The sequence below is a fragment of the Telopea speciosissima genome, chromosome 1 (genome assembly GCF_018873765.1).
Source record: "Telopea speciosissima isolate NSW1024214 ecotype Mountain lineage chromosome 1, Tspe_v1, whole genome shotgun sequence".
Classification (NCBI taxonomy): Eukaryota; Viridiplantae; Streptophyta; class Magnoliopsida; order Proteales; family Proteaceae; genus Telopea; species Telopea speciosissima.
The window spans coordinates 63,489,206-63,633,384 of NC_057916.1; the positions used below are offsets into that span (position 1 = coordinate 63,489,206).

Below are 144,179 nucleotides of genomic sequence, written 5' to 3' on the forward strand. Positions count from 1 at the left end.
GATTGGCTGTCCTTACTGCTTACAATTCTCTGACTACTTCCCTGAGGAAGTCATTCTGCTGAAGAACCTATCGCTGCAAGTCATGGATCTGGCCCACTATGGCCGGTGCATCTGGGTTCTTGCTTACTGGGATAAACCCCTTCGGCAGTGGAGGTGGGGGTGGGATAGCTCCCACGCCCTGGGTAGCTTGAACACCTTCTGGGACTATGCTTGGTCCAGCTGTCATTGTGAGTGACGATCGGGGCCTTGTCATCCCTCCCGCTACTGCTGCCAGTGGTTGGGACCCAGCTACGGCTGTTGCAGCAGCCTGTAGCTGGGATCCAGCTGCTGCTGCTGCCTAGCGTGCAGTTTGCTTCCCTGCCTGTCCCCCGCCGCGAGTGCTCTTCATTGTCCGGCGGGCTACTGGATTCTCTATAGGCTGGGGAACCTCGGGATTGGTAGGAACCACGTTCTGTTCGTCAGCCATTGTTTTCGGTTGGTTTGTAGAGCTTTGGGAGGCTTGCGATCGTCGTTCCCACAGACGGTGCCAATCTATTGCTTCAAGAACTATGCCAGAGCGACCTGTTCTTGCAATACGGAATTAGCAAGAGAGGGTCGGACTATTGCAGGTGTCTCCACTCCGATGCCTAAGTCAGAACTCTTAGCAATAGATAGTGATATATGAAATCAGATGATTGTGGAAGGATTTTACCCTATTATTTATAGATGATGGTGGGCAGAGATGTACCCTAATAGGAAGGTAGAATCCTAGGCGTGGAGTGAGAGATTTGAGGAGTGATTTTAGGGATAAAGTTGATCCCTTGATCCCCTTGCGCCTTATTAGGTGCCTCATGGGCAATAGTCTCGAACCACATGGATTCCTGGCTTGTCCCTTTTAATGGAGTGTGGTGTTCGGGTGGTCCTGATGAGGTTACCCCTTCCTCCTGCTGGGTGGTCCAGGCTCTCGGTCAGGTCATCCTCATAAGAGGGTCCATCTGGCGACCCCTTGCTATCATGGCGTGGTCTAGGGCTGCGCACGCGTTCTTTGAGGTCTTATCATACGGTCGGTTCACCTTTACCCTACTCGACCTCAGCCCGTTTGTAGCACTCATATCAGTCTCTTATTGGTTGATGTTTCTTGACATATCAAAACCCTATTAATATTAACTTATAAAGGGAGTACATATACCCGGTCCATGAGGCTCCCACCTGTTACAACCGTGCTCAAACCAGTACTAATTTAAACTTTATGTGTATATGTGGAGGTTGTGCATGCCAGTGACCTCTGGGCCATAACAATCAAACCAACACACAAAATCCTTGATCGAAAGACAGGTGAACCTGTGGAAAAAAGGTTCCTTGATAGAGAGTTGGGAAGGTTTGTCGACTATGGAAGATTTGTTGATCTCCCTCCGTACGTAAGCGAATGGACTGAAGAAATCCGTAGGGAATGCCTGAGACCCACTTTCTCGGATGATTGATGGTAAGTAGCTTCACCTCACCATACACGTTAACTAATGGCATGTGATGCATATAAATCATAGAAATTATGCATATATGTATGTGTGAGTGTACTGGAGAAAGTCCCCGGTTAATCAAAATTGAAATGAGTAGTGGTGGTGGAGGTGGCGGTGGTGGTAGTGGTGATGGTGACAGTGGTGGAGGTGGAGGTGGCAGTAGTGGTGGAGGTGGTGGTTGCGTCGATGGTGGTAGTGGTGGTAGCGGTTGAAGTTGCATTAATGGTGGTGTTTTATTTTGAACATGAAATTACTGCTTTGCCCATCAAATAAGCATGTGCTCATTAAAGAGCAACTCCCCCCCCCCCCTTATTTCTTTCTTTTATTTCTAGGACACTTCTTTTTTTCTATTTCTCAGCAACATTTTTGTCACAATTTATTTCCAGGAACAAAAAAAATGAACCTGTGTTAACAAACAGGTGCTCGCTTGATAACCTTACAGGTGTTTCTGTTCTGGTTATGTGCTGGGAAACAGCAGAACATTTTTTTCATTTTTTGTGCTGAGAAACCGTTTTGACACGCTTGGTAAACTTGTTCTGGAAACGTTTCTGTTCTTTGAATCTCGACTCTGTTTGTGACCCACTAGCGACTACCCTTAAGAGTTCTCGGGAGCTTATGTGGGGTGGTGTCATGAGAAATCTTACCCAGATGTACCCTAGTAGTCAGCTTCCTGAGAAGCTCGTAACCAACATTCAGAAGCATTTTGATTCTTTACCCTTCAGGTTGAAACTGATTAAAACATTTCAGTTTGATTCTATTTCTAGTTTTTTCATTTTAATTTTTAGTTCATTCATGGTTCTTTGGGTTGTCGTATACAGATATGCTCAGTCGGGATGTGACATGAAAGAGGTCTTTCTTCACATTAAATTAATAGAGCAGGCAGCGATCGACGACTACCCTGCGATTTTGATTCAAGAATTATCCGATGAGGATACCCAAGGATCTGTTTTAAAGCTCACATTCGCCTGTAACTCTTCGATTTCGTGGCTCACCTTGTCTGAAGCACTAGATAGTGTGGTCATTTGCTACAAGAAAATCCAGATCTTTGAGAAGAAGGGTTTTACTCTTGGGGTCATTCTTGTTCTAGTTCAATCTGGCCAAGAGAAACAATTCAAGATCAGGATTCAGAGTGCCCTGAAATCTGCCCTGAAGCCTATACCGGCCACCATGAAGCTCCCATTTGGTCTCTGCGGGTGCTAGGAGGAGAATACTAGGGGCCAAGAAATAGTTGAGACTGACGATGAGAAAGATGAACAGAGTTACGGGAATGGAGCTGTGAACTCGAACCCTAAGTTCCAGCTCCCTAATCCACTGCCTTCGTGTGAGAGCTGCGTTTTAGGTTTGGATTTTGAGACTTTTATCGAGAACAAGTTTGCAAATTTGTGCTGAGAAACGACAGAACATGTTCAACATGTTCTGTCAAAAGTCTTCTAGGGAGCATAAATTTTGATTTATGTTTCAAAAAATAGTCACAAAAAACACTTCGTTAACAAACGGTTTTGCGGTGTTTTTCCGTTTCTCAGAATGGAAAAACACCAGAAACTGTTTCTGGTAAGGTTATCAAGCGGGCACCAGATTTCTCTTATTTTTTTGTTCTCAAGAACAAAAAAAAACAGAGAAATAGAGAAACAGAAGTGTTATCATGCAGGCCCTTGTAATCTGAGCTTAGTGTATCAGCAATCTAATTGAGCTCAATCTGGTCTACCCTTCAAGAATTATATTTTCTTATCCAATCTGGGCTAAAATCTAGATATTCTAGATTTGACGGTTCCTGATTATCATCATTCTAGCACATCATTTTTGTGAGTCATTTAGCTCACCAAGTAACCTTCATCGAAGGCCATTCTTGTCACAAATCCAATTATAAATGTTTCCCAACTTGTTTCGGGGTCCAGTTTAGGCCCATGATCTGACTTGAAATAACCATATTCATTGGTTCTCAATCTGATTTCAAGGCCCATCTCATTTAAATTTATTTTTTGGGGTTTCACTTAAATCTGATTAGATTATAATAACATTCCTGGATTATATGGAGTATCATATTGATTTTCAATCCGAAATTGAATCTATCATTACTGCATTGTTTTGATAAGGTCCATGATTAAATGCTTCTGAATTCATGAGCCCAATAAATCTGGACACCAGACCCATAATTGAATGATTAGGATCCTATGATTAAGCCTTAATCTTTTAGGATGCAATGCCAAATGGAAGAATTAGATTACCCTAGGTCAAAATGTTCAAATCAAGTAATCAGACTTAATTTAATTTTCAATTTCGATTTTGGTGTGAATTTGGTCACATGGCTTCAGACCATACCCATGTAGTAATACAATATTTGGGCCAAGCTTCAAATTGAACTAGACCCACATCATGATGTGAGTATTGATCCATTCTGGGTGTTGACTCATGTGGTGATCCTGTCATGACATGTGACTTTGGGGTCCATCAAAGGCCACTAAAACTCTCGGTCCAGTTTTGGTTTGTTCATTATTCAGATCTGATGGTTATGTCATTCTCTTAATATTCGAATCCAACTTTAGATTTTCTTCTACCTATTTCGGTAAAGGCCTGGTCAGGCCCATCACTTTTTATTTTTAAATACTTTCTTTCATCTTGTTTTCAAAATATCTTTAATCAAAACCCAAAAAGATTTTCATTTCAAAAATTGCTTCTTTATTTTACAACCAATTAGTGAATGGTTGGGTTTCCTTGTGATCTTTAACCTAAACTATACGGCTTATATCAATGTTGGCCTTTGGACACTTCTAAACGAACTAGGTTTCGAGTGGGCTCGTTGGCCTTGGAGATTTCGACCTCCAAATCATTTCGGATTTAAAGCAAGTCGATCAATAGCACAGGCATCGATCTCTAGGCTTCCAATCAGGTTTTTTGGTGACACTTAATTGGGTTCAAGCACGAACCCAGTCGGTCCTTTTCATCAAAGCGATCTTCTTTTTAATAAAGCATATCATGTCATCTAGTGTCGGCCCAAGTACGAACGAGCCCAATCGGTTTAGAGTTGAGTCGTTATCCGAGTCATCCAATATTGGCCAGCCTCAATATTTGGATTTTCTTAAGGCCATACATCCCAGCTTGTCAATACAAGTTGGGTCATCTTTTAGTCTATTTGATTTCTGTCTTTAATTCTTTTATGCTATTTTTGTCTATCCGATCCAAAGTACATGGTGACCCATGTATAAGCCTTACTAAAGTGTATGGGTTAATAAATTGGACCAAGTTGGGATATGGACGTGTGAGCTCGGTCACCCAATGCCCTTCGATCGATTGTCTCGAGATGGCCAAGCGGAATTTGGTCCGGCCCGTCATCCGACCTCTCATACCATGATGTATATTTGTAGCCTTGATTTGTAAAATGCATATTTGATCTGTTGTCTCTTGAACTTGTCTATGTAATCTTATTCATGACTTGTTATTATCATTACTTCATTACTTTCAAACATTAAGATAGAAAAACATAGTAACCTAGCTTAGGATGGCACATTACAATAGCTATATAATTAGCCTAGGAAAAGTGCCTTATTTTAGAGAATTATTCAGGGTCTAGCAGACAAGCAATAACAGGGAGACCGACCTTTTGGTCGGGCAGGTTGGGTGCCTAATACTTTCCCAACTTGTAACTTCACACCCACCCAGAGTTCTGGGTACAGTCCAGATGCCTTATCCATTTTTCGAGTCATTATTCTTCTCTCTTCTAAAAGAAGAGAGATATTTTTTGGGTCCTAGGCACTTCACCTAGGTGGCAACTTCCCCCTTTCGGCATTGATAGAGATCCTCTTGTGATATCAGAGCGGTCCATCTAATAGGAAATTCCTCTAACGTTGCGTATGACCACGCGATATGATCCCAGTTTATTCCTTGGACTTAGGGGACGCTTGTCCTCCAAAAATCTCATCAGGTTTGGGACTATGTCTCTACAAACATGCTTGTGGATATCCTTCAAAGCAAATTAACCTCATGTGCAGCACACTTTGTTCTATATATATGAGACCATTTTCCAATTAACATATCACCACAACAATTATAATTAACACCATTATCTGAAACAAATTACACAACATGTTTTGGTCCAATTGTTTCAATGACATTAAAAATTTTCTCTAAAAAGAAATCCAGCAGTTATACTATTTGAACCACATTCAATGCATTTCAAAAATACAATCCCATCAAGAGAATATGCTATCACATTAACCCAAGACCCCTTCTTTAGGTCAGTCAAAGAATTAGACATAATCGCGCAACCTGTGGTATTTTCGGCACGATAGAAAAGGCGATCCAAGCTCTTCCTCTCACTGTGGGTTGAGAGGAAGAAGAGTTGCAGGAGGAGTAAAGATCTGATTTGGGGAAGAAAGAAAAAAATGCGGCTTTGGGGATTTAGGGTTAAAGTGTGTATTTTGGGGTTTGGGTTTATTTTAGTAATCCAACTCGGATGGGTGGATGTGATTTGGTTTTGATTTTCTCCCTTAACCCTTGTTTTAATTCAAATTTGAATTTAATGATAAACCTATTGTTGGATTGCCATTAATAACACGTGGCGGGCCTGGGTTTGTGGGCAGCACAATGGCCGCATATGAGCCAGATCCCTATCACAGGGATGGTTTAAAGAACAATGGCTTTACTATTTTTGCCGAAGTTGATGGAGAATATGTTTTTCGAGAATTTAACAGAGTTTCAATTCTAGTTGTTTGATTGGTAATTGTTTGCATACACAAATTTGTATAATTATTTTGTTTAATCACATGATTTATGTGTTCTTCTCTACAACTATCATTCGTATAATTTTTATTCTTATAAGGAGCTGTTTTAGTTCCATGAAGTTCCATGTTAGCTTCTGGAGGATAAATGACTTTAATTTCTTTACCATCTTTTAAGGTAAAAATTCTGAACAGAGATTCTATAATATTTAACTCCAATTCAATATCAATTTCCAAATATTTGAGAAGCCATTAAAAGAATTGTATATTAACTCGATGTTGTAACATAAAGTCACACTATAATTTATGAATCTTCTCCCTTGTTTTGTGATATTAGTAAAATACCATTCACAATATTCTTTATTAATGTCGGAGGAAAATTCTCTCATTAGTTATTTCTTATTTATTTCGAAAACCTTTTCTAAGACATTCAAATGAAAGTTCATATCGGATAAAGTTGGATTCATCTCAGTTCCATCTTGAGATTCTGAAGGAGATACACTATCAAATTTATATCGAGGATGTTCTATTTTAGTAGTTGAAGAAGATACTCCTATTAATTTTGACGTTTTCTTACTAGATTTTTCAAGTTCAGATTGAGGAATTCATGAACATGAGGCCCTTGAGCTTTTAAAGGATTCATTGTTTAAATACCTTCTGGAGGACAACTGGATTTCTACTTCTCTTGTAGAATGCTCTATTATTCAATCTATTATCTTGTTAGATAATTGCTTTGGTTTAGACATTGCCTCAAGCTTCCAGAGTTCCGGGTTATGGGTAAAGAGTTTTTAGCCCATCTAATTATTCTTGAAAACATCACATTAGCTCTTTCTAAATTGGCCTGAAATAAGGTTGTTTGACATATTGTATCTATTCGCTTAGCATTATGTGCTAGAGTAGTCATAACCTTATAGCATATCCAATATATTATGGCTTTATTTTGAGACCCTACTAACATGTGAAACCCATTAGTTTTCACATTTAATGCTACTCCTCTCAAGATGTTTGGGTCAGATATAGACATGGGGGAATTTGGGTAAAAGTTGAACTATATTAGTCATTCACTTCAATTTGACTCTATTTGTCTAAACATAGAATCTGTGAATCCTTCATGTCTCGTATCTCTAACCACTGCTAAGTGCTAAGACTGAGGTATTTAGCCCCAGCCTTGTCAAAGGTTTTAAGGCTATCTATATTAAACCAAAATAAATATATTTTTATTCTCTGTAAATGGTCTGAGATCAACCTTTGTGATACTAGTAGTTATTCAAACTGGTCTTCCACAACTGATAAAATTTTCTCAGATGTTTTATAACATAATCTGATTTAAATTGAAAACTACCTTTTTAATAAACATCATAAATGTTTACCTTAGGAATATTCTAATTTGTTAACTATTTTTCAAAATCTCTAACTATTAATTCTATCTGATTATTTATAGACAAAAGAATATCATCTGAATTAGATGAACGTCTAGAGATCGAGCATTCGAGCGAAATATATTAGCCATTTGTACCCTACCTTCCTTTTGGTATCTATCAATACGCGAAACAATCCTCAACAAAAGCCCTTTATTCATCTCCAGACATGGGCAACTTAAGGCCAACATACGATTTGGGTGATACTCAGATTTCAACAAAATGACTTATTTGCTTAACTGGTTTCCTCTAAGCAACTTGCTGTGAAATACGTCTCAACCGTTGATCAACTCGCAGATGTTTTTGCAAAGCCTCTCTCAAGTCTCAATTATACGTCATCGAGAGCTCATCTCCAAATTCACCATCACTCATCGGACGCTGGCTTTGAGGGGGGGGATGTTGGAGGATAGTTCCATGATTAGTCAAGTTGCAATAGTATCACATGCGACGGTTATTAGTTGTAACAACTTATCCAATAGGTAGTTACTAGTTAGTTGTCTTAGTCTTGTAACAGAGAAGTTCATCTCTGTTATATGTATATAGGTTCATATATGCTAATATCAATACGAAGAAAAACTAATCTCAATGATTCATCAACATAGTTTTCCACAAAAATATCCAAGACTTCTCAGCTCTATCAATATATGATTTGGTTGAATCCTTTATAATTTACCCCTCTCTTCTTAAGCCTGACAAATAGATCCTCACTCCTTTGCTCACTATAATGTTCGATTTCATTTGGATATTTAGGAATGATGATGTTGAGATAGGCTAAATTACCCGATAGGGGTAATTTAGTTCTTTGGTTTTATTATTTTTATCTTTTATTTTTATTTCCTTTTCTGTAATTTTTCCCATTGACCGATCTCTATTTGGGATTCCTAGTTGTAATGGGAATTCCTAATAGGAATAGGCAAGGGGGGCATTCCTACTTTGATTAGGAATAAGTTGTATTCCTACTTTAAGTAGGAATAAGTTGTAATTCTGGATTGTTATAAATAAAGGGGTTGGGTGATCAATTAAGACACTCAAGCATTCAGTTCTACAGGGCTTCTAACATGGTATCAGAGCAGAATCTGATCTAAGAAGCAGTTCTCAAGTTTTTTCTGGTTTTTTTTCTCCCCCTCCCACGGTTTATGGTTTCTCCCTTCTCCACCACTCTCGGCTCCTCTCTTTTATTCAGAGCAGCACCTATGAGGTGATCTAATGCAGATTTAGATGCTGCCCTTGCATTCACCTCATTGAAGATTGCAGATTACTGGTGTTGCCTACTGCCGACAGGTTCCCTCCACCATTGGAGATCGAGTTCTTCCCATAAAGCTGAAAATCAATTTCTATTTTTTTTGGAGATTGGTTCCTGCTATCCTTGGCACACACCTCTTCCTGTTTGAAGACTGCAGTATTAAATCAAGCCAAGACAGATTCAGCTCTGTGATTTCTCTCCAAACAGCCTTTTTGCCCTAATTTTTTGCTAAAATTAGGGCTTCTTATTTGCTGGTCAGAATCAGCTCATTTTTGGAGGACTTCTTCCCCACTACTAGAGGATCACTCGATCTATCTTTTAGCCTATTCTGATGGCTGAAAGTGTTGCAACTTCAAGTCACTCGATTCAGTTTTTTTTTTAAGATCTGTGTTTTTCAAATTAGTGGATCGATTTCTGCCTAGCTGAATTATGGGTGACTCAGAGATGACTACTACTACTTCTGGAGGAGATGGTCAGATTAGGAATGACTTTCTTCCCTATACTGCTGCCATTAAGCTTGATGGTACGAATTATTTGATTTGGGCCAGATCACTATCCTTGACTGTGGCTGGTAGGGGACTCACTGGCCATCTCACTGGCACCACCAAACAGCCTACTGAAGAAGGTGATGCCCGTACTAAATGGGCTGCCAATGATGCTATAGTGATGTCATTTGTTTTGAATTCTATGACCACTGACCTCTACAGTCAGTATCTGCTCCTTGACACTGCTACTCAGATATGGACTACTGTCAAGGGAACTTATGGTCGTTTAGGTAGTGGTGCTCAGGTTTATGAAATCTGGAAGACAGTCCAAAATACTACTCAAAAGGAGATGTCTGTCACTAAATACTATGCTACCCTCAAGTGTTTATGGCAGCAATTGGATCACTATGTTCGGTTTCAACCTACTACTACTACTGACATTATTGCCTGTCACTCTTATGTTGATTAGTTTCGGGTCTATGATTTCCTGGCTGACTTTAATGATGTTTATAATCCTATTCGGGTGCAAGTTCTTGGTCGGGTTCCTTTTCCCACTTTAGAGGAGACCTTTTCTTATGTTCACAGTGAAGAGACACGAAGGGTTGCCATGATGATCACTCCCAAAATTGAGAGATCAACCTTACAGACTACTGGCTCCACCCAGATATTTCTTCTGGACAGTGTTGCTGCTACTACTACTGCCAAAGAGCCTGTGAAGTGTGATCATTGTCACAAACCATATCACACTAAGGCTCAGTGTTGGAAATTACATGGGAAGCCTACTGATTTTGAGGCCAAACATGGTCGTGCTAAGCCTAAAAATAAAGCCAATCACACTGAAAATGTAGCTCCAACTCCCACTGCTGACATTGGTTTCTCCCAGGAAGAACTCCAGGCTCTCCGGCATCTATTGAACACATACGCTGCCTCTACTACATCTGCTGCCAATTCAAGTTCCTTCTTTGCCCCTACAAGTATTTCTTTTGCTGGTCATTGTGCATCAGTAGTCTCCACTCCTTGGATCATAGACTCCGGTGCTACTGATCACATAACAGGTTCTTCCAGCCTCTTTATACATATTCTCCTGCTTCTGGTAAAGATAAAGTCAAAATTGATGATGGGTCCCTCTCCTCCATCTCAGGGAAATGATCCATTGGTTGTTCTCCTTCTCTTACACTATCATCTGTGTTGCATATTCCCAAGTTTACCACTAATCTTCTTTCCATTAGCAATATCACCAAATCTCTGAATTGTAAAGTAACTTTTTTTTCCACTCATTGTGTTTTACAGGAACTGAACTTGAGGAAGACGATTGGATCGGGTAAAGTGCATGGCGGATTGTACCTGCTTGATGGAGACCCTGCATCTACCCAAGCTTTGCCTTCTAGGCTCTGTCACCCGACATCTTTCTCTTCTGAATTACACAAATGGCATTCTAGACTAGGTCATCACCCTTTAGGTACTTTATCCACTTTATTTCCAGCATTAGTTAAAGATTATAATAAGGAAGATTTCTTTTGTGAGCCTTGTGTCTTGGCTAAACAGACACGTTCAAATTATCCCATTTCTAATAAAAGATCTTCTTCCTTATTTCATGTTGTTCATACTGATGTGTGGGGTCTTAGTAGAAAAGTTTCTCTTTCTGGTCATCTGTGGTATGTAACCTTTATTGACTGCTATTCTAGGTTTACTTGGGTCTACCTTATGCACACAAAAAATGAAGTGTTTTCAGCATTTTCAGCATTTTCACCAACTGGTTAAGACCCAATTTAATGCCACTCTTCAAATTTTGAGGAGTAACAATGGGACAGAGTATATAGAAGGCCAGTTCCAAAAATACCTTGCTGCCCATGGAATCCTCCATCAGACCAGCTGTGTTGATACTCCAGCCCAAAATAGGGTGGCTGAGAGGAAGAACTGCCACCTCTTGGAGGTGGCTAGAGCTCTTCTGTTTGCTCACAATGTCCCTTCTCTTTATTGGGGGGATGCTGTCCTTACTGCAGCCTATTTGATTAATAGGCTACCCAGTCGGGTTCTAAATTCCAAACCCCCTGTTGAGCTATTACTTGGCTCTTCTTCTTTTATCCTTCCCCCTAGGGTCTTTGGCTGCGTTTGTTATGCCAGGGATACAAAGTCCCCTGGTAAACTTAAGCCACGTAGTCTCCACTGCATTTTCTTAGGTTGCTCTGCTACACAGAAAGGGTACAAATGCTATTACCTTCCATCCCGCTGGACTTTGGTCAGCATGGATGTCGTGTTTCATGAAAATGTTTCCTATTATGTATCCCCACTTCTTCAGGGGGAGAGTGTTAGTGAAGATGTGCTGACCACAGGCTCTCCACCTCCACTCCAGTTTGTTTACAATGAGTCTGAACCAGTTCAGCCTGCTCCTAGTACTTCCACTGAGAGATCCCTATACAGGGGGAGACCATCTTTATTCAGGGGGAGCAAATTACCCCAGTCCAGACTCTTGTCCAGAGGACTATTAGTGAATTTTAGAGGAGGATTGATGACAGTAATGTGAAGACCTATGGAAGGAAACATAAGCAGGTTCAATCAATTGTTGCTCCAGTACCCATCCAATTGCCGAACCCGGATCCAGAACCTGCCTCTCCACCTGATAATATGTCTTCTACTGAATTATCTATTGCTCTTCGTAAAGGTGTCAGGACTTGCACTCAGCATCCCATATCTCATGTTGTTTCTTATGACTCCCTTTCCCCATCCTTTCATGCTTTTGTTTCCTCTCTTTCTTCTGTTCGTATTCCTAACAATTGGCAAGAAGCTCTTTCAGATGGAAAGTGGAAGGCAGCTATGATGGAAAAAATGGAGGCCTTGAAGAAAAATAACACATGGGAGCTTGTGGTTCTTCCACCTGGGAAGAAAACCGTTGGATGTAAATGGGTGTTTGTGGTGAAATAAAAGGTGGATGGCACTGTGAATAGGTATAAGACACGACTTGTGGCCAAGGGGTAAGGGGTTCACTCAGACATACAACATTGATTACCAGGATACCTTTGCACCTGTTGCAAAATTAAATACTATTCGTGTGTTATTATCTTGTGCAGTCAACCTTGGATGGGATTTGCAGTAGCTAGATGTAAAAACTGCCTTCCTAAATGGAGCACTGGATGAGGAGGTGTATATGGACATTCCACCAGGGTTCTCTTGTGACAAAAACCAAGGAAAAGTGTAGGCTGAAGCGTACACTATATGGGCTGAAGCAGTCACCACGAGCATGGTTTGGCCTATTCCACAATCTCAAGATTTTTGTGGGCTATAAGTAAAGTAATGCTGATCGCACACTCTTTATAAAGAGGATTGGTGAAAAACTCATTGTTCTTATAGTCTACGTTGATGACATAGTGGTTACTGGCAATGATGGTGATGAGATCAGATGGTTGAAGACCTTCCTTGGACAAGAATTTGAGATTAAAGATCTAGGGAAACTACGATACTTTCTTGGGATTGAAGTGACCAAATCTTCTAAAGGCTTTTTTCTCTCCCAAAGGAAGTATGTCCTAGACTTATTGACTGAAACCGGGTTGTTAGGCTGCCATCCTTCAAATACTCCTATGGTCCTACTGTTCGGCTCAAGGAAAAAGAGGGTGAGCCTGTTGATAAAGGTCGGTACCAAAGACTTGTCGGGAAGCTGATTTATCTCTCACACACTCGTCCTGACATTGCTGTCACCGTGAGTACTATGAGTCAGTTTATGCATGATCTCTACTCTTCTCATATGGAGACTGTTCTTCGTATCTTGCACTATTTGAAGTAAGCTCCTGGAAAAGGAATTCTTCTGTCTGCACATGGTCACCTACGGATAGAAGCATACACTGATGCTGATTGGGCTGGTTCTATGGATTGCAAGTCTATTTCTGGGTATTGCTCCTTTGTAGGTGGAAATCTTGTCACATGGCATGGCAAGAAGCAAAATGTAGTTGCTCATTCTAGTGCCGAAGTTGAGTTTCGGGCTATGGCACAAGGTATTTGTGAGTTACTTTGGCTTAAAGATTTCCTATAAGATCTGGGTGTTCCTATTCGTCTTTCTATGATGTTGTACTGCGACAACAAGGCTGCAATCAACATAGCACACAACCCAGTACAACATGATCGTACCAAGCATGTTGAGGTGGATAGGCATTTCATCAAGGAGAAGTTAGAAGATGGGTTGATTTGTATTCCCTTTGTGACATATGCTGATCAACTTGTTGATATCTTCACCAAGGGATTATCTGGGAAATTGTTTCATCCCAATCATCGATAGAACCAAAGACTTAGGCATTGAGTATTGTTGACCATACTTTTTTTTTTTTTTTCAGGCATTAAGGCAAAAGTTTTTTTTTCTCAACCACAAACTCTATTTCTACTCTACTACTGTTCTCTGAATGACATGGTGGAGCATACACCAGACACCCAAATACTTGGTAGCTTCGCTTTTTGCATATATCCATAGAGACTTTGAGACATTGATGCAAGAGTTTTTTGAGTTTCCTTCCAAGGAATTTCGATCAAGTCACCTTGCTTCATGAGGCACAGTGCCCTGTCTAGTCCCAAGGAATTCCACTTTCTTTTCTGTTCCTTGTTTTTTTTCTTTTTTTTTTTCATTCATTTCCACTTTCATGCCTTGCCTTGCCACAAACAACTTGGTCTCAACTACTTGCCAAAAGATCAGAGGGTCCATAAAACACATAGAGGAAACTAACCATCAAATGAAATAACGTTCATATTTTTAAACTCAATCCCCATCACCGGATACAAACCAATTACCGTCCTTGAAAAGGGATTTTTTTATTATTTCGCATGTTAAGACACCTAATTTCCTCTCTCTCTTGTTTTGCAATCAAAGAGACATATGCACAAAACCAAACTATTGCCACAATCAAAATTCACCAATTAAGCCCAACATCCCCCCCACACTTAATTCATGCAGTGTCCTCAATGCATGCATAAAAGAAAAAAATAAGGACAAGGGAGGAGATGAAGGCGCTTACCAGATATAATAAAAAAAGAGGGTCATGAAGAATGATGAGCTCTACAAAAAATGCTAGGAGCAGCAACAGAAATCTCAATCCATGGCCAATAAATGGAGAAATAGCTTCAGGCCCAGAAAACACTCGACCATGAATTTTAGTAAAACGAGAAATAATATGGAAGTTAAGCACAACTAAGAAATATCCAATAGAAAAATCTATCCTCATGGGACAGTGGAAAATGAAGGCATTAAAACTCAGGCCATAAATCCGTCCCTCCTCTCCCGTTTGTAATGTAGAACACCTATCATTCTTTGAAAAACCAATCAAAAATGGATCATACTAAGCATAAAAAGGATTATGAATAACCTCATCTAAATAATCATAAAAAATTGGAGGTTTACTCAAATCAATCCTAGCAATACAACTATCCACTCTTTGCATAACTTGGTTTGCCAAATAAGGATCATGGAAATATGCTTGAAAGGCATTATGACTGACATTGTCCTCCTCAATAAAATCATCAAACCTAGGAGGTTTGGACAAATCAACATGTGAGACAATGAAATCCTCAAAATGACAATTATCTAAGTTTTCCAAAGAGAGAGGGGGAGATCGAATTTCCTGGGTTTCTATGTTAGCATGAAAATCTGATTCTAAATCAATAAAAACACTAGGCTCACTAAAATCATAAATTTCAGAAAAAAGTTAGACTTCCCCTGGTAGCTCATCAAATCTTTCTTCACTAATATCCTGAGGAGACTCAATCACAACAAATAAATCATCATGAAAAGCAGCTTGTTGGGATTGACTCTCATTAACCTCAAACTGGGGTGGTGGACTTTCAATATCATTAAACAGGGGATGGGGCGGTTCAGCTTGACTAGGTAATATACCCGTTTCCTCCTCTTACACCATGGTTATCAGTTGAGAGAGTTGCTTCTCCATGGTATTTTGGCTCGTTGTAAGAAGGTCTATGTATTTCTCAAGCTCATTCAATCTGGCCTCCTCACCCATATTTTGAAACTCAAGGGGTTGGTGATATGGTTCAAGGAGAGGTGACCCATTGAGATTCAATGGAGGGTTGGGCATTGGAGGACCATACTGACCATGATATTGGAAATTGGGTGGTCCAGCTTGGTTATTCCATTGATCCCACGAGAAATAGGGATGATCACTCCACTCGTGATTGTAAGTGCCAAAAGAATTATATTGAAATTGAGGACTCACATTCTCATTACCATTGCTACCCCCATAAAGATTAGGGCATCCTTCCATAACATGGATAGTCTGGGGATGTGACCAATCAAAATTTCCCGAAAGCCCATAGTTGGGTTGGGGAGCAAAATTGTACTGGGGTGGTGTAAAATTGTTCTCTATCTCACTACTTTTGGCTTCTCTAACCTGTTTAAACATTTCCTCCAAAATCATGGTTGCCTTAGCATAGGTCCATCTTTCCCCCAAAGTCTTATAAGGAAGTGTATCTCCCATTATTCTAAATTAACCACCTATCCCAAATTGAGGTCTCCCATTAAAAAAAGTTTAAAGAAAAATAAAAGACTAGAAAAAAAAAATACTAAAAACAAGAGGGAGCCCAAGGTAGATAGTGCATCTATCCCTCAGAAATCGAAACATGGTTCCAAAGCTGTAAGGTTGCCACATAGGTTGACAGCAAGGGAACCTGTATAGTCTTCACGAGCCACCTACGGGCGACTCCAAATGGATTCTGATATAGGCTGGAGGACTACTATACGTTTATGTTTCCAACGCTCTCACTATGTCGTTTTTCTGTTATCAAGAGTGGTCACCTCCAAAGATAAGTCACATGTCAATCCAAACCACCCAACGAATCAAGGGGCACCAAGATTGGCTGGGTTTGGGCATATGAAAGACTTTAGATTGGGCGCACACTATTTGAAACAGAAGAGAAACAAGAGGAGGTTTTCAAAATTTTTTTTTTGTTTTTTTTTTTTAAAAAGAAAGAGGAGAAAGAGAAGAAACTAAAGCACTTCGAATTACTTAAAAATCAAAAAAATAAAGTGGTCAATAATCTCCCCGGCAACGGCGCCAAAAACTTGTTTGAGTTAAAATAATACCGCAAGCGTACGGGTCAATCGTAGCTACGGGTCGAACACGAGGAGATATACGTCACTCTATTTAATTATCTTAAAAGTAATGCAAAATGAACCAAATCAAAGTGTTAAATTAAACTAATGAAACTAATGAAAATTAATGCATCCTAACTCATAAGCATCTAACAAAATTAAGGGATTAAGTTGGCGTCTTAACACATGAGCATCTAACCTATCAAACTATCGTAAATTGGAAGGAATAACAAAAACGCAGCCACACTTCATAATCACATAAAAAGAAATAAGGGAATAAATAGAGTTTAATCAGTCAGATTCACAGTAGTAAATCTACTGTGAATACCAGTAATTTTCATTGAGTTTAATCAGTCAGACAAGTTTGCATCTGAGATTTATTTTCATTGAAGAGATATCCTTGCCATGTTCTATGGGATGCTAGACTGCCTTTGCATAGTTGCATGTATTTTGGGATTTAACTATTGAGGTATGTCTTTCTGTATACAAGTTGGGTACTTATTTCATCTTCGAAATGCACCCTGCAATATACTTGTTGGGTCTTTAGCTAAATTGATAGAGCACTTGGAACATGAGCATGTCTCAAGCATGTTTTAAGAGGATGGTGCTTCGAATCCACCAAGATCCTTTTTGGATAGTCATACATGATCATGGTGGATGTTTTCATCTTAACTTTAAGTAAATTAATGGCATTTATGTAATAATTCATTAATTTGGTAAAAAGTGTTTCAAAACAGGTTTTACCAAATGGAATTGTGTTGTGTTTTTTTGTTCTAAAAACGTTTATAGAATAAGTTTATCAAACACCATTTTAGAGCCCAGAAACATGTTTCCAACACAGAAACAGGAAAAAAATGATAAAGGTGAAAAACACTTGTTCTGGAACAGAAGCGTTACCAAATGCGTCCTAAGTAGGTGGTTAAATGGATCATGTTTAGTGTAAAAATCAGATTCATGTAATTCTGGTAATCCATTGGAATTAGAAAATCAAACGGTTTTATTAATTTAGAATCACAAATCAACAGAATTCCGATCTGTGCATTTATGCAACCAAACGTAACCTAATACATTGCTCGATTTTTTGTACTATTTTTTTTTTGGTAAGAAGATGTTTTTGTACTATTTAAGTCCTTTGATATTGTTAATATTAAAAAACAAAGTAAAGATGTTATTTCTATTGTCTATAAACGAGTGTCTAAGGCTAGAGTAGAAAAGTGGAGTCTATCAGTATTGAAAGATGTGTGTAAATACTAAGGGTGTCAATTGGGACGATTCTGGGTATTTGGGACGGGACGGTACCGGTACTGGTACCAAAAGTGCCAATCCCAGTACCGTCCCATTTAGTTAAACGGACCAAACCTAGATCCCAGTCCCGATTACTAGCGGGACGGGACGGTACCAGTTCTTAAACGGTTCTAGGCACTGTAGAAAAAGGGAGAAGAAGTTTAATTGTTTCTAACAAGGCTGATTTATTAGTGTTGTGAAATTTTTTCACTATCATGAAATCTAAGTTGTCTAATGCTTTTTATAAAGCAACTTAAATTATGAAATCATAGTTTTACTTCTTCAAACCCCCTAAGATCACCTGTAATAAGCTTCTCATTTTTTTAAATCTAGAGAAGTCCTACAAAATGGAAGAATCTCGTTGTATTTTCTCTTTGATTTTTTCAAACAAAACTCAATTTATCACACGTCACATGGTAGTATGGTATGAAGTACGAAGTGCAAAAAGGAAGAACCTGGTAGATGTAGTTGATCGAGGGAGGAGGGAGGAGGAAGTAGCACTGAAGCAAGTTCTGTGAGGAGAGACTTCAAGCTACGGCTGTTGACCTATTGTTCCTCTTCGTATTCAAAAGGCAATTAGTGAAACCTTAATGTGTCGTAATTCTTATACCCTTTCTTTTTTATTTAAAAAAAAAAAAATGATCTTATATACTCTTTCTTTTTAAACGACACTAGTAGTTTCGGTACCATCTGGTACTTAATTGGTATTTCGGTACTGGTACCTTTGGGAATCCCGTCCCAGAACCGTCCCATCCCATTTATTAATGGGACGGTCCGGTACCGGGTTTTAGCGGGACAGTATTGGGACGGTTCCCTATTCCGGTCCCAAATTGACACCCTTAGTAAATACCTATATCCCATATTAAGGCACAACCAAAATTTTCTTTTTTGGTAGAAAGGCACAACCAAATTTTAACTGTTATTAGGTTTTAAGGCATTTATTGTATAATTAAATTAAATTAAATTAAATGATTACAATAATCTTATTATACTAATAACGATATATGACATATATATGTACGGTGGGCCTAATTTTTCTTGTTTAATTTTTGGTAAGTGGCCCAATTAAATACACGTGAAACGTGTCCTGCATTTGGACCTCCTCTTTCATAAAAAAATGTGGGCTTCCGAAACCTTTAAAAAGAATAATCTTGGAGGTCACCATAGGAGGATGCGTTTTTCATGGTTTCATTTGCAGCACATGTCCAATTAGGCTCATCTGTATGTATTTATATAACAATGGGTAGGATAATATTTTGTCCTGGATACGGTGACGGCCTTCCAATTTTGAAAGAAAGGGTAGTTAAAAGTCACTTTCTAATTGTACACGTGTGATTCTGCCAATTATATTTCCAAAGTATATACATTTTTATCAATTAATCATCCTTCTCATATTGGAATTTAACTTAAGGGAGCATTCTTTGTGGGGGAGTGCAGGGGCACATATGCGTCACAGTCAATGAGAGCGTGCATTGGTTTCTCAAGGATGGGATTTCTACCTTTTATGAGGGGTGGGGTGGTCATTTGGCCTCCACTGTGTCTGGGTGTGGCTTGCAATCCCACATAGAACATTTTTAACTTATTTAATTTAGGGGAAATTGTTCTCTATGGAGGAGCACAAGGGTCACGTGCACGAATTGGGCTCCTTGACGACACAGGGGTACTCCTTAAATCTTGGAATCGAGCTCCTCTATGCTCACAGGGGTGTGCCGCACATCTTGTTGCGTGACACCACAGCTTGCCATATGGATGAGCTATCCTTTGGATGGCCTGGATCGAACTGGGAAAGCTGAATATGGTGTGTACATGATGATTTTTGGATTCTGAAATTCAGATTTTCAGTTCAATGCAAGCTGTCCAAAGGAGAACTCGTCCACGTGGTGAGCTGTGGTGTCGCGCCACAAGATGTGCGGTGCACCCCTGCGCTGTAGAGGAGCCTACTTCCACATCGCGTAGCACCAGAGCTTGCCACATGGATGAGGTCCCCTTTGGATGGTTTGGATCCAGTTAGAAAAGCTGAGTGTGGTGCGCATGCAATGGACATAAGGGTTTCTTTATTTTGAAATCTGGATTTGCAGCTCGATTCGAACTGTTCAAAGGGTAGCTCATCCAAGTGGCGAGCTCTCATGCCGTGACACAAGATGTGCAGTGCACCGCTGCGCCGTAGAGGAGCTCAATCCCATCTGCGCGGTAGCCAATAAGATTTTTGCCTCTTAGGGGGGTGGGGCGGTCATTTCGCCTCCTCTGTGTCTGGTAATCAGTGTCTGTAATCACAGCGTTACACGCATACGTAGCAAACAAACGATCTGATAATCAAAAAGATCAAAACAGAGCGCGCAGAGAGCGAAGATCGCGACCGACCCTTTGATCTCCTTAAAAACCTACTTTTGACCTTACTTGCAGGGTCTGAGTCTCTCTTTCTCTCTCTTTCCTTTGCCTTTCTTTCTTGTAACTTTTATTTTTTATCTCTCGATTTCACTGTTTCTCACTCTCTCTCTCTCACCTTCTATACAAAAAACACCAGATAGATTCGACTGTCGTTTCTTGACTTTCATATTTCCATTACTCTCTCTCTCTCTCTTTCTATCTTTCTGTGTGTCGTCATGATTCCCGCCAATCTATATCTTTCGTTTTGGAGGTTTTAAAACCCTAATCTATTCCCTGTCTTCTTCTTCCCTTTGACACTTAAAGGTAAATCGACGAAACCCTTTCATGATTCAATTTACATTCAACATTTTCACTTTGCTTCTGTTAGAATCCGAATATTTCCATTCTTGGATTTTGGCTGTTTGTAATGCTAATTTTTTTTTTTCTAGGTCACTGTGTTGATTTGGTTGTGTTTGTTTTCTTTTTCTTTTGAGTTTGATGGGTGGATCCTTTTGCTCTGGGTTTGTGTTTGTTGGTTGCAGAGAATAGAAGAGGAACGTGGGTTCGGATTTATGTCCCTCAATCAATCTAGGTCTGAGAAGAGCGAGTCCCAGTTAAGGAAACCTGGTCGATCCGGGAGCTCCGGTCAGCAGAGGAATTTCTCAGCAGGTGGCGGGAGAGGCGGCGGTGGGACCGCCCCTCCACCATCGACTCACTCGTCTTTGTCGGGGAACCGAAGGTGCTCGATTGCTTCTCTCTGTTACCTTTTAGCTATCTTCGTAAAGAGAGCTGTATCGGCAAATTAGGGCTTTTTATATTTCTTCCTGTTTGTTAACGTCTACGTTGGTTGATTCTTTCAGCTTTAAGAAGGTTGGTAATAATGCACCAGGAGGACAATCTAGGGTGAGCACCACAAGTGCGAATTCAGAGTCGAATGCTTCTGCTAAAAGTGCTGTACAGAATGGTGCCCATGTACAACCCCCGTTACATGGTACACAAGCTTTTCTTTTTCTTTTTCTTTATTTGGTTGTGTTGGTGGGTTGGTTGTGTTATTATAAGGCGGTGATGATGTCTGTACTGAGGGAATTAAATCATTGTAATGGTGTTCTTTAGGAGTTTCTGACGCACCGGCCTCACGAGTTCCCACGAAGCCAACTGATTTGGCCCCTTCGAGAAGTACCAGACCTGTTCCAAAGGCTCCAGCATCTCAATCAGCTACGACAGCTCTGGATTCGGTTGCGCCTGCAGCACCTGCTAAAGGTAACTCTATGTAAATTAATTGGGGATTGAGTAAGATTGCATCACCTCATTGTCAAAAGATTTTGCTTTTTCGTGCTGCCTCTGTTGCCCCTGAACTTCAAGCAACGTGTTTGTCCGAGGTTCTAATTTCGTAGAATCTTGTTGTCATAACACCTAATGAATGCTGTTCACAGTTGATGCATTAAAGACATACCCTCTTCAGTTTGGGAGCTTTGGTCCCAGTTTTGTAAATAAAATGCAGGTAAAGTTTTCTTCTATATTCCACCTGGCTATGCTGTGTATGAGTTAATTTTCAATGCCTTTTGGTTTGCATGCTCCTTTTTCTATCTTTGCGTTTCTCTTGGTATGGAAGGACTATATGCCTTTTTTGCTTGTAGATACCTGCACGGACTAGCTCAGCACCTCCAAATTTGGATGAGCAGAAACGGGACCAGGTAAGTGCTTGATGAGAGTCCATTTGGGTTATTATTGAGCTTTTGGTGGGAAGCTTTTTTAAATATATGTTTTTCTTTTTGAGAGGGGAGAGACTTCAGGCTTTATAAAGAGGAGGCAGAAGGGGGGGGGGATCATTTTTTCAATTTATGTATTCTGCAAAACTTTCCCTTTAATATTTTTTATTGAAAAGTTTATGTGCCAACTGTACCAAAAAATCCATACCACTTTTGTTAATTAATAAATGTTTGAATTCAGATGCAGAGAAGCTGACATATCCGCATTTGATATGTCAATGAACTTAGAAAAATGATTGGTAACACTAAATGGTCTTGCTAGTAGGAAAAAGTGAAATGAGTGGTTGGTGTCATCTTTTGCTTGTTTAGGACTAAACCCAATGCTGAGTGTATATTTCTATTCCCTGCATTATCTTAGGAAAAAAAAAAATTTCTCGTATAAATCAAACCACAAAAGAGTTTCTCACTATTACAGGGATATTCTTCTATTATGCAGGCACGGCATGATTCTTTTAAAGCTGTGCCTACGTTGCCAATCCCTACGGTCCCAAAGCAGCAACAATCAAGGAAGGATGTGGGTACTGTTAACCAAGTAAATTCTGCGGATTCCCAACCTCCATCGCAGGGTAAAAAGGATGTTCATGCACAGGTTCCATCTGGACCTTCCACCCCAGCAACGCAGAAGTTGTCTGTCCATACTGTTCCTGGGATGCCGATACCATTTCAGCAGCCACAGGTTTCTGTTCAATTTGGTGCCCCCAATGCCCAAATTCAGTCTCAGGCACCTACTTCTCTGCAAATGCCTATGCAACTGCCAGTGGGAAATTCTTCTCAAGTCCAGCAGCAGGTGTTTGTCTCAAGTCTCCAATCTCATCCATTGCAGCCTCAGGCGATGATGCATCAGGGCCAGAGCCTGAGCTTCCCACCTCAATTGAATCATCAGCTCTCTCCTCAGTTGCAAAACCTGGGAGTTGGGATTGCCCCACAGTTTGCACAACAGCAAGGTGGAAAGTTTGGTGGTCCTCGCAAACCTGTCAAAATAACTCACCCTGAGACTCATGAAGAGTTGAGTTTCGATAAAAGGACAGATTTATATTTGGATGGTGGGTCATCGGGCCCAAGATCACATCCTAATGTGCCGCCACAGTCCCAGCCCATTTCATTTAATCCTTCCCATCATATAAACTACTATTCTCCTATACAAGCAGGCTCTTATAATTCCCCTTCCATGTATTTTCAAGGTCAAACTTCTCTTCCCCTGACTACTAACCAGATGACTCCTGGTTCTGCCTCGGCTAGGTTTAATTATCCAGGCAGCCAAGGTCCTCATACTGTCTCATTTATGAATGCTTCTTCTCTCGTTCCTTTATCTACCAAGGTTGGGCCTCCGGTCCATGGTGGTGCTGAGATATCAAATTTGGAACATGCCAGCGATGCTCATATGCTAGTATCTTCTTCTCCACCAACTTCAGTTCAGGTGACACTTAAGCCATCTTCTGGTTCAATCATAGAAAAGGTTGGATCCTCTATGGTGTCAATTGCTTCGCCCGTTGTGAGCAAGGGTGAATCATCTAAATTGGTGAGGCCACCTGGGGAAGCTAGCTCGAATATTGCACAGAAGGACTCTGACGCAGTTGGTAATGGCTCTGTTCAACCATCAGGTTCTGTCTCTTTACCTGCCTCAACTAAATACATAGATGCTGCATCAGTGCAGAGGCCAGCAACCCCTAGTACTTCTTCGACTACCACTGTCCCTCCTGAGGAGTTGGTATCTACTGCATCCAACACCGAGGGCAGAAGGGGAGATTCTGTCAGAAGATCGGATTCTATTAAGGATCATCAGAAGAAGCCTAGTAACAAAGATCTGCGACATGTGCAACTGCTGAACCAGGTATTATGCTATTTGCTTTTTTAGTCCCAGCATTCTCCTCCTCCAATTACTCTTGCATTAACTAGGCAATGACTTTGGTGCAGGCAGGTGCGTCTGAATCTGCAGGTAGTGTGAAGTCATCTTCATTAAAGACTTCCACAGAAGTTGCTAAACATTCTGATGTGATGCAATCTCCTCGTGCAGAGGTTGTTGGGTCATCGACCTCTATCTTGAGCTTGCCTTCTCGTAGTTTGGAACATAGTAATTCCTTGAAAGATGGAATGCCAGAAACTGTAGGAGGTAAAACAACTTTTAGTCTAGTGGAAACCTCAGGAAGTGCCTCAGAATTTATCCAGGAACCTGCTGTCTTTGGTGTTAATACAGGCAGTTACGATTCTTCTGAAGTGTTGACAGATAGTGTTTGGATTGGGGGGGTGTCCACCTGTGAACCATCAGGCACTTCTGTTGATGGAACCGCCTCTGATATTTTGGATGCTGGTGACAATGTGAAACAAGATGGTTATGCTGTGCAGGAACAAGGGAAAACTAAATTATCTGAAGGGCCCCAAGAAAGTAATAATAATGTTGAAATGCCTGTAAGATCCACTTTTTCCGGCTCTGTGGAAGTCAGTAAACATTTTCAGGACGAGTCCTTCAAGGACAAAGAAACAATTGTTGGTGATAAGGAGTCTCAGTCTGTTGAAAATGAACAGGAGTTGAACGAAGATATAGGTTCCATTTCAGAGGTTGATAGAACAACTGATAACTTAGTAAAATCTGCTACAACATCATCCGATTCTGTTGCTGCTGAAATCACATCTTCGGGCATTGTTTCCCCTGTGGTTTCTCATCAAGATAACTCTTCATCCATGGATGCATCTATTGGACGGGGTGAGAGCATTGATAGTCAAGATCCAGCTTTTATGGAATCTGGTAACTCACTTCAGGACGCAGCTACTGGTCCAACTCCAGTTTCATCTGAAGTTACTTGGAAGGTTGAGGGGAGAAACACAGAGAATACTAATGGAGGGCCAGTTTTGACTAAGGTATCAGCTCTCAAGGATAAGAACTTAGAACCAAATAGGTCAAAGAATACAGCTACAAGGGGGAAGAAGAAGAGAAAAGAAATTCTTAAGAACGCAGATGCTGCTGGTGCTATTTCGGATCTTTATAATGCATACAAGGGTCCAGAGGAAAAGGAAGACACTGCGCTTCGTCAAGAAAGTATAGACAACAGCGTCAGTGCTGATGTGAAGCAGGACCCTGTTGTTGATACTGAGAAGGGTGTTGTTGCAAGTGAGGAAGATGGCCAAAGTAAAGCTGAGCCAGATGATTGGGAAGATGCAGCTGACATTTCTACTCCAAAACTCAAAATCTCAGATGATAGAAAATGGGTTCGTGGTGTTTTGGTGAATCCTGATGATGATGGAAATGAAGTTATGGGAAAAAAGAAGTACTCTAGAGATTTTCTGCTGACTTTTTCAGAGCAATGTACCGATCTTCCTGGAGATTTTGAAATTGGATCTGACATAGCGGATTCCCTGATGAGTGGTCTACTCAATTTATCTCATATTGTTGATCGTGAATCATATCCACCCGCTAGTAGAATTGTAGATAGGCCAAGTGGGGGTTCTCGGGCTGACCGCCGCGGGAGTGGTGTAGGTGATGATGATAAATGGAGCAAATCACCTGGACCTTTCGCTTCTGGACGAGACCTACGTCTTGATATTCCTCATGGAGGTGCTGTTGTAGGTTTTCGACCTGGTCAAGGTGGAATTCATGGTGTTCTTAGGGATCCACGAGGACAGCCATCTCCCCAATATGTTGTTGGGATTCTTGGTGGGCCATTGCATTCCCTTGCACCTCAGGGAGGGATTCAGCGAAATAACTCTGATTCAGACAGGTGGCAACGTGCTACTGGTATTCAGAAAGGTTTGATCCCATCACCTCAGACTCCTTCACAGATGATGCACAAAGCTGAGAAGAAGTATGTAGTGGGAAAAGCTTCTGATGAGGAAGAATGCAAGCAAAGACAATTGAAAGCTATCCTCAATAAGTTAACTCCTCAAAACTTTGATAAGCTTTTTGAACAAGTCAAAGAAGTTAACATTGACAATGCTGGTACTCTTAGTGGTGTCATCTCACAGATCTTTGATAAAGCTCTTATGGAACCAACTTTCTGTGAAATGTATGCAAACTTCTGTTTCCATCTTGCAAGTGCATTGCCTGAAATTAATGAGGACAATGAGAAGATCACCTTTAAGAGATTGCTTCTGAATAAGTGCCAGGAGGAATTCGAGAGGGGGGAAATGGAGCAAGCAGAAGCTAACAGAGATGAAGAAGAAGGTGAAGTTAAAATGTCTGAAGTGGAAAGAGAGGAGAAGAAGGTCCAGGCAAGAAGGCGAATGCTGGGTAATATTCGATTGATTGGGGAATTGTACAAGAAGAAGATGTTGACTGAGAGAATAATGCATGAATGCATAAAGAAGCTGCTGGGACAGGATTCACAATATCAGAATCCGGACGAGGAAGATGTTGAAGCTCTATGCAAGTTAATGAGCACAATTGGGGAGATAATTGACCATCCTAAAGCCAAGGAACATATGGATGCTTATTTTGAAATGATGATGAAATTATCTAACAACATGAAGCTATCTTCTAGAGTGAGGTTCATGTTGAAAGATGCCATTGATCTTAGAAAGAACAAATGGCAACAAAGAAGAAAAGTCGAGGGGCCAAAAAAGATTGAGGAAGTGCACAGAGATGCAGCTCAAGAACGGCAAGCTCAAACAAGTAGGTTGGCTCGTGGTTCAGGCATTAATTCCTCAGCAAGAAGGGGGCAACCAATGGATTTTGGTATGAGAGGGTCAACCATATTACCTTCTCCAAATGCCCAAATGGGTGGCTTCCGTGTGATGCAGCCACCGGTCCGTGGGTTTGGTGGTCAAGATGTTCGATTTGAGGATAGACATTCTTATGAGAGGACCCTGTCAGTCCCCTTACCTCAAAGGCCAATTGATGATGATTCTATTACTCTTGGTCCTCAAGGTGGTCTTGCTAGAGGAATGTCTATCAGAGGGCAGCCATTGGTTTCAACTAGTCCCATGGCTGATATTTATCCCAGCACTGGAGACTACAGAAGAATGACAGCTGGCCCAAATGGTTATAATTCTGTATCTGAGTGGACATCTCATAACCCGAGAGAGGATCTTATGCCAAGATTTGCCCCAGACAGGTTCATGCGTCCCACTGCTTATGACCAATCAAATTCACAAGAACGAAATTCCTATTTTGGAAACCGGGATTTAAGGAACGCTGATCGTTCGTTTGATAGGTCAATGGCAAACTCACCCGCCACACGTGTGCAGGGATCTGCCATGGCACAAAATGCTCCATCAGAAAAAGTTTGGCCTGAAGAGCGTCTGCGAGAGATGTCCAGATCTGCAATTAGAGAATACTACAGGTATAACTTTGTGTTGTTTATATTATTGAATGTATTGTTTCTTATTTTTGTTTTGAATTTTTACTTCGTGGGTATCTTTGAAAAATTGTTGTTGATACTAGATTTGAATCGTAACACCCGAACTTGTCCCTTTAACTTGTTTAAGTTGGTGGTATTTGACTTCTCATAATGTCTACCCTCTATATTGTTTTGCCATGGCCCAAAAAATAGTAGATAACAGAAAATTTTGTCTAAGAAGAAGCAGCAGCCTGAAGCTCAAAAGATCCACGCAGGGGACTTGCAATAGGATAAGATCCCATACACCACGAATCGTTTTTGAATACCCTGGTGTCTGGCTCATCTAAAAATCAAGTTGGCTGAGCACATCCTCAAAGAGAAGGAAAAAAAATGCCGTAGCCTTCTTGATCAAATGCATGCATCTCCATGCACCTGGAGAGGATGCCATAAGCCTTCCAATTATGTACATGAATCACCCTTAATGCTGGAACCCAGCCATCCCTCATGGCCCGTTTGGTCAGAAGTGAAGTGATTGTGGTAAAACAAAACATATGGTGGTAAAGCGAAGTAAAATAAAATGCAAAAGACATTTTGAAAGAAACTTCCAATTGGGGAGTTCTGTTGGAAGTAGAGTTGATGTAAAGTAATATGAGAACATGTGAGGCCAGCTTAGAGAGGATAGGAGGTCATAAAATTTCCAGTGACATTTTGGTTGAAAACTGGAGTTTCACTTAGTAACAATAGTTAGTATTTTTAAAGTTAGTTACACAATTATTCTTGATAATGATAGGAAAAAATTCCATTTAGTTTTTGTGTTTTTTACTTCACTTCTAACCAAATGGGGCCTTAAGAGATGGAATATTTATACCTTCAATGATTGTTTTAATCTGAGCCATGATGGAGTAAGATATAGCAATGGGGCAGAGGAAACCAATAGGACAGTCCCCTCTTCATTTCTAAACAAACCACTATTACCAGCAGGGATAAGGTTAGCTGACGAGCTACTGTCCACATTTAGCTTAGCTTAATGGTATACGACGGGAGGAAGCCACTGGTGCTGGATATGCATGAGGATCCAGGATCCTCGTAGAAGAAGCCACCAATTACTAAAGATCACTCTCTCATGAAAAGGTCCGTAGAGATACCCCGAAATGTTTCCAATGTAAAAGCCTATCCCACTGTAAATATGATAGACTCAATCACCTGGGGCAGTCTCGTGGCATTTCACGTTTTTTCTCAGATTGTTGGCACTTAGCTGATGATGTTTATTCCTTCGTGTTACAAATTGTATTAAAGTGAAGAGAATTATCCCCTTCAAATTTGATGACATGTATTTCCTGTATTTTATTAGTACCACACTCCATCAAATATTTTGAAACAGTGTTTGTCTGATTTGCCTAGTTTCTTATACTAAGTCCTTTAAATACGTGAAAGCATCGTAGTGGGCTTAAATCTTTGTTGTTGCTTTGATTCTTTTCATCTAATTGGAAATTCTAAATTCTTGGTTATCTCAAAATGTTAATCTTGGTACTGTCATTAATCTATCTGTAGTGTAATAGTAGATTGAGCAGCTTTCTTGAGATAGATTATACATTCCCATTTATTTAAGATGCCTGCTTTTTTTGATGATAAATTTCACTGGAGATGATATTACAGATGTGGTTTCAAAACCTGCTTTATCTGTATCACTACTCACTAGCCACTATCATGCTTCCATGCTTTCCTGTCCCCTGTTCTATGTTACCTGTTCCCATTAAGATAGAAAGTCAAAGATAGGTTTAGGGGGGGGGGGTGTGGCGGAATGAAAACTCTCAGCCAACCATTTTTTAATACGGCTTCTTTTCACTTGTTAACAAGTGTGCTGCTGTTCAGCCATACAGATATGCAAATGGACAGTTCTGGATGAGCTCTTTGGTTCATGTAAAGACCCTTAGACAGTGGCAATGCAAATGGAATGGAACCAATACATTGTTTTTTAAGGCTTACAAAAAGTGGACCAATTCATCAAGGGAGAGAGGAAAACCAAGGTGAACCACTTGTACAGCTTTGAGGATAACGAGGAATGATGATAAAATGATGACAGAACAGGGTTAGTCTTACCAATTACATATAATTTCAAGGGTTTGATAAACATGGTCATTGAGGTCTGTAGGCTAATGGATGAGAACCTGATGCTAGAATTACATGTATTACTGTTTTGTGGTTAGGGACAGAAAGATGGTGAAAGAACACAGTTACTTGTATAGTAGCAGAGACTTAGTGCACCAGGAGGAAGTGTTGTGACATAACATGTAAATAAATTTGAACTTACATGTTAAAATTGTTAAGCTGTTAGAGATGCCCGGTAGAAAAGGAAAGGACAGTACTGACTTAAAGAAAAGTTTGAACTGGCCAAAGGTGCTAGGGACCTAAAGCTCATAAATAAATGAAATCCATTTAACATTTGTGATGAAATTCATTGAAAAAAAATCCATAGTTGTCAAGGCGTCCTAGGCAACGCCTTGACACCTTCTTGGTGGTGTTGCCTTGATTATTTCCCCCTCCTCCAATGCCTAGGATCCCCTAGATGCCGTGACAATTATGAAATTAATTGAGAAACTCTCATTAGGCTTTTTAGATGAGACACTGGTTATTATTGGAAGTTATTTAAGTTACCACTTTAAAATAGGCGTTCAAAAGCAGCAGTGATGTCAATTCATAATCAATGTATTTTCATCAAGAGGCAGTCAACCCGGTATTGTTGAAATGTTGCTTATGTGATCTTTTCGCCTGTTCAGGGTCCAAAACTAGAACCTTTTAGGGATTTAGCCTTAGGTGGATGTTAGCTACAATGTGGTCATCTGGTGGTGTGGCCTGTTGTGGTGCTTGTTGACACTACTAAATGTATTCACCGCTGACCTATATTATTTATTGTTTTATTGGTATGATTGAGGGGTATTCTCTAAGAGAATGGTTTTTGATTCAGACTCATCACTGAAATAGGCTTATTTTAATGGGAATAATAAGTCTAGGGTTGGGTTATATATATGTTGGGCCTTTGATCCCATGTGTTTTCTATGTAATGGGCCACTTTTATGGGTCTAAAATATGGGTAAGTAGGTTGCATACGGGATTAGTTGTTTTAGTTCCATTTTATCTTGGTGTTTTTGTTCATAAATTGAACCGGTTCAACCAATGGTTCAATTTAAGTGATTTTAGTGTTTTCTTTTAAGTGTTTAGTGGGACTAGATTAGGATTCTGTTTTGAGTCTATTTCAGTTTCCTAGTTAGTTTAAGTTTCCTAATAGGTTAAGGATTGGGTTAGGCCTTTCTTTTTTAGTGTAGGAGTCTTTTTTTGAGTCTTTTATATAGGGTTGTAAGGGGGGAGGGCAAGTATTGTACACAAAATTTGATATTAATGAAAAGCTTTTGCTGCTCTTCTTCTCCATTGAAGAATTTTGTCTTGTGTTTGATCAAGGCTGGTGGGATCGGTGTTTGATCTGATTGACACCTTGCGGTGGGAAGCCTGGGTGGTTCGTTGTTGGGATTGGTGTTTGATCCAATCGACCCCTTGTGGTTTGAAGCCCGGGTGGTTCTTTTGAAGCCTTCCTTCAAGTTCTTTGAAGATCTCCTTGAAGTTCTAGTTAAAGATTCAATTTTTATTCAAGTTTCTCAATCTACAAGCTGCTGCTAGGGGAAATCTGCAACAACAGTGAGTTTGATTCATTCCAACCCTAATCTCTCTTCTTCTAATACCAACATTCGCCCTTTTTGTTTTCACTTTTCCCAATACCTAAATTCTGCCTAGACCAAACCAGCCAGCAAAATCCCTCTTTTTTTGGATCAAACTCTCCTCTCACCATAAGGAAAACACGATCCAAGTTGCTTCCTCATTTGACCATCATAAACCCTAAAAATCTATCTTTTCCTCTTTTCAAAAACCCGAAACCCTAACCCTAACCTTGCTGCCCATTCAAGTTTACATACCTAACTCCATCAAAACATCTCAGGACCCTCACTGATAGACTCCCCTAACTCAACTTGACATTAACCCACACATCAAACCCTAACCCTAATTTCACCAAAAACCCTATTTTGACCTAGCCGATTCACCTGTTCATAACCGATCCTGGTTATTGGCTCCTAGTTGGTCCTCTACCAATCTAGGACGACATTACTCGATCAATCTTCTACTTCCCTTTCTTTGTTCTTCATTCCTTTATTTCCTTTTTTTCCCCCTGCTTCTGAAGTTTTGATTTCCCTAAACTACACCAGCAGTACCCGCTGGATTTTATCAGTAATACCATCTCTTTCCACAGTAACCTCTTTCGATTCCCAGAGATAACCTTCCTGCAACAATCCTCTCCCTCTTCAAACTCCCATTGAAACCCCACCCATCCCTTCGATCCCCATTGTAAACCCCTGCCTTTGATGTTAAAAAAAAAAACCAAAAACTCAATCGGTTTGACACTCTTTTCCTTCCTCCTGTAAGCCTAACCCCTGAGCAATCACTCTTCCACCACCCCACCTTTGATTCCACAGACTCTCCCTCCTTATCTCCTTTCTCCCTCTCTGATGCAGAAGCCAAGTTGTTTGGCAAGAAATACTTTAAGAAGACTCCAAGGGAAAAGGGCTGGTTCACTTCACCAACTTGTGGACCAACCCACTAGGCCATAGGGCCAACCAACTTTAAGTTGGGCCAGCCCAACTACGCTGGGAGTTGCTGGGTCTCTCAAACCCAGAATCGTGGGGGTATACTTGTCATTCTTTTGGCAAAGTTTTGTAATACAAGTGAGGGCCGATTGTCACTTATAGTTGTCCCCACTTGTGTAGTTAGTAGTAACTTATATTCCTAAGTTAGTCAGTTGAGTTATTAAGGCAGTTTCTAATTTTTAAAAATTGAGTTAATAAGTTAGTTTCTATTTCTGTCTTTTCTTTGGAAGCAGGTGTTGCTTCTATTTAATTGTAAGGCTGTTATAGCCATCCCCACGATTTATCAGATTAATGAAGATTGTTTTGCTGCAAAATTTGGCTTCCTTTGTCAAGTATGAACAAGACTTGAAGGGCTGTTAGGAGCCTGACTGGGAGAGCCGAATCCCATTATCCTTTTCCTCTTTTATCTCATCTTCTCTTCTATCTGTTCGAGTCTTCTTGCTGCACTGTGATTGTTGCTGCTACTGATTGCTCCTGTGACTGAAGCTGCTGCTGTTGCTATTTCCTCCCCATCGAGTGCAGGCTGCTGTGTTACTGTACTTAGAAATCTGCTGCAACTTCTGAGTGTGATATCTCCATATCCCTCCACCAAACCCTGCTGGGTTTTTGATCACCACACATCCCAACATCCACTCCACTCGATCCACTCTTTCCCTCCATCCCATTCTGAAACTTCTATTTTCCCTCTTACCTTCTACTTTCTTTCTCAGGCTTCCATCTTCAATTTTTGCCATCAGAAGGGACCCAAAGTTGCAGGTCAGGCTTATTCCACCAAGTCTCACACTGGCCACTGCTGGGAGCCGAAAGCAGCTCTTTTTGGAAGGTTTCTCTTAACCTTCTAATTTGGTGTCTTATTGATATCTCCATGTTAGGCCATCGGAACTGAACCAAATTTGGAGTCAAGCAACCCTATAACACCATTTACACTCGATCCATATTGGGTGTCCATCACTTGGCTGGTTTGGCTAGGAGCCCTAACCTGCTAACTTCTGGTTCTATTCTTATTTCTGAATTATGTGGGTTTTGAGACTGGAATTCCAGTCTTAAATTGCTCTCCCTTTGTTGTGACAAGAGACTAGTTCCTTCTAGGGTTCCGCCGACCAAAAAAAAAAAACACACAAAAAAGAAGGTGACGTCTCACCATGTGTCGTCCTCCTGTCACAATCTTCCAGTCGAAGTTGAAGTCCCTTCCTTCAAAGTCACAATCTTTTCACATGCGCCTGGCATTTGTTCTTCAAGGATTGGTTGACAAACTATCCCTAGAGTCAAAGAAGGTGATACCGACAATGCAGCCACGTGAAGAATCGAATGGGTGAACACAATAGGAAGACCGCTCAAATGTGAGACAACCAGTACCGGTCAAAGAAGATGAGAGGTGGTTATTATGGGTGAATACACAGCAGATTCTACTACAACAACATGTGTCCATTTTGAGTTTGTTCTTTCCCATAGTTTTCCAGACATGGATGCAACCCTAAAGCTTCATATTTTTGGTTTTCTTCAAGTTGCAGATAGGGATCTGATAGCCTCCACTCGTGAGCTTTTAGTTCTACCGTTCTACAAAACTCGTGGGTGTGTTTTTCTCAACACCGGGGAATTGATGCAAGAACGGTTCCATGGGTCAGTTCAAATCCGTTTGAGAATCCAGACAAAGTTGAACCGTGTCCAATTCAGGTTTTTGGCTAGTAGGATGTTTCAGGATTTTTATTTATTCTATTTTGGGATTAACATGGAATCTTTTATTTTGATGACTTAAGTAGGTGATAGCTATTAGAATTTAGTTTTCTAATTAATTTGAGTGTCCAAATTTGAGTAGGTTTCCTTTTCATGTTGGGTTTCTTTTTTCTTTATTTGTACATGTAACCATGCAATTAGAACTCAGATTTGAAGAATGAAATAGTGAAGTGTTTGTGAGTTCCTGCATGTCCAGAGTGATTGTGCGGTCTTCTTCTCCCCCCTTTCTTCTTATGCGGTCTTCTCTCCCCCTTGCAACTCTGATTTTCTTCTTCGATTCCTCCCTTTCTCCTAACCGGTCCTCTACCAGTACTTTGACTAGGTTCAGAGTTTGGAGATATTTTTCAGATGGTACGAGTTGATTGAGGCTGAATCCAAGCTGAAAGGCGATGCTTGAGTCTGGTGGGATCAAGCACCAACAGCAGAATTGGATGCGAGTCATTTGGTTAGTCACTACTTGGGCTGAGATGAGTGAAGCCATGTACTGACGATTCTTGCCTACCAACTACAAGCAGCGTATGCATCTCAGGTTTGCACAATTGAGATAGGAAAACATGACAGTTGAGAAGTATGTTGCCAGGTTTTACTATTTTGGCACTTGATTTGATTTTGAGTGGGATGAGGAGGTATTGGTGGCACAGCTTCGTAATGGATTGCTTCCTCAGATCAGTGCAACACTAGCATCCAGTCGGATGCCTACAATGGAGTACGCTGTACAGGTAGCATATCAGGTAGAAGAAAGTCTAAAGTGGCCATATATTTCGAAGTCTTTTACAAATACTTTTCATAGGGGTGATAGTTCTAGTCAATAGCAGTCTTCTCACTAGGGAAAGTCATTCAACAAACTACATGATTCATCGATGGCATCTTCATGACCTAACTTACCATATTCTCCACCTTGGCGTGGTTCTGACAGACCTCCTATGATGCCAAAGGCTGCCGTTCAGTGTTTTGCATGTGAAGGGTTTCCTACCGTTTGGTAGCTTATTTGATAAGGATTCTTTTATACCTTATGTCCCAGAAGAGCAACTGTATCTTGAGGTAGTTAATTTGGAGGTAGAGAGTGAGCCGGATGATGTCAATGATAGTGATAGTGATGAGGAGCCACACCTTTGTTACATTCTTTGTCTTGTTGTGCTCACTCACAAGGTTACTAGGGATGAAGATTGGTGCCGAAGCAGTATCTTCTAGACCCGCATGAAGTACAATGACCAATTATGCAACATGGTGATTGATGGAGGCAGTTGCACTAATGTCGTCTCTGTGGACGTTGTTCGTGAGCTGGAATTGCAGACAGAGCCACATCCAAATTCCTACAAGGTTGCATGGGTGAACAACACTAATCTCAAGATTACTGATAGGTGTTTGATCACATACTCTATGGGTGTATTTATGGTACGGTTCAATGTGATGTCCTCCCTTTGCAGGTGTGTCATACTGCCATATTCTTGTTGGTCGACCGTGGCGGTGTGGCTGTTTGATAAGAAGACACAACATTGTGGGTATGCGTATACCTACTTTTTCAAGCATGGCAACAAAGAAATGAAGTTTCTTCCCGCTAAAGATCTCCCCTACATGAAGCTCAAGAAGATTGCAGGATCATTCCTCCAACGTGTTGACTCGGGTGGCCTCCTTGGTCCTTTTCCAAATTCGACGGAGTTGAGTTCTTTTTAGAGTAGGAGAATTGTTGTAGTAGCACTCGACTGGTTGGAATAGAATGACTATGTTTGGAATGCCAAACCAAGACAGAACCAGCCCAACCTGGATTTTTGGTCTAATAAGGGCTGGTAGTAGTTTAGTTAATCTTGATGTCTTTTGTTTTTATCTTGTTTTGTTTTGAGTTGGATTCGTAGGAATAGGAGATAGAATTTGGATGCAAGTTGGTTTCATTAGTTTCAGTTAGAGTCTAGCTGTCTGGGTAGGAGTCTTTGTTTTCCTCTTTATATACTTGCATGTACCCAACTAAAGAACAGATTTGAAATAAAAAATGCTTGGGTTGCTCAACATGAGTGTGTGGTTGTGTGATTCTCTCTCTCCCCTGCAACTCTGAGTTTCCATCTCCGATTTCTCCCTGTTCTCTTACCAGCGCTCCAGCCTCCACCAGGGGGTGTCATTCATCATAATCTTAACAATCTGCAGATGGTTGCGCAGACTTGAGATTTTTTAAATTTTCCCTTTGCATTAATATAAACTTTAACCGCTGGTGCCGGTAGGAAATAAGTTGAAGCTCCACTGAGCTTAATGGAAGTAATTTGGACACTCACCATAACCTCAGTTATCATGACAAAAAAAAGCAGCCAATTAAACCAGTCCAACAAGGAATTAACCAAGTAAAATAAAGAACAGCAGTTACCAAAAAAACCAGCAATAACAGATACTGCCCAGCATAGAGCAGTCGAGTTAAACAAGAATCTGGCAACCGTTCAGAACTTCAGCTACGAAGAAAAACAGCTCCACGATAAAACCAGCAAGAATACTTATAAAGGCGGCAAGACTGTTCAGAATCTGATGGCTAGTACCCACTGGAAAATTTCAGATATGAATCCGATTGCTAGAACTCCAATTCAGCAATAATGATGAAAATAGCAAGTTGCTAAATAAAACCATGAAAACAATGGTTCAAAAAAATGTCATTCTATGAATCTATCCATATGTAGAATAGGCAAACAGATCATAAGATGGAGAGAAAACACTTCAAAATCTTCCAGCCTTACAAACCATATGAACCACATGAAGTATGGTTGAAGAACAAATCATCAACAGATCTGAGCAGCACCCATATCAGGTTGAGTGTAGGATATATGCAGGAGAAAAAGCTCTAAAAAGTTGAGAGTGATTGGACGGCTGGATTGGGAGATATACAGCCAACCACCAAATAATAAGTACCTGAGAACTTGAATGTTGAGTGATCTGATCTTCAAGAACCAGCAACCAGTAGATCATATGACAAACATAAGATAATCCATCAATCACAAATCAAGTAGTAGTAATCATCAAATCCAGCAACCAAGAAGAAGAGAAAGAGCTTCCTAGACAAGCCTCTTTAGAACACCCAGAAAATTCCAACAACCGATTGGAGGTTTTATGCAAACATATCGAATGTAGGGGATACAATAATAGCAGTAGTGGAAACCCTAGTTTTTCATCTTCAACTAGGATTTCAAATCAAATAAGGCAGCATAGGTTGCTGCTGAACCTAAGGAGGAGAAAACTGAAAGAAAAGGATCCTCAAACCATAAATGAGAAGGATGCTAACTTATGTACCGCAGGGGTATTTGTGTCTAATCCCCTGCAGTACTATTCGCGGTTTAAGGCTTCTTTGTTAAGTGATCATGATAGGAAAAGAGTCTATCATGATACGTCTTTAGCTCTCTTTGGTAGTTGTAGTTTTATTTAGTTGTAATATTTGTGTTGTATTCTTGGCAGGATTCCTGCTAAGATTACAACTTCTATTGGACTTGTATTATAAATTAGATGCATCTCACGATAGTCATTCATTCTTAACTATCATGGTTCAGTAATTTTTTCCCCTCGTTCTCCCATCGTCTCTCTCTCTGTCATCTTCAAATATGATCACTGATTGATTATTGGCTTGTCTCAAGTTACAAAGGGTATTGGATCTTCAACGCTCTGATACCATGTAATGTAATAGAACCTTGAGACCAACCAACACCTGCAACACAAAGGAAGAAGAGAGGAAAGACGAAGGGAAGAAGAAGAGCCACAACGTGAAAAGAGAGATGATGTAGATCGAAGTATGAAGAAAAAAAGACCAAAACACTGGTCACGTGAACAATGTTACAGCCCATATTGGCCTTGTGTGGGGATGCTTTTTAGGAGATCTTGTGGACCCATCAAGTGGAGAAAGATCCTATCTTAATGCTGCCAAAGTTTAGTTTCTATTTTTGTTTCCATTGTTTTTTTTTTTTTTTTTTTTTGGATGATAAAAAAATTTCATTACCAAAGGAGAGAAGGGGGGGGGGAAGGAACATACAAACGCCAACCAAAAACAAGGCCCAGCCAACAAAAGGCAAGGGGCAGCAGAAGAGAAGGGGGAGAACCCCACTCAATTACAACACCCTAAAGAGGGAATCCAGGTCAAGGCAAACCAGACCCAACCTAGACAAAAACGCGCTAGCCAAAATTATAAGGATCTGAAGAGCCACGACAGAGGGCATGGCCTCTAATTTCCATGCTTAGAGGCATAGTTTTTTCATTACCAAAGGAGAGAACGGGGGGGGGGGGGGAGAACATACAAACTTAAACCAAAAACAAGGCCAAGCCAACAAAAGGCAAGGGGCAGCAGAAGAGAAGGGGGAGAACCCCACCCAATTACAACACCCTAAAGAGGGAACCCGGGCCACAACAAGGCAAACCAGACCCAACCTAGACAAAAACGCGCTATCCAAAATTATAAGGATCCGAAGAGCCACGATAGAGGGCATGGCCTCTAATTCCATGCTTAGAGGCATAATCTTCTCAGAGTTGGACAAGGAATATGCTATGTAGGGCCGCTTCTTTGGAAGGAGGGGAGCTAGTACCACGCCAATGGTAAACACGAAGGGAGGTGGAACGAGGGACAATAGGCTGTTGAAGATGACCAGGTAGGGCCTTGGGCTGGGGCACAATAGAGTAAATCCCAGCACCGGGGGGGCTGGGCTGGAGAAGGGCGGGCCGCTTCCTTGTTTGTTTAGTAGGCTGGATCCTATAAAGCCTTAGTAGTTTCTATTTTATTTTAGGAATGTTATCGAGAGTGGGACTCGCAGTATTAGCGCCAGAAAGCTAATACCGAGAGGAGAAAGGAAAGGGGCAGTTTGGTCCTGTATTTACTTAAGTCTATGGGTGTTTTGCTGTTATACCCTTTGTGATGTTTATTTTAATGAAATTCTGAGGGAAGAGAGTTAACTATTCTTTTCAGAAGGCAATATGATTGTGTTTCTCTTCCTCTCTCGTTTTCTCTTCTTCTCCCTCTTCTTTTTCTGCTGTAATTTACATGGTATCAGAGCTATAAGCACATGTTACTTGTGAGCTGATGTGGGTGAAACAGTTACTGGTTGAACTTGGGTTCGTTGATGATTCTTCGATGCAACTGTGCTGTGACAATCAAGCTACTGTCCATATTGCTTCAAATCCAGTGTTTCATGAAAGAACGAAACACATTGAGGTTGACTGTCATTTTGTTCGAGAGAAGCTTCAACAATTGCTGATTTCTCCTTGTCATGTTCTTACAGGAGAGCAACTTGCAGATGTGTTTACTAAGTCTTTGGGGAGTGCAAGAGTGGATTATATTTGTAACAAGCTGGGCATGATTAACATCTATGCTCCAGCTTGAGGGGGAGTGTTATTGAGAGTGGAACTCTCGGTATTAGCACCAGAAAGCTAATACCGAGAGGAGAAAAAAGTAGCAGTTTGGTCCTGTTTTATTTACTTAAGTCTATGGGTGTTTTACTGTTATACCCTTTGTGATGTTTAGTTTAATGAAATTGTGAGGGAAGAGAATTAACTCTTCTTTTCAAAAGGCAATACAATTGTGTTTCTCTTCCTCTCTCGTTTTCTCTTCTTCTCCTTCTTTTTCTGCTGTAAGTTACAGGGAAGTTTCTATTTTCTTACTTTCTATTTTGTAAGCTTGCCTAAGCTATAAAATTGGCACCCATTGTAAGAAAGAGTCACCAATTGATTAATGAAATTTACAAGCAATTCTTGACTACTATTCTGAGGAAGAGTTTGCCTTTCAACAGCTGAGATAGCTGTGGGTGAGAGGCCCAAAGCTGAGATAGCCTATCCCCACTCCTATTCCTATCCCCCTTTCTATCTATCCTTCTATCTTCTTTTTTTGTTCTTCCAATCGACCCCTACTGGTGCTGCCATATTGTGACTGCAATGAACTGCTGTTGGAGAACTCTTTGAAGACTTGAATGAATCCATAATTATCACCAAGTACTGCTGCTGCTGTTTACACAATCAAGTGAAGCTGTGAAGGACTGCTGCACCTGCGATCTCAGTTCTGCCAAGAACCTGCTGCAAACTTCAGACTTGAATAACTTCACAACCAGCCATTAGAATTGGCTGATATTTGGAGCACAAACCACCCTTGCCTAGGCCTTCACTTGATCCTACATTGGAGCCATTCCTGCTGCTGCTTTGGTCCTTATTCACTTAGTTACTAATTCTGATTTAGTTTCTATTTTGGTGTTCTGCTGCAACTATTATCGATCCTACTATAGAGTGGTTCTTAGTTGAACTCCTTACATTAAAAGAACACCTCACCGTTTGACCGACTAGCCTAACTGTGAGAGGTAGGTTATATTAATATAACAAAAATGTGTACAGACCATTATACCCCTACTAACAGACTTGTGCTAAATACCAACCAAAGCATAATAAAATAAACCAGAAACACCAAAACTACCCTGCCACTAGCACTGAACTCTAACAGGACCAAAGACCCAACAAATACATTACCCAACCCAATGCTTATTTCTAATAAAATAAGCCCATTTAGATGATTTAACTGCATCTATTCTTGCTGGCTTGAAGAAACTTGACCTCGAGTTTTGCAAAGTCGAGGAATCAACTTTATATGGTGAACTTCCCTCCTCAAATCATAACATAACTCTTGCAGCTCGTAGATGTTAGGAATGTAGTCTTCGAGACGTGGAGCTCTCTCTTCAAAGAACCTTGGTGGCATAACGAACTCTATGTGCTTAACCTCTGAATTAATATCTACTGTGAATGTCATGTTCGGAGTCATCAACTTTTGTAACCTTCTGATGGAAAACTTGATGTGCAAGCTCTACCTTTTCAAGAGCAACATCTTGAATGTCGATGATTTCTTATGGAGTATTCTCGACCACTACCTCATCTTCCATTGTTTCCGTTTTTTTTCTACTTTGTTCTCTCCAATGTAGATCTCTTCAGTAGAATCTTCTACCCGTTGACCTTCCGTAGTTAAAGCTTAGCTCTATCTCTTCTTAATCATACAGTTGATCACTCAGATTTATCTTCAACTTTAGGCTCCTTTTCTGTGAATACTTCCTTTGGTGGTGCAAATTTGAGCTTAGTCTATGCTTTAACAGTATTCATGCTGGACTTCCAACACTCTCCAACTTGTGTATTGAATTCTATAGATGTCCGCTTCAAGTTTGCTTCAACTTTAAATATCTTTTGGTGGTATACTTGTTGAAGGGAGAGCTTTCTTTGGATATGCTCTGGGAGGTACTTGTTCTTTAACTCGTGCTTCTTCTCTTCCCAAGTCCTAGGTGCATGTTTTCTAAATCTGAGCCTGCCTTCATGGAATCTTCGCCATTCTTTAGCATGGCCAGTCAATCGTGAGTAAACAAATCTAAGCTTCCTATACTCTGTGAAGTTGTTCCAGTAAAAATATTTTTCTAGAGAAGCTAACCAATCAAGGAATATCAGTGTCTGTCCAACAAAATAAGAAACTCTGGTTCCTCCTCCTTTGTAGTAATATCAGTTCTAAGAAGTACATAATATGTACACGCAGAATCAATACGCTGCACGATCCTTGTCATGCGTTCATTCAACTTTTTGAACATATCAGCAAGCTGTTGCATCAAAATCTGATCTTCTCTCGACTCTGTAGAGTTGGAACCTGACATCGCCATAGCTCTGATTCCAAATTGGTGGGAGATTGATAGGATGAACCCTAGGTTTAGAATTACACAGCCCTGTACAGGATCACAAGTAACCCTAAAACCAGAATTTATGCGATATATGAAACTGAAGGGCAACATTTCTGATGGGTTCCAGGTATGATCAAATGCAATGCCCAACAGGAGATCAAATTCTCAAAAGATAGTGATAATCCAATGGTTGGATTCAAAGCAGTAGAGGAGACTTCAGAATCTGGTCACAAAAGTCCAAACTTGGGGTGCTTTTTCATAATACCAGATCAGAAGCTCTGGTCTGTACAATACCCTGGTCGAAGGTCATTTTAGGGCAGCACTTTAATGCCCTAAAGTTATCTTCCTGATCTGATGGGTAGATTCTCCTCAATGGTGAATCTCGTTTATGCCAAAAAGGCCCCAAAACAAAGCATCCGCAAGGGTGGTCTTGTGGGATTTCTGAGATTTAATGATCAGTAGTAAATCTACTGTGAATACCAGTAATTTTCATTGAGTTTAATCAGTCAGATTCACAGACGCAATAATGGAAGGATGGATCATGAAGGACCTAGCCCCTTGTAGGATCTTCTTGAACAAAGTTTGATGCTGGTTTGGTCTTTAAAACTGGGCAACAAATGATGAACTTGTAGCCAGATCACACAATGAAAATAAAAAAAAAAAAAGAAGGAAAAATAGAAGATAGGATAGGAGGAGGATAGTTTGGATTGAGCCTCTCAATCTCTCCCGGGTCTCTCACTCACGGCCTCTCTCCGTACCTGTCTCTCACAAAAGCTGTCTTGGAAGATTTTTTTTTTTTTTTTAATCTCATCGTTGGCTGATCAATACAGTCTCTTGCCTTTATTTATAACTAAACCATGATTACAAATAGTAACTCCCCTTTTGGCTATTGGGAGGATTACAGAATAGAAACCAAACGAAAATGGAAACTAAATATAACTAAAAGAAAACAAAGGACTGAAATAGAAACTTCTAAATAAAAGTTAAGCCTACTTTCTAAATCTGAAATTAGAAACTAGTACTAACCAACTAGCTAAAACTGAATTTAGAAACTATCTAATCTCCTATTACAACCAAACTGGAAACTGAAAATAGAAACAAGGTAAACTAACATAGCTAAACAAAAACTAGGAACAAAGCTGTCCATATCTTGTACTCCATGCACTATCCATGTGTGCCCTCAAGTCACTGTTCAGGTGAACAGTAACTCAGGTACTGTTCATGTGAACATTAACTTTTCTTTTTTAAATTTGATTTAGAAAGTAGGCTTAGCTTTTAAATTTCTGTCTTGGTCCCTTCTCTTCCTTCATGCTTCTATTTGGAGTGGGGGCTGCCTTATGTGATGCTCCATTGAACCAACCAAAACCTGCCACACAGTTAGACCGGGCTGCCTCTTACAGCAGTTGAATCCCACAACTACACTGGACTGGTTTTGGGGCTTGTTCCTGTGGCTACACATGGACCTGTGATCTACATCATGCAATCACAAACAGCAGTGACAATCGATGGAAGGAGAAAATAGAAACTTACTTAATATAAAATAGGGTATAGAAAAGAAGAATGTAATCTTTGGCTTCCCACCAGCAAACCTGGATCATAATCCCACTGAGCCCAAGGATTTCCCACCCTTAACTGAGTCTCGCAGCAGCTGCATTGAAGCAAATCAAATTTCCTTTCGTAATATACGTGTACAAGTCTGGGCCCCTTTACAAACTCATATAGAAAACTCAAAAACAGATTCAAACACTAAAAAAGAAAGCTCTAAACCAATCCTTTACTAATAAGGTAACTTAAACTGACCAGGGAACAAAATAATGAATTAAACTAACGTAAAACAGGATCGAGACTTAGCGAATCCTAATCCAGCCTAACTAAAATACTTAATAACAATTAATAAATATAAAGAAATAAAGATATTTACTTAACTAATCCTGTATGCCCAGTCCCTACCATATTATAGTCCCATTCATAGTTGTCATGGCGTCGATATGGCGTCATATCGATGGAGAAGTGGGCATATCGACCACCGATATGGATGATGTAAGAATATCGACCGATATGGCCTCCATGTCGTCGCCATGGCGCCGCCATGGACGCCATATCACGACATATGGCCATATCGGGTTACATGGTTGTTTCAAATTATAAAACTTAATTTTTTTAACCATTTTTTATTTTAATGTTTTTTCCTTAACATAAAAAAAATTAAAAAAACATCAAACATAAAACACTAATACACTATTGACTAATACACAATCACATATTCACATCAGCAAATTTTTTTTATTTAGATGGGTTGTTTATTAGCTTTATTCACTCAATATAAATTACGTTCTTGTAATTGTTTTTTTGTTTTGTTACTTTTGTAGTCACTTTCATATGAATCATATCTCAACTCTCCTGATTTTTCAACTTTATTATCAGCAAGACTATTGCTATCAATTATTTGATAATCCATGATTTCATATACACTAATGGATGTTACACTTTCATGAATTAAACCATAGTAGATTAGTAGTGCATTTTCATGTTAATTTTTGATGTTATAGGGTATATATTATAGCATACTAAATGACATTAAAAATAGAGAAAATAAAAAATAAAACATGGTCGATATGATTGCGGTGGCAACGCTATGGTGGGCAACATGTCGATATATCGACATGACACCCCTCCACCGACTTGGATCGCCGTGACGACGTGACAACTATGGTCCCATTACAATGAAAACACATTGGATCAAAGACCTAAGGCATACGTAACCCAACCCAATGCTTATTTCTAATAAATTAAGCCCATTTAGGTGATTTAACTGTCACATGCTCTCCCATATTTTCCATGCACACATACTGGTACTTTAACCACTGCTGGATCTCTTGTAATTTTTCACTGCTTTGTTTTTCTACTTGGCTAAATCTATTTGGGCTGAAACTTGACATGTGAGCAGGTGGCCTTGGGGTCTACTTGTCCACAAAATTCAGCCTAATCTTACATGCCACGTGGCAGGTCTTGGTGCCTGTTAAGGAGATTCCTTCTTTAACATCCCATGTAGGGAAATCAGGTCCTATTATCAGTGAGGAGAATTCTTCTAAAGACTTGCAACACACAGTGCTGTGAAATTAGGGAAATATTCATGTTTCCTCGGTTCTCAAACACCCCCATGTGATCTTAAAAAGAAAGAGGGAACTTTCACCCAAATATTGGACCATTATCACAAGCAACCCCTGTTGTAAATTGTAATGAGTGAATTTGGATGAGAACTTGTGGTGAACTTAACCCTTCTAGGATTCATTTTTAGAAAAAAAAATGGCAAACTGTTTATTGAACATAGGCAATTTGATCCCAAGGTTTGACCTTCTGGGCTAAAAAATCATCAACCATCAGAACCGGGTGTAGGACTGAAAGAAACCCACTCAGGGCTCTGATGTAGTACAAGGACTTCGATTTAACATTTAGGAAGACCCACACTTAGGCCCATATATGGGTTATTTTTAAGCCCACATTTTGCCCCTATGATGTTATTGACCAGCAGCTGGAGGAATCTTTTTATTTTTTATTTTGAGTTGGTGAGTCCCATAGGCCAGTGCGTGGGGAAGATATTCCAGTTGTGTGGCTTGCACAATATTTTTGTGGGGCCCATATGGAGGAGATTTGGTGGAGATATTAGTTTCTATTTCAGTTACTATGTATTAATTAGGTTTTAGTTACATGATTATATTTGTTTTCAGTTACTATTTTGATGTAACGAGGAATTAGATTGCAACCTAGGATAGATTCTAGTTTATTTGGTTTCCAATTTGTAAGTGGTTTCCTCCCACGCAAGAAAGCTGTTACAGCTCCCACGACTTGATAAAAAAAGAATTGTTTGGGCTTTGGCTCTAGTTGGTGTGAGAGGCAGTCGAGTGGTGAGATGCCATACTGGTCTGTCTCTGTGAGAGGCAGACTAAAGCCGTAGGTGAGAAGCCTTGGTCATATCCTTTTCCCTTTTCTTTCTTTCTTCTTCTATCCATCGATTCCTTCTATTTTCAAATTTTTTTTTTTTTTAAGTCTGAAAGCTGCTACAGAGGAGAATCAAGCACTGTTCTTGCAGTTACATTGATCTTGTTTTGTCCTTGAAAGATATTTCATCAGTGCTCCAACAGAACTTGATTTTGAAGACTCAGAGCAAGCGTGTGGCTAGTGTGTTGATGTCTTTTCTGCAGCAAAACCTCTAGTCCAAGAATCCCAGTTCTAGTTCAATTTTTGAGTGTTTTACCATCCCTAAGGGCCTCCTTTGTTTGTTATTTGAGATTCATTTAATGGCTGGAGTGCTTGTAACAGTGAGTTTCTAATTTTGAGTCGTACTTTGTAATTCCGAGTTGCCCTCTTATTTTGGTATCCAGCATTTTAGCCATAAATTTTGGCTGAGATTTTAAGGAGTTACGACAGACTAAGAGTACTGCCTTTGACGGGAAGATCAGCCCCATCCTAGTTGCAGGCTTTCTAATTCTGTTACTTGTTATTTTTCTGTTGATTGAGTTGTTAACTGTCCAGCCGATATGCCAGCAAATGCTTCTGGTTGTCTTTTTTATGGTCAGATCTCATTACAAGACCCTATTATAGGTTGGTGAGAGTCCTCAGTGTCGAAACACCTTGCTGTTAGTTTCTGTTGCTGGTCTGAATGCCTGTAACCTATCGTTGATTATATAGATTGTTCCTAGTGTGGAATTGGGACCTAGTTGTCTCGTTAGGTATTGGTTCTACAGTAGGCTTTTATTTAATGTGATTGTTAAAAGTATAAAGAGGATGTTGCTGAACTTGAGGACGTTCCTGCTAGTAATCTGCTGCCAGAGCATAGTTAAGTAGTTGATGGTGCAGTTCTCCTGGAAATCAGGTTATTAATATTTTGTAATGGGAGTGGGTTAGAATTTGAACCCTATGTTGGAGCATCTTCAGAATTTGGTGGCTGAAGAGATGAATTTGGGTTTAACTACTTGAAGAAGCTGCTAACATAGCTTTTGGGATCAGGTGGGGAGAGTGGAGGTTCTTTCTGCCAGGGAAAGTCTTTACAAAGGCTGAAAGGATGGGTAGGTTGGTTATTGATGTGATTTTGAAAGATTTGAAGCAATATTTCTAATGATTTTGGCATTTTTGAAGATATCTGGGGGTGCCTGGGTTGTGATGAACTCCTCTCTCTCTTTCCCCTAATTTTTTTAATAATTTGTGTGGCTTTGCTGGGTGGTAGTTTTTGTCACTGGCAGTGGCCTTGGGGCTGATAATCTACTTCACTGTTTTCTCTATCATTCAAGGAAATCAAATTTTAGGCCTTCTCTTGTGGGTTGGCTCTCAGGTAGTTGGGCCATGTATTTCTTATACCCTCTATTTTTCTCTTTGTTGCTTTGGGATGGTTATTGATTAGTTCCTCCGACCTCCTAAAGTTCTGTTTATCTTCTTTGGACAACTTATGGATGGACTCATGGACTGCTCGAATGAGTATCATGGGGACCTTGGTTGGGTAATAGATAACTCTGTAGATAACTCTGAAGGGAGGCTGTATGAACTTGCTTGTATAGTGGTGTCATGACATATAAGTATTGGGACTGTTACATCCCTCCTCCCATTTCTACTTTGGTGTTTATTTAACATCCCAGGGTGGCATTGGAGGCTTCTCCTCGTAGTACGTTTAGCTGTATACGCTGGCAATATAGGGACAAGGTTTACTCCTTACAGTTTATCTTCACATGCCTCCTGAGATAGAGAGAATGATAGCACTTGGGTTGCTAGGTTTAGGAAGCTTGAAGATTCTAGAATAGCTTCCTTTTATAATATTTGTCTTTATGTAATTACTGCCTTCTGTGGATTGGAGGAAAAATTTCTGCTGGGCAGGGTTGCAGTGTGTACTTATTATGATAGACAAGTTTGTGAAGAGGTGAATTGCCTATATGGTCTTGTGTTACTGCTAGGATAAGATGTCACTGTTTTTTTATATTTGGCTTCCCCTGTGCAAACCCTGTGAACCAGACCTCTTTCATTATGTTCTGTAATGCTGTTCTTTTATTTAATCTTTATTTCTATTTTTGGGTTAGGCCTTCCCACATCTGCAGTGTGGTTAGCCATTCCCACACTTTCCCCACATGGAGGTGTCCATTGGGTGTCAAACTCTATTGACATTTTGTCCATTTCATCATCGAGTCATGGGTCCACTTTTAGATTGATCTAACTTTTTGGTGTCTTGCCAAAATGTTCTTAAATTGTCTGAAAACATTAAATCTATGTGAATATCACATCATTTTTTCATGTGGCAAAACAAGCTGTCCATGTGGGAGAATCTCTCACACTAACCATACTGGAAACCTTTATCCTTATATTCTTTATGCTGAACCACTAAATGGCCCAAAGAGGCAATATTGAAATAGTAGGGGCTGTCCTCTTCCATTAGCTCAGATTTAAATGGAGGTTTTATGCATGAGGTGCAGTTGTTTATTTAGAAGGGTTGAAATGGATCCTTCCTGTTGTTGGGGGCAAGAATATACTTTTAGGTGCATCACTGAATCTCTAGAAAGGTTTTTGCATTGCATATTTTGGCATATACTCCTTGACAAACCAGTAAATTTCTGAACGTGCCTTTTCAGTGCCAAAGATGAGAAAGAGGTTGCTTTATGTATCAAGGACTTAAATTCTCCCAGCTTCCACCCGTCTATGATATCTATCTGGGTCACGGACTCTTTTGAGCGGAAGGATATGGACAGGGATTCTTTGGCTAGACTTCTCGTCAATCTTACCAAGTCTCAAGATAACTCATTAAATCAAATGCACCTCCTGAAAGGGTAAGCAACCAAATTCACTGGAGATAATTCTAAAGTCGGTTTTCGTGGGCTTGCTTGTCTTTTTCTTTTAAATTTAATATCTGACTTCTCCTTGTAATCCTGTTTGAAATGTATGATACCAGATTTGAATCAGTTCTTGCTACTTTGGAGGATGCAGTAACTGATGCTCCAAAAGCAGCAGAGTTTCTTGGCCGTATCCTTGCCAAAGTTATTGTTGAAGATGTTGCATCTTTGAGGGAGATTGGTCGGCTAATACATGAGGGTGGCGAAGAACGAGGACGTCTACTACAAATTGGTCTTGCTTCGGAAGTTTTTGGAAGCATCCTTGAGAGCATTAGATTAGAGAAAGGAGAGTCTTTGTTGAATGAGATTTGTACAAGCTCCAATCTGCGGTTGGAAGATTTTAGAACCCCTGATGCAATTGGTTAAAGGAAGAAGCTTGATGCATTTATTTAGAGTAATGTGTTGCTCATTGTACCTGGTAAAAGAAAATACATCTATAGGGCAGGGGGTACATAAAGTCGGCGCAGAAGAAGTTTCTTTGGGAGTTGGAGGTACTTTACTTTTGGCTCCTTCCAGAATCTGGGTAGCTTGCCGTTTCGTATTGTTATTATCATTATTGTTATTGTTATTATTCTTATTTCTTCAATAGTTCACTCCGGTTGCCAAGGTTCTAAATGAGCATTTTAGTGGGGTTTCATCTTATGGCTTTTCATTGTTCTAAGGTGTGTGTCTCTCTAATTGGTGATTTAGACAATGAGAATCTCTTCACAAATCCCAAATTGTATCATGCGCGTAACAGTACTCTAGTCCACCGGGTGGGTTTGTTTATCCTTCCAGTTTCTGAGTGTCTTCTTGGATAGTTATAGCGGCCCATAGGTGCGAGATGTACCTTGTGGGGGCGGGGGCCCGGCGGTCTCCTGGACATAATCCTTTCAGGCAGTGGCCGTTTAGTCCATGGTCCATTGAATGGTCGGTGCAAGGTCAGAAATTGGAACACATTGATTCCGCTCGTTCCCGAGTTGGACGATTAGAAAAACTTATTTCATCAGCTTTTCTTTGAAATGTCTTCCTAGAGAGATGGTTAGGAGGTTGCAGTTTCTAATACTTTACTGGAAACTGCTACTTATAGCCCATGCTTATTTTTCTTTGAGATGGTTAGGTTGCAGTTACTGATATGGGAGGTCAATTGATACTCAATTGGCTACTTCTCATCTTTCTTTTAGATGGTTAGCCAATTGTCCTCCCATTTCAGAAGCTGGTACTCCTCCCATATCAGAAATTGTAACATAACCATCTCTTATATGTTTTGGCATATAACTCCTTGACAAACAAGTAAAAAACCTTTCTTTGAGAACTCCCATTGCAAAATATGGTTTTGAAAATCAATAAATTTACCCAAAACAAAAAAATTTCAATAAAAAAAACCTCTACTTTGGCAAATTGGTTTCAGACAAGATGAACAACCATATTTAGGTCAGAAATAATGCAACAGCTATACAAGAGAAGAATTTTAATACGTAGGGAGGTAAATGATTGTAATCTTTCCAAAAATTTGACAGTAAATATGATGAACAACTGGGGTACTTTCTTTTCCTTTTATCATACTCTTCTCTCATGATCTCTTTCGATTTTCTGTCTAGAGGATAGCACCGTTTGCTTCTTCTCCTTTTTTTGACACCTTTACTTTTTCCTTCCCGGTTTAGTTTTCCTCCTTATTGAGTTTGGTAGGTGAACTGTTTCTCCTCCCTAGCCTTCTTCAATTTGGCCTCTGGCTCGAGTTGCTTGAGCAATCTCCATCCTCGTAACCGAAGATACTTCAGTGGTGTAGGAGGTTCATCTTCTTCCAAGATGGGTAGGCCTCTTGTTGACCATTCCGATCTACTTGGAGGGCCTCCGAAGGCTCTAAATCTTCTACGGGGTCGGTTACTGCTGTCCCTACACCCAATGTCTTCTCTCAGGGCGATCAGTCTACTCTTTTGTTCTATGGTTATATCATTGGCTTTCCGAAGCCTAATCGAGATGTTCTCTCTGATTTTCTGGCTTAGCTTTGGGAGCCTAGAGGGGCGGGATATGTTTGTAGTTATGAGAAGGGGAGTTTTTATCTGGAATTTTGTTCGGGCTAGGAACATACTAAGGTTTTAACCTTTCGCCATGGTGGTTTGATAAGAAGATGCTCCATTTGGTACCTTACTCCATCAAAGTTGACTACTATTTCAAGGAAAGAGAGTCTCTTCCACTTAGTACTCAAGTACTTTCGACGCCCCCAGTTGTTTTGAAGAAGAAGCTATCAAGCATGCCGTCTCTTTTGTAGGAAGAACCATGGAGATGCTTTTAAACCCTGTTGAGTTGGGACTTCCTCATCAAGGTACTGCTTGGGTGAAAGTCCTCTACAAGAAGACGCGTTCAGTATGCCTCTCGTCTAGAATCCGAAACTCTAAGGGTGAGGTACATATTGTTGATTTTAAGTACGAACTGTTTTCTATTTGTTCTAGATGTGGTCATTCCCTTTGCTCAAAGGGTCACCTAACCCTAGCCCCCCCCCCAAGTTTTTTTCGATAAAGTGCTCACCGCCCCTCTTATGTTGAATTTTTATAAAGCTAACTGTTTGAAGAATTTTTCTGAGGCTGGTGTCTCATCTCCATCCTTGGATTTGGGTTTTACCAACCCGCTCAATAGTGATCACACAGGAAAGCCTTCTGAACCTTTGTTGGTTTCCAATCATACTTTGGTGTTACACTGAGGATAACATCGTTATTGCTATGGATTGTGAAATTTCTGCGGCATCTCCGTCGGTCAAGCCTATCACTGATTTTATCTTTGAAGATTGTGAAGATTTCTTTCTTACCAATATGTTTATGGACTCTACTGGAGAGCCTTTCTCTTCTTTGTTTTATGCCTGTGATCAAGGAGCTGCCAAGAATTAAGTATCTCCACCTCATGCTACTGAGCTAAGTATTTCTTTTGTATCGGTGATGAATGTTGGTGCTACCCTATTGTCCAATTTAGCCAAAAACTCTGATCTTGATAGAGCTTGCGGGAGTTTTAAGTGAACCCTGATATTCATGTCCTAGATGCTCGAAGTGTTACTATCCATCAACATTTCTATTATCGGGTTTTGGTTTATGAGGAGAATTTGGAGTCATTGTTTTTTGAAGTTCTCTATTTTGGTTCAGTGACAGTTTTGGGCGCTAGTAGTAGCAAACATTTGCTCTTGGGGAACTCGAGTTAGTTTCCTTGCCTCTAGAAAAGGAAACAGGGTTCACTGACCCGTGAGGCTTCTCAGTTTTCTGAGTTTGATTCTACCCATATCTTTGTTGTTGACTTTTTATCTCATTCCTCTGATCCCAAAGGTCTTCTTTCTAGTGTCAAAGAATGGATTTTAGAGCTGTCATCTGATGAGACACAGGATCATTCCTTCTCTGCTTCACCGACAAGACAATTTGGTAAGGATGATTCACAATTACCAAACTGGATAAACCTTTCCTATTTGAGTGATTTGTTTCATAGTTATTCTGTTGTCTTTTTTGTGTTGATTTTGAGCTTCTCTTATTATTTGTTTGTTCTTAATCGTAAACTCTTACTCCAAGAGTTTGTTCCTTGGTAAGGTGCTTCCTCTTGTTTCATGCTGTTTGTTTCTTTATTGTCTCATTGTGTCTGTGGTGCTTCCATTGCTGTATGTTTTATGTTGTTCTCTCTCTTTTTTGTTATGTTGATTCTTTCTTGGAATGTGAGGGGCTTACATAGCCAATTTACTAAGAAGTGCCTTTCGGTTTTTTTTTTTTTTTTTTTGTTTGGTAAGGATAAAATTTATTCATAAGAAAAACCCATGGCTTCACTTACACACAAACTGTGAAGCCGAGAGGTGGTTGAGTGCCACAAAGTCATGTCAGAGAGAGAGACACGGCTTCCTTTGCTAGGGTATGGGCTACACCGTTAGCTTCCCTAGGAACATAAGTAAACTCACAGTAAGAAATTCTACTGGCTAAGAACAAGATGTCTTGAATAATTGGAACAACTTTGAAGGGCATAGTCGCAAGAGGCTCCTTGAGCAGACGGATAACCTCACTATTATCCGACTCAACCTGGATCTTTTGAATGTTCAGATCCACAGCCTTCATCAACCCCATACGAATAGCAAGAGCTTCCCCACTAATGATTTCTGAAAATGACGCAGGGGAGGGGAGAGCAAAAATTTGGGCACCTGTTGATGATCTACCAATCGATCCAAGGCCACGGGTACCCAGAAGAGGGCTATTAGCTACATCACAGTTGATTTTACAAACATCAGCCTGAGGAGGGCTCCATCGATGAGATTGGAGGAGGGGGGCGGAACAGGATCTTCTTGCCAAACTTCTGCAACCTTCTTTGTTACTGTCGAGAATTCAGTGAAAGCTCTTTGGGCAGCTTGGAAGACGTTCGTCAGAGTCCAATCTTTCTTTTTAAAAATCAGGTCATTTCTAGCGACCAAAGGAACCAGCACAGGAAAAAACAGTGGCTAAGAGTTTCAGCTGCAACACCTTTGCTGGGGAAGGGGGTGCTGTTCCAATGCTTTAACCAAATGTGCAATTTTGGAGCTTCAGATGTTGGAACAATGAAGGAGAGCACACTGCCAAACTAGGCTGCCTTGGCAAAGGGGTATTCTAAGAAAATATGATCACTAGTTTCAATTGCATTCCCACAACGAAGGCATGAAGGATCTATCGGCATTTGTCTTGCCGTTAAACCCTGACCGGTAGGAAGGTCCTGAGCACACCCTCTCCACAAGAGTGAGTTGATCTTCGGCCAAGTCTTACAGTTCCAAATTTTCTTCCATACCACCGAAAGGATAGACATCCATTCCTTGTAGTTTGAGTTGGAAGCTTGCTGAGATTGGTGCACATTTTTCTGGTTTATCTGAATGTAGTAGGCTGACTTCATCGAAAACCTGCCATTTTTTGCCCCTCCCAATATTTGTTTATCTTGGTGAGGAAGCAAACTCAGATTAATTTTCATAATTTCCTTTATATCTGATAGATGAAAGAGCTAGGCAAGGATATCAGTGTTCCACCTATGGTTACCTTGGTCAATCAACTCTGATACCTTTAAGAAGAGGTATCCTGGAGGCTTTGGATGTTGAATCTTAAAGTTGAAACTAGAAGGTATCCAATTATCTTCCCAAATGCTCACCATATCACTAGATCTAATGAGGAATATAATATCTGGATTTACCTTATGGGAGAGACTTAGCAAGGATCGAACTGTTGGGCCGCTCCCAATCCCACGACAGTTCCCACTTACCATCTTCATGATTCCCCATGGATCCGGTTCACCCCAGGTTCCATGGGTTCCGACATTAAAAAATGCCTAAGTTGGTTGGTTCCTTCTTTCGCATCTTCAACAGAACTATCCTCCCCTTTTGTAGCTTTCCTAGCCCTTTTGGTTTTTGCTGCCATTTTCAGAGGTTCAGTGACAGGGTAAGGGTGTTTGGCCCTGCTTGCTCGTGAGGCTCTTTGTGGCCGGGGCATTTGAGGGGTAGATAGGGTAGTACCTATAGATGTAATTTTGGGCACTGGAGGGGTAGGAAGGGCAATGAGATCTGGGTGCATATGATTTTCTTGGTGGGATGAAGAAGCTTTTTGGGTTGGTTTACGAGGATCAGGGAAAAGCGAATCAGGACCACACTCATGATATTGTAGGGTCGGTTGGGGGTTGAAATCTGTGTCTATGATTGGGTTTGTGTTGGAAATGGAGACATTTTTCAGATGGCTGAGGAGGGACATGACCATTTTCGTATGATCTAGTTTAGTTTTTAAATAGTTTTGAATGGTATCTGGTAGGGCCAGGGGGTTGCTTGGGTTGAGAATTACGTGGGAGGGGCTGCAGTTTGGGTGTTGGCTGATGATTGGGGTAGTATACAATGGGCCGGTTATATTTTGGGGTGGGGGTAAAAAGGGATTTGATAGAATGATGGGAAGGATTTCACCTGATCTTGGCATATACTTATTGTCAGCTGTCGTAGTACTGAGATCATGCGGCGTGCTCTTGAAATCACCAGACATGCTTCTGCTCTCTGGCACCCTTGCTGTACTATTGGCTTGTACGGTTGTGACACGTGGTTCTCGATTGGCAGAGCTTGTCTCTCGTGCTGATGATTGTGTTCCCACTTCATCTTCTCTTCCTCCGACGCCAACTGAGCTCTGGCCTGAGCCACCTTCATTAATGGTATGCTTTTTCTCCTGGCAAACCTGCCTGATTTCTGCTTTCTCGATAAGACGTTCATCAGGTTGTACTCCTCTGATTTCAGGGCCAAATTTGAGGATAGGGTGAGATTGGCAGTTCCTCCTTGACGAACATCCTTGAATGTTGCGATGAGTTTGCATATCTTCGAAGTAGCACACACATTTCTTTTCTTCATGGCCAAGTAATCCATAATAATAGCAATAGAGCGGCAGTCTTTCATATTTAACGTCGACCATTTGCTTCTCTCCTCTCCTTCGCTTTAGAGTTATGCATGCCTTTAGGGGTTTAGCTATCTCCATAGTTACTCTAGCTCTGAAGTACTGAACCTTTGCTCTGAATTGGATGCCAGAGATAAGCATAACGGTTTTCGGGCTACCCACTTTGGAGGAGAGACATTCCGCAAATTCCATACCTGCCAGTTCCGAAGGTATGCCATGTATCTGGACCCAGAAATCAACCTTATCAAACTTCTAGTCTTGCGCTTCACGCCATTTTTCCAGGATTAAAAGGTTACCTAAAACCATCCATGGACCGTCTTCCATCACATTCATCAGGTCAATGCTGTGTTGGAACTAGAATAGGTAGTTTCTTCCCTGCAAAGCAGAGATCTCGACATCATGGGTCAGATTCCAGGCGGCTAGAAGGCCCTCTGCGACTTCCTGCTTGCGATAGGACTTACCTTCTAGTATATGGCCTACCAAAGAAAGGTCCCAAGAATGGGAAGCACGGTCCTCAGTTTCGTCATCGACTGTAAAAGCAGAACTATCAGAATCATACTCATCTGGATCTGGGTCTGGATTGTCAAGGTTCGAGATTCTTAAGGCCAAGGTTGTGTTCCATTGAAGAAAAGAGGATAAACAGAGGCTAGGAAGAATAGGGATTAGTGGACAGAAAGGAGAGGGGAAGAAGGGGGAAAGAAAGGACGATGAGCATGGGTCACAAAATAGTTACCGGGGAGTTGATCGAAAAAAGGAAAGGCCCCGGCATAGAAACACGCATAATAGCGGAGACATAGGAACATGCACACAAGCGGAACGGTATTCTTAGGACGTAATGCCTTTCGTTACTTGTTAAGAAAACTAGACTTGATATTATATTTCTATGTGAGACTAAATGTTGGGACAAATGGTTTGTTTTAGTTATAGGCACCTGTTTCTTGTTATCAATTAGTTGCGTTCTTGAATAGTGCTGGCTCAAAAGGGTATAATGGTGGTTTGTGGGTGTTAGCTTCTCCTTTTATTGTTATCTCCAAGTGCTTTTCTCATTCCTTTTTCATTGCTTTATTTATTTTTGATGTCTATGTTGGTGATTGGTGCTTGATTTGCTTATATGCTCCTCTTCTTTACAGCCTTTAAGGGGAGTGTTGGCACTCCCTTCAAACCTTTCTTTCCTCGCTTTCCTGTATATTCATAGTTATTAGAGATTCCAATAAGGTTCTCTCGACCTCAGAGAAGTTGGGGGGTGCACCCTTTCAACCCTCCCTTGTATCCCATATCTTGGAAGAGACTATAACGAGTCTCTCCCTTGAGGAATGTAAGCTGACTGGTTTGTGTTTCACTTGGTCTAATAGGAAGAAACCCCCATACACTTGTAAAAGAATGTTTAGATAGAGTTTTTGCTTCCCTAGGTTGGTTTTCTTGCTTTCCGTTTGCCTCCCTGACCAAAACTTTTATTCTTCGTACTGCCTCTTCTAAACTTTCTTTTCAAAAACTATTTCATTTCCATAATGCTTGGATTAATCACCCTGATATTCATTCATTCGGTGTTTCCAAGTTGTCAGCCTTAGGCAATGACAATCTTATGTCTAAGCTTACCAGCCTCTGTAGGGTTCTTTTAGTTTGGAACAAAATGGTGTTTGGACATATTGATTCTCTTTGCTCTACCTACTTTAATCAATATTTAAATCTTGAAAATTCTGACCCTTTCAATGTTAATTCCGAAGACTTTCACAGGATCTCTTCACATCTCCAATGGATCTTTGATACGGAAGAATCCTTTTGGCTCCAAAAATCAATGCATCTCCATATTAGTGTTGGCGATAGAAATACTCGTTTCTATCATTTTGTAGCTAAGCAGAATCTAAATAAAAGATGATTTCATTCTATTTGATGAGGGGGTAAAGATTGATGATCCCCGTGGTGCACCTCATGAATATGCTAATTACCTTAAGATGATTTTTTCATCATCAAATCCTCTTGATCCTTCCTTTATGAAATGCTTCTTTGATCCAATTATATCTGTGGAGTCTAGTACCCATTCATGTGAATGTCCGGACTTGGAGGAGATAAAAAATGTGGTATCCAATAAAAGTGTCATCCACTGTCGAGGATTTTTGAACATCAAGGCTGTTCTTGATTTATTTTCGGACCTTTCAGGTCAAGAAATTAATTATCGAAAAAGGGATTTGTTTTTTTTTAGCAAAATGTGTCTGCTAGAGACAGACAAAATCTTTGTTCCCTTAATGGTATTAAGGAAATGTCCCCACAATTCTCTCTACTTGGGCACAACCTTTTTCACTCTAAATCTTAGGTGAAGGATTTTAGTCCCATTGTTAAAAGGGTTCAAAGTAGATTGTCTCTAAGGAAATCTAACTTCCTTTCTTATGCAGGTCGAAAGGTGCTTATTCAATCCGTCCTTGCTTCCATCCCTGCATATTTGATGTTTTACTTTGCTTTACCTCTTAAAACTTGTAGAAGTCTGGATTCTATGTGCCTCATATTCTGGAATGGGAATTAAGAGGATTCTAAGAAACTCCATTTGATTGCATGGGGCAAAATCTGTAGGCCTCTATCTAAAGGGGAGCTTGGTCTTTGTAAAGCCTATTTACACAATCAAGCCTTGCTTCTAAAGTTGGGGTGGAGAATTCTAACAGAGAACTCAGCTCTATGGGTCTAGGTTTTAAAGGCTAAATATTTTGTCCATAAATCGATCTTTCGTCCTAAGGTAATAGTGAAAAGAGGATCAAGGACTTGGAATAATATTGCTTATATGTTACTCACTCTTAAGAATATTGTCCTTCGGTCTATAGGGAATGGTTGTAACCCCCTTTTCTGGTAGGACCCATGGATACCTTCCCTCCTTGAGCATGTTATCCCTTGTGCTTTCCATGGAGATGATTATGGGTCCCTAGTCAGGGATTTTATCTTGAATGGTCATTGAAATATTTTCTTAGTGTCTTCTTTATTTACCTCATAACATTGTTCTTAACATTGTGAAAATGCCTATCTCAGATTTGGACGACCGATGGATTTGTTCTCTTTCTAAGGATGGGGTCTTTAAAACCCGTCTGGCCTCTACATTTCTTAGTTCCTTTCGATGCCCTTCTCGAGATACTCATATCTCTAAGTGGTGACATTTTCTTTGGAAACTCAAGTTACATCCCAAGTTTAAATAATTTTTAGAGTGTTTTATATGCAGGGATTCCAATTAAAGTTGTCCTCTCGAAATGGATCTCGATCGATCCCACTTGTGTCTTTTGTGGACCTTGTGTTGAGTCTAAATGACTTATTCTCCTCTCTTGCGAATTGTCAAAACGAATTTGGGTTGTAGTTCCTCTGGGGTTGAGAATTGAGTTTCTCTCCAGCTCCTCATTTGCTGCTCTCTGTATTTCATTCCTTTTTGATAAATCGATTGATAAATTTTCTCTTTCTTGATTGCTTTTTGTTTTTATTATTATTATTACTTGTTATTTTATTTGGGACTTAAGGAAAAAAGTTATTGATGGGTCGGTTAAACCTGATCCTTATCTGGTGCTTCACAAGATCTTTTGGTGGATCAATGACTTGGATGTCCACCCCTACCCTTTCTCCCACTGTACCTCCTTGTGATCTCCATGATCAAGTTATCTTCTCCCTTTGTAGTATCTTTGTTTCTTTACTTGTTCTAAAGTATCTTATCTTCATTTGCGCATGTGTTTCTAACCTAGTTCTAAACACTTCTGGTTAGGCTTCTTGCATTTTGTTAGGAGGACATTTCATTTTGGTTGGTGTAGGATTTTGAATACAGGTCAGCAACTGGATGATTAAGGTTTTAAAACTCGAAATCGGGAACGAAATTGGTCAGAGAAGATTCCTTCAGGAGTTAGGAATCGTAACTATTTTATGGTGAAAATCGAATTGGTTCAGGAATTGGGAATCGGCCCATGAATCGGTTTAATTCAAGATGATTTATAAAGAAAATGGCTAAGAATCGGCCAATCCGATTCCGATTCAGAAAGCAACTATTAGGAACGGTGGAAATCAAAATCAACAGATTTCACCGATCCGATTCCCGATTCTTAAAACCATGATGCTGATGTACATGGAATTCTTTTGGGTCTCGACCATGCTACAACAAAGGGTTGGAAGGTCCATGAAGTTTGGTGTACAAACAAGGATCTTACGGCATTTGTACCAATTTCCACTACAAAGCATGACCTTGACACCTAGTTGTCTAGTTTCTTCTTTTTTAAGGATATCTACATTGTTCACAACTTTAATCACAAATACAAACTTAATTTGGGCTCAAATTCTGAAGTCCTAAGTACTGCCCATTTTCCTCTTTTTAAATGCCAAAATCCATGAGCTGCCTCATGGGTATGGAGAAGCCTAGAAAATATAAAACCCTTATTGCAAAAATGGGATTGTTGGAGAATTGGAACATGTCAATCAATAAAAAATTTGTCACCATAAGGTGCCGAGTTTTGTGCCTAAATGCTCATTGTCATCTATAGTCAACGATCTCATTCAATTGGATAGGACTTGGAATGTTCCTTTGTTGCCATCAACATTTTAATTGGATATTGTTCCTTCAATCATGCATATCCCATCCTCTGACAAGTTGTTATGGTTGTTATCTAGATTTGGCTATCTTACCTAGGGCTGCAACAGGGTCGGGTTGGGCCGGGCTTTATAGAACCCTAGTCCAACCCTAAGTCCTCTTAACTGGGCCTAGGCCTGAACCGACCCTCACTCAGGGCCAGAAAAATCCAACCTTGATCCGCTCTTAGGGTCGGGCCGGGTTGACCCTAATTGACCCTCATCATGGAGAGGGGAAAAGAAATGCATGGACTGGAATGGGCCGGGGAGAACATTATCAATTTTACATAAATACTTATTGTCGTCATATATAATATATTATATAAAAAATGTGAGTGATGTGTAAAGTTTATAATGTATATATTATATCAATATATTTTTATAATATAACTTAAATTTGGGCCGGGTCAAGCTTAGCCCGAGGCCTCAACCCTAACCCGATCCGATTCTGACTCAGGGCCAAAAATTTCCAACCTTGACCCGCACTCAAGGCTAAATATTTCAGCTCAGGCCCTATTCGGGCTCAGGGCGGGTTCGGGCTGACAGAGCCAAACTTGCACCCCTAATCTTACCACTAAGCAGGTATATAGAGCCTTATTATTAGAAAAGGATTATTTCATGTGATTGTTTCCCTTGGTTAAAACTGTGGAAGCTCCCACGTGGTACAAAGTTTAAAGTGTTCCTATGGAAATGTTTCTTTGATGCCTTACCAACAAATAAAGCCTTCTATCTTTTCCCCATGTCGTCTCTCCTTCGGATGTTAGTGTTTAATCATGCATACCTTATGAGGAGGAGATTAGAAATCTAAGTCTCCTCTCTAGATCCTTACAAAGCTCCAAGAGTTGCTGGTTTACCAACCATTTCTATCAACATTATTGGAATACCCTTAAAAGTGATCTATGTCAATTTGTTGGAAATTTCTTCTCATTTATCTTCCTTCATTTTGGAGTTAACCATATTCTTCTTATCCCCATTCCGAAAATCGATTGTCTCCTTTATGGAGAATTTTCGTCATATGAGTCTATACAATATACTGTATAAGATTATTGCTAAAATTCGTGCCAACAGACTAAAACCCATGCATCCTCCATCATTTCCTCTTGCCAATGTGCCTTCGTTAAAGGTAGACAAATCTTTGACAATGTTATCATTGCCCAGGAAATCTTCCACATAGAAGAAGAAACGGAAGGTGGGCAATGTTGCCCTCAAATTAAATATGTCTAAAGCCTATGATAGGCTCAAGTGAGGTTTCATCCGTGCAATTTTTGAATTTCTTGGTTTCGACTAGCACTGGTGTGACTTGATCTAGAAACTCTTTGTATGCTCCTTCTACATCAGAATCAATGGTAGCGATTTCAACTCCATCGAACCTTCCAGGGGCATTCGACAAGGTTGTCCCTTAAGGTCTTTACATCTTCATCACAACTATGGAATGCAAGTCCCACCTCTTACAAGTTTATTATAAAGTGAATCTTTTTAAGGGTGTTAAGGTGTCTAGAAACACGCCTGAAATCATTCACTTGCTCTTCTCTGATGACACACTCCTTTTTTTTCACACCATAATTGAAGATGTTTCTACTATATATTAAATCTATCTTAGCCTAATTTGAGGATTTCCCTGGTCAACAAATTAATTTGGGTAAGAGAGAAACTTTTTTTAGTAGTAATACATCTGATGGTACTTAGAACTCTGTTAACCAACTCCAAATATCTTGGAATACCTCTGTCCCCCCCAAAGAATAATCTTCTTAACCGTGCCGCGGGGGGGGGGGGGGGGGAACAATTCTAACTGAATCTATTCTAACCCTAATACCCACCTATCTCATGTCATGTTTCCTTTTCCCTAAATCAGTGCGTAATCAATTGAATTCTATTACTGCCAACTTTTGGAGAGGAACTCAAAACTCTAGGAAAGATATTCAACTCATTTCTTGGTCATCCGTTTGTACTCTAAAATTTTCCGGTGAGTTGGAAATTCACAAAACCCATATTCACAACAAAGCTCTCATTCTTAAACTTGGGTGGCCATTAATTTCTCATCCTGACAACTTGTGGGCAAGAATTCTCAAATCTAATTACTTCCACTCACGCTCAATCCTTGACAAGAATGTTAGTTGGCCTAGAGGTTCTTGAATCTGGAATAACTTAAGGTCTATTATTCCTGAGGTTCAAAACATTACCTATTGGGTAGTAGGAGATGACCGCTCTATTGATATTTGAAAAAAAAATGTTTGGTTGCCCAATTTGGATGGATTTAAGATTCCCCTTTCAGTGTTGACTCATCCTTTGTATCATAAAGTCATTGATGTCATAATCAATAGAGCTTCTCTCCAGCCCCTCTCTCGATCGACTGTGTGTCTCCCTGTTTCTATCCAGCGCAATGGATAAACAATCTTCCCAATGGTTTTTTTTTTTATTCTTTTAATTTTTATCATTACATGTTATTTTATCTAGGTTGTTCGGAACAATGTGGTTCATGGATCGGCAAGGACTGATCCTTTTTTATAATGTGTAATGTATCTTGGTTGCTAAATCAGATTAGCACCTTTTCCTTCCATACAATTTTTCCAAAATAATTTAGGTTGCTGGTTTGGTTGATCTCTCCACAGAGAATGTGTAGGATTCCATCTTTAAAGTGTAATTAAAAATCTAATCATCTATACATGATCTCCAAATGTGACAAATCTTGTATTCTATCTATTGTTGCCATAACAACCTACTTCTTATGGAGCTCAAGAAATAGGTGCCTTTTTAGAGAAGTAGATCCCAACACATTTCAATTAATTCTCAATGCAATCAGGTGTTGGGAATATTACCTCAAATTCCTCCCTCCTCTTCAATCAAACTCCTCAAAAAATAGATGCTGAAGCACATCCACGGCCATGGGAGTTGTCTGCCTAATTATTTGACATCCAAGCTTTGCTGAAGACTGTTACTTTTTTTTTTGACATTACTTCTTTGTGTATTAAGAAAATGGACAAACATTTAATTAATGTAGCTCATAATTTAGCAGTTAGAGTTAGATGTAGGCATATGCAAGGATCCTTTAAGCACATTGTTGGAGACTTATTATTAGGGGTATAAATGCATAGTTGAAATCCGTTTCCGTATCCGTGTCCATATCCGTTTAGTATTATCCGAATTTGTCCGAAAACTAAAAGGATGCAGATATGAATAGGCTATAGCTATCTGAAAAGCTATATTTACATGTAAACGGATAAAATATTTGATCCGTATTCATTTAGCACTATTCGAATCCATCCGAAAGCTAATCGGATGTGGATGCGGATATAGCACTATCTGAGCCGAATCCAACTCCGATCTGTTTACATCCCTACTTATTATATGCTTAGTTTAATGAATTTTTTTTTATCATAGAAAAAAAGAAGAAAAAGATAAACCTTTTTAAATCTCTCAATTTATATTCTCATCATTCCCTTTACATAAAGGTGGAGACGGAAATGGTATTAAATCGAAACTTTTCCAATCCGATGCAATGAATTGATCTTCACGCAATATACGGTATTCGAAACAAACATCTTAATACAGGTTTATGGTTACCTCTTTAGTGCACCAAGGGAAACGGCTCCAACGATTCACAACACTTGAACACAGAATCCGTAGAAGTAGAAATCGATCTCTACTCAACACTTTGATGAAGAAGAACGTACCAAAACCTTCTTCTAACAATGAAAATCACCAACTCTTGGAGTGATAGAGAGAAGAAGAGGAGAGAGAGTGTTGGGGTTTTGGGAAAAACTCTTTTCTCTCAAATCATTATGAGGTAAGTGAATAATGATTTAGACCAATTTCTCTCCTTTAAGGCTCTTGTATAGCCAAGTATGATTCATTTCCTTCTTAGGATTCCTATGCCAGTTGGTGTGATCCTATTGGGTCGTCCATCAAGGCAGCCTACATTGAGTCACACCCAATTGGTTAATTAAGTTAATGGCACATAAGTGCACCTTAGTTTGGTAATAACTACAAAACCCATAATTTGGTAGAAACCATTACATGTAGGTCCTTCCATTTTAGAATATCTCACAATAGACCTCGAAGCATGGAATAAATTATTGTCTCCACCCTAGTCCATTGAACAACTAGTGTAAACTATCTTGATTAGTGATTGGACAACAAAACAAAACGATTAAACATTTATATAATATAATAATTTTATAAATTCTTTTATTAACACTTTAAAAACCATTGAGTTCGGAAGTTCCATCCAATCAAATTTAGGATTCTTTCTTGAATTATTCTTCTTACATGAGAAGTGGATTCCTTATTAAGTGTCACTTTCATCCACAGACAAATACAGTGGACCCAACATAGTAATGTATAGCCAGTCGTGTGTAGGTATCCACCTCATGTCGGCTAAAGTACACCGTGTCGATCTACAACAATAAAGACCTCTCAGGTCAAGCTCCACAACTATCATGAGAACCTTTTTACACTAAATATCAGTCAATAGATCATGCCAGGTTTTCGAATGATTGAGTTCGATACACACTAAAGTGTATCCACATATGTCTGGAATCTCCATTACCAAAAACACACAATGCGACAACCATGCAAACAAAGAGCCCAATTCTATCTTTAGTCGCGAACACTTCGAGGTCATACCTCTGGACACACAATCGCCCATATTAATTTAAGTGCAAATTAATTAAAAATAAACTATTTATTTGGATTTAATTAACACTATATCCAACAACATGTGTATTATTATTGTCACAATGGTCTGTTATTTTTCCAAACATTACAAGGCTATCTCGATGCTAGATTGTTGTGTTTGGGCTGCCTCTAGACTAGGCTTAAGAATTGAGTATATGAAAAGTTCGTCTATGAGAGCTCTAATCCGTAATGTTTTGTCTTCCAATCTACAACCACAAAGTGATAGAACAAGGATTCTATCTTTGAAACAATGTTGGCCTATGAAATTTGGCAGGCTAGAAATAAACTTGTAATGTGTAAGGCTGTCTGGAATCCTTTCTTAATCCTCTCAAAGTTTGATAGATAGCTATGTGAGTTCATTAGGCAGAACCCTTTGCTTTCAAAAACTCTTTACCCCATTTTCTGAGGGTTATTAGGTTCACAATCTTCCCAATCACCATCAATTTTGCCTTCACTTCCCTATCCTGAGGATCTCATTTCCAGGATCCAACCTGCATGTTTATCAAATATTGAAGATGATGTAACTGTTGTCGTTACTGATGCTTCCTATGATAAAAGTGATGGCAGCTTTGGCTGGGCGGCTATTATGTTGGTTGCAGGAGGTTCACAGCATAAACTTGGGTCGGATTAGAACATACCTCATCATCTTTAGAAGCAGAAGTTCACGGCAAAGTTGATTAGTTGCTACTGATTGCATAAATTCAATAACTTTTCTAAAAAATACATCTTCTTCTGATTGCCCATGGGTGGAATTCCCAGCTTTAATTGATACTCTAATCCTCTCTTAATCCTCTCATGCCTATTGACTGCATTGGCAGTACACCAACATCTGTACACAAGACATCTCTTGGGGCAAACCTATGAGAAAGCTTGGCAAACATTGGCTGGAAAAGAGCCATAATAGTCTATTGGGGGATGTGGGATGGGGGGCTCAACCTTGCTCTTGTCAGTGTAATTTTGGGTTAAATTTTGCTGTATGATCTGCACAAGATGGTTCAAATGCATCCTTGGTCTTAATACTCCATCATCTTTTGACAACTACCGCATATCCAGTGTAAGTGTCATCCTTGTTCAGGGCCATGCTAATGTTCTCTGTATCGTTCAAATTTTATCTGATGTCTCCAAGAGACGCATATCGAGTGTGAGGAGAACAGTTGTTTTTCTTTTTCCCAATGATTGGTACAGGTAGCCATGGAACATGAATTATTTGTCTGGATATCCTGCTTCTAAACCTTGTTGCAATCAAATGAGAAAAAAAAAACTGGACTACGTGCAGAAAATCTCCCTTCAGTTCCATTAAACAATCTGGTTATTCTATAATGGTGAGAACAGCAAGTACAAATTATTGGTGAAAAGGCAAAGGATCTCCTCAATACAGATATTTGAGTAAACAAAGGCATAAATAATACCTTAAGAGGTAAACTATACAGAATAACTGAACAAATAATGAAAATTAACCATAAGTCTGGAGATATAGAAGGAACTCATAGGGAAAAGGGCTTTGTATAAACATCAAATGGTTCACATGCTGTTAACTGTGGCTCCTGGAGAAAAATAAAACAAAACCCAGATTAGTTTATATACAAGACCATTGGCCATAGATCCAGGTGTGTATTTAAAATAAATGATAACAAAATCAACAGGCATAGATAGATACACAATGAAAACATGCAGATTCAGACATATATATGCCATGGATTTATGGTGGTAGGTACTGTATGCTTAAAGCTGCAAAAAGTTTTGACATACAATTTACATATAATATATGATTACAAATAACAGGCTTATTATATTGACAAAATATGACAGCACGGGAATTTGTTTCTGCTATGTCAAAGCATTATGGATATACAGCGTTGAACAGGAAAACTTTCGCATAAGTATGAACTGTTACAGTGGAGATCTTCATCTGACACTTGGATGCTGATTGGACAAATCTCCATTTACTTTTGCTCTTGTTCTCAGTTACTATTGATACTATCTTATGCTATTGCTAAAGAAAATAAATTTTCTGTACTAAAGTTGCTGTCATTGCAATTTAAACTATATAGGCCAATACAGGTGCAAGATCCTCCAATTGTGTCCTGTTTCTATGACTTTTAGCTGTCTCCATCTAAGATGAGGCCCACCAACAGAACTAAGTTTAGGCAACATAATCAATGCGCTTTGGGCTTGTCATAATAAATTCCCATATCCATCCCTATCCCACAGTGCATATACACATATATTTTGGTTACCCTACAATTATTCTTTTCCGTTTGCCAAGGAAAAGCTATAACAACCACAAAGAAACAAAAATTAAAGATACAGGCTTAACTGCTACTACAGCTTTGATTCATAAATCGGTGTTCATATATAGCAGACTTTCTAGGAGTTCCGGTGAAATTTCTGCTAATATTATTAGCAAAGTTGACATCAGACTCAATACAGAAAGTGATGAAATGAATTAATACGAATTCTTTGTTTGTTGTTTACGTTTTAATTTTTTTTTGGATGAATGTTAATGTTTTATTTTGTCGTGGCTTTGTTTTTTGAAACAGTTTCTGGACTGCAGTTCTTTGTGGACTTTATAGACTGCACACCTAGTTGTGCTATGTGGAGGTGATATCGCAATTCCAACCACTGTAAATCTAGGAAATGAACTGAATTGGCCATGTGTCAAACTCCATACTGAAATTTAATCGGATACTCTCTCATTTATTGACGCACATCCTCTTGGTAGTCCAAGAAGTGGCATGCACCCCCTCGGTAGTCCTGTATTTTTCAGTGTCTTTGTTATGCCACTCAGCCAACTCCGTTTGGGATGAAACTTGTCGAGTGAGCTGACCCTAGGGTCTATCTGTCCATAAAATTCCAGCCCCATCTGATTTGCCACATGCCCCAAGTAGGTGTGCCATCCATATACTCCATAGTGGATGGCATGCCTAGGGAAACTGCTTCATTTAGTTAGATGTAGAGCAGTACTTTATACTTTATAAAAGCTATGGTCTAATTGGTAGACAAGAAATTGATCAGAATTGAACCCAAGAATTAGGAACCAACTTATATACAATGTATATTTCTAGGTGGGTCCTGGGCAATATAAATACCTAGAAAACTATTTCTTCTTAAATATTAGGAAGTAGAAGTATTTTATACAAAGGTATTTGGTCAAAAAATATATGAAGAACATAGAACTGATTGGATTGAATATCCAGCAATGAACAAACGGTATGAAGAAGACACAAGAACCTACTGTTCTGATTGTTCAATTTTAAAAAAAAAATTGGCATAAGGAAATATCTAATTTTGTAATATCGGTTTGGACTTTCACTTGGTACATAATATAATTCTTTGTCTAGTTGAAAGATAACAGATTTTGGACATATGTCCAAGTTGGAAATGTTCATTACTCCTCTAATAGAGGCTTTATATAGAAAGGTTTGGATTAGAATCTTCAGCAAGGTCATGTAATGTAAAGCTACGTTAGGGTAACCTAGCTCCAATCAACCCACAATAAATCACAGCAGTCCACCAGCAATAATCCTAACAGCAGGGTACAAACCAGGTCCGAAAATAGGACTTAGGGTTCAGATCAAACAGAATTTTCAGCCACTTAAAAGGAACTGTGAACAGGGCCAAATGCAAGGCTGAGAATGCTCAGCAAACCCTCAAAACAGGGACTGATTTGGGTGGCCAGAAACAGTAGGTCACCAAATTAGAAAGTAAAGGATTAAGTATAGAAACCAAACCAGCCGTGGGAATGGATCCAAATTTGGATTGAGTGGAGCTGACAGTGAGGGGACCCCTTGCTGAAAATATGAAGCCAATTCTGATGGTTCAGTTGGAAGTTATGGGGGAAGCACCAAAATAGAAGGTTAGGCTCTGCAGGCCAAACCGGCCAGCAAACTGGGCTGGGATTGGGATCGAGTCAGGCACTTGGTGGTGTGATCTTGTCCTCCAAAGCTCAACTGAAGATGAGCCTTAGTTGCAAAGATATGATCACTTGAAGTTGGCTGAGAATCCTGGGCAGGACAGGAATCGTAGAGTGTATGGATGACCTTCTTAGTTCCAAATCAGCAAACAGACTTGATTGGAGCTTTAGAGTGCCTTCTGGTCCTTCACAGATACAGCAGCAATAGCAACAATATTCAGGAGTGAGGGAGGGATCACAGCAGCCTTTGAATGATGTTCTCCAGTAGCAGCAACAGTCACAGGCAGCAGCAGTCAACAGAGATCGAGCAGGGTAATAAAGGAGGAGAAGATAGAGAAGAGAAGGAGGTAGGGGAATGGCTCTCTAAGCCTGGGTCTCTCACCCACAGCTATCTCAGCTGTTGAAACAAGGAGGATCTCCTATAATTTGATGGCAAGCTTGGGCCAGAAAATTCTATTCTCCAAATTGTACTCCTTCATTACATTGAGAGGCCTATTAATAACTTAGGCAAGCTTACATTAGAAAATAGAAATTAATCTATAATAGAAACTTAGGAAAATAGAAACTACTAAATCCGAACTAAAATAGATGGTAACTAAATTAGAACTACTAGGTTTTATAATTCAGCCTTCTAAACATGCAAAGATAACCAAATAAGAAACTACCTAATGTAAACTGAAAATAGAAATTAAACTATGGCAACATTAGGATAGAATCTTCCTCCACTTGATGGGCCCACAAAATCTTCTAAAAAATATCTCCACACAAGGAAAATATGGGCTGTGAGTCTGTGACCATAGTTCTAAAACTCGCCAAGATCTCAGAAAACTCGACCTGGTCGAGACGAGATAGCATGCGAAATAAAAAAGTGCAATGTTTCAAAAAACTCGACCAAGATTTTGAATATTTCGAGAAATCTTGGTGAAATCTCGACCTCCTTAGTACTCCTAGAGTCATAGTATTGTATTGTTGGGAGTTGGGACTATGTAATATGATGCATTGTAAACTATGTATATTCATTGTACTTGGGTTGGGTGTCTATGTATTTATGTAATATGCACTGTGAACACTTCACAGTAATGCTTCCAACCAAGGGTGCAAATCCAAAACATCAAATTGGGTGTTATTTTTTCCAATTTAAAGCTTTAAATATGTTTATAAGACTAAAACAAGCTCCCTTAAAGTTTCGGAGCCAACTGTGGCCATCAAACCACCGAAACATAGTTCCGAAACCAAAAAAAAAAAAGTACAGAGTCTCGCCGAGAACTCGGAAAACTCGACCTGGTTGAGATGGCTGTTCGAGACGAGTTTTTGAACCATGGCTGTGGCACTGTTCACATGAACAGTGTTTTTGCCTCTTTTTCTTCATGTTTTATCCTACATCATCATGCCTACATGTATATGCACACATGCATGCGGACGCACACCGGTTTTTGCACTGAAAGCTCTCTAGGAGACTTCCTTACCAAGAGCCAAGAGTGGTCCCCCAATGCTACATCAAGTCAGTGTCCGAACTTCAAATGCCAAAATTAATGTAGCAGTGGTGATGACTATACCTGTCTCAAGCCCCCACTTAGACTGCCTCCTGTCAAAAGCATGGTGAGGAGAGATGTCACAGGACCACCACCAAGGTCATTACCCGTCCCACTGATGGTACTCCGCATTGAATTTAGTATGCTCCCATATGTAGTTGCATGTCCACGCTCAATTGCTTGAATGAAACAGAATGTCATAGCACCTGTTGAAGTGATCTTCGATAAAGCCTGCGAACAAAATTATAATCTTAACTTCTTTGTTTAATATGTGAGATAAATGCTGTTGCAAATTAAAAGGAAATATTCTGTCATTGAGCAAAAGCAGAACTGTATTTCATAAATGAGCCCAGAACTAACGGAAGTATCAGCAGATGTTTGATCATCATCACAACCGCTGAAGGAAATGACTTCCCCTCCATTCGTCCCCCTCCAAATCCCAGATCGCGGGCGATGATCCTCCCATACATACTGCCCACTCCTGGATGTATAAAAGAATATTACATGAGCAAGGTCAGAATATCAGAATTACATGCACATGAAATGGTCTATCACATCAATATCACTCCCATTTGTCATAGAATGAAAAGGAAAGAAGCTACAACATATTGGGATCAAACCTGCTCATTCTGCAGAGGAATGGTAAATCTAGCACAGTTCCACTATGGCAAGCGTCAATAATTGTATGCAGCTTAACCCCACGAGGAAGAGGTCTAACAATTGCCGCATTAATCTCATCATCAACAATCATTCCCTGAGATTCAAAGTCTAAGGGACATAGGGTCTCATCAAATCCATCAACCTCATCCCCATTATAATTCCTCTGCCGTGAACCATGACCAGAGTAGTGAAACACTAAAGAATCTCCTGGTTGACAACCTTGTACAAGCCAATAGAATGCCATCCTTATGTTCTGCTTAGTTGGAAACCTGTGTGGATCAGTTTCTTCCTCTGCAGATCAACATTCAGGAAAAGGTGAAGATTAGAGCTGGTAACGGGGAAACAGTGATGAAAGGGGGAAAAAAAAGGGAAACAGTAATGAAAGGGAAAAAAAAAAGTTTTCAAGATATCTTCCTCTCTGATTGTCTGATTAGAAAAATCAGTTTTTTGGAGGTGGGGGGGGGGGGGGAGGAAGTGACATTCCCATCCCCTAAGTAAAAAAACAGAGGAAAAACCGAAAAAGAATAAAAGAAAAGAGGGTCTTCGAGAGTGGCCACTTTGTGTGAAATACCAAAAGTTAGGACCATTTCCAGTCCACCCGTACCGAGCAAACCTATTAAAGCAAGACCCAAAAAGAAAAAGACAAACAAAGAGTGTGAATCTAAAGCGAGGTTGAACTAAAATTGCAATGAGAAAGAAAATGGTACAAGTGTATCAATAGCCTTTCTTAATCATGTTAGGTAAAAAAAAAAAAAAAAAAAGGGGAATACTTGGACCTATAAGTTAAGAAATAAGACTATTAGATAGAAAAATCTTAAGCTTATGGTAAAGAGTCTTGAAATTCCATATAAAGATTCTACTGTGATTTGCATTTGCATATCAACGCATGTTGCATCATCAAAATAGATATGGCACTTAATAACTTAAAGGTCAAAAGAATAGTTCCATCCCTTGGAATGTAGTGTGTCAACCACGGAGGGGAACACCATCAAATGAGGATTGTGGTAAGAATTGGACAGCTCACTCTGATCCACTATACAAGGAAAAATAACAAGTTCAAGGTTTATGAAAATCAGAGAGGACTCAAAACTTTCTCAATCCTAGGTCTTGATCATGCTCTGAGAATACTCAATATCTCTGAAACAAAAACTGAAAAGGCAACAATCCCTTCTAAACTCAAATAGACATCAGAACTTCAATGATGGAAACAGCACAGGATTCTTCTCACATAAGAGATTATGTTGACCCAAACAGTTTGGGAATGTGGCTCAATATCTTGTGAATCAAAGTTACCATACTGTAGGGGGGGTAGTTGAAAGAAAAGGTTATTGTAATTGACAGAATTTCTCAGACTACCAAGAGCACCTTAGTCAGAGGTAGACGAGTTTGTGAGATGTTACAAAATCAGAATTACAAATAACATTATAGAAATATTATAAGCCATCATACTAATTAAGTTGTACCGTGCATTCTCTTTCTTTTAACAGACCAAACTGATTCACTTTCCATAAAACCTCAAAACAACAACATTGAAAACAAAAACATCTTTAAAAAAAAAAAAAAACCAGGATTGGGAGGGGATATTTATTTCCACTAGACCACAACATAACAGAATTAGCATTTTCAATCCAGCAAATAATATAATAATTTAAAGACTGCAAAAGAACCAATACGCGACTGAACATCATCACGCACACACCATTAAATTAACATAACAGAGCAACCCAAATCGAACCAGTATCTGGTATCGTACCGGTAAGCATGAGGATGGAGGATTCAGGGAAACTGAATTTGTTTATGAGGAGGTAACGCATACACTTGGCATCATTGATGCAGCCCTTGAGCTCGTGCCTGGAATACCGATACGATATGCCGCATATCACCGCCTTCTTGCGACCGTGCACAGTAGGGGGAGGCCCAGGAGGAGCATGGTTGTAGGGAGAGGGAGGAGAGGGAGGTGGCACAGAGGTAGAATGGTAATCATGGGGTTGGTGGGGAGGAGGAGTAGGGATGCTGCGAGGGTCTGCGATGTGGGTTATGGCTTGGCACAGGGCGCATCTTATCGATTTGGCTCCTGGCGGGAGTTGCAGCGGTGTGTGGCAGTTGGAGCAGTTCACAAGCAAATGCATCTTCACCTCCTATGAACGAATCAATGAATCAAAGAGAGATAGAGAGAGAGAGGTTGGAACAGTTCTGGGCAAACGGAGGAGAGGAAGAAGGAGAAGGGAAGGGAATGACGATGGAACGTACGAGACCACCTTCGTCGACTCCTTCGACCTTGAATTGAGAGCGAAAGAGTCGAGAAATTTTCACAAAAAATACCCTTAATTTTGTCATGTGGGGCATACACTTTAATCAGTTTGGTATTGAAATTATATTATTACCCTCATTGATATAGATTCTTGGAACTTTGAAGTTAGGACGTTATGGTCAATTCAGTGTATTATGATTGGTAGGTTTGGTCGATTTTTCCTTTTTGTCTTTCTTCCTCGTCCATACGATCAAGACGACAAAGGATAGATTTTGCTCCAGAACCCGTATAATAATAAAGGATTTCCGACTACGTGAACATTCACCCCCTCCACCAATTGCGGTGCAGAGAATGGTATACATGAGATGAATACAAGTCATAAATCAGAATAAAATATGGGTCTCAGATTTCATTATGTGAGAGGACACACATTAGAAAATGCACTCTAGCCCAAGGTTCTAAAACTTGGGTTTCGACTATGTTTCGATCGGCCAGAAAACGAGTTTATCTCGGTTTCGACCATATTTCGGTCGAAACTTGGGATTTTCTCCAGACTAACTCGAACCTTGGTTTCGAGACCCAGAAGTTGGGTTTTTGCTCTGATTCTTGTTGTGCTACCTAGTTTTGACATTTTAAACTCAATCCATGCATTAGTTTCACATAGAGAACACTAAAAATATTACTTGTGGTTTTGATCCAAGTTTGATACTATATATTGTTCTTGGACATGGTATCAAATAAAGTTTGACCGGAACATAACTCCTTCAATATAAATAAGATTTAAGCAATCTTGGATTTGTTAGAAAGTTTTATTTTCATGGTTTTTTAATAAGTCAAAGATTGCTTAAATCTGATTTATATTGAAGGAGTTATGTACTGGTCAAACTTAATTTGGTGTGCGTGAATGCTGTCAAAATCACTTTGAATGAAAATATTTTTTTGCACACCAAAACAAATGAATATTTTACCGCACTTTTGGTTTTTAACAATGTTTTGTCATATTGACATTTATGGAATTTTTAGATTTGAGAAAATCCTCAGCATTAGAAAGTTGAAAATTGCACTTACCGTCGAAAATCCAGTTTTTGTTCTTGAACTGGGGGGTTGACTTTTTTTCCTTTTGGAATTTGATTTTTTAACTATTTTTATTGGATTTAAACAGGGGATATTTGCTTATTTATGAATAATATCTTAAGTAAATGAAATGAAACATTTACTTAAATGATATTAGACATAACTAAGTGTCTGTCCTGATTTCTAGCGGTTTTTAGCATAAATACCTGTCTGTCCAAGTTTCGAGCCAAGTTTCTCTTAGTTTCGATGGGCATATGTGTCGAAACCACCGAAATATGGTCGAAACCATTGAAACCTGGTCGAATCCAGGGATTTTATAAAATCCCCCTTCAACTCGTCTCGGAAACCTGAAAAACCGAGTTAACTCGATGGTTTCGACAGGTTTCGGTCAATTTTTTGTTCCATGCTCTAGCCTGGTGTTTTTATTTTCCCTAATAATATAGACTGTGAGCATTGAAGGCGTGCCAGTGCGGCTACAAACCTTCTATTTGTTACTTTCAATCCTTTATCCCTTGTGGAGTCAAGTTTGGAAGGCTCCACTTGACAGGCTGGTGAATCTATCTCTCCGAAATAAGGGAAAAAGATCCTTATCAAGCAACGTGTAGAGTTTGCATTTAGACATAGGGGCATATGAAATTACTTGTTAGAAATCTGATACAAAAAGGAGAGGACGAAAAAGGATGGCCTGAGTCGAACGAGGTCGTTCTGTCCTTAAGACAGTATTTGCACCCTCCTATTCCTGCAAAGGGTTGCAGCAAACCTGCCTCCCAAGATAAATCAGGCTAAAACAGATTACTGGTTGCAGAAATTAGTAACCTCTTTAAGCTATCAGAGAAGTTTTGTTATGTCAAATTGAGAGAATTCGTGGCCCATTTATAGGCCCACAGGGTCTGTTTGGATGGGTCACACCCATAGGTTCATATGACTGTTCTAATGGGTCATGACCATTGAGCTTTCATGGCTATACGGATGGGCTCAATGAATGTGCCAAGGGTTGCACCTCCCTTTTGACCAGCATCCTATCCAACGGTCAGATCCCTTTGATCAGACACGATCCAATGGTTGGAACCTAACCATCGTACTAGATCATAGACCGTTGATCTCGAAAAGATTTAGACGACATACTACGACGATGCGCAAGTGCGAAGTGCACCACATTGCCCCTCAAGCACGCGCACGCGTACGATTACCGTCCTCGCTCGCAAGTGCACCGTACAACCCTTTCCAAAAATAACATGTGATAATAACACACAATCATATATAAACCAAAGGAAACACTTCTCCGTAACCGATGTGGGACTGAATCCCACATCTATTATTTGAAAAAATTCCAACAATATTCCACACTCTATAAATTAAAAAAAATCTCATTCATGTTGATGCTTTTACATGCGCTCTCATTGACCCGTGCTGATGTAAAGGTCACACAATTTGGCAATGATCTCTTGCCCTAATAATAAAAAAGTAAAAGAGGAAGACATAATGGAATTTTTTTTTCACTTAATTGAGTTTTTCTTCACCGGCTTCCCAATATATGTGGAGAGAAACTCTCTTTTTTTTCCGCATGTATATAATGGTGGATGAACTAAGAATGAAAAATCAATGTGATTGGAATTGAGTTAATAAAAACAAATGAAAACTATAAGGCTAAGGAAAATACTTCTCCACAATGCCAAAATGCAGTTTTCCTCTCATATAGAAAATTTTTATTATTGGACAAGAGATCGTTGTCTGGTTGTGTGGCACCTGCACTAGTGCAAAGGCCAATGAGAGCATGCATAGGGGGATTTGTCTGAATGATATATTTTATTTTACTAGGGGTTGACCGATAATTTCATGTAGTCTTGTGTCTGAGCGCAAGAACCACACAACCAATTAGCGTTCTTGTTCTCTCTATTTAAGTATATGTGGGTCTTAGGTGAATGATACTTTTTTTAGGATACCCATGGGTGTGGTTGTACAGATCCCTCTCCATACTGGCAGCATAATGAACCCTCTCCCATAAGGTTATTAGAACAAAATTGCACTATATAGAGCCATAGTTTTACCATGTGGATATTGAGAACTCTTCAAACTGGTTTCATATTAAATTGTCAGACCTGTATTAAATTCTTTCTTTGCCTTTGAAATAGTCTTGAATTGGTCAATGTAATTCATATTTTCAAATGAAATTTTAAATCATTATAATAGGCTTAAAGAACTTCATTAGGTCTTAAACTTAAGATATGAGTAAGGAGAGTGTAAGGCCTATTTTTTGGTGAGGTTTGGCCCCACACTGGCTGCCTAAGATTGATTGCAGTGACAAAAACTAGCTGATACGCGGTTTAAGAATGAGAAGCTTAAGGTTTACCAAGAAAAAAAGGGAGGGGAGGAATGAGAAGCTAAAGTAACCCAACCCCCCACCCCCCAAAAAAAGAAAAAAAACAAAACGTTAGACAAGGTTTAAAAAGTAGAGTGACAAATTTATTCTTATTATTTGCTTTCTTTATTTAAAGGGTTAGGATTCCTACACGCCAATTGTAGGAACATAATCCCAATTATATTCCACTTTGAATGGGGGGATTTATTGCTAGAGAATTGCACTGGGAAAAAGAAAAGGTTGGATGGGGCGAGGTAGGAGTGGAGGAGAAACGGTAGGGAGTAGGGCCGCAATAGGGTCGGGTTGGATCGGGCTTTATAGAATCCTAGCTCAACCCTAAGTCCCCTTAGCTGGCCCAGGCTCGACCTGACCCTGACTTAGGGTTAGAAAAATCCAACCTTGACCCACCCTTAGGGTCAGGCCGGGCTGACCCTGATTAGCCCTGATTATGGGAGGAGAAGGAAATACATGGGCTGGAATAGGCCGAGGAGAAAATTATTAATTTTACGTAAAATAACACTGTAATAAAATGTATTATATCACTTATTGTCTTCATATGTAATATATTATATAACATGTGGGTGACGTTTAAAGTTTATATATTATATATATTATATCAATATATATTTTATAGTATAACTTAAAACAAAGTCAGGCAGGGTCGGGCTAGGCTTAGCCCGAGGCCTCAACCCTAGCCCGACCCCACCCTGACTCAGGGCCAGAAATTTCCAGCCCTGACCCGCCCTAAGGGCCAAATATCTCAGCCTAGGCCCTGTTCGGGCTCAGGGCGGGTTAGGGGGGGTTCGGGCCAACAAGCCCAAACTTGCACCCCTAGTAGGGAGGATTACTAAATTTAAATGCATGTAAAGGCATGTGGGAAGTGAGTCCGGACTCCGGATCAGCTCCACAGACGTGGAGAATAAATACTCTCCATATATTTGTTTGTGGGATCACAAGAATCAAGGTTTGTTTGATATATTAAAGATTTCAAGAATATCTCTTTCCATCATCCCATGGAAAAAGGAAACCATTTCATACCCGAATGCGCAGCAAAAAGAATCGATTTGTGTTCTTTGGCATCCCATAAATTACCAAATAAAAATTTCATTAACAAAACCAAATTGATTTGCTAACCTGAAGAACTTCAAGTGTTGACCCTCCTCCAGATAATGGTTCTTCCTCAAACGAGCACACTGGGAAAGAGTTCCTGATTGTCACGCCCCCAACTTGGATAAAAAGTATGGGGTAACCCTCATGGGCCGACAGTGTGATAACGGCGTGGTCTGCGGTTTCATTATCAGATGTCGCAACGATTCTCTATGGTTGAATCGGTAACTTTGGTGGTAAAATCATTAATTGCATTACCCAAATATTTTATTCCACAAAAATCATATATTCTAATCATTTGTATGAACGGCCATAAATAATTAGTCATCGAAAATAAGTTCTAAATCAAATTTAGTTTTTATTTTTTATTTAAAAAAAAATAAATCTAATGGCATAATTAAGTCTAACTAAAAATATAGAATATGTCTATTATTATTACAACCCATAATAAAGTAGAAGTATTAGAAGTAAGTTCTCAAGCATGTCTTTAACTGGTAAATAAAAGGGTAAATTACACGACACCCTTGAAATCGAACGATACTCAACTCACCCCCTATTTTTTGAAAATACTCAACCGTCCTCCTCTACAGTAATAGTGTCAACTTAAATCAAACCAAAAAGCAAAATGATATATTTACCCTTTAGATTTAAATAAATAAAACAAATGAAATGGGGTTCCGGCACCGGCACACTTGGCACCAATAATGTAAAGTAAATATATCCACATCGCATCATTCGTAACCAAGATATTTTTCATGCAAGAATGCAACATGTTTATAAATGATGCAAGTATCATAGCAACAGTATAATTTATATTAAACAAGCCCAAACATCACCCAAAACCCACTCACTAGTTGTTTGATCGTCGCTTGGGTTGTTTAGTAGGATTTGCCTCGGTACACGTTCTCCGGTATAGGCTGTGAAATCTGGAGGTGCGTAAGAGTAGTGTTAGAAGAATATAGGTGGGTCCTATGATGGGTCCCAACAGTTAATTTGAGGTTTCAGTCAAGACAGCATGGACGGACGTAGGGACGGAGGCAACCAGGTGAGTCCGTTCCTGGCTCCGTCCAGGCATACTGTGGAAATAGGTGGGACGGATTCACGGACGGAACCTGAGACATTCCCGAGAGGGAATGGAACTACTAGGTAAATCCATTCCTGGCTCCGTCCCAGCCAGTCAATCGGACTGTATAGAATGGATCTACGGACGGAACCACGATGATGGATCCGTTGAGTCTCTTTTCGAGATTTGGAAGGATTTCCACCTCCAGCCTTCCATCCTTGAGACTACATGGCTCCAAGGATTAGGGAGGTGAGTCCCAAGCTTTGTTAGGGTCAAAAGCACTCAGTCCCAACATGGGCCTTAGAGGATTTAAGGGATTTGGAACCATCTCCAGGGTTTCCCATTCCTAGATTTAGGTCTTAAGGCTTGGAACAGCAGTTCAAGCCATTGAAGTCATGAATGACAATAAGACAGAGGGGTAGGTCTCCATTTAGGGGACCAAAGGATGATATTGGGTTTCCAAAAAGGAAACCCTAAGTTGGGATCGACCCTTGGGATCAACCCTTAAGAGGATTTCCCCACATAAAATGGAAAGAGAGGAAGAGGGGAAGGGCACTCACCAACTTGATGAGCCAATGAATGGCTTCCACCTCCAGCCTTCCTCCAAGCACCTCTTTCAATGCCCTCCTAGCCTTCAATGATTTGGTTGGTAGGAGAAATGAAAGAGCCAATGAATGGCTGGGCTGTGCATCTATCATAAATACTCCCACTTAGGGCCTGTTTGGCTTGGGGCTCATTGAGTAAAACTCATTTAAATGCCACCATAGGCCAAGGGAGGGGTCCACCTTGTTTGGGGGCTCAGGTATAATGTCCGGGGCACAGGGTGTGGGCCCTACACAAGGAAAACACTCCAAAGCCTGAAACAGCACGGACGGATCCACGGATAGAACCAGTCTTATGAGTCCGTTCGTGACTCCGTCACTGCTGTAAGGGCAGAAACACAAGGTAAGTTATTGGGCTTTGGCCCAAACTTCAAGGCCATAGGGGGGAGGGTACACTAACATACGTCAGGGCAGTAACTTACCCCTCGACCATCACGGCGTGTCCTTCGTGATCCCGAAGAGTTTTTCGATCGTGATGCTAAGCTCATCGCTGCATGAGGTGTCTAAATGTGGAGACACAGGGAACACCTTCCGATACTCTTCACTTCGGAGGCTCATGCTAGGAGGATGGTTGATGAAATCACCATCGACAAATCTTCCCCACTGCCGGTTGAGGAACCTCTCTTCGACAGGCAGACCCGTGGACTGGTCAATGATCTTGTAGTTGGGCTTGACCACCAGTGAAAACAGTTCCCCAGCGTACACGACAGCAATATCTACATGTCACAAGGGAGAGAAACTATAAATAAATAGCAAACCCGGGTGCGGATGTAACACTTGTACTTCTTGGGGTCCTCTTTGTATAGCTTTTTCAGGTAAGCTTCACTCCTCTTCTATGTCTCTTTCTGGACCAGCTTGAAGAGATCCTCTTTGGTCGGGGTGTAACCTAGACCTTAGTATTCTTTATTGTGAGAGGGTAAGATGAGCTCAGACATTCCTTGGTGATACTTTCCAAGGCCCATACCTGAAAAATACCCCATCTTCTTTAGCATGTTTGGGACTGCTACATTGTGACTGTTCAGGTGGATAAGGGGAAGCATTTCCCTCAAGGGTTGTGTTGGGTATGTGGTATACACAATGTCAAACTAAAAACCGGCTAGTTGAGAGTCGGCTTCCATGCTAGCCTGTACATTGGCAAGCATGCTTATTATTTCAAGATTGGCCAAGATGGTGATGACCTTATCATTGACTATGAATATGGGCTTCTGGTGGAGAGAGGATGGCACTGCCCCGACTGCATGGAGCCATGGCCTTCCAAGGAGCATATTGAAAGATGAAGGAATATCAATGACTTGGAACTCAACTTGGAGCTTAGTCGGGCCCATGGTGATTTTGGTGCCTAGAATTCCAATGACATTCCTTCTAGTATTGTCATAGGCTCTCACTCCTTGTGTGGAGGGTTGTAGCTTTGATGGATCGATCCCTATGTGCTAGATGGTTCGTAGAGGACAGACATTAAGGACTGAGCCATTGTCCACTAGGACTTGTGGGATTCGACTTCGGTTGCAATCAACAGTGACATAGAGCGCCTTCGTTTTAGCCCTTCAGATGGAAGATTTTTGATCATTAAGAACCTCCATGAAGTCGAGTACGACTTTGGTCTAGACTAGCTGGAGCAGGGACACTTGTTGATAGTTTGGTCATTAAGCTTACTAAGTGTTGCATCTGGGTCTTGAGTTCCTCAATATTAGCACAGACAGCTTTGTCAGGCAATTTTGGTTTATGGGGGCTTGAAACGCGAACTAGTCTTCTTTCGACCCTAGTCCAACTAGTTGTCTAATTGGTATCTTGCCGTCCCGAAGTAATGGTTCCTAGTAGAAGTAGGGTCACGATCAGACCAAAAGGTAGGTTGGGAAAGAACTAGTCCTATGGCGAAGCTCGTACTCCTAGTATGTCACCCTAAGGGAGGTATGATATGCAACATGATGCGCAAACAAGTTCACAATAAACACGCCAATCCCAAATAAAGGTTATTAAGTGTAGGTGCTAAGTTGATCAAGGTCTAGATTGGCCCACACGTCTGGGACCGCAAGTTGGTGAAGCAGGCCAAGCTAAGATCATGGTTGATCAGGCCGGTTAAGAACAAGGTCAACAAAGTGCCGGTTCTATTATCAAGCAATATTACAGTTAGTGTATTGTGATCTAAGCGTTGAGCTCTAGATCCCTACATGATGCATGCTGGTTAAAGGATAATAGGACCGAAAAAGGGTTTCCTTAGCAAGGTGCTCCTATATGCCTCTCACCACTCCTACCAGTAAGATGATCAAACAGTACGATGGTGCAAGCCTCTTTGATATACCAAATGGTACGGTGTTAAGAGTTGTAGTTTCACCAAGTGTAAGTCGCATGCCTACACATCGGGCCCAGGGTTATGCGAAGAGGTGCAAATAATGGGGTTAAGCTATGCAGTATTTGGCATTACCAACGGTGTATGATAATGTATGCAAATATGATGCAAAGTTAGTGCATGAAAGTTAGCATCCAAAAGCATATAGTAAAAGAAAAAGCATGTTAAACAGTACAACACATATGCCAAGCACATCAAAGTTTGACCTATATTACACAAGTAAAAGACATCCCCAGTGGAGTCGCCATTGTGAACACAATTATAGCATGGCGGGGGTCTGTCGCATGTCCTCCACCTCATCCCTCTTTTGAGGGTAAGAGAGAGGGGTGAATTAAATGTTGGAGTCACCACCTAGAGGAGGGTCTAGGACCCAAAATGGTAAATTTAATGACTCTCATGCAATGCCCTTTTGGGGACAAATGGCCCGTTGGTCCGGGTACAGGTCAAATTACGGTCCGGGGAAGGTATTACTATATTAGGCACCCCAGTCCGCCCAGACCTGTCGGTCTTCTATTGCTAGGCATAATGGAATGAATAACATGGTTTGATAGAGTTTAAATGCAAGTAAAAATGCAAGAAAATAAAATACAAGGGGAGTGAAAGGAACACATACCTGGAGGTTAGGCTTCAATGCAAGGGTTAGTATACTGGAATGTAAAATAAAGGACTCAAAAACCTAAATAACCTAAACATGATTGACTCTAGACTAATCATAATGATGTGATGAATGCATGTAAACGAAGATGATAATTTAATACATATGCATAGAGGAACATGGGAATAAAATATGAAAGAATATGCCAATAATACATGTGCATGATGGAGTCTTAAACTACCGGGGATTTGGATTAAGGAGATATATGCATGGAGATGAGATGCAATACAGGAAAAAAAATGAAGAGGATAAAAGAAATAATAGGGTGTGATCACTGTCTAGGGAGACGGGATCACACTCCCCTTGGAGATGCAAATTGCGATAAAGGTAAGAAAAACAACGTAGATTAAGTAGGATTAAAGACTAAAGGCTTACCTAATGAAAGAAAGTTTAAATAAGAGTGTGGAGGTTTCCCTTGTGTAACTCAGGTTGTTCGTATGTTGAGCAAGTATCACCGCTTGTTGTGGCTTCTCTTGTCTCTTGCACTTGAATGCTTCATTATCCAGCCGAGATTACCGGATTGGTGTCTTCAAGTCTTGATCTTGGGGTCTTCAAGTAAGGATTGTATTGCTCAAGAGGTGAGGGGAGGCTATAGGCTAAGGCCAAGTGAGGACCATAGGCTAAGGATTCAAGTCAAGAGAGTGGGGAGTTGAATTGGGGCAAGCAAGCACCAAAGAAGGATTGTCTAGTATATCTCACTTTCCTTAACGTGAGAGGGGGAGCATTTATAGATGTAGAGGAGTGTCTGCACTCCCAAATTTGTGTAGGTATGGTTGGGTTCATACGGATCGTACAAATGGGGGTCGTTGCATCGATGGTGGGTATAAAGTCAAGGTAAGGACCAATGGGGTGTGGGCAAATGTTTTGTTGCCTTAGGGAACGTTTCTTAAGGCCTAAGGGTGCCAAGATTGAGATCCAAAGTGTCAAAAATAGGTTGGGACGCGAAAGGTATCACAATCCGAGCAAAATATGGCAAGTTTGAGCTTCTCGGATCAGCACAATTTCGATAATGAAAGTGCTCAAGTCGACATCGAAGTGGGGTATGGTCTATATCGAATGGCTTTCGATGAACAAGGCTTGACATTGAGGGTTGGTGATTGAATGTCGAGTGCCTTTGTCTAAATGTCGAAGTGAGATAGATAGTAGAAATACATTATTCGACAGTGAGAGGGTATGGCTCGATGTCGAGGGTTGGTAGACTCGATATCGACTCGGGGCCTTTGAATGTCGAAGCAGGTTTTGGTGTCGATGGGCATGGTTTAGACTGTTTGGGCCAGGTTTGTGTTGGGCCAAGTTGGTTCCAAGGGGTGTGGGTCAGGGCTAGCCTTTCCAGGGGTTCTTGAAGGGCTTGGAGGCTCTGGTTCAGGCTTCGTAAAGGGAATGGATAATCGGTAAAATGGATTCAGGCAGCGCACATTAACGCTACATCCACAGATACACCGGCTCTGGCCTTGGAGGGTGCTCATCATCGTTACGAAAAACTTTCAAGGGAAAAGACAAAATGAGATGTCTACACTTGCTCTAAGTTCAGCTCCTTACTTTAGTGCTTTGAATCTTTGGTCTTTGGCCTCCACTTGGACTTAACCTTTTGCCTCCTCTGCCTCTTAAGTGCTACCATCCACACTTGAAGCTTCAAAATCATAGTCTAAGAGTCATTTACCCAGATATTTGACAACGAAGTGTTGCTAACAAGGAGACAAGAGAAGCTACCACAAGCGACAATACTTACTCCACGTACAAACCTTTTGAGTCACAAAAGGGAAACCTCCACATCTCCGATTTTTGGTCATCTTCTGACTAGGTAGGTGATACTTTACTTTTGAGTTTTATTTAACTTATGTCGTTTTTGTTGACTAATTTGTTTTGCATCTCCGGAGGAGTGTGATCCCATCTCACAACATGGTGATCACACACCCCCTTCTCCATGTCGTAATCTCCTTTGCATGCATGCATCAATCCATGAACCCCATCCCCTGTAGTTTAAGACTCCCCACGTTTGTATTCTTGTCATACCCCATGTCCGCAGCGTAGTCTGCGCCCAGGCACATGAGGGTGGGCGCAATGACCATCCTGCCCCCCTGCACAGGCTGCCCATGTGCCTGGGCGTAGGCTGCGCTGCAGTTAGGGGTGTCAAAACCTAGCCCGAACCGTTAAGACCGATCGAAACCGACTGAAAAAACCTCAGATCGAATCGAACCGATCCTGATTGGATCGGTTTTGGACTGGGGTATGATGGGACAGGTTGAAAATCGGACCGCACCAGACTGACCGATAACAATCCGAAAACGGAACTGAATGAAACCGATAAGAAAATAATGAGTATAAGGTTATGAATAATTGAACTGATTTCAATATTAGTGAGCAAATTTATGGTTGTAAGATAAATTGTTACAAATCAATGAGTATGAGGTTATGAAAATAGGGAAATTGATTTGTAACAATGCTTGTTCCATAGATCTCCTTTTTGAGTGTGGGGCTCATGAAATATTTTATGTTTTATGTAGTTGAAAAGAGAAAGAGAAGAAAATAGGCACAAACCGAACCCAACTTGTTTAAAAAAACCCGGTAGCGAATTGAATCAAAACTGATATCAACCCATTATCATAAACTAAAACCGACATGAAATCAAATCGCACGGAAACCGAAACCGAGCCGAAACCAACAAGTTTTTATTGGATTGGTCTCGATTTCTCTAAAAACCACACCGAAACTTAAAAACCCGAACCAAAATCGGACCGAACCGACCCATCCCCCATTGACACCCGAGCTGCAGCAAAGAGAACATTCTCCCATACCTATATTATACCCTTATTTCCCAAGCATGGTCGACGTACCCCTGTTTCCCACTTCGCCAACGAGCAAACCCTCGTAACCTCTCCCTCAGTCCCTCGATTCCCTCTTACGTCCGTGAAAAGAAGCGGCGCAGCACAGTGGATCGTGAGCGACACCGATGGTCGACTCTGAAACTTAGACAGCGGCACAGCGGAAAGGTCAGAAATAAAAAATCTCTCTCTCCATCTCAAAATCCTTTCTTTTTTTCTGGTTTTCCGTCTCCGTCTCAAAAAATCCTTTCTTTTCTGGTTTTTCAATGGAGTCTTCAAGAGGTTTGCATTAATTCCACTCTGAAAAGAGTGGGAGGCTTGTTGTTGGGTTTTTGGCTTCATAATTCCAACGGATCTGAGCTTTTAACTTGGGAGGGAGGAAAGAGGAATGGAGGATTTCCTTCCTTCCCTGAACGGAGACTCTCCCTATTTTGTCTCTTTTCTATTCAGCCTTCTTCCTCTCCTCTCTATCGTATCTGAAATATAATCCCTAGTAGAGACACGTCTAATAATTTGAAGAATTATTCTTGTCTTTCACTATGTCCGCAAGAAGAAAAGTCCCAGCCCATCTGAGCTTAGTTAGTTTTATTAAGTAATTTATTAGTTGCTGTCTTGATTCCCAGTTTAAATAGGAATCGTTTCCGTTTTTGTTTGTAGTTAAGAGTTATGTGTCATGTTTCCTATTCCTATTAGGAGTGCTATTTTGTTATTATTTAAGCATCGTAAGAGCCAAGGTTCACACTCACGATTTATGCAATTGAAGAAGTTGTTTGATCAGCAACATAGCTGAGGGAATCAGGGGTGAGAAATCATTACAGAGAGAGGGATTTCGAAGGTTGGTAAATTTGGGATTTTTCGCTGTTCATTCTCTGTTTTCCGCTCAATATAGGTACTGTTATCCCTGTCAATTGAGTGTTGTTACTGATTGTTTAATCTCTGATTTGAATTTACTGATATTCAAACCCTGTTATTAGAAGCTTTATTATTCTCTAATTTAAGACTTGCAGCTCCCCTGTTGGCAAAACTTTTCTCGATTCCAGAATTTTATAAAGTCTTAATCCAACCATCTGATTTCTTTAATACTTTGGTTATTGGATTAAGTTATTAAAACTTTGTTGTGATCCAAGTTTCAGGTTATTCTACTTGTCTAATTTGAATTATTTTTGTCTTCTCTGTTTGAGAGAATAGTAATTTTTTTTAAAAAATTACTTTGAATCTAATCGTCAGATCACTTCTAGATTTTTAAGAGTTCTTATTCCCTATACCTGTGTTTGATTCCTAAAGTTTGGGTTGAATCCGAGAGGTTTTAGTTTTCAGTCAATTTTGGGATTATCTGTCTGAGTTGGGTTTGTCTTTAGATCTGTCTGGGAGGTTATCTTTCAACTCTCCACCAATCAGAGCATATTAGCCCTCTAATGCAAATTTCAAGATGAAAATACTTGTCCTTGGAAATTAAAAATCCTGAGACTTTGGATAGGATCAATCAAAACTTATTCTTCCTCTCTTTGAACAATTCCCATTTTAGGCCGAAATGATGCATCCACTCTTCCCTGGTTCTGTAATTGGGAAGATATTGCATCAGCTTAATGACAACCTCTTCACAAAACTCCAGAGTCTTCTTGTTCTGGTCCTCCAACTCTAAACTATGATCTTCCCTGCAGTCATAATGTGTCGTCCCACTTGGACTACTTGATTGCAGTAGTCCAACAGAGTAAAAGATATCTTCGTCTGGTGTAACTCTCGACATCTTATCATCCCAACTACAAATGCAAATAGATTTTGACTCATCAGTTCAGAACAAAACTAGGTCATTGTATTCACTAGTTCTTCAATCTTCAGTAATTTCCACTACTCCCTTGCTTTTAATTGTGGAATAAACAAGGATGGATCCGTTGGCGTTCGGGCTTTGAGAAAGGATGCCAGTGAAATAAGCTGTTGTAGGTTCAAACTTCATTAAAAATCCAAGCAGTTGGGCTGATTTGGCCTCTTTTTTCTTTTCCTAATTTTTGCAATCTTGGGCTTCTTTTTTGTTTTTATGCTCCCTCCCTTTGTGATAATCCATTACTGCTGGAGTGGGTTTGGTTGCAACAACTATGGTTGTGTTGGTGGAGTGAATATGACCATCAACACAGGTGAAGTGATATTGGATGAAACCGTTGCAGCCTTAGAGGGCCATAATTTCCAAAATTTTGAGGGTTTTAGATTCTTAAATAATGTACTTACATTCTGTTGTAACAGTGGTAGTAGCAGCTTGCACTTCATTTAACGATTAAACCATGTAGGATCCTTTTGGATCCCTTTAAAACTACGCCTAGAATTTCAGAAGATCTGCAATTTGTATGCTGCATCGCAGTTTTTTTCATGTTTTTTACATTCTCGTGGCTACTTCATTGTTGATTGATAAGTTTTAAAAATAATTGATTGTGGCTTGATTTTTTATTTAAACAAACTTTGTTCTATAATTGACTCTAAGATTGATATCGATGTTTGATTGTACTGTAGGTTATTGTGACTTGAGAGCCTACACAAAATGGTGAATTTATGTGTATACATTGCTGTATTTTAAAAAAAATCTAATATGGAAACAGCCTCTCCGCAAAAGCAGGGTAAGGCTGTATACATTATGACCCTCTCCCCAGACCCCGCAGTGGCGGGAGCCTCTTGTACTTGGTACGCCTTTTTTTATTTTTTCAAATCTAAATGATTAATACCTGTTTTTTCCCTTTTTGAATTTTTGCCGTCCTTGAAATGTTTGACTGGATTTTAGATTGTCCAGTTAAAATTTTGAGCTGTTTTAAACAAGCTGTATCGAACACAGTATTTTTGCCGTTCTTGTTTTAACTAACTATGGACCAGATTGGGCGGCGTCGAGCGCTCCCATTTCCCTCATCCAAGTATAAGTATGAGTGTTAATATGGACCCAGGATAAGTTACAAACAAAAGGCGTGTCATATTTTTTGTTTTGCCACTCATCGAATTAGTTTTTTCAGCTGAGCACAGGAAGAAAACTCTCGACGACGGCAATGGCAGGCAATAACTACAACATTATGGATATGGGGTTCACCTATCCTTTGATCCTTCTCCTTCTCACTATAGGATCCATCTTCTCTGCTTACTAAGTAAAACAAAATGACTTTCATCACACAGAAAATAATAATAATAAAATAATAATAATAATAATCATAATAATTATTATTATTATTGTGGGAGTTGCGTTGCGAGTATCAGAGCCTAACTCTATTTAGGCTACCCTTAGTTTTAAGTTCTTCTCTCCTTCTCTTTTTTACTTTCCGGCAGTCCTCTGGGAGTTGCGTTGCGAGTATTAGTTGGCTTTTAGGGCCGTTGGGCAAGAGGTAAGACCCAGATTGCGGTTAATTAGCAACTAAGATCTCCTTCACCCTTTGGTGGATGGAAGTATACCTTAGTTAGGGGGATATGTTCCGATAAACTATGAGTAGACTTAGTAGAACCATGTCTGCGAGACTAGTCGGCGACTTGATTCGCCAAGTCATGTAATTAGTAATGAAGTTCTAACAAGTGACCTTGATCAGTCCCTTCAAAACTGGACCTTACCCAAGGTCCCAACCAAAGAAGTTTACAAACAAGAATGGTATAGTTTCACTGAAACTATCAAGACTGTAGAACAAACTATCAATTACTCTCCAGATATGGAAGAGATCCAACTCTTAGACCCTTCAAATCTTAACAAGTTAAAAAAGGATTTTAATTATATCCATATAGGACTTATACAAGTAGCCATAAAACCCCTGCACAGGGAAGGACTCAACGTAGCCCTCCTGCTTGCACTCAGGGATCAAAGGTTCCTGCAATTTGATGATTCCCTTCTAGGGATGATAGAAACAAGTCTCCACAAAGGCCCAGTTTATTTCAATTGTTACCCAGACATAAATTTATCCTTGAATGATGCAAATCTTCTGGATACCTTAAAAGTTAACATCCTTACAAGTGGTTACAAGATGAAACAAGGCTCTATACCAATTGCCATAATCCATAGAATCCAGTATAAGGCCATGAGAACTTTAAGACCCAAGGCTCTAAGAAGAACTATCAAAGGACAAACCACGTTCATAGAAACGGACTTCGTCCATTCAAGAACCGTTCACCCTAAAACGGTGAGCTGGAAAGACATTAAGTTCCCGACAAAATGGTGTCTCCAGGCACCTTGCCCAGAGTCACTGGTTGAGCCTAACAGTGATGTTGAATCTATAAACCAAGATCAAGACGGAATGGTTACTATAACATTCCAGAGGAAAGATAAACAAATAAAACCAAATCCTGAAGAGTTTGAAAGACTCAGTCAAGTCCCAAGTAGAGCTTCAACCTCTAGCTCTCTAACAAGTCTTCACTTAGAAAACCAAAGGTTACATGAACAAATAAGGTCCTTACATATTCTAGGATTGCATACTCCAATTAACAGTAATGTCACCCAAGGAATTTATGAAGAACAGTCTAACAAGTCTTCTCCAAATGAACCAGTCTCACCAACTCAAACTGACATGCAACACGAAGCAAGAGTTGCTTGTCATAATGTAAGAAGACTATGAGATAGACAAACCCAAACTCAGAGTAGATTTCAGTTCACTCAGAAATGCTGAAAAAAGAGAATGGTTTTTTAGCTACTTCTCAAAAGAGAAACAACAAGAAATCAAGAACCTCTGGTACGACAAAATGAGAGCCATCAAAGTAGATGTTATGTTTTTCACATATTTAGACATCTATATAAGTAATAACAATATTCCTTATCCCTTCTCAAACATCAATGCCAGTAAGAAGGTGTACCACACCTGGAAATTGGCTGATGATAAGACCATAGAAACGATACACCCTCCTGGTTCAAATGTTAAATTAAAAATTAACAACACGGAAATCTTGGCAACACCTTTTAGATCTATTGAAGGTGTTTCTGATGGGTCCAAGAAAATTATTGAACAAACAAATTACACAAACCAGTATTTACAAACCATAGGAAGTCAACTAATTAGAATAGAGAACTTAGTTAAAAAAGACACTCCTAGTGAACCAACGTCTCTAAATCAAGCTAGTACTTCCTCAACAACAACCCTGTTCAAACCTTTCACAATTTCTAACAAGAGTTTAAAAAATTTAAATACTCAAGAAAATAGAGATCTAGTAAGCCAAATTTTCACAAGATTACAAAGCTTGATTGTCCCTGATACACCTCAAAAGGAAACACAAGGAAGCTCTGCTTCCAATGTGGCGAACATCCAACAAATGGCTTCCTCGGAATCATCCAGTGATGAGGAGGAGCAAGAGCAAGTAAATGCTATTACTAGCCCATACATGAACAATAACTATTATCCAAGACCAACATACCCAGATCTTCAAATTGAACAAAGAAGAGAATTTTCCCAGGCAAATTACCAAAGTGGTACCATCTATGAATGGAACATAGATGGTATGTCAGATTACAATCTGGCTAACAAACTCCAAGAAATGACCATGGTGAGCAATGCTCATCGGATCAAGAACATACCTGATCAAGCCATAGCAGAAATAATTATTTCTGGGTTTACAGGTCAACTTAAAGGTTGGTGGGATAATGTTCTCAGTCCAACTGAAAAAGAATCCATACTAAATGCCATTCAAACTAATGAACAAGGTCTACCAATTATAATAGGAGACCAACCAGTTGAAGATGCAGTAAACACTTTAATTTTTAGTATAACCAAGTATTTTTTAGGAGATCCCACAAGACTCAAGGATAGGTCTTCTGAGCAATTATCAAACCTCAAATGCAAAAAATTACACGATTTTAAGTGGTATAAAGACACATTCATGACCAAGGTTCTAACTAGGGAAGATGCAAATCTCCCCTGTTGGAAAGAAAAATTCCTTACTGGGTTACCTAGTTTATTTTCTGAAAAACTCAAACAAAAATTAAGAGAAGAAAACAATGGAGAAATACCCTATCAAACCCTCACCTATGGTGACCTCATAAGTCTTGTACACAAGGAAGGGTTAGCCCTATGTACAGATATCAAGCTTAGAAAACAAATTAGAAAAGAATCAAAATCCTACAAACAAGAATTAGGAGGATTCTGTGAACAGTTTGGTTTTGATTCAAAAATCATTTCTCAAAAGAAACATAAAAGTCATAGGCATAACAGGAAGAATAGATACTCAAGTAAGTACAAAACCAGAAAAGAACCAGATAAAAATTTAGACAATAGATCTAGCCCAAAGAAACAGAGACCTTACAAGAGAACTTTCCAAAAATCAAGACCAACCCAAAACACCAAGACGGGTTGTTACAACTGTGGTAAACCAGGCCACATAGCCAAATATTGTAGACTTGCAAAAAAGATAAACTCACTCATAATGCCCGATGATACCAAAATACAACTCTTAGCCGATTTGGGTCAAAACAGTTCAGAGAGTGGAACAGAAACCCAAGAAAATGAGTTGAACCAAATTGAGTCAAACAGTGATAGTGATGAACAGGCTTCTCCTTGTAATTGTAGCCAAGGAGTTTTCTGTAAAAATTGTGATGATTCAGAATCATCAAAATCTATAAACATGATACAATCAAATTCAGGACCTAAAACCTTTAACAAACCAGAAGAATTTCTAAACTTTGTTGATCAAATCAAAGATAAACATACCAAGACTTTATACCTTCAACATGCCCAAGAACTCTTACAACAAGTCTCATCAACAAAACCCCAAACTAAGGCAACCCCTTATAACATAAAAAATATTTATAAAAAGTTTGACAAAACCCCTACTCCCTCACAAAATCCGGATCAAGTTAAAATTGCCAGCCTAGAAGCTACTACAAATGATTTAAAAACTGAAATCAAAAATATAAAAGCAGACATAGCAAGTTTAAAGAAGTTTCAGCAAAAGATCGAATTAGAGGTAGAAGAAGTAGGAGACAACAGTATACAAACTTTACCAAACAATAATGAAGATTTTGTTGATATTATTAACAAAGTCAAATGCCAACAGTGGTATGTCAATATTACTATTGTCATATCCTCAGCCCATAAGATCAGCACCATAGCCCTGGTTGACTCAGGAGCCCAAATGAATTGCATACAAGAAGGGTTAGTCCCAATCCAGTATTTTGAAAAGACAACTCAGAAAACAGGAGCAAATGGCTCAAGACTAAACGTAAATTATAAATTATCGACGTTCACATCCGCAACCAAGGAGTTTGTCTAAAACAAGTATTCATATTAGTAAAAGACCTTAACATCGAAGTTATTCTAGGACAACCTTTCCTAGAACTCATAAAACCCTTCACTGTTTCGGATCAAGGAATTACAACAACTATCCTAGGTAAACAAGTCCATTTCAGTTTTTGAACAAGCCAAAACAAAAGAAATAGACCTGCTCAAAACAAGAGCCATTTTGAACAATCAACTATAAGTCAAATTCAAAGTAAACAAAAACATCGCAATATCTAAAACAAGAAGTTAACCGTAGGACAATTGAACAAAAACTCCAAGAAAGAACAGTTCAAAAACAAATTTCTAACACCAAGACCCAAATTGAAAAAGAACTCTGTTTGGAGTTTCCTGATGCCTTCTGGCACAGACGTAGGCATATTGTCCATCTTCCCTATGAACCAAGTTTTTCAGATAAGGACATCCCTACAAAAGCCAGACCTATTCAAATGACCCAAGAACTACAAGAAATATGTAAAAGGGAAATCCAAGACCTTCTTGATAAAAATTTAATCAGTAAAAGCAAGTCACCTTGGAGCTGTGCTGCTTTCTACATTAATAAGAACGCTGAAATAGAAAGAGGGACGCCCAGACTTGTCATAAACTACAAGCCTTTAAATGAAGCCTTACAATGGATCAGATACCCTATACCAAATAAAAAAGAGTTACTCCAGAGGCTTTATCAAGCTACAATTTTTTCAAAGTTTGACCTCAAGCCTGGATACTGGCAAATCCAAATTCATAAAGAAGACCGCTATAAAACAGCCTTCACCACACCATTTGGTCATTACGAATGGAACATAATGCCTTTTGGTTTAAAAAATGCCCCTAGTGAATTTCAAAATATTATGAACGATATCCTGAACCCATTTGGCCAGTTCATAATAGTCTATATTGATGATGTTCTAGTATTCTCCAAGTCTATTGAACAACATTTCAAGCATCTTAGGAGCTTCTTCCACACCATGAAAACTAGTGGATTAGTTCTTTCCCAGAAAAAGATGGAGTTATTCCGCACAAGGTTAGATTTTTAGGTCATTACATTTACGTAACCAAGTCATCCCAATAGAAAGATCTATAGCTTTTTTCGATAAATTCCCTGACCAAATCCTAGACAAAAACAATTACAGAGGTTCCTAGGAAGCCTAAATTATGTCGAGATTTCATTCCTCAAATTAGCCAATTATGTAAAGATCTTTACTCTAGGCTCAAGAAAAAACCAAGTCCATGGACTTCAAGCCATACCAAAGCAGTTCAAGATATTAAAAAATTAGTCAAAGAAATCCCATGTTTAAAATTTGCAAATCCTGCACTCTTTAAAATTGTTGAAACTGATGCCTCTGAACTCGGATACGGAGGCATTCTTAAACAAGTCCAAGATGATAAAGAACAATTAGTCCAGTTTGCTTCAGGAGTTTGGAACCCAGCCCAGCAAAATTACAGTACCATTAAAAAAGAAATCCTTTCAGTAGTTCTTTGCATCCAAAAATTTCAAAGTGATCTTCTAAACAAAAAATTTTTAGTAAGAGTTGATTGCAGTGCAGCAAAACAAGTTTTAAAAAATGATGTTCAAAATATTGCTTCAAAACAGATTTTTGCAAGATGGCAAGCCCTTTTATCGAGTTTTGATTTGACATAACTTACATAAAAGGAGAAATGAATTTAATTCCTGATTTCTTGACCCGTGAATTCTTGCAGGGTCCTAAAACAATTTCTGTTATCATTGCTCCAAAGGAGCCCCCCAAACCAAGTATAAAATCAAAAGGTTCCTATGCTAAACCAACTGCTTCAAGTCAACTAGTCAAAGTGTCCCCTTCCAAAACAATAGTTGAAAGTATTCCCTTCACCCAAGTCGTGGCTAGTCTCCACTCAAATAGTTCCTAACACAAGGTCATCCCAACATGACTCTCTAGGCCAAGTTCCTCCACAACAAGTTGTCCAAACCAACTTCTTCCCAAAACTTACCTAAGAGTCAGTATGTCCTCAAACAAGCTTATCAAGACATTTTTCTCTTGGATGACCAGTTCACCAAAAACTGCAACACTCCTGTGGAAATAGCGCGAAGGGCTTTTTTCCAAGGTTGGGATTTCTATTCCCCAAATAGTTCAAAAGGCCAAGAGTTCTATGAGTTTATACTCGTTGATACGACTCCATCCGTATCAAACAAAATTTTGACAAAAATGAACCAAACTTGGTTACCCACACTTCAAGAACCATTTTACAAATTATATTCCAAGGATTGGGGTACACATCCCCTGTCTACAAAAAGGTTCTCTCAAAACTACAACGGAATATCACTATTTTGATTACATGGATGCTTGACACCATGCTTTCCTATTCCAAAATAGTAAGAACCAACATTCCTGGTTCTTTTGTTTCGACTTCAAGTTCTCAAGCCCAATTCCTAATTGGTTCCCTCGTTGGTGGGCCGCCTATGGGCCAATTAATGACATCCTGCCGGATCAAGTGTTCGATGCTCTAAGCATTTTTTGCCAGCACACCGAACAAATCCCTGAACAGCTAGATCTCCTAAGATTCTTTATCCATTGCCGTCTGGCGTGGATCATATATTGGGAGTATGCAATTGGACAATCTGAGGGCCCCGATTGCTCTATCCCTTTTCTAGTAAGAAACTTCAGAGTCAAATGGTGGGACAAGTGTGATCTAAGAAGGTGCACCCCTGAGGCCCTTATCCAATCCCTCACAAAAGCTAAACCTCAAGTGGCCCTCACTGAAGGATCGGACAAGTCCAGAATGATGACGCCTCAAGCTAAAAGCCAAACAAGCAGAGATCGAGGCCCGTGGCTGCCTCGATCATGAAGAAGAAAAAGAAGAAACCAGCTCAAGTGTTGGGTCCATTGACCCCCACCTCCATGAAGGCCAATATGCTCAAGACCCGGATGATGGACTGGACCTTACCAGTCAACAACTCTCTTCAACAAGGTCCACCAGAAGGTCCATGAGCCAAACTTCTAGAAAAGTGGGCCGTTAAGCCCATGGGTTAGTCTCCAAACCCTAATGTTGGAAAATCGTCACCATGACGACATCAAAAGAATGGCACGCAATCGACACGCGGCACGTATCAAAAGGCGTGTCCCAATCACTATCTCGGTCCTAGATAGTCAAGCCACCACTGGCCCATTCAAATACAAGTGAACCATCTAAACCAAACCAATGAGGAAAACAGTGTCTCGACACGTGGAATGCCTCGGTGCGGTTTTTGAAGTATCTTCTCAAAGATTCCAAGCTCTACCAACAAAGTGGTGAATAGTAAAAATGACTTTTTACTGTAGCACTACGGACCAAGACTACTTTCGGCGCCCCTGCCTCCAAAGTCAAGACTCTGGGCCCACAACCACATGCTTCTTCGCCCTGCCAAAGATTCCTTCAAGATAAGGTTTGCTTTCGGTGGAAAAGTGAAGCATCCAAGGCCTCCAAAGCTCTATAAAACCCCTGGTCTTCTCCAAGAAGAGGGGGGAGAATCTCTGAGGAGGAAAATAGAAGCACGCAGCACTGCTGTAGCTCAGCTCTTCAAGTTCTTACACCCAATTATTTCAGGTTTTTAATTTTTATTTTTCTTCAAGTGTAATTCATCAAGTGTTCTCCAAGCTGTAACTAAGTTTCATCAAGTGTTCGTCAAGTCTGTAACTACAAGTTTAAGCCTTTATCTCAGGCTTCAAGTTTCCTTCAAGTAAACCCGTAAGTGAATAGTTTTCTTCAAGCTTTCTTCAAGAGTCCTGTATATCAAGAGTGTAATTCAAATTCTCCTAGTAATATAAAATTCAAGATTTTAATTCTCTTTTATCTTCAAATATTGGTCGGCTCAGCCGCCTTGCACGCAGAAGGCTACCTGCAAAACGGTAGACCGCCGAGGTTACCCCTCCGAGTGCCGCGACCGGTCTAGTATGGACTGCAGCACCTGCTAAGCACACACAAGTTTTTATTTCCGCTGACCTTTTGAAGTTTTCACTTGCATATTTTACTTTCATTAATGATTATTATTATTATTGGGTTGTTATTAGCATAACAAGGGTGGGTTACTTTTCCAAATGTAACAAAAAGGTGAATAGACTGGTAAATAATAAAGAATAAAACATTTAAGTATCAATTAGATAGGATAATTTGGACATTTCATTTTCTTTATTAAAAGCTAATACTTATATTGTAAAATGACATATTAAATGGCATTTCTATCATTTCTTAACATACACTGGATGATTGACACGTGTCGTACCTCCATCCAACGGTCATTTTTTAAGTGAAATGTTTTTTCACTTTTCCCTAACATCCACCTTCTCTCCCCCCTCTTTCCCGCACTTCTCTGTCTCTCTCTACTTCTCCCACTCTCAATCTAAATCCGTTAAAATCTCAATCTAAATCTGATTAAATAATCTCAATCTAAATCCGTTAAATAAATAATCTCAATCTCAATCTCAATCTCTCTCTCCCGTGTCATTCTTATCTCATATAAATTGAAGCCAAAGTGAGAAAAAAACCATGGTTCAAAGTACCGTACTGGTTTTGCACTTTGCCGATACAATATCCCGATATCGTACCAATGACACGGTATGGATAAGGGGTAAATTTGTCAAAAAATCTATTTTTAAAGGAAGATCAAGGGCAAATTTGTCCAATATGGTCGATCCTTGTACATACCGATCAAATACCATATTAGTTTCCAAGTTAACCAATACCAAAATTACATATATATAGACCTTCTAAAATTCCTAATTTGACTCATAAAAAGGACTCCTAATCATTCTAATACACTCAATAAGGTAAATAAACCCAAAAACATAATTCTATCTAGCTATTAAGTATCCTAGTCAAACTCAAATACTCAATTTAACTACTAATCCCGTGTACCAACACCATCCCCACTTGGTAGGCTTATAAATTAGGCCCATTACATCAATAAACCCAAAAATAAGAAGCCTAAGGTCTATAGAACCCAAGTATCATAGTTATCAAGGCGTCGCCATGGCGTCCAGGCTCCTTAGTCGCCTTGGACACCTAGGCGGGCGTCTTGCCGCCATGACGGTGTCGCCATGATTTTTTACCCTCTAAAACGCCATGGTCACCTTCCCGCCTTGATAACTATGCCAAGTATCCAACCATGGACCAAAATAAAATCTTCTGAGGCCCAATTGACCCAATTGGACAATCATAACTGCATCAAATCCCATATCACATCTACTGGGCATTGCCAGCATGAAAAATCTGGATTCTGAAGGGCACCAAAGTTTCTTGGAATAGGGTATGCATGGAGGTGAAACTTTATCATATTGGATTGTCAGTTTTTCTAAAACAAGAAGAACTAGTAGTCAATTAGGGTCCTTTGACATTTCAATTGGCACTCTATGGATAGACAGTGGAAAAAGAAAATTTTTGGCTTAGTTCTATGTGAAATGAGACCTAGAGAAACTAAAGAAAACATTTTCCTAGATATGAATTGAACTACAAATGTAGTTATAGGTTGATATATGACCTTTGTTCAGGAGAAATGCCAATTGTTATCGATTTCTAAATACTTTTTTAAAGATCCAATAGCCCAAAGAGTCAAAGACATGAACAAAATTATTTCCATGGTCTTGATATTTAAGCAATTCTATTTCTCCCCTCTCTCTGTCTCTCAAATAAATAACTAAGCTTCACAGAATGCTATTGAATAACACCAATGTACTACTGGCCATAAGAGGGAAATATTTCCATTATCCAGCTTCCATCAAATTTAAGTTATATTTCTGACTGTAATGAACTGATCAAAGTTCTCAGAAGGTACTGAGCTCCTCAAGGACATGATAAGATGGGAAGTGGGGTTGAGCAATAAATATGAGAGGACACCTTATGTCTAAACTGCCAACTTAAAGCTTCTTTCCAAAACCCTAGTGGACCAAAACGCCTCAGTCTAAGCTCTAATAGAGGAACCAGGTCATTGAACAAACAGATTACTTTGGCTGTTTTCCAATGAAGAAGCAAAAGGTATTTATTGATATCCCCTAAAGCACCTCTAATTGTGAAGATATCAGGAATTAGCATATGTTGGTCATTTAATAGTTAAATTGGCATAATTCTTTTCTTCACATAACTTAATTAACTGGAATTGTCCCAAGGAAGCAATTCAACCACATCATCCTCTCAATTATGTAGGAAGAAGCTTTGGCAGCTTGAACTCCCCTCCAAAAAGAGAGGGGGGGGGGTGGGAGAAGACCAGAAGCTTCGTATTGAAATGTGCAACAATGGTATGGTTGTGGTGACAACCAACTTACACTCCATTTATCTTGATGTGAAATACTAGAAATAATTTACACAAAGTAAGTATTCATTACACTTAAATGGACACTATTATGAATTAGACACACTGATGTAAATCGGCTGTCTAAAACCAGCCACAGCTGTAGAGATTCATCCCTACACCAGCAGTAGTGTAGGTGTAGGGATTCCCCTACAACAGCACTACATCGTGGAATTAGGTTTAGAGTTTATTTAATTTTACTTAGTCTTTTATTTGAGTTCTATTTGGAGTTGTAATCCCAATTGGGATTTAGCTTTGAATCCTAGTCTCAGTTTGAGTTTGATTTTAGTTTTTATATCCAGCCATTGTGGCTATAAATATAGTTTAATTGCTCAGTTGAGCCCACAATTGAATGAGTAAGAATTTGTTTTATGTAATTGAAATCCTAGTGAGAGGATAAGGGGCTGAGAGAGAGAGCCGTTCCCCTATCCTCCTTTTTCAATTCCATCTCTTCTCCATACTTCTTCAAAGTACTGTTCACTCTACTTTGGTGGACTGCTCATTATTAATTCTCTGCTGGTTCAAGAACATCAACTACAGATCTGATAGCAAGTTTATGCTATTCAAGAGGGTTACTCAATCACTATTTGAAGCAGATTCAGATCACAGTTCTGTTGGGAATTTGGGTTTTCTCCATTGAAGCTCGATCTGCTTGTTCTTTAAAGTACTGCTGCTGCAACTTCTGAGTTTTACTTCAATTTATTGAATCTGGTTTGGAGCACAGCCTGCAAGCATTATCTTCTCTTCTCATTCCAGATCTGATATTCAATTGGTGACTGGTTTGTCTGAAACCTTAAGTTTCTATTTTCATTCTTCTACTTTCTAATTTTGTGATTTCACCATAACTTTCCATCAAACCATCAAAATCCACCCAAACTTGGACCGAATCTCCCTCACACCTAGTGGGAAACTCGATCTTGGTTATAGTGCCAACAGACAACCCTAAACCCTAGATTCCATCATTATTCTCTTTCCAGAAATCCAGAAACCTACCCTAAATTGCTGCAATTCAATTCCAGCACACTTTCCGCCCATTAAAACTTAATGTAACCTTCACTGATAGACTCCCCTACATCAACTTAGCCTAACTCTATCATCAAACCCTAGGTTCCATTAAACCCTAACCCTAATTTGACCAAAATACCCAATTTTGATCTACCTGATTTACCAGTTCATATCAGATCCTGGTTATTGGCTCCTAGTTGGGTTATCTACCAATCTAGGACTACATCACACACTTGAGAAACCCAGAGATTTTATTTAAAGAAAATGACATCTGGTTATTGGTTCCCTAAATCATTTCTGGAAGAAAAAAAATTTATTTCACTAACTTCATGGTTGACGATAAATGATATGATTTACATAGTGATGACTAACAAGCTAATTTTCTAGAGATAATTTCAATATTCAAGGCAGCGGAAAAAAAAAAGAAGACAATCAATAATCACACTTGGGTTTAAGGAAGCACAGAGTATGCATGTTTATTCAAGTGCAACCATTGCACTTGGAACTGAGACTCGATAATATCAAGAAAGACACTCTCAGGCTATTTTGGTCATGATAGAGGAGCTGACACTCTGGACTGGCTCATGGAACTGAGACTCGATAATATCAAGAAAAAATAATCTTTTGCTAGTTTTCAGGTCTCTTTTGTCAGGAGTGGGCAATTAACCACACATGAATTAAGGAAGGCTCGTCCAAGCCAACTGCATTGTGTTGATGACTTGATGTTACAACAATACAATCAAAACTTCATCATCAATGTCAAGCTAATTTTTGGAAACCAGACGAAGAACAAAAAAAAAATCATCACATCAAACAAGACCTTTGAATTTCAGAAAGTACAAATAACAAAGTAAAATAAAAAAGAGAATAAAGTTTTTTTTTTTGGGTAAGAAAAAAGAAGAATAAAGTTGATACAACGGAGGATCTGCAAAACCAAAAAAAAAAAAAAAACCCTCGAATAAATGAAAGGGAGGTCTTCAAATGCTAGACTATACTATGTTTAGATTTACAATAACTGTAACCAGAGTGGACAAATCTATTCATAGACCTTGTCAACTCAAACTACATATCTGAACGAGCCCACGAATGCAAATTTAAAAACAAAGATATAAAACCCACAACCACATTCAACGACCAAAAACTTCCCCAATAAGGGAACCGACTTCAGAAATCCTAAATGAAATTAACCAGGACTACATTCAACAACCAAGAAGTTCCCCAATAAAAGGAACTACTTCAGAAATCCTGAATGAAATTAACCATTTCTCCTATAATCCACAGAACAAAGATTCAAGCACCAACACAGCCTAGATACAATGAGGCCAAATCTGGGTCAATGAATTGAGGAATCCAGATGGCCATTATTGAAAAGAGGCAAAATAAATATATATTTTTTTCTACCTGAAATGGTAGTGGCCGAGGCCATGCTTAACGCCCCACTTGAATTCTCCAACATAACGACTTCCATCCTCGCAGGTATGAACTCCACACCCATGACTCCGCCCATTCGACCATTCTCCAGCATAGACATCTCCAGTGTAGAACCTATACACTCCATAACCATGTCTAAGACCCTGTCTGTACTGCCCACGGTATCGACTCCCTCTCGCCCAAGTCTCCACCCCATACCCATCATACTTCTCGTCAACCCAATCACCCTCGTACCTCCCACTCATGAAATAGTTATAAACACCACTACCAGAGCATTTACCCTTATGAAATTCACCCTCGTAGACATCCCCATTGCTGTAAACCTGAACTGCACAACCTGAATTAACCCGTCGCTCAGATTTCTGCTTCGACCCAATTGACCAAAGAACCGGCGAAGGAGTTCGCGAGGCAAGGGAGGAGGAGGAGAGCTTCAGGGGGAATGAGCGGGCAAGGAGTAGACGGAGTGATGGTAGGCGAGGAAGGGAGAGGTTGATGGAAAGAAGGAGAACGGCGGAGAAGGCTAAAGCGGAGAGGAAATCGAGTAGGAAAGAGCGGCGAGGGTTGGAGAGGAAGAAGTAGAAAGAGGGTAAGGAGAAGAGGAGAAGGAGGCGGAGATGGACACGGAGGATTCGGACGTGTCGGAAGTGGCGGAGGAGGCGAAAGGCGGCAGCCCTGGTGGCCAACGATATTCGCAGAGGAGAGGGGCAGGGTGAAGCCGGCGAAGAAGAAGAATTTGAAGGTGAATAGGGTGATTGAAGATGATGGTGGTGGTGGTGAAGGGAGGATAAGGTGGGTGAGTGAGAGAGGGTGGAAGAAGGGGTGCGGTTCATAATGGGTCTCTTATGGTGGTGATGGTGGTGATGATGGTGGGGTTGGTGATGTTGCTGTTGTTATTGAAGATTAAGGGCATAGCGGGGAAGAAGAAGGGTTTGAGATTTGGATATGGAGGAGGTTAGAGTGGGGTTGAGGGAAGTAGGAGGAGGATTGGTTGTAGAATTGATGGTGGAAATGCTTACGGTGGATTGGGAGGAGAGACTGTTTTGGGTTGAAATCGGAAGAGATACCGCTGCTTTCTTTTCCGATTAGAACTTTAGATTTCTTCTGATGCATTACATATATGATGAAGATGATGATGTATGAATCGATAATCCTCCAACCTTGTTGGTTTCTTTTCCTCTGTTTTGCTTCTTTCTCCTCTTCTTAGCTGAACTTTAATGTTTACTTCAGATTGATGTTGTTAGTTGTGTTCTTCGGTTTCTTCTCTCTCTCTCTCTCTCTGGCTAGCTATTTTTTCTGTGTTAGTTTCTGGTTTTGAATTCGATTTTGGGATCAGAAAATGAGAATCCGAAATTGACCTTGGATGTTTTTGTAAATAAAAAAATACCCCTCTCTATTATCTTCGCTCCTTGTCAATTATCATTACAAAAACATCCTTCATTTACTTTCAATTTGTGAACCAACCCCACCGCCTTGAACCCAAAGGCCTAAACCATGTGTAGTTTTTTTTGTAATAAGGAAAGAATTATATTAAGGAATAGAAAAAGATACATCCTATGGTAGAGATGCCGTGAAGCATCTTTGGTAGCAAAATGCAATAGGGGGTGGGGAAGGGAGTCTATACAGAGAACTATCTCAGTAGGAGAATTTGAGAATGGACAAAATTGGCAAGCCAATCTGCACAATGGTTGCCTTCCCTGTAACAAAATTGAAAGGAGCAAGAACTAAAAGAGGAGGCTATAGACTTGATTTGAAAAATGGTTTCCCAGGCTTGCCAATGAGAAGAAGCGCTTCCGTTGATCCCTTCCACCGCAGCTTTAGAATCAAAGAAAAATTTTATCCATTTGAATCCCAAAGCTCTAGTAGATTCTAGTCCTCAAAGGATAACTAATAATTCAGCATGGGTAATTGATTAGAATAGTTTAGTTTAATTCATGACATCATTTTTTATTTTCCTTTTGTTGCTTTGTTCTTTTACTTTTGGGGATCTTTTTAGAACTTCATTTATTTCAACTTAAGATCCATAGAAATGCGGGTGATTGTATCTCCCATTGCCTAAACATGGAGGGGGAATGAAATGACAACTCCACCCTCTATGAAAGGTAGAAATTCTGTCTCCATGATGTCAACGTGCACTTTCATTGGTCCCCGTGCATTCACAGAGTCCACACTCCCTCATGGATAATACCAATTCTGAAGAGAAATACAAAAATAATTTTATTTCTTAACTTAAATTATAGGGAAGGGGTTTGTTGTCAAGCAATGTGGATGTGCATATCCAAAGGGAGGGGTGGAGTGGTCATTTCACTACCCCATGGAAGAGGGTATATGGGGTATGGCCGGATAGCGCTCATTTTTTCTAAATTATATTTTTTTATATTGACCAATGATTTCGGAAACCTACCTCAACTTGGCTTTGATGATCAAAATATTTGATCAATCAGTAAACTTGAAAATGGGTGGATCAATTCCCATTTATTTGAACCACATTTGATTAAATAGTGATAAATAGTAGTAGGTTGACTTTGGTGATCAAAATATTTGATCAATCAGTAGATTTGAAAATGGGTGGATCAATTCCCATATATTTGAACCACATTTAATTAAATAGTGATAAATAGTAGTAGGTTGACTCCTTGAACCTTTCATCTTGTGATCCAATGACTAAACAAATTTAGGGTTGGGATGTTGAGCCAAGTGTAATGGCAATTTGATATTAATACAAGGATTTATGTACAAATATTTGTTTTGATTGGTAGCTCATCATATTATTTGGGTAACATGAAAAAAAGTCAACATTTGACAATCAAAGATATTTGCTGCTAGATCCTTTTAATAGTATGCCAAATCTATGTTCAAGAAGAATGAAGAAAATTAAATGGGAGATCCTCTGTACATGTTCATTGCTGACTTTGGCTTAATTGGTAGAGAACATTGAATTGCTCAACTCCTTGCAATGCAAGGCAAATTGAATTGAAATGTAATCCAGAGGTTGTTATTGTAATTTTAATAAAAAGAGTCAAAATCGGAGACTTTTTTTGTGAGAAAGGGTATTATTGTAATTTGGAGCTGAAGGGGTGCATTTGAAGCATTGTTGGAAAACTAGGTTTTCTGACCCGACTCGTCTTCTGCAAAAACCCGGTGACTCGCCCTTGTCATATCCGGTCAAGATGAATCACATTTTTTAATTTTATAATGCAATAAATATGTATAAATTAGTAAAAAATCATAAAAATACAGAAAAAATATGGGGAAAAAAAATTAAGTAATCACATATCAATGCATTTTGGGTTTATACCATTGAACAAGAGAAGGGAGTCGGGGAGTCGAGGAGTTGAGGCTTTCTTATTGTTTTAGATTATGGATTTATTATTTAGTTAACTCCGTTTCTAAGTGAATTGGTTTTATGATTTTTTTTAAAATGACTAAACCCGTCGATTTTGTCATGTATCGGGTAAAAATATCGAGTTTTATTTGACTCGGACCATTTATGACCCAGTCTCGTCATTTTTTACCCTGACCTAGTCTATGCGACTCTTGACCAGGTTTTCAAACTCGGCTCGAACGACTCGCCCCAGTCAAAACCCGATTTTCCAACTATGGTTTGAAGAGGCTTGATCACTGTTAGCAAAAACGCGTTTAAAATTCTGTTTTAAACAGGTTTCCTTTAAACACGTTTTGCCGTATGCTTCTCAAACATACGGTAAAAAAGGGCAAACGGCAAGCATTCTCATTTAAATCACGTTCTCCTTTTTTTAGCGTTTTTTAAGACCTTGAACTTAACTGACCATATCTCTCTCTCCCAAACTCTGATCGGCTTGATTCTTTCACCTACGTAAAGATGACTCGAAGGGCTACATTTTTCATGGTATCCCCTTCAATTCGAAATCAATGCATGGATACCGGAAATAGAAGCATGTATTTCAAATAAAAATTCTTCAATTTATATGAGAACAGTGGTGTTTTTTTGGTTCCCTTTTTTTGAAATATAAACGTTTAAAAATCGTATCGTCTGTTTTCCGTTTTTGATCGTTCTTTTTTTTTTGACCGCTTTATTTGACCATTTAATTACAATTTTTTACCATTTAAAATTTATACCGTAAAACTCCGTTTTATTACCGTTCCCTTTTTTGCTAACTATGGGCTTCACCATTGTTTCCATCGCTTAAATACCTCTGCGGCTTGCCTCGGCTCACTTCAACTTGCGGGAAACGACGGATGATCTGCTCAAAAAGGTTCATCGGACTAACCATCCAGCTTTTACCACATGTTACTATTAGGTAGTGACACGTGGAACAGGGTACAGGGATGACAAACCACTTCTGCAAACCAGCCAGTGTTCAAAAAATTGGAATCCGGTTGAACCCCAATTCCCATCAATCTGGAAGAAGGTAACGTGGATCGGGCTGTCCGGGTCTGGCCCATTTAGCCGATCCTCTTATTATAATTTATAAATAACCTACAAATTTATATATTTTTCCTTTGTAAAGAAATGCAACAACGACCACAACTCATACACAGTCTTATCCCAAATAAATGAGGTCGAATAACTGGGATTGGGCTCCTCTACTGCGCGGCACGGTATGCAGCACACATCGTGCCGCTGGGAGGCCTTGATCCATACACCAACACATCGGGATGTGTGTTGGCATGAGGATCAGAGCTCCCTAGTTGTATGATGTACGCTGCACTCCATGCGGCGCACAAGTGCACTGAAGGGGAGCAGTATTCGAATAAATGGATCTTTGCCCTCTAATCAGTTCTATTAGAGGTCATATTTGATACAAGAGCTAAGTATACATGTCTTTCCTCAACACTTCTCTTAGGGTCATTTTAGGTCTGATCTTGGCTTGGCTCTTTTAATTCCTTCAATTTGAATCAAATATCTCTTTTGTACTAGAGCACCCAAAGGCCTATTTTTTTTATTTTGATGCAAAGGCCTTCGTTGAACATGACTAGAACATGGTCATGCCACCTCAAACGATTTTCTTGTAGTTTATCATGTATCAAATTGAGCTACTTTCAAACCAATTCTAATATGATTATTATTTACTTTATCCTACCTAGTTTTGCCACGCATCCATCTTAACATCATTATCTCTGCTACAGTGAGTTTTATCTACATGATATTTCCTATCTGCCCAACATTTTGCACCATACATTATAGTTGGTTGTATGACTGCCTTATAAAAATTTTCTTTACGTTTTAAAATAATAAGTTGATTACACAACACTTCGGATACACCTCTCAATTTCATTCATTCAATTTTTATTCTCTATGAAACATCATCCTCTATATCATCTTTTTTATTTATGATTGAACTTAAATATCTAAAATAATCACTTTGCAGAATCTCTGTCTCATCAATTTTCACCACCTCATTATCCATCCTAGTGTAATTAAAGTTACACACCTCATATTCCGTTTTTGTTTACTTATCTTAAAACTTTTTTATTTCAAGATTGGTCTTCATATTCAACTTCATGTTAATTGATCCATATTTTTGTCTCATCCAACAAAACAATATCATTAGCAAAAAAGATACACTAAGGAGCCTAATCTTGAATATCCCTGGTTAAATCATCCATGATGAGTACAAATAAATAAAGGCTTAAAACTAATTCTTGAAAAGGACTAAATGTGGATCCATTTACCTTTTTTTTGTGGTAATGAGCAGATTTATTGAGAAGGGCACGAGGGGCTCATGGCTTCAATAACACATAAGTCATGAAGCCAGGCAGTGGAATGAGGCCAAACCATTTTACATGTCAAAGACGAGGCCATTCGAGCTAGGGTGTCACACCCCCATCCCAAATCAAGGGTATTATGACGAGAATACCCCTGTATTTTGTACCAATCCACAGGATCGACACTTCACAGTGTCATGGTCACCTTTCACGAATCAATAAGATCAATAATTAAATCCAGAGTTGCAGCGGCAGAGTTAAGGAATGTAAATACCATATATCATAGGAATTCTAAAGTGAAATCAAAACCAAGAACCCTAGATTCATCGATTTCCATCTCTGTGCTCGACACAAAACAGTAACCCTCTCGACTTCTCTCTTCTTTTCTTCTTTCATTCTTCAATAACCCGACCTGAGCAGGTATTTGAAGACTCTTTCTTCTTCTATAACATGCTACTCTTCTTCATCTTCATAATCTCGGTTTCTTACTAATAAGAAAAACAGAGCAAAGAATGAAGAAAAAAGACCGGACTGCTACAGATTTCCACCACCGCAAATGTAAGCTTGGAAACACCTGCAATCAGTATTTCCACCACCGTAAAAAAAAAAAAAAATGATCTTAGATTGAGGCAAGATCTGAATCTGACTCACTGCCGAAAAGGAAAGCTAGCCATTGGCCCTTAATTGGCATTGAGGGTTTCATTTTTAACTTTTTTGTTTCTCTCCCAAGTTCCAACTGACCAACGAACTACTTGCAATCTTGCATTAACAAGCCTACCTGCCTAAGCCTTACTCTCCCAAGTCCCAACATCTCTGCGTTTTCATGAGGTAAATCCTCGGCTGTTTAAGGATTCATCATCAAGCCTACACCTTACTCCCTCTCCCAATCTCGGATTTTGGCTTCTGCAACTCTTCTCCCAATCTCATCTTCTAGCTTCTGCAACTCAAAAGCACGGAGCAATGGAGGCTGTGGACCTCTACGTTTCCTGAGATAAAACCATAAGGACATTATCTATATATATTATATAGTGATGATAAATGCTATTTGGGGTTCCTGGAATTAAAACTATGCTTCTTTGGTAGTTCCTAGAATAAAAAACTTCAGTGGTAAGAGTCTTGCTTCTTGTTACCTAATTTCAATTGAAAAGAAAGTCCATGTTCTTATGATTGATACCATTTGAGAATTGGAAGAGATTATTTCGAATTGCTGTACTACTTTGATACAAACTAGAACCAAACCAAAACTTTGATTGTAGCAAGACCAAAGAAAAGAAAAAGAGCACAAATACAAATGAACATGTGCAATTTCTTAAAAAAGCAACTGGAATTGATCGTGAAGAGTCATTGCTATACTCAAACTCCCATTCTCCCAAAAGGACGAGTCTATCACAGGGTTTGACGAGACATTCAACCCCATAAACAAAATCCAGTTGCTTTTTTAAGAAATTGCACAAGTTCATCTGTATTTGTGGTGTTTTTTTTTTTTTTTTCTTTGATCTTGTTGCAATCAAAGTTTTGGTTTGGTTCTAGTTTGTACAGCAATTCGAAACAATCTCTCCCGATTCTCAAATAAGACCAATCATAAGAACATGGACTTTCTTTTCAATTGAAATTAGGTAACCAGAAGCAAGACTCTTACAACTGAAGTTTTTTATTCCAAATAGAAACTACCGAACTAGAAGCATAGTTTTAATTCTAGGAACCCATAGAGCATTTATCATGACTATATAATATATATAGATAATGCACTTATGGTTTTACCTCAGGGAAACACAGAGGTGCTCCACAGCCTCCCCTGCTCCCTGCTCTTGAATTGCATAAACTAAAAGACGAGATTAGAAGAAGAGTTGCAGAAGCCAAAAGTCGAGGGAGAGGAAGTAAGGTGTAGGCTTGATGATGAATCCTTAAACAACCGAGGATTTACCTCATGAAAATGCAGAGGTGTTGGGACTTGGGAGAGTAAGGCGTAGGCAGGTAGGCTTGATAATGCAAGATTGCAAGTAGTTCGTTCGTCGGTTGGGTCTTGGGAGAGAAACAACAAAGTTAAAAATGAAACCCCAAATGCCAAATAAGGAGATATAATGAAACTCATGAACTATGGTATCTACTTCAATAGAACTACTCCCAGGTATCTTATGGATACTTTTCCCTCTCATTATCCTCCTGATTTTCGCAACTTCACCCCACCTCTTTGCCTGTGAATATATGTTTGACAAAAGAACATAATTCCCATCCACATGAGGCTCCAACTCCAGAAGATTAACTATAGCTTCTTCTGCTAGTTCCACGTTCTTGTCCATCCTACAGGCACCTAGAAGAGCCCTCCAGACAATTGCATCTGGTGCAAAGGGTATACTGCTAATGAGTTCTCTTGCCTCCTTAAGATACCCTGCTCGTCCCAAAATATCAACCATGCATCCATAATGTTCAACTTTAGGAGTCACACCATAAACATCACTCATGGATGTGAAATACATCCATCCCCTACTAATAAGACCAGCATGACTACAAGCACTCAACACACCCACAAAGGTGACATCATTCGGTTTGATTCCTTCCTCTATCATCTTCAAGAAATATAATGAAACATTGAGACCTAAAGACTAAAGGCTAAAGTGGTAAAACCACATCATAAAATCAGGATCGGGCTGGGCCGGGTCGGGCTCAGCCCGATGTCTCAACCCTAGTCCAGCCCAACCTTGACCTCGGGCTTGAATAATCAAACCTTAACCAACCCTCAGGGTTGAAAAATCCAGCCCAGACCTTATTCGGGCTCAGGGCGGGTTCAGGCTGACAGGACCAAACTTACACCCCTAAATAATATGATGAGCTACCAATCAAAACCAATATTTGTACATAAATCCTTATACTAATATCAAATTGCTATTAGACTCGGCTCAACATCTCAACCCTAAATTTGTTTAGCCATTGGATCACAAGATGAATGGTTTAAGGAGTCAACCTACTACTATTTATCATTATTTAATCAAATGTGGTCCAAATAAATTGGAATTCATCCACCCATTTTCAAGTCTAGTGATTGACCAAATATTTTGATCACCAAAGCCAAGTTGAGGTAGGTTTCCTAAAGAACGTTATTCGACAATGCCCCCTATACCCTCTCATATGGAGTAATGAAATGACCACCCCACCCCTCCCTTTGGATGCACACATCCACACAGCTCGACAACAAAGCCCTTCTTTATAATTTAAGATAAGAAATATAATATTTTTTCTATTTCTCATTATTTTTATGCATCTTATGGTGAAATTGGGGGTGCCAATTCTAAAATCTGGCCTGGATCGATCCAAATATTAAACGTGTCGGGCTTAATATTTGGGTGGTCCCGGTACACAAACCTCATCTTTCTGTAAACAACAAAAGCTCTTCATGGGTCTCTAGGATTGGCTAACTATATTGAATTCCTCAGGACAGTAGTAAATTGAATTCCTTTTCAATGGTTCAACACCAATAAGAATTATGTCTCTTTTGACAATAGATAAATAAATAAATAAATAAATAATTGAAGGGAATATTTTTCTCACCTAAAGGAGACATGAAAAACGAAAGCTAAAATATATTTCAAGAAGATTCAGAATTATCTGCATATTGTTAAACCTATTGAAGGTCTTACTACACAAGAAGCAGGCGAACTGCATTGGCCCAATAAGGATCTGAGCTGGTGTGGGGATCCAAAACCTATTCTAAGTTTTCAATGGACGATGTTCAAAAATCAAAGTTCTTCTTTATGGATTCCTCTTCATGAATGTATGGGCAACCATTTTTTATTTTTCCCTCCAATCCATTTTAGAGACCAATTTTAGGGCTGCACCGTTTCGAGCCAGTTTAAAGATCACCTAGAGTTAAACAGACCTGCAATCCGGTTAAGGCCCGATTTTAGTACCCAATTACAGTCCCCTGAGAACCGACCGAGCCCATCCAAGCCTGGCCCGATTAGCTAAACGAGTGATCACAGTGTAACGCTTTGTGTTGGTTTAACCCGGTTAGACTCGACCGAGCCCGACCGGTTGACACCACTAATTGAAGTAAATGGAACTTCTAAAAAAATCCCAAAAAGTAAAAGAAAAAGCAACACAAAGTTAAAACAAAATGATGTCGTGGATTAAACTAAACTAGTCTAATCAACTGGTTCAAGGCGGTGGGGTTGGTTCACAAATTGAAAGTAAATGAAGGGTGTTTTTGTTATGATAAGTAGTAAATACCAAAGAGGGGCATTTTTCATATTTACAAACGGATAAAAGGTCAATTTAGGATTCTCATTTTCTGATCCCAAATTGAATTCAAAACAAAAATAGCGAGCCAGAGAGAGAGAAACCTAGACTGCCATAGACACAGAGAAGAACCCGAAGAACACAACAAACAACATCAATCTGAAGCAATGGCTTGATGTAAGAAACAATGTGGTTCATAGATCTGCCAAGGCGGATCCCTCCTTCGTTATCCGGTCTGTAATTAAATGGCTCAATGACTTGAATATTTCATCTCCATCCCTAGTTTTGAATATTATGCACAATAGTAGTCCTACATACTCTACGAGTATTTCACAACATATCTCTAACTCCTATATGCAATGGCCTGTTTTAATTTCCGCAGGCATTAATGACCCGAAGCTAAACTTAAGCAGTTGGGCTTTTTCAATTTTGCTACATGGACAACATAACCTAACTTCTGCAGGTGTACATACTACTATAGACAGAGTGGAAGCCGAACTAACCGGTATTTTGATGGGTTGGACAGTAGCAACAAAATCTGGGATCAATCTTCAAGAGGTGTTTTGTAGCAACAAAGAATTACATTCCTATCTTCATCTTTCAGATCAAATAGCAATCCCTTGGAACATTGCTCCTAGGTTTTTTGGAGTTGGCAGAGTTGACTGCAAACTTTTCTATGGATCACTTTAGTTTATGTAATGATACTCTATCCTTATCTTTCTCTCAAACTTAGCTCTTAAATCCATTAGGGATTGGTCTACAATCCTATAATGGATATAGTTGTAAAAAGGTTTTAATTTTTTAATATAATTTTGTGAATACCGGATCGAACTGAGGGGGGTGAATCAGTTCCCTTAATTTTTACGTCTTCTGCAAACCACACAGTCGCTTACAGTCTCACCGCGCACCACCAGAATGTGGCCAGGTCTACCAAGACTGTAAACCCACTCTACAAAACATGGATTAGTCTCGAACAAATAACAGACAAAGAGACACGATATACGTGGTTCACTTCACAATATGTGAAGGCTATGTCCACAGAGCAATACCCCTCGGGGTTTCGTATATGCCCAATACTCAACACCAATACAGTTAGCCGCCCCTACAGCCGGGATCCCTGCTTCAACCTCTCACCTCAGTGAGGGCAAGGACTTTAATCCCCAATGCAAAATGGCCTCAGTCTTACAATCAATTAACCCCAATCAGATTTCAATCATAAACCCAACTCTTAACAGATTACAATCTAGGTTCTACCCAATACATTCAAAAATAAAGAGATAAACCTAGAACACAGAGACAATGGTTTGTGAACACGTTTACCTTCTCAAAGGCAAACTCCCAACTCCAAACGGATGATGGGAGATCTTCAACAGGACGTTTCAAGCATTCGAATCCATCACTAACAACCAAATAGATGTTTTCTGATGATTTCCTTCGCGCCTATGCTCTCGAATCATGCCGGAATGGTAGATGACGAAGTCTCCTCGATTTCCTTTTTCTCTAGAGCTTCAGAGATGCACTTTCGGTCCTCAAAAATGACCTAATGCGATCTATGCTCTTTTGTTGGGCCGAGAAGGCCATAACAACCAAAACCCCAATTGTGTATAAACTGTGTAAAAATTTGCCATCTTAACATATCTACTTTTCTTATTTCACAAAAAAAATAAAATAAAAAAAATACTGCTATCACCCAAATACAACAAATACAATTCTAGTTCCAACGAACAATTACAACAAAAGCCCAATGTTAAAGACTGCTACTGTGAGAAGTGTTTGTAATTGTTCCCGTGACTCCATGAGGGGGACTGTCCTTGTTTAGTAATTAATTGTAATTGTTATAATTATATATTAACAAGTTTATCTCAAAGCCACAACTGTACAACGACATATTCCATAATTACATAATGACAATATGTACAACAATTGTCCGAATAACAAAAATAAATAAAATGAACATCGCCACGCCTCGGTCATGTTGCTCCATAAGCACAGTCGTTACAAGCGCATCCCGATTCATGCTCATCAGACTTCAGGGTCCACCAGTCTCCACCAAACTTTGTAGTGGGGACAGCAACATCTGTGCTCAACGTGTCCATTGTTTCTGCATCATAGTTTAAAAAGGGGGTATCCATGTGGAATGAGCTTCACTAAGCTCAGTGAGGAGTCCGAACATACAAGCATACACACATAGTCCATGAATGCGCATAAACATGAATGCATGAATAAATTCATTTTAAAATTCCACCTAAGAAATAATTCTAAGTCTATCGCCATCGATCACCTAGCAATACAACCCTAGTTGCGATGGGAGCCTCCCAGTCCCAGAATGCATCATTAGTCACCCCACAAACCCCTGATAGTTAACCATCGGTCCATCTTCGGCTATAATCACATCGTACTACAAAAATGGTATTTCGGAAAATCTCATCAAACCTACCACAATGGGTTATCCAACACATAAACCCTTGTTGGCAAGGGTTGTAGCACAAGGTTATTTCATTCTAGCCAACATACATCTACATGATAAAAGTCGCAGGCGTACAGATATGTCAGAGGCTAAGATCATAGTACTGGAATCATCATCGGTCACACTATCCTCTCGTGTCCTCTAACATATACATACACATACTAAAAGTACGACGAATACGGTACCAGAATTACCATCGGTCACACTACAACCCGTATCCAAGCCTAATGCAACAGTTATCTCTAGTACAATAGTTATTAAATTTAAAGCAGTTAGTACGGCGAATATAGAATCAGAATTACTATCGGCCACACGGTAACCCATTTCTAAGCTTAGTCTAAATACCTAACAAGATCTAAATAATCATACATGCTGAGCATACATAATGAGTATCATTATAGCATTAAAGTAAAACATGCATAGTGAGTGTTTTACAGGCATTAAACTAAGGTAAGCATAGTGAATATCGTAATAGGCATTAGTTAAGGCATGCATAGTGAGTGTTAGGTATACATCAACTAGAAATGCATGAGATACATCACACAAGGTTCCATATGTATGTAAACAATCTTTAAAATAAAATAAAATCTAATCCACTCACTTTGTCTGTTGTCTTGGTGAAGAATCCCAAAAGAAATACCAATCACACCTCATTCATCCTCATCGGATGGCTTGTTTCTATTCCAAGTCTAGGTGTGAAAGAATGTTAACAAAATTATCAAAATACCCCCCCAAATCCCCCCAAAAGTCAAAGATATAAATCATTTTAGGTCCACTATAGACTCTCTCGATTGATGGTCACCGGTTGATCCCACCGGTAGATGAAGCAGTGGACACAAGTACCCATAGAGATAATGACCTTCGAGATTTCCTCAAAGAATTAAAAAGGGGGAGAGAAAACACTCTCAAGACTCACAAATCATGGAGTTGGGCGCTCTTCCCTTTCTTTTTCTTCCTTGTTTTCAGGGTAGGGGTCCCTCCTATTTATAGGGGTGAACCCCACATACACGGTGCCACATTGACATACGCAACACCGCATAGACCTACCGCAGTCCCTCCTCTACGCGGCGTCGTGGTGTTTTCCACGTTGCAAGGGTTTAAAACCCGCGACGCCGCGATGGAGGGTGCCCTTAGCCCTTTAAAAATGGGCTTTTAATGGGTTTTCTGAGTTTTTCATGGGTTTTCATGGGCTTGGGTGAGATTCCTTCCATCCGTATCCCATTGTCATCATTGCTGAGGGTGGTGGCAAAATTTCAGTGTCTACACTGGGCTATTGGACTTGGATCTAATTTTTGTTGTTCATTGGATGTACATGAGTATTTTGGCGTGAGATGTCATGCAATACTAAGAGTTAGTATGAGATAATTTTTTATTATTTTTCATATAAATTGGAATTAAATTGGAAGGATCAAGTACAATATGACTATGGTTATGGGATCTAAAAATTATAATCATGAGATGCATTATGTGAATTGTGAATGACATGGCATGCATGTGGTGATGTTTGTAATTTTCTCCTTTCTTTCTGGCTCCTCTTTCTCTCTTTATGTAAAGATTGTAATTTTCCTCAAGCAGTCCAATTGGTAGGCTGATTTTCTAAGTTTTATTTATTTAAGGGTAATTTACACATACCACCCCTAAGGTTTGATGAAAGGATAATTTTACCCCCCAATTTTGAAAAATTCTGCGTTCCCCCCTGAGATTTGCAAACAGTAACAAATAAGCCCATTCCGTCAGTTCATGACTAAAAGTGTTAAAAATAAGAGGTGAACTGACAAAATTACCCTTGCAAAAAAAGAAAAGAAAAAAAAAACCTGCAACTCTTGTAATTTACTCACTGACTCAGAGCAAGGGAATGATGGTGATGTCGCCGGTGGACATCGGAAGACCTACCTTCGTTCAACATCATTCCTGCATAAACATCACCAGTGTAGAACCTATATACTCCATAAATACTAGAAGATCAAATGTATAAATTAATGGGAAATTTACACATACCCCCCTGAGGTTTAACGAAAGGATATTTTCACCCCCCAGGTTTGGAAAATTCTATGTACCCCCCTGAGGTTTGCAAACGGTAACAAATAGGTCCATTCCGTCAGTTCATGACTAACACTGTTAAAAAATAGACTTGAACTGACGGAATTGCCCTTCTCAGAAGAACCAAAAAAAAAAACCTGCAACTCATCTTCCCTTTTGGGGAAGATAAGTTGCAACCATCCTAGCCCCATTGATTCGTTAAAACGTTTGCCACTCAATCACTCCTCTTCAACCTCTTTGCCTAAACCGAATCATCACCATCTTCACCATCACTCTCTACTCTTAACCATGGCAGAGGAAACCCAAACGAAAGCAGAGGAAGTCGTTGTGGTTGAGACAGAGAAAACTGTGATTGAGAAAGACGCACCACCACCGGTGCCGAAGGTCACGAGTCAACCAAACCCACCCTCATCGAAGAAGTTTCTACTACTGCTACCGAGGAGGCTGAGAAGCCAAAGGTTGCTGAGGAGGAGACCATCGCTTAATCTGTTTCTTTTAAGGAGGAGACTAACATCGTTTCCGATCTTCCTGACCCAGAGAAGAAAGCCCTCGAAGAGTTAAAGCAGCTTATCTAGGAAGCACTTAACAAACACGAGTTCACTGTTCCTCCACGGGCTGCAAAGGAGGAAGAGAAGAAGGCTGAGATTCAAGAAGCCTTTGCCCCTATAGAGGAAAAGCCAACTGCTATTGAAGAAATGCCGGTACCGACGATCACGGAAGAGCCCCCGAAGACGGAGGCTAGTCAAGTTGCAGAGCCGATACTGGTCTCGGACATGGTGGAGGAGAAGAAAGAAGCACCATCGAAGAAGCCAGATGAAGTGACACCACTGGCATCAGCACCCGAAGCTGAGGAACCAGCAGCCGTGGTGGTTACAGAGGTGGTTGAGAAGATAACCTACGTTGATGACGATGGCGCTAAGACTGTTGAAGCCATTGAAGAGACCATCATAGCCGTCTCTGCTCCTGCAGCACCGGCTGAGGAAACTGCAGCGGCGGCTCCAAAAAAGGAAGGGGAGGTAGAGGCCGCCGCAGCCGCACCTGCTGAAACAAAACAAGAAGAGATAACCGACGCTGCTGCGCTGCCACCACCACCACCAGAGGAGGTGTCAATATGGGGAATCCCTTTGCTTGCTGACGAGCGGAGCGATGTGATCCTTCTGAAATTCCTTCGTGCTAGGTATTTCAAGGTGAAGGACGTGTTCACCATGATCAAGAATACGGTGGCATGGAGGAAAGAGTTTGGAATTGAGACCCTTCTTGAGGAAGACCTAGGTTTAGCTGCTCAGATTGATAAGCAAGCATTGGCGATTGATCGTTTTATTCTATTACAGGTACAAAGGAACTACATCTATTTTTTTATTGATTGTTCTGTATATGATTGATTACAGTATCTTATTTTGATGTTTCAGTTCTGTTTATTTGGTGGGGAAAAACACAGAATGAGAGACTCAGATCAGCTTTACATGAACAAAGGAATCAACAAATGGCTACCCTTCTAAAAAAGATGGAATCAAGGGCGTTGAGCTTACTGAAATGGAAGGATGAAGACATTGCAAGAGCGGCCAAAAGAACAATAGAGCTAATGCTTGAGAAGGGTAGAAATGGAGAACCAAACTTGGCAAAAAGTCGCTAAAGAGAACGAGGCCATGGTTGTGGCTTTGAATAATACACTGGAACAGCTGAAAGAGAATGCTTGCTTCTTTCCTTCTGCCAGAGCAGATGATTCGGTTCAAGCAAAGAGGTTAGTGATTGAGTGGCAAACGTTTTAACGAATCAATGGGGTTGGGATGGTTGCAACTCAGCCATCCCTTTTGGGGAAGATGAGTAGCAGGTTTTTTTTGGGTTCTTCTTAGAAGGGCAATTCCGTCAGTTCAAGTCTATTTTTTAACAGTGTTAGTCATGAACTGACGGAATGGACCTATCTATTACCGTTTGCAAACCTCAGGGGGGTACGCAGAATTTTCCAAACCTGGGGGGTGAAAATATCCTTTCGTTAAACCTCAGGGGGGTATGTGTAAATTTTCTTAAATTAATCAACAAATTTTAGCAAAAAGAAAGCGCAAACCTTCATTATCGTTGGGGTTTTCGAGAATGAGAACAGAATTCCTCCACGCCAAACGATTGGATTCAAATATTGTAGACTTTAAATCCGCAACAGATATGAAATTCCTAATATGGGAATCCAAGAATAATCTCTTTCACTCTTAAACTTGTAATACACACCAGCCATATTTGATTCTATTAATATTTTTTCGTTTGATAGTTTCTCTAAATTCTTGTTGTCAATTCTAAATACTCAAAAGAAGAAATCGCACAGAGAAAAGAATATTTCATTCAAATTTTGAGAGACAATTACAAGTACAAGTATTAACATCAATATTTTCTTCTGATCTTTTGTCTTTTTCAATTTTCCAACAACGATTGAAGAAAAAAGTACAATGACGTCCAATACTTCTCGGAGACAGAAACCGCAGCAACACGCCGATATTGACTCCGGCGAACAAATCGAAAGAAAATCACCAGTGGAAAAAGATATCTAATCAGAAAAACTCTTTTCGAAAAACTTCTAGGGTTGATCAGAGTTTGCATACGACATTGAATCCCAAGAAACAAAGCTCATCCACGCCGAGATCTAGCCAAATCGATAAACTATCTCCTGTGCCAATCTCTTCTAAGCAAAAAAATCTTCTATGCAAAGGAAAGACGAACAGATTGATGGAGAAAACCGCTTCACGATCTCCTGTTTCCGATCTCTTCTTCGTAAAAAAATTCGAAAAGATGAACGGGTTGACAGAGGCAGTTTTCCTTCTCCACGGGGTGTTCACCGTACTATATTATGGCTCACAAACCCTTCTTTTACTTCAAAGCCGTGAAAGGCGTTATGGATTTCAGGGCTTTTGGCATCTGGGTTATCTGGGATACTTGCAACTCATCTTCCCCAATCGATTTGGGGAAGATGAGTTGCAGGTTTTTGTTTTTTTTTTTTTTTCTTGCAAGGGTAATTTTGTCAGTTCACCTCTTATTTTTAACACTGTTAGTCATGATCTAACGGAATGAGCTTATTTGTTTCTGTTTACAAACCTCAGGGGGGTACGCAGAATTTTTCAAAACTGAGGGGTAAAATTATCCTTTCGTCAAACCTCAGGGATGGTATGTGTAAATTACCCATTATTTAAAGAGAATATAATAAATATGATTAGACTTTAATTTTATTTGATCGAGATCGTGGATCGATGCTTGTTAGATGGTGTTGATCGAAAGAAGACTGGAGGATGTGATTGCTTTCTTGAAGAGTTCAAAGCTCCTTGTTTTAAATTAATTCCATGTAAAAGTTATGGTGGATATAATTTTTAATTGCATTTGCATTTGCATTATCACAATAATAATGTCGCGTGGGAGTGACATTTGAGGCGGTGATTACTCCCACCCATCATACAATCAAAGTGAATTTACATTAGGTGTGAACTCATGTTGATTGTCGATGTAATCCCATAACCACTAGCTCCTTTTATTTTCACGTTAAGGATGGATGGATGACCATATTATGGTGATGATTGTATGCTTTCCTATTTTCCCTCTATTTAAAGCAATTGTGATATGGGAAACCCTAACTGATGGGATTCCCATGGCCTTCTTTAGTCGATGGGTGTAGAACTCCTGTTGACCTACTCTTACAAATGCCGATAGGATAATGCTTCAGTAGTTTAATGGGATGATCTGCATTCATCTCATATGTGATAGGTAGAGGATATAGTCAGTGGAGATGCACTAAGATAGTGGGCATTAAACCCACGGTGTCATGATTCACTCTAAGATAAAGGGTATGCACTTGAATTGAGTGTGTTAGCCGATAAGAATGGACATGACACTCAGGTAGCCAAAAATCATTAAAAGTCTACGTCATGTGTATAAGGGTTGATTTGTTCCAATGCACACCCTAAAGCTTAGAAGGAAGCTTAAGGTATAAGTGACCGTTGATATTCGATTTACCCTTTCCTTTCAATGGTTTTAGATAATGTTAATTCATTTTTTTGTACATCATGTTAATTTGATACAATGTCTTTCCAAATCAATTACGCTAAGCTTGTCAAAGACCACTCTTTAACTGACGCAAACTATATTGACTGGAGGAGGAACTGACCGTAGAAGGTCGGATGTCTCTCCTAGAACAAGATGAACCTGAATTCTTAAAAGACAAGAACTTTGAACTTGTAAAGACCTATGAGTTGCCCTGGCAGAATAATTCTAAGGCCAAGCTTCTTGTATTGAGTTCTATTGATAATACCATCGCTAATTCTATCAAGGATCTTGCCTTGACAAAGGATATGATGGAGGAGAGTTGTTCGGTAGGCAAAATAGACATGCCCACCATCAGCTAGTCTTGCTTCTCCAAAGTACGAAGTTGACCACGGGGACTCCAGTGAAAGACCATGTCATGGAGTTCAGGAATTTATTCCAGGGACTGGAGACCCTAGGAACAGCTTTCAAGTTGGATTATAAAACTGATGTTATACTAGACTCTCTCCCTCGGGATATCTACGGGTCTTTTATTATGAATTTAACATAAATAAAATCTCCATAAAACTTCCCGAGCTTGGCAATATGTTGCAAGAAGTTGAGGCAGCATCAACGAAAAGCAAAACAGAGGTCTTAACAATAGAATAAAAGCCTTCTTCTTCTAAACCCAATGCTAAGAAGAAGAAGTAGACCAACAAGGGTAAGACCCCTAAGGTAGAATCCAAGAGAATTCAAAAGAGCAAGAAAACTAAAAAGAGACCTTGCTTTTATTGCAAACGGGAGGGACATTGGAAGAGGAACTGTCGTGCTTACCTGATATCTTTAAAGAAGAAGTCGGAAGAGGGTATTTCAGAGACCCATCAATGTTCAAGCAAGGTATGGTTACTAGTACTTTGTAATCTTTACTGATAATTACTCTCAACATAGATGCACATACTTAATGCACCATAAATCATAAACCTTTGAAAAGTTCAAAGAGTTCCGAGCTGAGGTTGAAAAGAATTTGGGTAAGTGTGTCAAGTGCCTCAGATCAGATTGAGGAGGAGAGTATTTATTAGGGTATGGGGCTACATTGCACATATATGTAAACAGTAGCAGACAAGTTGAAATCTCGTACCAATAGATGTCATTTTCTTGGATACCCTAAAACTACTATTGGATATTATTTTTTTGACCCTGTTGGACAAAAGGTTATAATAAGTAAACACGTGACATTCTTGGAGGATGATATGATTTTTTGTAAATCTGATCCAGCAGTCATTAAAGAAGTAACTAATGACCAAGAATCTTTTGCACCTATGGTATCTTCAATTGACATACCTGTCGAGGAACAACGACTTCAAGAGCCTCGACGCATGGGGAGGTCTATCAAGCGTCCAACTCATTTGAATCTTCTTACTGAAGAAGATCAGAAAGTGGAAGAGTTCCACATAGTGTTTGATTCTACGGACACATATCCCTATACTTACTCTGAGGCTCTAAAGGATGTTGATTCTGTAAAATGTTTGAAAGCAATGCGCTCTGAAATGGACTCTTAAGGATCCACCTCAAGGTGTAAAGCCCATTGGATGCAAGTGGATCTTTAAGAGGAAGAGAGGTGTGGATGGAAGAGTGGAACTGTGAGGATCCGCCTCGGGAATTTCCTCTCACGGGAAGGGGGTCCTTCCTTTTGAGGGGCCAGAGAAAAGAAATAATGTAGTGTGGATGGTTCTCGCATAACTGGGGATGAGGGGTCATGCTATTATATGAAATGGAGTCGCCACGGGTTAGGGCCTAGGATCCAATTAGTGTAGTCCTGTGAAGGGCTACATGATTCCGTTTGGTCTGGTCAGAAATTCAGGTTAAGTGATCAGGTTACGAGAGTGTGAAGGTGTTAGGTATCCACCTTGCCCGGGTAAATCGGTCTTTCTACTAGATGCTTATTTTTGAATATTCTCCCATTATAAATTGTCTTATACCAACATGTACAGTTAAACCATGATGCATAAACTATTTGAAGAGAACTAAACTACATTATGCTAAGTACTATATACACTACATATGAACACTTAAGAGTTTACATTGTGGCAAAATCAAAGGTTAACGATAGAAATGTATACATGCACAATGAACCAATGCGATTATGAAAGATATAAGATGAAAAGCGTCCCCCGGCTCAGGTGGAGACAAACGACTGACTTATCCTTTGTTACACAGAGTAACGATTTACAAATGTTGAGTCTTGGAGTCACAGGCAGAATAACGACGTCATGAGTCTTGGGAGCCAGATGCTTAATCCCTGGACAGAATAACTACGCCAAAGGGAACTCTTTGGTCTTCAAAGGAATGGTGTGAAAGTGGGTTGGGAAAGTTGGGTTCAGACGATTCGGACTCTGGACAGGGTAACAAGGCTTAATGTTTCGATGCTGAAAGTGGGGCGGACCCCAAAACAGGCGAAATTGGGCTCTGGGAGCATGGATCCCTAAAATAATTCTCCTCTACAAATGAGGGAGGAGACGCTCCACGGCGCCGCGGTAGTACCTTGGATTATAGAGACGTCGGAGCCGTGGTCGTGGGGCCTCTGTAGTCCAAATTGGACTGTGGGGCCGTGGAAGCTTGGCCCCCAAGCTCCGCAGTCGCGGTGTATTGTTGCGCCGTGGAAGCCTGGACACAGGCTCTGCTACTATTTTCGAATGTTGGGTGATTTTGTCTCTTCTAAAAGGTTTATGGGCTTGAGGGGGTGTCCGCGAAAGATGTCGTCAGTCATTTGTGTGCGGTTGTCGTCATTGCCGGGGGTGACAAAATTCAGTGTCAATAATTTTCCCCTCTTTGGCCGAGGCCTATGCCAACAGCCAAAGGGCGAAGACAAAAGATCGCTTGGTTTTGTTACCAGGAGCATGTACTGCCATCACTTTGCTCATAGGTGACGGAATTGAATGATAAAACCTTTCTTAGGTAAATCGATCGGCAAATCTTCTTTGAAAAACTGATAATAGATCATGTTTGATAAAAACCGATAGTAAAAACCAAATTCGGTAAAAATTTACCATTCAATCATGGGAAGTCTTACTGTGACGAGACGACATCACCAAACCGAAAGTCTGAAAATATTTCTGTGATGAGACGGCATCACCGTACCGAAATTTTTTTTGTGATGAGACGGCATCACCGAACCGAAAGTCTTTTTGTGATGAAACAAAATCACCAAACCGGAAGTCTTTTTGTGATGAGACGATATCACCAAACCAGAAGTCTTTTGTGATGAGACGGCATCACCGAACCGGAAGTCTTTCTTCAGGGCTCAGAGCCTGTCAGGTTTTCAGGCTCTTTCTTTCTTGGTTTGTCTTCAAGCTCTCTTGGCGGTTCTTTCTTCAAGCTTTTCAGGGTCTTTCTTTCTTGGGATTCCTTTTTCAGGATTTCGTGGGGGTTCTTTCTTCAAGCTTTCTAGGGATTATTTCTTCAGGCTTTTCAGGGTCCTTGGGATTCTTCCCAGGCTTTTCAAAGTATTTCTTTCTTCGTATTCTTCCCAAAATTTGCAGTCTTTCTTTCATGGGATTCTTCCCAAAATTTTTAGGGTTTTTCTTGTTCTTCTTTCAATTTTTGCTAAGATTTCACTTTTGGTATTTGAATTTTTTTTTTTTCTTCTGAAAGAAAATCCCTCTGAAATAGAAAAGATTTTCGTTTTAGTTTGTTTCGTTTAAAGGAATTAAGACTAGGAAATTCTTGAGAACTTGCAAAGAACAATTTCAGGGTTTTATATATGTAAATCTGTGATCATTAAAAGAAGAAGAAAGCAGCATACATGTAAAGCTGTGATCATTAAAAGAAGAAAAAGCAGCACCAACCACTCCCACAGTGTGTGAACGGAAATTCTGATATACTCTTTCAAAGAAAATGAGATTTGATATTCATCTTCAACGTATGGATCGTCTCTGGTTTCAACTCCATTTTTGGAGATTAGTTTAGGTTTCATTCGAATGGGATTCTTTATGGTTTTGAGCTTTTAGTCTGAGAATTCAATGCATTTTTTACGAAACACCAGAGCTATCACCGGCAGCTTCCGCTGTCACAACAGATCACACAACCTTGGTTCGAGATTCCTCTAGTGCAGAAATCTGAAAAATTCTTAAAAAGGTCCTTACAGGTCTAGTTCATATTTCAGATTCTCTTCGTTTTTCTTTATTGGACGTTGGAATTCAAATGGTGACTTTGAGGAGTCTGATGTTGAGACAGGAAGTAATTCTATGAAAGAATTAATGGGAAGGAGAGGACTAAGTATAGAGAGGAAACTAAATAAGCTCGAGCGGGAGGTCTCATGTCGATAGAGACAGACTGGGGAATGTTTAATGAAAGCGTGGACGATGATTTCCACCATCTTAGGCCATGATTTCATATCATTCCATAATTCTTTCATAACAGTAATTAGGTCAAATTATAATCTACACAAAAAAAAAAAAACAAGAGCATTGATTGAAGAAAAAAAAAAAAAAAAATTAGGTGGATTAATGGATTGCAGGTTTTAATACACCAAAAGGGTTAGGTGGCACCCATTTACCATTGAAATAATAAGGTCTGGAGTCCAAAACAATGTAAGATATATTCCTACAATTACCAGGATTATGTCAAACCACACATGGAAAGTGAAAATTTCTACTTTCCTTACCACATGTTTTTCCTTCTCACCTTCCAATTTACATACATGCTGCATGCTGCTGCTTCTTTCCTCTTGTCCCCATCCTACCAACTAACGAGCCAAAAGTGCCGAGTAGATGACGGGCTACACATATCAACACATAGCCTCCTTTATTTTCTCACAATATGTCAAATATTAGTGTTGAATATGAGAGTCTTAAATCTATTTAGTCCTGAGATTAACAGAGAGTTGCATTCTGTTGTCAAAGAATACCAGGTAAAAAGCAAAGGCACAAATAGAACCAGCATGTGGCACAGCAGAGGCCCCTTTCCTGGAATCTGGATGAGTGCCTCAGAGAGCTCAACCATCGAAATGAAATCTAGACTAAGGAACACAGTGTAATGAACTTCAAACACTTATCGACAAAGAGAAACGGCTACAAATGCTCACTGAAATACAACACTAAATTTTAAATAAATAATAGCTCAAAGGTAGGCAAATCGCTTTCCAAATATTTTTGTTGATATATAAAAATTTGACACCATGGAACTCCGAACTCTACCTTGGTCGTAATTAACCATTTCTGCCCAACAGGAGAATCAGCAACAATGCAGCATTTGAAGACGACAGCACAGGGTCATGGCTTGTGGATTTTGAAGCCAAATATTCTTGGAACATAGCTCTGTGATGGCTTCTGCGGCTTGAGGTGCCCATAAGTCATCAAGAACAGGTGAGGAAATGTAGTTCCAAAATACGCTCCATCAATGTCTATGTACAATGAAGGAAACAACTAAAGAGATCCAGCAAAAGAAGCAACGCATAAAAGGTGCAGCCACCCCAAATGTTGACAATCTGTGGGTATCAATTGCAGTAAATCAAACTTCAGTGTGTGCGTGTGTGGTAAGCGGAGAAGGTTCTATTCATGCATTAGGAAACTTGGGCCACCAAACACCCATGCAAATGGTACCAATACTCACACTTGCACCATCCCCTCCCCAACTGAACAGTACCAACACCTCACACACTCCAATTGTCATGCTGATTACAAAGAATTCACATGGTAATTGAAGAGAGAAGATTCTAGTAAACTATCAGTATCAGCCAAGTTTAATAAATGCATAGAAAATAACCACAGAAACACAAGAAGATGATGGTTTCATGCATGCCAAACAAAGATTAATATAAGGATACTGCCTTGGTATTTTGACCGTGGGTAATAGATATCTTCACATTTTGGACAGTAGATCTTCACGGTACTCGATCGGGGAATATCTGATTGACCAACAGGAAGACAAGGTTGTCCACAGCAGTAAACTCTCGGGCATCTCCCAAAGTCATAGTTCTTGTATTTATCCAACTGCACAAATTTCCACAACCAAATCTTAGCCCATCTAAAAGAAAACGCAATTACAAGAAATGGCGATAAAAGACTTGACTTAAGAAAGGCCCTCACCATTGCAGCCATTCCTTTGCTAGTTAATATGTACCGAACATGAATCAGCCCATACAGCATCTCTGCTGCTGACTCAACCAATTCATTTTGTTCCTCAGTGAACATATCCCCTGTAATTTCATACATAAAAACAACTTCTCGTGAACAAATGTGCAATCAAAACAGTAGGTGAAACTTTTGAGAGAAAAAAAAAAGAGAAAAAGGAAATCAGACTGCAGATAAAACCAGGAGCCACATGCTATTCCAAAGGGTATAGAAAATGTGTAGAAGAAAATACCAAAACCTTATGCATATGTTGATGAAAAATGGGCAAACATAGTATGTAGGTGCATGAATCAATACATGAATGCTTCATCCTACACAATTTGGAATGGCACAGGAGTGGTAAAATTGTTAGTTGCATCCAAAAAAATAAGTAATACATCCAGTAAGGGTAGTATAAACTATAAAGTGATGCCACACTCATCAAATGTGCTGGAATGCCATCGTTCAACCACGGGCTGATCACTGATTCAATCTTCAAAGTAAAAGCCAGATCTTGCTACTAGAAAACCGAAGGTGCACACAAATCAAACGAAGGGAGAGTTGAAGCACCTAAAGGAGAATTTGGTGTCTTTCTGGTCAGAATGGAAGCAATCGTCCCTACCGTTGTAAAATAAGATCACCCGGATCTGCCCATTCAAAAGGATCGATTCTATGTCCAAACATCACATACCAGCGGATGTGGTCACCATCATAGGTGCTCAAGATATTGTGTCGGGAGAGGTAGATAGATAGAACTACTAGTTGCTCGATCAGGATCCTAGCTTTATTGCAAGCAAAAAAAAGAAAGACTCTAGTCATGCAAGAGGTCTGTTTCCGCGAACGTGGAGGAATGAAGGCTATTTTTTCAAACCAGATACCTCATACTAAGTGGGAATACGTGACAGACGTCCTGCGAGATGACATCATAGCTTAAGTTACTCAGCAAGCAGAACATACTACATGAGATCTTCAGGAACGTACCATAGACAACTTGATGTTAATCCTGGCCCCTGACATGCTTACTAATAAAAAATTTTAAGGAGAAGTAAACAAGGTACTAAAACTCGGAACTCAGTACCAACTCGGCCCTTGGAAAAACCGAGTCAAGTCGAGTCTAGTCGAGATCTCGCCGAGTTGGTGCATTTTTATTTTTTTTTACTCAAAGCCTCAACTCGGTGGGTTTTAGACCTAGTTTGGGTCTGAAACTTGGTACTCAGCCTATTTTAGGCCATTTAAACACAATGACACTATCAGATTTTGCAAAAACAAAGTCCAAATAGAAGTTTCACTCAGTGGGAAAGCAGGACAGACACTTATGTCAGAAACCAGGACAGACACAGGACAAACATTCTTATTTATGCCTAATATCATTTAAGTAAATGAAATACTATTTCATTTACTTAAGATATTATTCATAAATAAGCAAATACCCCCCCCCCCCTATTTGAATTCAATAAAAACAGTTAAAAAATCAAATTCCAAAAGGGAAAAAATTCAACCCCCGAGTTCAAGAACAAAAACTGGATTTTCGGCTGTAGATGCAATTTTCAACTTTCTAATGCTGCGATTTTTCTCAAATCTAAAAATTCCACAAATCTTAATATGGTAAAACATTGCTAAAAACCAAAAGTGCGGTAAAATATTCATTTGTTTTGAAGTCCAAAAAAATATTTTTATTCAGAGCGATATTGACAGCATTTGCGCACACCAAATTAAGTTTGACCGGTACACAACTCCTTCAATATAAATCATATTTAAGTAATCTTGGACTTGTTGGAAAGCTTTGACCGGTACATAACTCCTTCAATATAAATCAGATTTAAGCAATCTTGGACTTGTTGGAAAGCTATTAAAACAAAACTTTCTAACAAATCCAAGATTGCTTGAATCTCATTTATATTGAAGGAGTTATGTTCCGGTCAAACCTTATTCGATACCATGTCCAAGAACAATATACAGTATCAAACTTGGATCACAACCACAAGTAATATTTTTAGTGCTCTCTATGTGAAACTAATGCATGGATTGAATTTAAAATGTCAATAGGCAACACAATAAGAATTAGGGCAAAAAAACAACTTCTGGGCCTCGAAACCAAGGTTCAAGTTAGCCTGGAGAAAGTCTCAAGTTTCAACAGAGATATAGTCGAAACCGAGACGAACTCGTTTTCTGGCTGGGCGAAACCCGAGTTTTAGAACCTTGGTCGTATCCCATCTCGTTTCGAGTTCTCAAAAAACCGAGAAACTCGGCGAGATCTCGCCGAGTCGAGACGAGTTTAGAACTATGGAAGTAAACAGTTGATTCTTTTCCCAAGTCATCCAGAAAATTAAAAGTGATTTTATGCTCATCTAAGCATCTTGCTGAAACAAAAACTAATCCTTTTCTTTTGGATACTAAACCTTATCTTACTCCGATGAAATTACGTGTGCTTGTGTGCACACAGATGGGTGGTTTTCCTAGTGTCTTCGGTTGTGTTTTACCTGTGCTAAACCAGGGTACCAAGGTACAGGGATAAGAAACTCAGGAGAAATTAAAAGATAGAAAGGAGAGATCGCATGGAAGGAAGGAGAAAAAAGGAGAAGAAGAAATAATGGAAGGGAAGATGGGAGATGTATGCCAACAACAACTCTCGGTACAGCCACTGCTAAAACCTTCAATCAACTCAAAATTTCAATTCATTCTCAAATCTGCTTTACTCTACCGTATTACATTGAATTTAAAGAGAAACACCCCCCCTCCTTACATAAAAAAGGAAACCTCGCTAAATCAGAAACCAGATAAAGTAGAAACAAACTGAAATAGAAACTAAATAACCCAAGCAAAATCCCCTACATATCCACTCAACTTCCTAAAACAAAGAAAATAAAATAAAATAAATATTGCATGTTAATCCCTAATGAATCCAACATCTAATTGCATCACTTAGACATGAATAAACAGATAGAGAAGGCTTTTCAATTTGAGGCATGTGCAACTAAAACCAGTATAATTCCCACGCGCGGCCAAGGATAGATTATAGATGTACACCTATAAGGAATGTAGTATGACTAGCCATTCCTATAAGTGTAGGGTCAGTACTACACATGCATACAAGGCTAGAGATTAAGTGTTTGGTTGTCCATTAGCATGTTCTACCACTGCTGTGCCAGTGGAAAGGGATGGGGGCTAGGGCTACTCAAGTGCTTCATGTGGGAACTCTGCATACTGTCAGCAGGCTCCTTATCAAAATGTTTCACATTGAACTAGACCAGATTGAGGTGGAATGTAACCAGCTCTAGAACAACCATGGGAGTTGTGAGAGCATCTCAAATCACAACAGATTTACAAAAGGTATTCGACTTGAGCCCACTGAATTGGAAATACAACAACAACAAACTCAGCCTTATCCCAACTTAATGGGATCGGCTACATGGATCCTAACAAACAAAGTAAGTAAAACTGAGGACTAGACAAAATAAGGGAATGAAGAAATAGAAAAAGAGGGAAGGGAAATGACAAATGAATGATGTAAAAACAAAAAGGAAAGTGAAAGATAAAAGTAAGAGGAAAGAGGCACAGCCCAGCAAGTCAGAAGAATCTCAGCTAAATAGGGTCTACTATATTGATCCTTGCCCTCCAATAGGCTCTATCCGAGGTCATACCTAGTGGCTGGTACAAGACCTAGACTATGCATGTCCTTCCTCACAACTTCTCCTATGGTCATTTTAGGCCTGCCCCTAGCTCTTTTAGCTCCTTCAATCGGAATCAAATAACTACTCCTTACTAGAGCTTCCATATGCCTCCGTTGTACATGATCATACCACCTCAAACGACTCTCTCAGAGTTTGTCATTGACCGGAGCAACTCCCAAGTCAACTCTAATACGTTCATTCCTTACTTTATCCTTCCTTGTTTTTCCATACATCCATCTTAACATCCTCATCTCTACCACACATAGCTTTGCAATATGACACTTCTTAACTGCCCAACATTCTGCCCCATGCATTATAGCTGGTCGTACAACAGTCCTATAGAACTTTTCTTTAAGCTTTAAAGGAATACGTCGGTCACACAGCACTTCGGATGCACCTCTCCACTTCATCGTCCCACTTTAATTATGTGTGAAACATCTTCTTCTATATCACCTTCTTTATTAATGATGGACCCCAAATATCTAAAATAGTCACTGTGCGGTATCTCTCTTTACTCAATTCACACCATGTCAGTATCCATCATAGTGTTACTAAAATTACACATCATATACTTCGTCTTCGTTCTACTAATCTTAAAACCTCTAGTTTCTAAGGTTGATCTCCAAAGCTCTAACTTAGCGTTAATCCCTGCTTTTGTCTCATCCCCCAAAACAATATCGTCGGCTGCACCACGGGACCTCATCTTGAATGCTCTTGGTTAGGTCGTCCATGATAAGCACAAAAAGATAAGGACATAGGCTGATCCTTGATGTAGCCCAATCGTAATTGGGAATTCCTTGCCCTGACCTCCCACAATTCTCACACTAGTCAGCACGTCCTCGTACATATCTTTTATTACATCCACATATTTACTCGAAACCCCTCTCTTCACTAGAACATGCTGGATTGAATCTCCAGGACTAGGCCATAGGCTTTTTCCAGGTCAATAAAGACCAGCCCACTGAAATGAAAATGGATGAACTAAAATATACATGACGAAATCCCTTGGTATATGTGTTTGCCAGACAAAAGTATTGCAAGACATGTTAAGTAAAAAAGTTTTAAAAGAAGCTGAGCTAAACCAATATAATTGGAATTTAAATTTAATAAAAATAGGACTACGAATGAAGTAGGTAAAAGTAACCAAAAAATGACCAAAAACATCACCAACCAACTGTTTTGTTATATCAGTTCAATCATCAATGAATATGGAGAAAATGAACAAGACATTATGCATAGAACTAGAATTCGGTGGATGAAGATCATCTGTTCACCATTATAATGGACTGTCAACCTGGGCAGTCGCACTGTTGAGTTCCAGGGCTGGTCTCATTTTAATTAAAGTGTAAGCATCATATTCAATTTCAGATATAAGCAAGAACTAGAAACTAACAAGGTAACCATGTATGTTTTAAGAACAAGACGATTGACATTTTGTAATCACAATATACCTAACTATGAAAATAGATACATGCATGTATTTAGTAGTTGTTTTCATATTCCCCAAAACGTATTGCAAATGATGGTATTTGAGAAATTTCTGTATCTGACAGAACAGAATCTCTACTCAGGAAAACAAAAAGTACCCGCTGTATCATTCCCTATATGTATTTCACTCACATATGCTAGGCTAATTAAAAACAGAAATTTGAAAGTTCCCCACAAAACTAAGGATTTAAATCCCAAAAGCCAATGGATTTACATCAATGACTCCTTTAATGTAGAGGTCAATGAATCATCAACCACTGGGAAAAAGTATTATCCACAATATAAAGAATCTCAAATCCAGTTCAATTGTAGCGTATGCTTTCAAGAATAAAGATAAAGCTCACAATTATTATATTACATGAGCATGTATATGCTATGTAACCTTTTCCCTTTAGTTTCATATCTAATACAGATTGTACTACAGAAAGGAAAAGGCAAAAATTGAGCCAACCCAATTCACCAGCAGACAGCCTACGCTACCCACCAACCATCACCTAGTATCTCCTAGGAATTTTAACAAGAGTTCTGCTAACCTCACCTAAACGTCTGCGAGGGTGGCTCACAGCCCTATTCAAACAACCCACTCGGGATCCATCTTATTGGACTTTGGGGTCACAGAAGCTGTGAGGTTAGCATTTTCAATATAATAGCATTGATCATAACTTTCTCAGAACTATTAGAGGAAGAGCCAGGGGTGTCAACTGGTCTGTCTCACTAGGGCCTTAATCGGTCCTGCACATCTGATGCCCAAGATCGAAACCGACCAAATATATATCTTCAGTCCTCAAAGCCAAAACCGAGACTAGTGAAGTTGGGCAGTTATTGGTCCTTAGTTGGTTCTCACTAATCAGTCTTAACTGGTCGGTGTTAACCGGATGGTATGATTTTGAACCGATAAACCATCGGTTCCAAACCAATAAAAAATTCAAGGTGGGCATCCCTTATTAATACACTTAGCTCCTTCTCCCCTTTACTCTAGTTGATGTGGGACGTAATAGATTTATTCCCAAAATCAATATGACAGAAAAATGAACACAACAATTAACAGTAAGAGATTCGATTAGGAACCATACCCGGATCCATATCGCTTGTCGAAGAACTCCTCTGTTGCTCCTCTCCATTGTCGGTCTTGTCTGCTCCCTTCTCTACAAAAATTGTCAATGAGAACAACTAATGGGCATTGTTATCTTTATATAGACAGGGAGCAGGGACCAACCCTAAAATAAGAGCAATTGGGCCTCTCCCATAATAAGGCCCAATTACTAATAGGCCCACACAACACTATACACTTAAAGGCGGTTAAGTGAAGCTCATAAAACCCACTAAGGAAATCACCCCCAATTGGGATCCATCCAACAAGGTCTATCAATCAACACCCATCCACTAATCTAAACCCAAACAATGACTGATGCTAACCCATTCATGTCGAAAACATTATACCTTGTATCACTCAATCTAGCCTCTAGCATCTCTTTTGGTCTTGAAAACCCACTTACATCCAATTGATCTACTGCCCTCAGGCAGCTCAACTAAGTCCCAAACATCATTAGCCTTCATGAAATTTAACTCATCACACCATTGCATCCATCCACTACGAAAAATGGGAACTGTCAACTGCCTGCTAAAAAGTCATAGGAAGTAATAGTATCAGACCCAACACCTATGTCATACTCATGCTCTTGCAGACAGACGACATAATCACTAGAAATGATGGACCAGCGAGTCCTCTGACCTCCTCAATGGTCCATCTGCATCTGCTAGCTCAACAAGGGTCTGATCTATTATCAGAGCCATAGGCTCTACTGTGTAGGCTCCACAGATTTCTGACCGGAACATCCACTTCCTCAACAAGTGTACATATAACAGTGGATGGTGGGAACTGAGGTATTGGTACGACAACATACTCCTCCTCGACAATTAAGTTACGTGGCTGAGTGGTCCGAATGCTCATATCATCTTCAAAGAAAACAGCTCGCTCAGATTCAATAACTCTAGTAGTGTGAGACAGGAAATACAAAATCTGTAACCTCTTGACCTATTAGAATAACTAATAAAAATGTCCACTGATAGTCCTAGGATCAAGCTTCATTGTCTGTGGGTTATAGGGTCTCACCTCTGGTACACATCCCCAAACATGCAGATGACATATACTGGGATTTCTGCCATATAGCTCATGTGGCTTTGGAACTGATTTACTTGGCACCTTGTTCAAGTTATATACAATTGTCTTCAATGCATCTCCCCATAGGAAATTAGGTAAAATAGTATTACATACCATGCTCCTCACCATGTGCATGAATGTACACTTTCGGCTTTCAGAGAAATCGTTGAACACAATAATAAGAGATTTGATTAGGAACCAAATAGAGATCCAGATCGCTTGTCGAATAATTCCTTTGACGCTCGTCTCTCTCGCTTGTAGGTCTTGTCTGCCCTTTCTATACACAACTTGCATGTGATAGCAACTAATAGGGTATTCCTACCTTTATAAAGACGGGGAGCAGGGACCAACCCTGAAATAAGATCAACTAGGCCTCTCCCATGATAAGGCCCATACAACACTTTACACATTAAGGCTTTTAACTGAAGCCCATAAACCAATTAAGGAGATCACCCCAATCGGTCCAACCAAGCCTACCAATCAACACTAATCCACTAATCTAAACCCACGCAATGACTGATGCTAGCCAATTCATGTAGAAAACATTACATTCTCCCACTGATCACATATATAGGAAGTGTTGAAAAACTCACCTTAAAACATTACACCCTTTGGTTCAAGTAAGAACACAAACAGCCAATCGGAAGTGTCGTCACATATTACGTAGACATAGGACACTATACGTCAAAGTGCTTGCACACTGACCCGCTTTTGGGCTACACATATGTAAAGGAGCGGTATGGAAGTTGCATGTCAACAGTAATCGGAAATGTCAAATCCAAATCGATCCCGACTTCAGACTGAAGTCAGTAGTTACTCCATCATTGGGAGCTCATTGGAGTCATTCTTCACATGGCGAACTTGCCACCAGAATTACCAAAATTAGTTACTTCATACAGAAGCTCACTGGGATTGGATCAGTAAGTCCCCATACACTAGCCCAAGTCCTCATGTTGAGTAAATCTATAAGCTCGCATTAAATATGCATCTTCTATGCAACCTCTAGCCCATGAGGGGGATAACACTAAGCATCGCCTGTAGCATCATTATGAGGCAAATAGCAAGTGTATGTACATGTACAAATAACAGAAATAATATGGCCAAAAACATCAAACAACAATGACAATACATAAAAGCAAGATATTATTGAATCAATAAATAATAAATATTGTTTGCATCAATAAAACAAAACTAACCAAATACAATCAACGCATGTCTCAAAATCAAAAATGCCAATCTGGTGAAAATCACCATCTTTAATCAAACATTCCATCCTTAGTTTAGAAATATGCCTCAAAACGCTTGTGCCACAGCATCAAAAAATTTTCATCAAATCTCCGACATTTAGAGCCCAAAGCAACATGGACCGAGTTTCCCTCCACCCACGGTGAACGGGTTCTCATTCACCGAGGGGCAGGAGAGGGCGGGAATGGGTATCGGGAGGGTATTTTGGAACATACTAAAACCCTAGGAGGGGTTTGTGAACCCTAGGATGATCGGTGAACCGTCCTCTATGGGTGGAAAAAAACTTTGTCCAAGCAACATTAACAGGAGAGGAGTTATCAATAGGTGAAGTACATAAATCAAGCTTATAAAGGCCATCAAATAATGAAGCTGAATAAGTTTTCATCTAAGTGATAGAACATAAACAACATTGTTCAACTCCAAAACAAAACCAGAAGATAAAACCAAATCAACTATACATAATCTACTTAGATCTTCTCGCCATTCCCAATGTAAATGTGCAGCTCCCCATCATTTGGTCTCCTCTTGTTTCTTAAATCCTACACAAAATTTATAATATGAATGTTTGCACCGGTATCAAACCACCAAGATCAAGGAGAAACATTGATTAGATTCAACTCAGAACATACTAGAGCTAGAGGGTACCTACGAGAGATCATGAAGATGAGAAACCACAAGGGCAACATTCTTTTCTTTCATATCCTTGAAGTTGTAAAAGTGAACTTTCTTGTGGCCAACCATTTTGCAGTAGTTACACTTGCTTTAAAGCCCTTGGACCCATAACCTTTTCCTTTGAAACTCTCCTATCTAAGCTTATAAAATTGAGTGGCCTTGTTGAACTTTTCAAACTTTCCTCTAGACTTCTTGGTATTATTCTTGTTAGCTTCATGGGTGACCAACTGCACTGTGTTGCCTTTCTTCTTCTTGCCAAAGGATGGAGGCCATCTGTCCAATCGTCGATTCCAGACGATAGCATTATATGATGCCTTAAGGGCATCTAAGGAGGAAGGGACTGCATGACCTGACATACTAGGAAAGCATATGAAATCTTTACATCCATAGTAGTTAGTTTATTTGCATACTCAAGTCATTTTCAAAATGTGATTGCGAACACCACTCACTCCTTTGTACAGTGTAGTTGTGAACAACTCCAAATATATACCTCTTTCTACCTTGTCATGCTTTTCAAACTTTTTCCCAACTATTCCTTTTCCTTTAAAACTCTTCTATCTAAGCTTATAAAATTGAGTGGCCTTTTTGAACTTTTCAAACTTTCCTCTAGACTTCTTGGTATTATTCTAGTTAGCTTCATGGGTGACCAACTGCACTGTGTTGCCTTTCTTCTTCCTTGAATCCTCTTATTGCAAAAGGATAGAGGCCATCTGCCCAATCGTTGATTCTAGACGATTAGCATTATATGATGCCTTAAGGGCATCTAAGGAGGAAGGGACTGCATGACCTGACATACTAGTAAAGCATATGAAATCTTTACATCCATAGTAGTTAGTTTATTCGCATACTTAAGTCATTTTCAAAATGTGACTGCGAACACCACTCACTCCTTTGTACCGTGTAGTTGTGAACAACTCCAAATATATACCTCTTTCTGCCTTGTCATGCTTTTCAAAAAATTTCCCAACTATTCCTTTGCTTTCTTGTGTTCAATAATGCTCTCCCTGATAGTCTTGTCAACAGTGTGCCTTACTATCAAAAGACAGCCTGTTTGATTCCTCCCATTCCTTGGAGATAACCATGGGCTTCATTACTATGGTTAGTTGTGGGTATGAGAGGCTCATCAATCGGCAAGTGTCCAAGCGCATGATTCACATTTAGGGATTCAAGCCATTCCTCATAGTTTGTGTCATTGAGTGCCTTGATAGACGCAAGGTAGGATACCAAAACTAGTAAACACAAGACATTAGTTTACCCAAACAATATACATAATCAAGCATCATACATGACAACATGCCACTAATAATAATAACGATAAACCTGACCAAGTGGGCAGTTGATCTTCCAGTCTCGTTTCCACAATAAAATAAAATAAAAACCCAAAAAAACTGAGTAAAAAGTCCAGCGTCACACCTAGGTGGCAAGATCGTCCAACACGCAATGGACTCTTTTAGAGTAAGGCAGGATGCTTGAAACAACACTTTCTCAAGAAACCTGTCACTTGTGGTGGCAAGACAAAGACTCTCAAATCCATGAAGCTCAACATCACCCTCACTCGATCGAGTGGGACCAACCAAATGAAGACTCACCTGTGGTGGCAAGAGCACAACATTTGCCATATGGTTTCCTCAAGGGAAATCTATAAAAAAAAACATTGTCGGGGGCAGTTCTATACCCTGAGCAAATAGTCCGATGAGCGGAAACGTCATCACTCAAGTAAGTGAGTGGTGTTCGCAATCACATTTTCACATTTTGAAAATGACTATGCGAACAAACTAACTACTATGGATGTAAAGATTTCAGATGTTTTCCTAGTATGGCAGGGCATGCATTCCCTGCTCAGTTTGACGCCCTCAAGGAATCCTATTGTAGAAAACCTAAGACCTGTAACCAGTAACTTGAGAAAGAAGAGAAGAGAGAATGAGAGAATAATAATTTGTTGTATTCTTTGTTAGGTAAGCCCCTCTATTTATAATAGAGGGGAAATTACAAAGAGACTAAACTAGGCGATGTGGGACTAAAGCCCACATAGCCGACTTAAACTTAATAACATAAAAATAAAATTACCCCAAAAGGACCAGAATACCCCCCACGGTATTCTGGATTACATATTCCAACACTCCCTCTCAAGCTAGATTATACAAATAAGTAAAGAAAGAAGATCCAGCTTGAACTAAAGGAAAAAAAAACTCCTAATAATACTAACACTCCCCCTCAAGTTGGCACATACAAGGTACTAATGCCCAACTTGAACAAAATGGGAAAAACTAAGTTGCAGCAGAATCCGGCTTGACATATGAATGCAGCTCCCAAATAAACCTTCAAGAACTTAAAAAAATAGATCTTCAAAACTTATACAGACATGATCAGCAAACCGGGACTGGAATGTCTTCCAAAAAAGGTAGCTTTCAACGATTTTCAATAGCTATCCAGTGATGAATCTCAGGCTGTCATAGTGACATAGAATCTTGACGGGAAATAACTAGAACAGCAAACAATGAAAACAAACTAAATCAGGTAGCGGAAAAAAACTGTATCAACCCAACTGAAAGTCCTCAAATAGGCAACAACTAAATATCTTCAATACTTCAATCTCCCCTTACGGCAAACTCAACCCAATAACAAAGTAGATACCTATTGGCAATGGTGAAAACTCTGATTTTCTATGTTTTGCACCAAGTGTTCCTATAAGTTCTGCTTCTACAATGTATGTAGGTGTATTGTACATAATCCCCCCCTCACGTGTAGTACACGTGGACATAACAGAGATGTTGTAAGAGATGGGGCAAAAACATAATATTCCAGAATTTTACAAGAGGTGCCAAGGGTAATGGAAAAGGAAGAAATGGCAAATTAAAGAATACCATTAACTTCCAAAGGGGTTATGGGTATATGCCAAATGTATGGGATGTGAAGGGAATTAGAATTATTGAAAGGGAATGGTGTTGGAAAAAAGGATGGCATGGCTGTAATTTGGTGGAAATCCACTTTTAAATACAATCCAAGCCAAAGGGCAAACTGATAATAAACCAGAATTTTCAAGGGTCAATTGGGTAGTAAAATAGGGGAATGTATGAAAAAATAATGGCAGTTCCGTAAATAACCAGAATTTTGCAAGGGGTCATTTGGTAGATAAAGAGGCAATGGGACATGATGGGAATTAAAATTATTGTAAGGGGACAAACTAGGAAGGGCTATAAAATATAGGCTAAGTGGAATAAAAAGAGAAAGGAGGGGTAATATAGTAAATAAACAAGAGCCATCCTTCTTAACAAATAAGAATAATAGTCTTCTTCAACCTTCGATAGTTTGCTGGAACAAGGAGGGCGGTAGAGCCAGGTCTGCTTTCAGCCATGAGAACTCAGCAATAGGAGTTTTGATGGGAGCTGTTACTTTGGGAAGAGGTCGAAAACTTGAATACCTTCAGGAAAGAGATTGAACTCCAGCCACATACGAGATAAACAAGAGATTGCCAAACAGAGGCAAAGAAACCCATCGAAACCAGCAATGTTTGCAGTAGAAACAAAATCCACACAACTCCAAATAGAAGGTCAAAGAATAAATAAAAATCCTGCAACTCCAATCTGGCGGTAGGACTCAGAACCAGATATGATTTCCAACTGGTTTCTTACAACTAAAGAGGATTACACTTCAAAAAGGGAAGCAGCGGTAGATATTTGTTCCGTTGAAGGATGGTGGAAGAACAGCTTCAATCAAACCAGCAGCAACCAATCGAACCAGTACGTTGATAACAACAAACCTACCAGTAAGCCAATAGCATCAAGCTATCAACAAATAACAAATCAGGAACTGAGAAATCGACTTCAAACAATAGCCCCAACTAGCAATCGACAACAGCAAAACAGAAACAGAAAACGTAAATTCAGATTGGGTTTTTCTGAGGGTTTTGAATCGTTGCCAGCAACCAGCAAAGAGAGTGGAAACCTAAACTGGGATGCACGCCATCAAACGGGAGCACTCTCACCAGATATAACAGCAGCGGCTGTAGGGGATGCGCACCATCAAAACGCAGTTGTGATAAATCTTCATCGAAACCATACGAAACCCTAGTTCTCCTTCTTTTATGAACTAGGGTTTCTCCATAAATTGGAGAAACTTGGAACGACTCTCAAATCGGCAATCTTGGAGAGAATCAGTTACTGGTTGCCTAGCTCTGATACCATGCAGAAACCCTAAGACCTGTAACCAGTAACTTGAGAGAGAAGAGAAGAGAGAAAAGAGAGAATGAGAGAATAATAACTTGTTGTATTCATTGATAGGTAAGCCCCTCTATTTATAACAGAGGGGAAATTACAAAGAGACTAAACTAGGCGATGTGGGACTAAAGCCCACATAGCCGACTTAAACTTAATAACATAAAAATAAAATTACCCCAAGAGGACCAGAATACCCCCACGGTATTCTGGATTACATATTCCAACACCTATAATGCTAATAGTATAGAATGGAAGATAGGAAAAATGACATCCATCCTTGTGCAAGAAGAGGAATCAAGGAAAAGAAAGGCAACGCAATGCAATTGGTCACCCATGTGGGTAAAGCTACTTTTACCCACATGGAATGCATAATTTGTTCTTGTTGTTGGTTTGAACTTAGTTAAATTATGGAATTGCCATATCCTCATTACTTGCGTTGTGAAGTAACAGGGTGGAACCATAGCCGAACCAAACAAGGTTTTTAAACCCCGAGATCGCATCAATTGGTATCAGGGCCGAACCTGAGGCTCCATCATGGAGGTTGATGATTCACTCCGTTCAAGTATTCATGAATTTCGTACACTTAGTCTGCAAACGGAACTTTATCAACTTGATCTCAGAACAGATTGTCGAAAGATTAGTGATAATACCGACCGCTTCTATGATGAAGTGTCAAGCATGATACAAGCTTCAAAGATGGCAGAAAAGGGGGACAACGAAAGTGATGATCAAGATGAAGTAAACTGTCTGATCAAGATTGAAGCTTAGGAATTAATTGACGGTATGACTGAAGATATTAAACCCCACGATTAGATTCCAATCAGAGAGATATGATTTGCCTATGATTGTTAGGAGATCGCAACGGTAGATCGTGGGATGAACTGGACTATCGCCCCATTAAAGCCGATGATTGTGGATGTCGATCAACTGGTGGTGATTCTCCCATTTTACAAAGCTCGAGGGCAAGTTTTTCTCAACACCAAGGGAATTGGTGAGATTCGTGGCTGAAACAGCTTAATCAGACTGGCCACCGGACCAAGAATTGGGTCCAAGTTTGGTTGTGGTTCAGTAGGTTATTAGAAATTTATTTTGAATTATCTTGTAATCTTTTATATTGGAGTTTTAGATAAGAGTTAAGATACTAGGAGATATTTTCCCTATTTCAAGGTTCCTAGTTTTTTAATTCCTAGTTGAGAGTTGGTTTCTATTTTAGGAGTCTTCTATTTTCACAAAAATGATTGTAACCTCACTGCCAGAGAAGAATGGAATGAATTAAGAATTGGTTTGAGTTGTCGTGGCGTGGCGTGGCGTGGTGTGGTGTGGGCGTGCCTAGCCCTCGTTTTCGTTTTATCCGTGGCCCGCTCTGAAAAGTGTTCGCTGGAACTCCATCTCCTTAACCTGTACCCGTCAATAAATCAGGGAACCCCTTCTATTGTTTGGGGCAACTTAGCTTCTAGGTTCTCCTTTCTTTTGCTTCCCCATTGATCCTCTCCTCCTTCCTTCCAGATATTGTTTCGATTTCTCTTTGGTGCGCTTCCGCTGCTCTGAAAAGTGTTCTCTGGAACTCCATCTCCTTAACCTGTATCAGTCTATAAATCAGGGAACCTCTTCTATTGTTTGGCGACTTAGCTTCTAGGTTCTGAGGGCACGTAAATCTACCAGTAGAAAGAACCAACTCAAGTTGCAGAGTTGATTATGTTCTTACCGCCATTAGTGAGTTTCAGGAGCTGGTCTTTGGATTGATGCTTGCTTGATTACGTTGCTATGGTTCAAACATATAGTGAGGCATTGCGAACCTATCATTGTTTTCTTGTGTTATTTGGAGTCCTAGATGACAGGCTGGACTGATCGCAAGAAGCTCCCTTCGCTGGTTCTGTACAGCAATGCTAGCAAAGTACCTCTCACAACAAATAGAGAACTAAATCACAACAGCATCAATAGAAATCAGGGGAAAAAGGCAAAGGTGATGAGCAAGAAGTGGTCTCCTGGTAGCTAAGGCAACAAAGCAATGAACCAACAAATTTTCTCCATGATGGACTTGATTTAGGCATAACTGCCAGAGTCATATACTGATATACATATGATTCAAATTCAAATTTGATGCTTTGCCTTTTACCCGGGTGGTATACCCCAATTTTTCTTCTGATTAAAAACCTTACAGATAATCAACTGAAAAATGAATTGGCCAATATTTTAATAAAGCAATAAGCTCTAAAGTAATCAACACGAAATCAATCAAGAACGAAGCAATCAGCATAAAACAGCACAAAACACTGGAAGAGCACTTCTCAACCAAAAACAAAAAAACACAACCAATGCTTACCATGAGAAGATTCAACATCCAAAATCAGATCAAGTGCATAATCGTAGTAAGGAACTTGACTGCTCAACCCACAAAGGTTAAAATCATCCTGGATGTACTCATCATCAACTTCACAGAAGAACTCATTTCCACGTAGATTGCAAAACCATGAGATCCAAGATGTATCATCGCCATCAGAACCACTGACATCAGATTCTTCACTGTCTGTTTCAGATTCCTCTGAAATTATGCAAACATGAACTACATCAGCAAAATAGCAAGAATAATATTGCAGAGCCTGTATGCTAGAACCCCGTCATACAGTTTGATACTAAGCAGAATAACGTTACACTCCCAAGGATGATAAGGGACCAATTAAAATCAAAAGCATCATAGATAATGCACAATAAGAACCAATGGACTCCACAAACTAAAATCATATGGAACTAAGAAAACCCATGAGTTCCACATCCAATATAATTTATGTAGATAAGTAGGATAAGAAGTATACATCATCCTGTAGAGTACAAAGCTTTCTGATAAAAAAAAATTGGAAACAATTAGAATCATCCGATATAGCAAAATAACTGGTTGCACTTTTTATGGTGATTAGAGAACGTAGAAAAATACGTGATTCGAAAAGGAGGCAATACCACCATTATTAACATAGTTGTCACGGTGTCTACACGATCCTAGGTGTTGGAGGAGGGAAGAAGTCAAAGCGACACCAACAAGGCATCAGGCGTTGCCTGGAGACCAAAGCACCCTTCCAGCAAAGGGTGCATGGACACATAAGCAACACCTTGACAACTATGCTTAATTGATTATCAGACACCTGTCAAATTCCAATTAAGGGCTGACTAACACATCAATAACAAATTGATAAGGCTCACCACCCAGACAATCTTTCTCCAGGAAAATGAATATTTATGAATAGTTGTATATTTTTATTATATGACCTTGTTTCATACACATAACACAATGACCTCCCTACTGAGAAATATTTGAAGATGGTCACTATAGTTTTGGAAAATCAAAGAATTAGTTGACTAGCATCAAATATATATAGGATAAGCCCAACTGTTTTTCCATCGATTCATGGTTAGAGAGCCCACTATTCCAGATTCATGATATCAAAATGGGGTCGATTCATGGTTACATAATCTCTGACCCCACTGACCCGAACTCAATTCACAAACCCAAAACTTCCAAGTCCGAACAATTCGTATTTGTACCAACTGCCCACTTCTAACTGCTGTAGGCAGAGATTTCTGAAGTAAACAATCTCTCAACTGTGACCGATCAGTCAAAGCTGCAAGCAACAAAAGTTCTTTGTCCACAAGAGCCAAATTTGTACTCTGTGAGCTAGATTGGATCATTCGAAGTCTCTAGCATTCAAGTAGCACCAACAACTTTCTCAATAGCCAACGTTAAATCAATCTGACCGTAAAAACCATAGTGCTGGAAAAAAAACCTAGCTCATCATTCACAAGATATTAAACTAAGAACAGCCTAACACTAAAACAGCTCTTCCCCACCCCCACACCCACCCCCCCCCCCACCCAAAAAAAAAGAAGGCAAAGGTCAATAACTGCAAACTAAAATTTCAAATCTAAGCTAGCAAAGTATCTCTCACACGAGGATATGATAAAATATAACAAAAACAAAACACTCACACACGCACAATATTCAATTACACATCACAGACGGAGGGGTACTAACTAATTGAAGCTAACCCAAGGAAAATAAAACCAAGGTGAAGAAGTAGTAAAACTGACCGTCGGAGCACTTGTTCTTGGAGAGAGACGCAGAGCGAGTGTCCCTGTGATCAGGCGGCAGTTTACCAGCTGAGGTTGACGGAACAGACAACCTATCCTTGTCCTTTCCATTCAATCCCTTAGACGTCGAAGGAGACGATTTCTCCAGAACCTTATCTAACGCATCATTGATCCGCTTGCGGTCGATAGGACCGATCTCCGACTTAGATCCGCCTCCTCCTCGATCTCTATACATGTCCTCCCCTTTTCTCTCCCCGATTCCACACCTTTGATCGCATAAAAATTCCTCAAACTCCTCCCCCCAACATAATGATAATAAAACCTAGATTTCTGATTTTTAAAAAAATAACAACAATACACTACAAATCAGAAAGGAAGAAGCTTGATGATTTGATGAAGGCAGAAATTTGTGGAAAATTGCAGAGAGGGATAAGATCTAAAGAGTGAACAGGCTAGGGTTTAGAAGGGGAAAAAAAAAAAAGAACGCTTTGAGCTTTTAGGTTTCGGAAGGGATGGAGAGAGAAAGCCAACCCCTCTCTCTATTCTCTGTTTTGATTTGTTTATTTCTTTTCCTCGACCTCGACCTCGACCTCGACCTCTATTGCTCTCGACAGAAACGCGAGAACAGAGAGAAAGAGGGTGTGAAGGTTAAGAAAGTTCGCCCCCTCGGCTCCGGCGAGGTTGCTATTGCCGACGGGAACTTTTTAGTAATTAGTCGCATAGAACATATAATAGCTTTCGATTCCAGCTTTGGTTTTGGTTACTGTGTGGCTTCTGGATTCCATCAATCCATCCTGGAATAACAAACTTCATTTATTAATTAATTGATATTTTTGGAAGTTAATTAATTAATAAACCATTCCTATACCGACGTTATGGGAAATATCTGGTTTTTTTATGAATGAACCGGGCAACTGATGTCTTTGGTCCGACCAACCAGGGTTGATCTGTATTGTTTCCTAAACCATTGTCAACAAAATTTGGATGAATTGGGACTATTTTGGGGAAAATGAACTTTATCTGGGTTTAGCGCCTCCATGAGTCTATCTCTCTTCACCCTTTATGAAATGAGTCCGACCAATCAGGGTTGATCTGTATTGTTTCCTAAACCATTATCAAAAAAATTTGGATGAATTGGGACTGTTTTTTGGGGAAAATGAACTATATCTGGGATTAGTGCCACCATGAGTCTATCTCTCTTCACCCTTTATGAAATGACATATTTATCCCTTTGTTTTTTTTTTTTTTTCTTTTTATCATATCCTACCCTTAGTTAGTAAATACGCATATTATACGTGTATCTGAATTTTTTAATGTATAATACTCCCGTCCCTATATTTTCCCATATTTTTATAAAAAAACATGTTTTTTAATCGATCGAGTATTATACTCGTATAATACGTGTATTATATGTTTTTTTTTTTTTTTTAAATACCCAAAAGATTAGAATTTAGGGAGACGATTTCACTTTCCCTTTCGTCCCTTTTGATTTGCATTGAACATCCAACCATAGCAGGCAACAGTAGCCGCCCTCCATCTCCAATCATCCTCCCCATCTCCGTTCAACAAAACGGCACTTAAGTCTTGTATTCTCCTCTTGTTTCTCTGGTTTTTGAACTTTGATGGTGGTAGTAAAGCAAATGAATCTGGTGTGATATTGGCGAGAACGACTCAATCTCTATTCTATTTTATTCTTGTTTTTCTGTTTCTTGTAGCTAATGTGTACAGTGGAGATCCATATCTGGAACTCTCCCTCTTGTCTTGTGTTGGTTAATTAGTAGAAACTCATCCCCCTTCACAAGAACACATCTGGATAAAAATATATGGTTATCTCATTGTAGATAGAAAGAAATGTAATGTTGGAAGAATGATTTAATGATAAGGTAATCAACTTGCTCATCTCATTTTCAAACAATCTACATTCATTTCTTGTAGATTATTGATATTTTGGTATATTAAATGATAATCTTAGAGATGTTATATAGCATATTATATTATTGTGTTTATTTTAGTTCATAAAATCATGATATTATTTTGTTTATTAGGTGGTGAACGCATGTTATATAATGAATATATGTCCGTTTTTTTTAAAGTAT

The 144,179-nt window shown here is 39.6% G+C and overlaps 7 protein-coding genes and 1 non-coding gene across 14 annotated transcripts; 3 read left to right on the forward strand and 5 right to left on the reverse strand.

Annotated features, from left to right (window-relative positions):
* The first annotated feature begins 206 nt into the window (after positions 1-206).
* On the forward strand, positions 207-2,807 carry LOC122652761. Its single transcript, XM_043846608.1, has 3 exons — positions 207-309; positions 2,083-2,218; positions 2,315-2,807. Exons 1-3 carry the CDS (start codon positions 207-209, stop codon positions 2,694-2,696), a joined length of 621 nt encoding a protein of 206 aa, XP_043702543.1. The 3' UTR covers positions 2,697-2,807.
* Positions 2,808-20,231: 17,424 nt separating this feature from the next.
* Positions 20,232-48,648, forward strand: LOC122671965 (eukaryotic translation initiation factor 4G-like). 4 transcript variants are annotated; one of them, XM_043869478.1, is made up of 11 exons: positions 20,232-20,410; positions 20,629-20,825; positions 20,947-21,077; positions 21,200-21,346; positions 21,520-21,587; positions 21,724-21,780; positions 22,292-23,686; positions 23,770-24,624; positions 24,682-27,128; positions 47,805-47,999; positions 48,122-48,648. In XM_043869478.1, the coding sequence occupies exons 2-11, from the start codon at positions 20,659-20,661 to the stop codon at positions 48,426-48,428; spliced, it is 5,769 nt and encodes a 1,922-aa protein (XP_043725413.1). In that variant the 5' UTR covers positions 20,232-20,410; positions 20,629-20,658; the 3' UTR covers positions 48,429-48,648. The 4 variants fall into 4 exon arrangements, with proteins under 4 accessions (XP_043725413.1, XP_043725421.1, XP_043725397.1 ...); XM_043869486.1 differs by having other exon boundaries at positions 22,292-22,369; positions 22,445-23,686; positions 23,770-27,128; XM_043869462.1 differs by having other exon boundaries at positions 23,770-27,128.
* A 16,073-nt stretch (positions 48,649-64,721) lies between these two features.
* Positions 64,722-64,821, reverse strand: LOC122649310. The gene has a single exon (XR_006331270.1). It is a non-coding gene; the product is annotated as a U6 spliceosomal RNA (small nuclear RNA).
* Positions 64,822-65,033: 212 nt separating this feature from the next.
* Positions 65,034-71,925, reverse strand: LOC122671989 (metacaspase-1). The gene is made up of 5 exons (XM_043869496.1): positions 71,550-71,925; positions 69,757-70,087; positions 69,497-69,617; positions 69,161-69,367; positions 65,034-65,235 (listed from the first exon to the last, which is right to left on the reverse strand). The coding sequence occupies exons 1-5, from the start codon at positions 71,923-71,925 to the stop codon at positions 65,176-65,178; spliced, it is 1,095 nt and encodes a 364-aa protein (XP_043725431.1). The 3' UTR covers positions 65,034-65,175.
* Positions 71,926-99,818: 27,893 nt separating this feature from the next.
* On the reverse strand, positions 99,819-100,863 carry LOC122658395 (phosphatidylinositol 4-phosphate 5-kinase 1-like). Its single transcript, XM_043853337.1, has one exon. The coding sequence runs from the start codon at positions 100,846-100,848 to the stop codon at positions 99,985-99,987; it is 864 nt and encodes a 287-aa protein (XP_043709272.1). The 5' UTR covers positions 100,849-100,863; the 3' UTR covers positions 99,819-99,984.
* A 5,711-nt stretch (positions 100,864-106,574) lies between these two features.
* On the reverse strand, positions 106,575-112,727 carry LOC122652768 (pentatricopeptide repeat-containing protein At3g26782, mitochondrial-like). Its single transcript, XM_043846620.1, has 4 exons — positions 112,584-112,727; positions 107,847-108,270; positions 107,465-107,525; positions 106,575-106,689 (listed from the first exon to the last, which is right to left on the reverse strand). Exons 1-4 carry the CDS (start codon positions 112,725-112,727, stop codon positions 106,575-106,577), a joined length of 744 nt encoding a protein of 247 aa, XP_043702555.1.
* Positions 112,728-114,731: 2,004 nt separating this feature from the next.
* Positions 114,732-116,076, forward strand: LOC122652777 (patellin-1-like). Its single transcript, XM_043846632.1, has 3 exons — positions 114,732-114,827; positions 115,019-115,774; positions 115,882-116,076. Exons 1-3 carry the CDS (start codon positions 114,732-114,734, stop codon positions 116,074-116,076), a joined length of 1,047 nt encoding a protein of 348 aa, XP_043702567.1.
* Positions 116,077-123,222: 7,146 nt separating this feature from the next.
* Positions 123,223-142,826, reverse strand: LOC122672679 (casein kinase II subunit beta-1-like). Of its 4 annotated transcripts, none has more exons than XR_006334459.1 (6): positions 142,084-142,543; positions 140,327-140,545; positions 124,526-124,635; positions 124,264-124,429; positions 123,635-123,840; positions 123,223-123,456 (listed from the first exon to the last, which is right to left on the reverse strand). XR_006334459.1 is itself a non-coding variant. In XM_043870160.1 (6 exons), the coding sequence occupies exons 2-6, from the start codon at positions 142,316-142,318 to the stop codon at positions 123,710-123,712; spliced, it is 861 nt and encodes a 286-aa protein (XP_043726095.1). In that variant the 5' UTR covers positions 142,319-142,415; positions 142,674-142,826; the 3' UTR covers positions 123,268-123,709. The 4 variants fall into 4 exon arrangements, 2 of the variants coding, with proteins under 2 accessions (XP_043726095.1, XP_043726087.1); XR_006334458.1 differs by having other exon boundaries at positions 123,268-123,590; positions 123,626-123,840; XM_043870160.1 differs by adding an exon at positions 142,674-142,826 and having other exon boundaries at positions 123,268-123,840; positions 142,084-142,415.
* Between the last annotated feature and the right edge of the window lie 1,353 nt (positions 142,827-144,179).

Excerpts from the sequence above, each read along its gene's own strand:
- LOC122652761 (XM_043846608.1), top strand. The coding sequence starts at position 207 with ATGCTTGGTCCAGCTGTCATTGTGAGTGACGATCGGGGCCTTGTCATC. Across the intron at positions 310-2,082 it reads TACGGCTGTTGCAGCAGCCT|CGACTACCCTTAAGAGTTCT; the intron begins GTAGCTGGGATC and ends GTGACCCACTAG. Across the intron at positions 2,219-2,314 it reads TTTGATTCTTTACCCTTCAG|ATATGCTCAGTCGGGATGTG; the intron begins GTTGAAACTGAT and ends TGTCGTATACAG.
- LOC122671965 (XM_043869462.1), top strand. The coding sequence starts at position 20,659 with ATGTCCCTCAATCAATCTAGGTCTGAGAAGAGCGAGTCCCAGTTAAGG. Across the intron at positions 23,687-23,769 it reads ATGTGCAACTGCTGAACCAG|GCAGGTGCGTCTGAATCTGC; the intron begins GTATTATGCTAT and ends ACTTTGGTGCAG. Across the intron at positions 48,000-48,121 it reads CAAATGCACCTCCTGAAAGG|ATTTGAATCAGTTCTTGCTA; the intron begins GTAAGCAACCAA and ends GTATGATACCAG.
- LOC122671989 (XM_043869496.1), bottom strand. The coding sequence starts at position 71,925 with ATGCATTTGCTTGTGAACTGCTCCAACTGCCACACACCGCTGCAACTC. Across the intron at positions 69,618-69,756 it reads TTCCTCTGCAGAATGAGCAG|GAGTGGGCAGTATGTATGGG; the intron begins GTTTGATCCCAA and ends TTATACATCCAG. Across the intron at positions 65,236-69,160 it reads TAAGTGGGGGCTTGAGACAG|GAGCCACAGTTAACAGCATG; the intron begins GTATAGTCATCA and ends ATTTTTCTCCAG.
- LOC122658395 (XM_043853337.1), bottom strand. The coding sequence starts at position 100,848 with ATGAACCGCACCCCTTCTTCCACCCTCTCTCACTCACCCACCTTATCC.
- LOC122652768 (XM_043846620.1), bottom strand. The coding sequence starts at position 112,727 with ATGGGTTACCGTGTGGCCGATAGTAATTCTGATTCTATATTCGCCGTA. Across the intron at positions 108,271-112,583 it reads CCGATGGTAATTCTGGTACC|ATGATAGAGGAAGGAATCAA; the intron begins GTATTCGTCGTA and ends TATTTCTTGAAG. Across the intron at positions 107,526-107,846 it reads GAGGATAATGAGAGGGAAAA|TTTATGCAATTCAAGAGCAG; the intron begins GTATCCATAAGA and ends CTCGTCTTTTAG.
- LOC122652777 (XM_043846632.1), top strand. The coding sequence starts at position 114,732 with ATGGCAGAGGAAACCCAAACGAAAGCAGAGGAAGTCGTTGTGGTTGAG. Across the intron at positions 114,828-115,018 it reads CACCACCACCGGTGCCGAAG|GAAGCACTTAACAAACACGA; the intron begins GTCACGAGTCAA and ends CAGCTTATCTAG. Across the intron at positions 115,775-115,881 it reads ATCGTTTTATTCTATTACAG|AATGAGAGACTCAGATCAGC; the intron begins GTACAAAGGAAC and ends GGAAAAACACAG.
- LOC122672679 (XM_043870160.1), bottom strand. The coding sequence starts at position 142,318 with ATGTATAGAGATCGAGGAGGAGGCGGATCTAAGTCGGAGATCGGTCCT. Across the intron at positions 124,636-140,326 it reads GGATGTTGAATCTTCTCATG|GGGATATGTTCACTGAGGAA; the intron begins GTAAGCATTGGT and ends ATGAAATTACAG. Across the intron at positions 123,841-124,263 it reads ACGGTCAAAATACCAAGGCA|ACATTGATGGAGCGTATTTT; the intron begins GTATCCTTATAT and ends CATTGTACATAG.